The 113,566-nt window shown below is 53.4% G+C and overlaps 7 protein-coding genes across 7 annotated transcripts; all 7 read right to left on the reverse strand.

Annotated features, from left to right (window-relative positions):
* Window positions 1-20,766: 20,766 nt before the first annotated feature.
* LOC116794579 (protocadherin gamma-B5-like) lies at window positions 20,767-23,328 on the reverse strand. Its single transcript, XM_032703351.1, has one exon. It carries the CDS (start codon window positions 23,260-23,262, stop codon window positions 20,767-20,769), a length of 2,496 nt encoding a protein of 831 aa, XP_032559242.1. The 5' UTR covers window positions 23,263-23,328.
* Window positions 23,329-30,549: 7,221 nt separating this feature from the next.
* LOC116794580 (protocadherin gamma-A12-like) lies at window positions 30,550-59,899 on the reverse strand. The gene is made up of 2 exons (XM_032703352.1): window positions 59,666-59,899; window positions 30,550-32,873 (listed from the first exon to the last, which is right to left on the reverse strand). The coding sequence occupies exons 1-2, from the start codon at window positions 59,871-59,873 to the stop codon at window positions 30,550-30,552; spliced, it is 2,532 nt and encodes an 843-aa protein (XP_032559243.1). The 5' UTR covers window positions 59,874-59,899.
* On the reverse strand, window positions 33,208-46,023 carry LOC116794301. The gene is made up of 5 exons (XM_032702881.1): window positions 43,529-46,023; window positions 43,389-43,411; window positions 34,740-37,566; window positions 34,584-34,646; window positions 33,208-33,408 (listed from the first exon to the last, which is right to left on the reverse strand). The coding sequence occupies exons 1-5, from the start codon at window positions 45,995-45,997 to the stop codon at window positions 33,208-33,210; spliced, it is 5,583 nt and encodes a 1,860-aa protein (XP_032558772.1). The 5' UTR covers window positions 45,998-46,023.
* A 35-nt stretch (window positions 59,900-59,934) lies between the features above and the next one.
* Window positions 59,935-64,342, reverse strand: LOC116794581 (protocadherin gamma-B5-like). The gene is made up of 2 exons (XM_032703354.1): window positions 61,708-64,342; window positions 59,935-60,219 (listed from the first exon to the last, which is right to left on the reverse strand). Exons 1-2 carry the CDS (start codon window positions 64,165-64,167, stop codon window positions 59,935-59,937), a joined length of 2,745 nt encoding a protein of 914 aa, XP_032559245.1. The 5' UTR covers window positions 64,168-64,342.
* Window positions 64,343-71,262: 6,920 nt separating this feature from the next.
* Window positions 71,263-88,361, reverse strand: LOC116794582. The gene is given in 7 exon segments (XM_032703355.1): window positions 71,263-73,873; window positions 73,875-74,033; window positions 74,035-74,288; window positions 76,185-77,145; window positions 77,255-79,012; window positions 83,131-83,150; window positions 85,655-88,361. Coding segments are annotated over 7 exon segments (8,226 nt in total). The 5' UTR covers window positions 88,118-88,361.
* Window positions 88,202-102,889, reverse strand: LOC116794583. Its single transcript, XM_032703356.1, has 4 exons — window positions 100,413-102,889; window positions 90,674-93,551; window positions 89,304-89,362; window positions 88,202-88,439 (listed from the first exon to the last, which is right to left on the reverse strand). The coding sequence occupies exons 1-4, from the start codon at window positions 102,887-102,889 to the stop codon at window positions 88,202-88,204; spliced, it is 5,652 nt and encodes a 1,883-aa protein (XP_032559247.1).
* An 81-nt stretch (window positions 102,890-102,970) lies between these two features.
* On the reverse strand, window positions 102,971-107,723 carry LOC116794584 (protocadherin gamma-B5-like). Its single transcript, XM_032703357.1, has 2 exons — window positions 105,086-107,723; window positions 102,971-103,234 (listed from the first exon to the last, which is right to left on the reverse strand). The coding sequence occupies exons 1-2, from the start codon at window positions 107,546-107,548 to the stop codon at window positions 102,971-102,973; spliced, it is 2,727 nt and encodes a 908-aa protein (XP_032559248.1). The 5' UTR covers window positions 107,549-107,723.
* Between the last annotated feature and the right edge of the window lie 5,843 nt (window positions 107,724-113,566).

Consider the following 113,566-nt stretch of genomic DNA (forward strand, 5'->3'; position numbering starts at 1 on the left):
AAGAGAACTCCTCCTGCAGCCTGAGAGTTTGAACAGATCTCTCTGGTTTTAAGAACTATCAGCCAAACTGAGGCCCACTTTTAGAACATGAGAAGAAACACGAAGGAAAAAAGGAAAAATGGGAAACTCGCAATAATGTAGGACTCTTACCTTAACATTTCCACATATAACTGTAGCAGGAAGAGGACTGAGTATCAAGAGGTACAGCTCTCCGAGTAATTTCTTTGGAAAGCAGGGAAAACACACAGGAGCACGATTATTGGATCCATATAAGAGCCAGGGGAAATGGAACACTCTACCAACCTTTTAGACATTCCTAAGTACACCACAGCAAACGCTTCCACCTGCCCTGGGTCTGTGCAGACAGAATGTTTCAGCATGTCCAAACATGATGGAGCAAAGGAAGCTGCCCTTTGTAGACAGAAACCATTGGAAGAAAATTTTCCCACATAACTTCTCCTTATGGAGAACAAGGATCACAACACAGATCCAGTGCATGAGGCATTCTCTGCTCATCACACTCATTTCAAGAAACCTGAAATGTTCTAAGGGGCATAACCAAGATGCAGCTCAGTTAAAGACTGAGTCACCAGAATCGACTCAAACACACCATCGTTCTTCCGCAGCACATGGACATTTTGGAAGAATCTGCAACCATTAATGCAAAGTTTATGTCTTTATCCCAGAACTACCACTCACAGGAACAGTTGTATTGGACATGACAGAGGATAAAGTAAGTGACTTCCTGGCACATACTTCAAATAACAGGCCCCAGACTCAGAAATTCCTGACAAATAAACATCCCATCCATAGCTTCCCACCAATTTTAATACCAACAAAACATCATTAGTGACTTCATACGAGCAAGAGCCACTTAATAACATCTGAAGGGTTGGTCAAGACTGCAGAAAGATTAGTCCAACCACAATGAAACTCTACACCACAATCTTACAAGGGTCTAGAGCTGGAAAAAGTCACATTTCACACAGCAGTTTAACACATAGAACCCCTGAAGCATGGTTGCCCTTCCATGGGTATTGCTTGCAGCCAAATTCATCAGGGGATTGTCACCCCCTTTCTGGACACAGGAAAGGGGCACTTCATGTCAGTGACACAAGGCCTTGGCACCAGGCATGACATGAAAGAATCCCCAGAGTGCTTTTGGGGCCAGTCTCTCTCTCCTTGATCTTGCACTGACTTCTCACCACGAGTAGGTGAAAAGCAAGATCAGTGATTCTAGTGACATTTTCAGATAAAGTTTTGGACACACACAGGCCCACCTTTACCTCATCAAGACAAACAAGGCCACAGTTTAATTACTCTTTACAGGGAGTGTCACGGGCAGTAGGAAAGGAAACTGATGAACTCACAACTTGTCACTGTTTGGAATCTGAGCCTATTCATTTTATCTAGTCCAGCAATGGACCCTGGGAATTGAAAAAACACAAGCTTCCTCTCCACCAGTATCTCCTCACACACAGTACCTGCAGGAATCTCCTCAAACTCATTACAGCTGGTATAGTTCTCATTGATCTTCATTATTTGCAGATATACTCCACTGATAGAAAAATTGCACAGACAACTTCTCCTGCCCATGGCTGATATTTGACTTCCCACCATGTGTGTGAGAAGTAAGGCAATTTCTCCCATTAACATTTTAAGGAAACTTATCTTTTCCTTTAGAGATGTAGCAATGAAAGGCATGTATGGGACAGTCAAGGAAATGTAACAAAGTGATCAGATATTAGCAAATACAAAGGCCCAGCTTGACATCAGTACAAAGAAGAAGACAAGAAAAATAACATCTGCAGAAATGAAGTGACCACATCATGCTCTTCTAAGTTATGGCACTCGGAGAAGATGCATAATCCAGGTATTGAGCAAGGATGGAATCAGTTTCCTTCTCTCAAAGCTCCCATTCTGGCATTTATCATTAGTACGTATTAAGCAATTAGTTAAATACAAAGCATTAACTTGTAAACATGGAGCACAAACATCCCAGAGCTCTCAACATAGCTGGAGTAATGTCTGTGAGGCCTCATTTACTTGGGAAGGAGAAAACCACATCACATTATAGTACTGAGAGGCACCGAACTCTTGTTTCCTTTGACAGTCCCTCACCCACAGGTACCAGGATCCTCCTGCCTCTCAAAACTTGCATGTTGTTTTTTGACCGTTATATTTTGCAGGCACTTTGAATCAAACAGCCAGTTATTCAGACCATTTCCTGTCAACATGCACCAGGAAAACCCATGGGCTTCACATGGGTATCTTTACAACTCTGTACTACGGGGGAAGAAATATTTGCCTGCCAGCTACATCTCAGTGAAGAAATATCAACACTCTAAATGTAAAAGAGGAGCTGACCTTCAGAAGATTCTGGGTCAGTGGTGATCATGTGATTCAGTAACAAAGTCAGAAAACACAATCCTCTAGATAAGAGCAGTTTCCCTTCTCCTGCCTCCCCTAAAAACCGGAAGGTTAAGACACGATCCCACGTCCACCACTGCAATGCAAGGAGCACCTCCGATCAACACATCACTGAATGAAGTTTTGCCTTCCTTGACAGCAAACCCGCGCTACAGATCACGGAAAATAAAAGGCAAAAGAGGCAGAAGAAACCGTTACGGACACGCCCCAATACGAGGAACTCACCGGGAGAGGGGCGGGGTCCGCCTGCTGGGCACCGGCAGGTTCCTGGTCTCCGAGCAGCGGCGCGGGCTCGTCGGGCGGCGGCCGGGCCGGCAGGGTGTGGCAGCAGCTGTCGGTCGAGAAGCGGAGGTGGCTCTTGCGCGAGTCGTCCGTGAGAGACACGTCGTGCGAGTAGGAGTGCAGGAAGGCGCGCACGCCGTCGATGCCCACGAAGTGCGTGGCCGGCACGCCGCGCAAGGCGCCGCTGGCCGCCGCCAGCAGCTGCTGCTGCGAGCGCCGCCAGCGCCGCAGGCGCAGCGCCAGCAGCAGCAGCAGGAAGGCGACGAAGAGGCACGACACGGCGGCCACGGCCAGCACCAGCCAGCGCGTCAGGCTGCCGCCCGCCTCGGCCGCCCCCGCCTCCGCCTCGGCCCGCGCCGCGCTGCCCAGCTCGGCCAGCAGCTCGGCCACGCTGTCGGCCAGCACCACGCTCAGCGTGGCCGTGGCCGACAGCGCCGGCCGCCCGTGGTCCTTGACCAGCACCACCAGGCTCTGGCGCGCCGCGTCGCGGGCCAGTGGCGAGCGCGCCGTGCGCACCTCGCCGCTGTGCAGCCCCACGCGGAACAGCCCCGGCTCCGTCGCCTTGGCCAGCTCGTACGACAGCCACGCGTTCTGACCCGCGTCCGCGTCCACCGCCACCACCTTGGCCACCAGCGCGCCGGCCTCGCTCGACCGCGCCGCCAGCTCCACGCCCGCCCGGCCCGAGCCCGACGCCGCCGCCGCCGCCGCCGCCGCCGCCGGCGGGTACAGCACCTGCGGCGCGTTGTCGTTCTCGTCCACGATCACCAGCCGCACCGACACGTTGCTGCTCAGCGCCGGCGAGCCGCCGTCCTCCGCCCAAACCCACAGCCCCACCTCGCGCACCTGCTCGTAATCGAACGAGCGCAGCGCGTACAGCGCGCCCGTCTCCGCCTGCACCGACACGTACGACGACAGCGCCGAGCCCCGCACACCGCCCTCCCCCAGACGGTACCGCACGCGCGCGTTCTCCCCCCAGTCCGAGTCCGTCGCCCGCACCCGCAGCACCAGCGCGCCCGCCACGTTGTTCTCCCGCAGCCGAGCGCTGTAGCGCTCCTGCAAGAACACCGGCGCGTTGTCGTTCACGTCCAGCACCCGCAGACACAGCACCCTGCTGCTCTGCAGCGACGGACCACCGCCGTCGGCCGCCCGCACCGTCACGTTGTACTCCCACTCCTGCTCCCGGTCCAGCTCTCTCGCTGTCACCACGCGGTAGTAGCCCTCCAAAGACTTCTCCAGCCGGAAGGGGACGCTCCCCTCTAGCGAGCAGCGCACCTCGCCGTTGGCCCCCGAGTCCTGGTCCTGCACGTGCAGCAGAGCCACAACCGTCCCCAGTGGGGCGTCCTCAGAAATCTCATTCAGTGCCGACGTCACTGTCAGTTCGGGCGCGTTATCGTTTACATCTATCACGGTGATTGCGACTTTTGTCGTATCGAAAAGTGCTCCACCATCATGTGCCTGAACTTTCAATTCGTAGGAATCGCCTTCCTCAAAGTCCAGGCTCCGCAATATCGTGATGTCTCCTGTCTCAGGGTCCAGGTGGAATATATCCGATGCCATGTCCGTCGCTTTCTTCATCGAATATTTCACAGTGCCGTAGTGACCCTCATCGACATCATTGGCTGTGACGGTGACAAGGACAGAGCCCACGGGCACGTCCTCCGGCACACGCACCGTGTACTCCGCCTGGCTGAACACGGGCGCGTTGTCGTTCGCGTCCAGCACCGTCACGCGGATCCGCGCCGTGCCCGTCCGGGACGGCTCGCCGCCGTCGCTCGCCCTCAGCACCAGCTCGTGGAACGCCGCCTCCTCCCGGTCCAGCGCCTTCGCCAGCACCAGCTCGGGATTATCGTCCCCACCAGGGCCCGTCTGCACGGCCAGCGAGAAGTGCTCGTCGCCGCTCAGCTCGTAGCTCTGCAGGGAATTCTGTCCCGAGTCCGGGTCGTGAGCCCTGGGAAGTAGAAACCGCGACCCCGGGGCTGTCGTCTCGCTCATTTGGAGTTCAATTTCTGCTTCTCGGAAGCTGGGCGCATTGTCATTAATGTCCGTGATTTCTACTTCGATTTCATAAACCTTCATTTCCCCCTCCACTATCAGCTCACAGCGCAGCACACATTGCTCCACCAGCCGGCACAGCTGCTCTCTGTCGATCCTCCCGGCCGTCACTAAATGTCCCGTCTTCCCGTTCAAAGCAAAATACTGCCTCCTACCTCTGTCTATGATGCGGACGCCACGACCTGGGAGCTCCGGCAGCTGCAGTCTCAGGTCCTTGGCCACGTCGCCCACGAACGAGCCCTTGGGCATCTCCTCGGGCACCGAGTAGCGCAGCTGCCCCCACGCCGCCTCCCAGGCCGCCAGCAGGACGCCCCAGAGCAGCACTCGCTGCCGCCGGCCCCAGCGCCTCCCCGCCGCGCACATCTCCGCCGCCGCACCGCCGGCACCGCAACACCGCCCGCAGATCCCCGCTGCCGATTCGACTCTCTCTCCAGCTCCGACTTGCCGCTCCTGGGCGGCCGGGCCCCCCGCCTCGCAATAGCACGGCTCCGCACTGCGGAAGAGATCGGAAACAGACCGCTTCCCAACCCCGGAATCCAGCGATCGAGCCGGGCCGCAGCGGGCGGGGCTGCAGCGCTCCCACCTTCCTCTCGCTCCTCTCGGTCAACAGCGGCGCCCGCAGCCTCCTCCCGGCACTGCACGCACCGAACGCCAACGAGACATGCCCGCCCTGCCTTGAGCACGGGAAGCTCAAAAAGACGGGACATTCGCCGCAGAGACGTTGAATATCGTGCAGCGGGAATGTCAGGTCCAGTACAGCGGAGACCTGGGGTTATGTTTTTTCTACCGCATGGGATTATGATAATCTATAGATACAAAGGTCTCTTAATAATGCGTGCAGAGTATTCCGAATCTACTATTCCATGATAGGAAAGCACAGTATCCCCCCTGCAACTGCAGAGCTTTTTGTCATTCGTTCTCTTGTGTTTTCTCACTGAGCGTCAACACTCGAACGCCTCCAGCCACGGTAGGTTCCCAGGCCCTGAGCAACTGCATATAGCAGTAACAAAGATTCCTCCCCAAAAGCAGCCATTCTAGGGACTGCCCTTCCCTCTCTGCTCCTTTGCTTTTCACTTGCACATTCGAGGCTGCTCTGAGTCACCCTGCATTGCTCTCCTCCAACCACTACTTCCCAATTTTTCATTACATCCTAAATATAAGGACCTGCTTTTGCATACAGCTTAGTGCTCCATTCTTGATCACAGCCTTAACGAGAGATGCTATCCAGCAAGGAAGGTATACACTTGGTGACAAAAAAAGATGAAAACGAAACACAGGTTAGAACCAAAGAAAACAAGCAACCAACGAACCAAAACCAAAACATGCGAATTTGTTTCTTAGATTACATTCAATCTCTCTGTAGAAAAGCCAGCTGAGGAACGCTAAATAGGAAGCAATGCAACTCTGAATGAGAAATAATCGCAAAAATAGGATAAAGAAATAAAGCTTTGATAAAATAAACTGATCTCATCATAGCTTGCCATTTCTGTAGCCCACCTACACCAAAAAATAGGACGGCACAGGGTAGAAGGTAAGCATATTCCTCAGGGAAGAACTACTTCCCCTTCCTCTAGCAAGTTTCCTTTACATTCCGAAATAACAAACAAGTCAGTACATCTACACGGTAAAGAACGATCAGAAAGGAAAAATCTCATTGAGCCTCAATCGCACTGCGAACTCCACCATGTGGAATTACCAGATTTCTTTCTAAAATCCGCCTTCACCGTTATTAACCCATAATATTTCATACAACACAAAGTTTTCAGAAAAACCCGAGCAGTTGAACAAAGAGGTGCTGTCGCTACCTTACTGTGCTGAGAGGAAAATTAAAGAAAGCAGAACGTAGAAGCAGATCTTTACAAATCCTCTACGGTTTTATGCAGTATAAATTGAATGACAAGAACCTCGCAACTGAGCCGACATCTGCGACAGCTCATGAGGCAGGAAGTGCCGGTTCGCACCGCCTGCTGCCTAAAACGGGGCGGAGTTATTACCCGCGCCTGTGGAAACAGCGACCGGCACTAACTGCAGCAGAACTGAAACAAAGGCACAGTACACACTGCCACCTGCATACCCTCAGGAAAAGCTCAGAAAGAGGGAGTGAAGGGATTTACAGACCTGCGGTGCTTCGGGGTCGGCGGGCGGCTCTCCCAGGACGGCGCTGCTGCTCGGACTCGGCTTCTCGCGGGGCTCCCCGGCCACAAGCTCCTCCGCGGGCACGATGGGCAGCGGCGGCGGCGGCCAAGCGGCCTCGGCGGCGGCGCGGGGCGGAGCCGCCACGCACAGGTTGTAGGAGTAGGGCAAGGTGCCCTCGCAGAAGTCGGCCGGGAAGGCGGCGCCGGCCAGCGACAAGCGCTGCGCGCCCAGGCAGCGCAGCACGGCGGGCGGCCCGGCCCGCCGCAGCCGCGCCAGCACCAACAGCGCCACGCTCAGCACCAAGAGCGCCGACAGCAGCGCCAGCGCCAGCACCAGCCAGAACTGCAGCTCGCCCGCCGCCTCGGCGCCCGCCGCCCGCTCGCTCAGCTCCGGCAGCGCCTCCTGCAAGCTCTCGGCCAGCACCACGTGCAGCGTGGCCGTGGCCGACAGCGCCGGCTCGCCGTGGTCCTTCACCACGGCCACCAGGCGCTGCTTGGCCGCGTCCCTCTCCGACACGGCCCGCGCCGTGCGCACCTCGCCGCTCTGCAGCCCCACGCGGAACAGCGCCGGCTCCGACGCCTGCACCAGCTCGTACGACAGCCACGCGTTGCGCCCCGCGTCCGCGTCCACCGCCACCACCTTGCCCACCAGGTAGCCGGCCGACGCCGAACGCGGCACCACCTCGAAGGCCGAACCCGCCGAGCCCGGCGACGCCGCTCCCGATGCCGGCGGCGGGTAGAGCACCCGCGGCGCGTTGTCGTTCTGGTCGAGCACGAAGACGCGCACCGTGGCCGTCGAGCTGCGCGCCGGCGACCCGCCGTCCTGCGCCCGCACGGCCACCGCGAACTCGCGGCACTGCTCGTAGTCCAACGAGCGCTGCGCGTACACCGCGCCGCTCCGCGCCTCCACCGACACCAGCGGCGCCGCGCCCGCCGCGCCCGCGCTGCCGCCCGACAGCCAGTAGCTCACGCGCCCGTTCGCGCCCGCGTCCGAGTCCCGAGCGACAACGCGCAACACCAGCGCGCCCACCAAGTTGTTCTCCCGCACGTACGCGCTGTACGACGCCTCCTCGAACACCGGCGCGTTGTCGTTCACGTCCGACACCTCCAGCACCAGCTCCCTGCTGCTCCACAGCGACGGGCTGCCCCGGTCCCGGGCCACCACCGTCACGCGGTGCTCGCACGCCTGCTCGCGGTCCAGCGCGCTCGCCGTCACCACCTTGGACGAGCCGCCCGACGACGCCACGAGCGACAGCGGCGCCTCTCCCGACAGCTCGCACGACACCTCACCGTTCTCGCCGCAGTCCCGGTCCCGCACTTTCAGCAGAGCCACCACGGTGCCGACCGGCGCGTCCTCGGGCACGGGGCTCGACAGTGACAGAATGGTGATCTCGGGCGCATTGTCGTTCTCATCTGTGATGTCTATCTGCACTTCGCAGTGATCGGTGAGCCCGCCGCCGTCGGTCGCCTCCAGGCCGAAGCTGTACTTATTCTTCTCCTCGAAATCGAGGGGACCCGCTGTTCTGATCTCACCGCTCTCGCTGTCGACAGAGAATAAAGCGCTGACGGAGTCCGGGACGTCGCCGAAGGAATAGGATACCCGCCCATTGGACCCAGCGTCCGCATCCGTGGCCCGCACCTGCAGCACCAGCGACCCCGCCGGCAGATTCTCCGCCACTCGCGCCTCATACACTGTTTTGCTGAACACGGGCGGGTTGTCGTTGGCATCAGACACGTTGACCCGAACCTGGACAGTCCCGGACCTCGCGGGGTCCCCACCATCCACTGCCATCAGAACCAACTCAAAGAAGCTCTGCTTCTCCCGGTCCAACGCTCTCTCCAGCACTAATTCCGGCTGCTTCTTTCCACTCGTGATCTCCTTCATTGCCAGACTGAAGGACGGGTTGCTGTTGAGCTCGTAAGTCAGCAGCGAGTTCCTGCCCACGTCTGCATCTCGGGCCATCTCTAGGGGAAAACGAGCACCGGGAAGTGTCCATTCACCGATCTCGAGTTCCAAAACAGCTTTCCTGAAGACCGGGGAGTTGTCATTCACGTCCTGAATATCCACCTGGACATGGAAGACGTTGAGCGGGTTGTGCACCAGCGCCTCGAAGCTGACCGAGCAGGACAACGACTCGCCGCACAGCTCCTCCCGGTCCAGCCTCTCGCTCACGTACAGGTTCCCGTTCCCCTCGCTCACCGTGAAGTATTGCTTGTCCGCGCTGAGGCGCAGCTTGCGCGCCGGCAGCTCGTGGGCGCCGAGCCCCAGGTCCCGGGCCAGCGGCCCCACCAGCGAGCCTCTGGGCAGCTCCTCGGCCATGGAGTAGCGGAGCCGCTCCGCCGCCGCCCGCCAGCACAGGCCCAGCAGCACAGCGCCCAGCACCAGCGCTCGCCCGCCGCCCGGCCCGCCGCTCGCCCTCCGCCCGCCCGACATTGCCCACGGCGCTCGCTCGCCAAGCTCGCCAGGCTCCTGCCGCTGCCCTGCCTCCCTCGCAGCCGCTCCGCGCGCCCGACAAAGCGCCCGACAAAGCGCACCCAGCCCGCCGCCGCCTCCAACTCGGACGCCTCTGCTGCCCGCGCCGCGCCGCCTCTCGCCTCTGCTGCCCGGGCCGCTGCCGCTCTGGCCCGCACTGCCCGGACGAGCCAGCAGCCGCCGGGGACAGGACGCACCGCCGGCCGCCGCCGCGGCTCCGGCAACGCTCGCCGGCGGCCAACAGCGGCACCCGGAGGCGCCGACACAACACTGCAGCCGCCTCACGCCCGCCACCAGCGGGGACCAACTTTGGGCCCTGCTGGGGCTGCACCGCCCATGGGGTCTCTGTTCTGTTAGTAGCAGCAAGCGCCAAAGTACTCGCTTAATGCTAAGTAGGAACCCTAATGATTACAGCAGCATCTGCAGTTCAGTACTGATTTTTTTCTGTTGGTTTCTTTTGTAGCTGCAATAGACATATAAACTACTATTGCACCTTACCAAAGACTTTGGCATCTTGTGGTGTGCATTGGCATCAAACTTAAGAAGGAAGTATTTTTTCCTGAGGTATTATGTGTTCAGTCAGAGAACTGAAGCCAAAAGTAGATTGTTCACATGCTTTAGAAATCATGTGTTTCACTGGTACCTGAGGATACCACTTTTCTAGCTTCTCTAAGTAGAGGGTGTAAGTCAAAAGCAGATTTACACAGTGCTAACACTTGGAGAGAAATGTGAAGCCTAAAGTAGTGGAACTGCACCCATGACACTGTACATACCTGGCACAGAAAAGGAAAGTACAAAGCAGTGCCAGCTCTTTGCCCTCTGTCCATCCTTACACTGACTCTTCTTCCATCCATAAAACCTCCTGTGCTTTTGGTGGAAACTCAAAAATCAGGCTTGTTTTAGGAATAGATTTCACATTTCCATTGTTTTGATTTTGTGAACCTCCAGGCAAAAGTCCCATCACCTGGCCAACCCATTTTAGGACCATTAAATCAGCCAAAAGATTTCAAATGAATTTTGATCGTTCATACACAGATCCCAAACCTCCATCTGACCTCATTGGGGCTGATACTACAGTGCTGTGTTGTTCAGTTGCTTTACCAGAACTCTGCCTTAGAAACTCATCCCCACAGCACCTGAAAACTCAAGGAGCACCTGAGGCCTCAAGATGTAAGCTAGGCAAGGTGCAGTGATTTCAAAGGGCTAGTAGGTCTCTCCTGACTGGATTGAATGACTTTACTGAGCATCAGAACATCAGAAATCCCTGGCAGTTGGTAAACCAAATACCCCCCACTGCCACACATGGCTCTGTTCATTCCCTACTGTGACACATCCAGGCTTGTGCCCTGTAGGAAACCATATAGAGAGGCACCTAATTGTGTGCCCCTCAGAGACTTAAGAATCCCCAGAGAGTGGGATTGGCCAGCACCACTTCACAGTTACCCAGCTGGATTAAACAATGGGAAGGGCTGGGTGCAGGTTCTTCACAAGGTCCTCTCACTCTTTTCTGAGCACTTCTAACAAACAAAACCAAAAGCTCCAACTGAACCAAATGAGGTTCTGGACACCTGCAATGTACAGGTGTTTTGCCATCTTAAAAATTCACTCCACTGAAGTCTGAATGTGCAAGTGAGGCCCTCAAATCTTAGTCTTGTACAGTAGTGGGTTTTCTTTCTGGAAACTTAGCTGTTCTTGTCAATTTTCTACTTCATGGTATGTTAATCTCCTGTGAATAAGAAGCTGCATGGGCCTTATCAAAGGCCTTTGGTCTGAACAGAAGTACTTAGGAGAGACCCTGTATTAACTTCTGCTTCATTTTTCTCACACATAACATTCTGTCTTCATTTGGGTCTCAACCGAAGTCACTGTTTGCTGCAAAAGAGCCCTCACAAGTGGGAAACATGAACCATGATCTTCCAGGAAACAAAGCCTGAAGTAAAATCCAAGGTGGAAAATGCAAAGATCACTTTTATGAACTTCTTATCAAAAACTTACTTAGATATGTAAATGGAGAAAGGACTTCTCACAGCAGGAATTCTACCCCTCTGTTGTTTTTCTCCTCACTCTCCAACCCTTCACAACTTGCAGCTTTGATTTGGACATTCAGAATTTTCCTAAACCTCTTCTAGAGGATAATGCATCACAATCATATCAAGAAGGGAAATACACTTGATCTCCACCATTCGGAGAAGAAACATAAGTTTTCAAATGCACAGAAGTGACAAATGGACAAACTAAAAGAGGAATGGTCATTGGGCAGAGACTGCATCATCAAACTGTGCACTTAGGGGGAATCTCTGCACCTCTTTGATCACATGCCCTGATCCACAAAGATGTAACTTCTTCTTAGGTCATCTGTACATCTGCTAACCCATGACAAAATTAGAACACAGATGTACCCCTCTCCTATCTCCTGCTTCCTCACTAGCTGTAACATGACAAGGAAAAAAAGTCAGACAAGCAATGAAAGGAAGCATAAACTCACTAGGCAGGCATGGAAAGTCATCCCTGAGAGCACCAGGAACCCATTGAGGACTCAAGCTGTAAATGTCACCCTGAAGTCTTACTCCAGACAACAAGTATGATTTCATTTTATATAAATAGGTTAATTATTTAATTTAGTCAACAGCTCTCATCAGTTTTCCTATTGTGTGGCCTGCTCACCTCTCACTAACAGGAAGTCCCATGTTTACAGGTCTTATTGTGGGCCTCTTTCTCAACCTGTCTTCTGAAAAAGCATAACAGATTCTCTTTAAGATTCTATTTCTTCTTCTTCACATATAAAAAATTAACTTGGGTAGTCAAAATAAGTATTTGCTGCTAAACAACACTCACAGTTTCAAATGAAAAAGTACTGATCAGAAATGGGGGAAAGGAACCATGACCTTCCAGGAAACAAAGGTCTGAGCCAAAGTGTAGTTACAACTGGGAAGAAACTCTACATTAGAAAGTCATAAGGAAGACACAATTTTGAACAAAGAGGTTTCAAGGAGCAGCAGAGTGACACAGTGAGCATCAACTCAGGCCTTTCCCACTATATACAATTTGACTGTGAGGCAACCACTTTATCCCATAAACACAACAGCCAAACTGAGCTGTCCTTGAGCTCTTCATGCGAGGCATCGAGACTGTGTGGAAACGATCTCCCATTGAAGTGGGATGGCTCACAAGGCTGCTCCTCAAGGCTGAAAGCCCTTTTACCAATGACAGAGCTTCATTTGAGTCCAATTTCACCTCTCCCTCAAGTGTAGCTGGACTGCCTGCCAGGTGACTCTCTCCTTCAGCAGGCACATCTCTCGGGGTTTGAAACTCCTCCGGTGAGACTAAAACATCTATCCTGACCCAAGGCACTGAGAATCCTTACCCAAGGCACTGAGAATCCTTACCCAAGGCACTGAGAATCCTTACCCAAGGCACTGAGAATCCTTACCCAAGGCACTGAGAATCCTTACCCAAGGCACTGAGAATCCTTACCCAAGGCACTGAGAATCCTTACCCAAGGCACTCACAATCCTTACCCAAGGCACTCACAATCCTTACCCAAGGCACTCACAATCCTTACCCAAGGCACTCACAATCCTTACCCAAGGCACTCACAATCCTTACCCAAGGCACTCACAATCCTTACCCAAGGCACTCACAATCCTTACCCAAGGCACTGACAATCCTTACCCAAGGCACTCACAATCCTTACCCAAGGCACTCACAATCCTCACCTGCAACAGATCTTTACAAAGCAGATGAAAACTAAGTACAAATTAAATGCATGCACTAATTCATTAAATACAAGCCATTGTCCAAGTCTAAAACTAAGATTGGACCTGACTGCACCTACACTCCATCAGCAGTTGAGGTAGCAAGAGTGTCCACTCTGAAATTTGTGACTCACCATGAGGGACTCCCTCACTCGTTTCAATCTCCAGTCTCTGTGTGGAAATAATTCCAGGTTGATTCTGAGTCAATTCTCCTTTGTGTGTTTCATCCATGTAGTAAATAATAGATATTGCACCCACCCACACCTAAGATCCATCAGGAGTTGAGGAAACAAGGGGATCCACATGCTAACAATCCTTTTTATATTTCAACACTGAAAGTAACAGAGAGAACCTTGCTATCAAACTTTGTTATGATGCATTTCTACAACATATTAAAGTCACTTTTGTTAATACCTCTGACAGGGAAGCATTAAGGAATAGAAATCACTCATTCACAACATCTAGCCATGCATCAGGCCTCTAAAGGCAGAGTTATTGGACAAATATTATCAGAGGACTGCAACTGCCTTTCAGGATAGGGAAACTCAAATCACAGACAAAAGTGACACAGGCCTTGACACCAGGCAAGAAATCAAGCCAGTGATCAGCCAAAAACACATTGACTCACATGTTTTCCTGGTACAAAGCCAGACTCTCACCCTCCTTGCTCTGCACTCACAGCCTCTTTCACACCATGGACAAATCCAACTTCTGACCACATGTCAACCACAAGTGACAAAGCAGATGGTTCATTCAGCAAGATTTTAGGGAAACAGAAATCTTTGTCTTGGCAGCTGAACACCTTCAAGGTATGGAAGAGAACTCCTCCTGCAGCCTGAGAGTTTGAACAGATCTCTTTGGTTTTAAGAACTATCAGCCAAACTGAGGTCCACTTTTAGAACGTGAGAAGAAACAAGAAAGAAAAAAGGAAAAATGGGAAACTCACAAGAATGTAGGAATCTTACCTTAACATTTCCACATATAACTGTAGCAGGAAGAGGATCAAGTATCGAGAGGCACAGTTCTCCAAGTAATTTCTTTGGAAAGCAGGGAAAACACACAGGAGCACGATTATTGGATCCATATAAGAGCCAGGGGAAATGGAACACTCTACCAACCTTTTAGACATTCCTAAGTACACCACAGCAAACGCTTCCACCTGCCCTGGGTCTGTGCAGACAGAATGTTTCAGCATGTCCAAACATGATGGAGCAAAGGAAGCTGCCCTTTGTAGACAGAAACCATTGGAAGAAAATTTTCCCATGTAACTTCTCCTTATGGAGAACAAGGATCACAACATAGATCCAACACATGAGGCATTCTCTGCTCATCACACTCATTTCAAGAAACCTGAAATGTTCTAAGGGGCATAACCAAGATGCAGCTCAGTTAAAGACTGAGTCATCAAAATCAACTCAAGGACACCATCATTCTTCCCCAGCACATGGACATTTTGGAAGAATCTGCCACCTTTAATGCAAAGTTTATGTCTTTATCCCAGAACTACCACTCACAGGAACAGTTGTATTGGACATGACAGAGGATAAAGTAAGTGACTTCCTGGCACATACTTCAAATAACAGGCCCCAGACTCAGAAATTCCTGACAAATAAACATCCCATCCATAGGTTCCCACCAAATTTAATACCAACAAAACATCATTAGTGACTTCATATGAGCAAGAGCCACTTAATAACATCTGAAGGGTTGGTCAAGACTGCAGAAAGTTAGTCCAACCACAATGAAACTCTATACCACAACCTTACAAGGGTCTAGAGCTGGAAAAAGTGACATTTCACACAGCAGTTCTAACACACAGAACCCCTGAAGCATGGTTGCCCTTCCATGGGTATTGCTTGCAGCCAAATTCATCAGGGGATTGTCACCCCCTTTCTGGACACAGGAAAGGGGCACTTCATGTCAGTGACACAAGGCCTTGGCACCAGGCATGACATGAAAGAATCCCCAGAGTGCTTTTGGGGCCAGTCTCTCTCTCCTTGATCTTGCACTGACTTCTCACCACGAGTAGGTGAAAAGCAAGATCAGTGATTCTAGTGACATTTTCAGATAAAGTTTTGGACTCACACAGGCCCACCTTTACCTCATCAAGACAAACAAGGCCACAGTTTAATTACTCTTTACAGGGAGTAGCAAGAGCAGTAGGAAAGGAAACTGATGAACTCACAACTTGTCACTGTTTGGAATTTGAGCCTATTCATTTTATCTAGTCCAGCAATGGACCCTGGGAATTGAAAAAACACAAGCTTCCTCTCCACCAGTATCTCCTCACACACAGCACCTGCAGGAATCTCCTCAAACTCATTACAGCTGGTATAGTTCTCATTGATCTTCATTATTTGCAGATATACTGTTCTGAAAGAAAAGTTGCACAGACAACTTCTCCTGCCCATGGCTGATATTTGACTTCTCATCATGTGCGTGTGAGAAGACGCTCCCATTAACATTTTAAGGAAACTTATCTATGAAAGTCTTTTCCTTTAGAGATGTAGCAATGAAAGGCATGTATGGGACAGTCAAGGAAATGTAACAATGTGATCAGATAATAGCAGGTACAAAGGCCCAGCTTGACATCAGTACAAAGAAGACAAGAAAATAACATCTGCAGAAATGAAGTGACCGCATCATGCTCTTCTAAATTATGGTACTTGGAGAAGATGCATAATCCAGGTATTGAGCAGGGATGGAATCAGTTTCCTTCTCTCAAAGCTCCCATTTTGGCATTTATCATTAGTACGTATTAAGCAATTAGTTAAATACAAAGCATTAACTTGTAAACATGGAGCACAAACATCCCACAGCTCTCAACACAGCTGGAGTAATGTCTGTTAGGCCTCATTTACTTGGGAAGGAGAAAACCACATCACATTATAGTACTGAGAGGCACCGAACTCTTGTTTCCTTTGACAGTCCCTCACCCACAGGTCCCAGGATCCTCCTGCCTCTCAAAACTTGCATGTTGTTTTTCGACCATTATATTTTGCAGAGACTTTGAATCAAACAGCCAGTTATTCAGACCATTTCCTGTCAACATGCACCAGGAAAACCCATGGGTTTCACATGGGTATCTTTACAACTCTGTACTACGGGGGAAGAAATATTTGCCTGCCAGCTACATCTCAGTGAAGAAATATCAACACTCTAAATGTAAAAGAGGAGCTGACCTTCAGGAGATTCTGGGTCAGTGGTGATCATGTGATTCAGTAACAAAGTCAGAAAACACAATCCTCTAGATAAGAGCAGTTTCCCTTCTCCTGCCTCCCCTAAAAACTGGAAGGTTAAGACACGATCCCACGTCCACCACTGCAATTCAAGGAGCACCTCCGATCAACACATCACTGAATGAAGTTTTGCCTTCCTTGACAGCAAACCCGCGCTACAGATCACGGAAAATAAAGGGCAAAAGAGGCAGAAGAAACCGTTACGGACACGCCCCAATACGAGGAACTCACCGGGAGAGGGGCGGGGTCCGCCTGCGGGGCACAGGAAGGTTCCTGGTCTCCGAGCAGCGGCGCGGGCTCGTCGGGCGGCGGCCGGGCCGGCAGGGTGTGGCAGCAGCTGTCGGTCGAGAAGCGGAGGTGGCTCTTGCGCGAGTCGTCCGTGAGAGACACGTCGTGCGAGTAGGAGTGCAGGAAGGCGCGCACGCCGTCGATGCCCACGAAGTGCGTGGCCGGCACGCCGCGCAAGGCGCCGCTGGCCGCCGCCAGCAGCTGCTGCTGCGAGCGCCGCCAGCGCCGCAGGCGCAGCGCCAGCAGCAGCAGCAGGAAGGCGACGAAGAGGCACGACACGGCGGCCACGGCCAGCACCAGCCAGCGCGTCAGGCTGCCGCCCGCCTCGGCCGCCCCCGCCTCCGCCTCGGCCCGCGCCGCGCTGCCCAGCTCGGCCAGCAGCTCGGCCACGCTGTCGGCCAGCACCACGCTCAGCGTGGCCGTGGCCGACAGCGCCGGCCGCCCGTGGTCCTTGACCAGCACCACCAGGCTCTGGCGCGCCGCGTCGCGGGCCAGTGGCGAGCGCGCCGTGCGCACCTCGCCGCTGTGCAGCCCCACGCGGAACAGCCCCGGCTCCGTCGCCTTGGCCAGCTCGTACGACAGCCACGCGTTCTGACCCGCGTCCGCGTCCACCGCCACCACCTTGGCCACCAGCGCGCCGGCCTCGCTCGACCGCGCCGCCAGCTCCACGCCCGCCCAGCCCGAGCCCGACGCCGCCGCCGCCGCCGCCGCCGGCGGGTACAGCACCTGCGGCGCGTTGTCGTTCTCGTCCACGATCACCAGCCGCACCGACACGTTGCTGCTCAGCGCCGGCGAGCCGCCGTCCTCCGCCCAAACCCACAGCCCCACCTCGCGCACCTGCTCGTAATCGAACGAGCGCAGCGCGTACAGCGCGCCCGTCTCCGCCTGCACCGACACGTACGACGACAGCGCCGAGCCCCGCACACCGCCCTCCCCCAGACGGTACCGCACGCGCGCGTTCTCCCCCCAGTCCGAGTCCGTCGCCCGCACCCGCAGCACCAGCGCGCCCGCCACGTTGTTCTCCCGCAGCCGAGCGCTGTAGCGCTCCTGCAAGAACACCGGCGCGTTGTCGTTCACGTCCAGCACCCGCAGACACAGCACCCTGCTGCTCTGCAGCGACGGACCACCGCCGTCGGCCGCCCGCACCGTCACGTTGTACTCCCACTCCTGCTCCCGGTCCAGCTCTCTCGCTGTCACCACACGGTAATAGCCCTCCAAGGACTTCTCCAGGCGGAACGGGACGCTCCCGTCGAGGGAGCAGCGCACCTCGCCGTTGGCCCCCGAGTCCTGGTCCTGCACGTGCAATAGGGCGACAACAGTCCCCGTCGGGGCATCCTCCGAGATCTCACTCAGTGCCGACGACACTGTCAGTTCAGGAGCGTTGTCGTTCACATCTGTCACGGTGACTACGACTTTAGCTGTGTCGAAGAGTGCTCCACCATCATGTGCTTGCACCTCCAGTTCGTAGGAATCGCCATCCTCGAAGTCCAGGCTTCGCAAAAGTGTGATCGCTCCTGTCTCAGCATCTAGCTGGAAAATCTGCGACTCTTGTTCTATTATTTTCTTAAACGAATATTTCACGTGCCCGTTCAGACCCTCGTCGGCGTCAGTGGCCGTGACGGTGACGAGGGTGGAGCCCACGGGCACGTCCTCCGGCACACGCACCGTGTACTCCGCCTGGCTGAACACGGGTGCGTTGTCGTTCGCGTCCAGCACCGTCACGCGGATCCGCGCCGTGCCCGTCCGGGACGGCTCGCCGCCGTCGCTCGCCCTCAGCACCAGCTCGTGGAACGCCGCCTCCTCCCTGTCCAGCGCCTTGGCCAGCACCAGCTCGGGACGCTGATCCCCGCCGGGGCCCGTCTGCACGGCCAGCGAGAAGTGCTCGTCGCCGCTCAGCTCGTAGCTCTGCAAGGAATTCCGTCCCGAATCCGGGTCGTGAGCGTCTGGCAGGGGAAAACGCGACGCCGGGGCTGTCGTCTCGCTCATTCTCAGCTCCGTTTCTGCCTCTCGGAACCTGGGCGCATTGTCGTTGATGTCCGTGATTTCCACTTGGATTCCATAAACCTTCATTTCCCCCTCCACTATCAGCTCACAGCGCAGCACACATTGCTCCACCAGCCGGCACAGCTGCTCTCTGTCGATCCTCTGGGCCGTCACTAAATGTCCCGTCTTTCCATGCAGAGCAAAATACTGCGTCCTACCTTTGTCCAAGAGGCGGACACCGCCATCCCGCAGAGCCGGCATCTGCAGCCCCAGGTCGTTGGCCACGTCGCCCACGAACGAGCCTTTGGGCATCTCCTCGGGCACCGAGTAGCGCAGCTGCCCCCACGCCGCCTCCCAGGCCGCCAGCAGGACGCCCCAGAGCAGCACTCGCTGCCGCCGGCCCCAGCGCCTCCCCGCCGTGCACATCTCCGCCGCCGCACCGCCGGCACCGCAACACCGCCGGCAGATCCCCGCCGCCGATCGCCGATTCGACTCTCGCTCCGGCTCCGACTTGCCGTTCCCGGGAAGTGTCTCCGGCCCCTCCGCCTCGCTGTATCTCAGATCCGCAACGCGGGGACGATGGGAAACAGACCGCTTCCCGACCCAGGAATCCAGCGATCCAGCGATCGAGCCGGGCCGCAGCGGGCGGGGCTGCAGCGCTCCCACCTTCCTCTCGCTCCTCTCGGTCAACAGCGGCGCCCGCAGCCTCCTCCCGGCACTGCACGAACCGAGCGCCAACGAGCAGGGATCTCCTCTCTCATCTTTTCTCCTACCAATCACTTCATCGATCCTCCAAATGATCACGACCAGACAGAAATAGCACACCCCCGGGTTTATGGTATTTTACCGCACGTGAAAATGTTGTTGGAATTAGGAAATAGTAGAGTTATAAAGTTATCTTAACATGATGTGCATAGTATAATGGTTCTTTTTCCACAGTAGGGTCGCACAGTTTCCCCCCTACAATTGCACAGCTATTTTGTACCGGTAGTGGTTGAAGCTTTTTCTCACCCTTTCTGCTGAGAACTACGACGTCACAATGGAACGCCAGCAGGCACATTATTTTCCCAAATTCCAAGCAAAACTAGCACAAGGCATCTACAAAGTTGCCCCTTCAAAGGGAGTCCTCTGAAGTGACTGCTATGCGGTCGGGTCTCTGCTAATTTTCATCTGCACATAGGAGACTCTTCGGAATCACACTTAATTTCTCCCTTTTCTCCAAACACCACTTCGGAACTAGTCGTGTAATCTTATGTAAACACACTGTGCTTACACTTTAGGACTTACTGTTCCATTGGAGAGTAACCCGGCAGCATATGCACTCTGTGCGGGAGTCCATTACAAAATAAAACAACTACTATATAAATAGGGGGAAAGTGATCAAAAATAGGGGGAAAGTGATCAAAAAAGAAGACAGATTAAAAAACCTGCAAACATTAAAATAACAAAACAACTCACGTATAACTAACCGGATGCCTAGGAACACAGCGGATTTATCTTAAACGGACTACCTCGGAACTATCGTTCATGAGGGAACTCAAAATGAGAAATAACCACAAAAGCAAAACAAAGAAATCAAGATCCGACAAACCTAAACCATCGTACTCATGCTGCTATTTCTGCATCCGACCTCCATTAAAAGAAGGGAGGGAATAGCAAAAAAACCAAACTGTTTTTTGTTCAACTCCTAAGCAAGTGCATAGGAGTTCGAAAAAGAGAAACCATGAAGAAAAAAATTCTCCATTCCATTTTCCATATCTGCTCACAAAGAACTGGCGGATGTCGGTTTTCACTAAGCATCTGCTTTTGTATTTTGTAACTCATAATAGTTAAGACAAAAAAGGCTTTAAGAAAAGAAGTTATCAGGTGAATGTGAAGGTGTGATGAATGAAAAGAAGACCTTAACCACGTCAATACCATTTTATCCAAAACGATTTCACAACATAAAACTACACCATCAGCCAAGATGTCAGGCAGCTGATGAGGCGGGAAGTGCGGATTCGCTAAGGGAGATTACAAAAAAAAGACGAGGGATAGGATTCTTTCACGAGTTCAGGGAAATACAAAAAAGGAACTAAACGCTCCAGCAGAGAAACCAAGCCCAGGAGCTCACTGCAGAAAGCATGCGGTTAGTTAAATCCCAAAGAGCAGGGAAAAATCGTGCGCTTACAGACCTGCGGTGCATGGAGGTCGGTGGGTGGCTGTTCCACGACGGCGCTGCTGCTCGGACTCGGCTTCTCGCTGGGCTCCCCGGCCACAAGCTCCTCCGCGGGCACGATGGGCAGCGGCGGCGGCGGCCAAGCGGCCTCGGCGGCAGTGGAGCGGGGCGGAGCCGGCACGCACAGGTTGTAGGAGTAGGGCAAGGTGCCCTCGCAGAAGTCGGCCGGGAAGGCGGCGCCGGCCAGCGACAAGCGCTGCGCGCCCAGGCAGCGCAGCACGGCGGGCGGCCCGGCCCGCCGCAGCCGCGCCAGCACCAACAGCGCCACGCTCAGCACCAACAGCGCCGACAGCAGCGCCAGCGCCAGCACCAGCCAGAACTGCAGCTCGCCCGCCGCCTCGGCGCCCGCCGCCCGCTCGCTCAGCTCCGGCAGCGCCTCCTGCAAGCTCTCGGCCAGCACCACGTGCAGCGTGGCCGTGGCCGACAGCGCCGGCTCGCCGTGGTCCTTCACCACGGCCACCAGGCGCTGCTTGGCCGCGTCCCTCTCCGACACGGCCCGCGCCGTGCGCACCTCGCCGCTCTGCAGCCCCACGCGGAACAGCGCCGGCTCCGACGCCTGCACCAGCTCGTACGACAGCCACGCGTTGCGCCCCGCGTCCGCGTCCACCGCCACCACCTTGCCCACCAGGTAGCCGGCCGACGCCGAACGCGGCACCACCTCGAAAGCCGAACCCACCGATGCTCCCGACGCTCCCGATGCCGGGGGCGGGTAGAGCACCCGCGGCGCGTTGTCGTTCTGGTCGAGCACGAAGACGCGCACCGTGGCCGTCGAGCTGCGCGCCGGCGACCCGCCGTCCTGCGCCCGCACGGCCACCGCGAACTCGCGGCACTGCTCGTAGTCCAACGAGCGCTGCGCGTACACCGCGCCGCTCCGCGCCTCCACCGACACCAGCGGCGCCGCGCCCGCCGCGCCCGCGCTGCCGCCCGACAGCCAGTAGCTCACGCGCCCGTTCGCGCCCGCGTCCGAGTCCCGAGCGACAACGCGCAACACCAGCGCGCCCACCAAGTTGTTCTCCCGCACGTACGCGCTGTACGACGCCTCCTCGAACACCGGCGCGTTGTCGTTCACGTCCGACACCTCCAGCACCAGCTCCCTGCTGCTCCACAGCGACGGGCTGCCCCGGTCCCGGGCCACCACCGTCACGCGGTGCTCGCACGCCTGCTCGCGGTCCAGCGCGCTCGCCGTCACCACCTTGGACGAGCCGCCCGACGACGCCACGAGTGACAGCGGCGCCTCTCCCGACAGCTCGCACGACACCTCACCGTTCTCGCCGCAGTCCCGGTCCCGCACTTTCAGCAGGGCCACCACGGTGCCGACTGGCGCGTCCTCGGGCACGGGGCTCGACAGCGACAGAATGGTGATCTCGGGCGCGTTGTCGTTCTCGTCCGTGATGTCTATTTGTACCTTGCAAGTATCGGTCAACCCGCCACCGTCCCTCGCCCCCAGGCTGAAGCTGTATTTACTTTTCTCCTCGAAATCAAGGGGAACTGCTGTCGTGATCTCGCCGCTCTCGCTGTCGACAGAGAACAACTCGCGGATCCCGTCCGGGACGTTGCCGAAAGAATAGGATACCCGCCCATTGGACCCCGCGTCCGCATCCGTGGCCCGCACCTGCAGCACCAGCGACCCTGCCGGCAGATTCTCTGCCACTCGCGCCTCGTACACTTTTTTACTGAACAGAGGTGGGTTGTCGTTTAAGTCCGTCACGTTGACCCGAACCTGAACAGTCCCGGACCTCGCAGGGTCCCCCCCATCCGTCGCTGTCAGCACCAGCTCAAAGAAGCTCTGCTTCTCTCTGTCCAACGCTCTCTCCAGCACTAATTCCGGCGGCTCACTTCCGTCAGGGCTGTCCCTCGTGGCCAGACTGAAGGAGGGGTTGCTGCTGAGCTCGTAAGTCAGCAGCGAATTACTTCCCAAGTCTGCATCTCGGGCCACCTCCAGAGGAAAACGAGCAGCGGGAAGCGCCCATTCACCAATCTCGAGTTCCAAAACAGCCTTACCGAAGGACGGGGAGTTGTCATTTATGTCCTCAATGGCCACCTCGACAAGGAAGACGTTGAGCGGGTTGTGCACCAGCGCCTCGAAGCTGACCGAGCAGGACAACGACTCGCCGCACAGCTCCTCCCGGTCCAGCCTCTCGCTCACGTACAGGTTCCCGTTCCCCTCGCTCACCGTGAAGTATTGCTTGTCCGCGCTGAGGCGCAGCTTGCGCGCCGGCAGCTCGTGGGCGCTGAGCCCCAGGTCCCGGGCCAGCGGCCCCACCAGCGAGCCTCTGGGCAGCTCCTCGGCCATGGAGTAGCGGAGCCGCTCCGCCGCCGCCCGCCAGCACAGGCCCAGCAGCACAGCGCCCAGCACCAGCGCTCGCCCGCCGCCCGGCCCGCCGCTCGCCCTCCGCCCGCCCGACATTGCCCACGGCGCTCGCTCGCCAAGCTCGCCAGGCTCCTGCCGCTGCCCTGCCTCCCTCGCAGCCGCTCCGCGCGCCCGACAAAGCGCCCGACAAAGCGCACCCAGCCCGCCGCCGCCTCCAACTCGGACGCCTCTGCTGCCCGCGCCGCGCCGCCTCTCGCCTCTGCTGCCCGGGCCGCTGCCGCTCTGGCCCGCACTGCCCGGACGAGCCAGCAGCCGCCGGGGACAGGACGCACCGCCGGCCGCCGCCGCGGCTCCGGCAACGCTCGCCGGCGGCCAACAGCGGCACCCGGAGGCGCCGACACAACACTGCAGCCGCCTCACGCCCGCCACCAGCGGGGACCAACTTTGGGCCCTGCTGGGGCTGCACCGCCCATGGGGTCTCTGTTCTGTTAGTAGCAGCAAGCGCCAAAGTACTCGCTTAATGCTAAGCAGGAACCCTAATGATTACAGCAGCAACTGCAGTCTAATACCGAATTTTTTTCTGTTGGTTTCTTTTCTAGCTGCAATAGACATATAAACTACTATTGCACCTTATCAAAGACTTTGGCATCTCGTGGTGTGCATTGGCACGAAACTTAAGAAGGAAATATTCCTTGCAAGGCAATTATGTGTTTCCAGATTGTTTCCCTCGTGCACAGTCAGAGAACTGAAGCCAAAAGTAGATTGCTCACATGCTTTAGAACTCATGTGTTTCACTGGTACTTGAGATACCACTTTTCTAGCTTCTCTAAGTAGAGGGTGTAAGTCAAAAGGAGATTTACACAGTGCTAACACTTGGAGAGAAATGTGAAGCCTAAAGTAGCAGAACTGCCCTCATGACACTGTACATACCTGGCACAGGAAAAGAAAGTACAAAGCAGTGTAAGCTCTTTGCCCTCTGTCCACCCTTACACTGACTCTTCTTCCATCCATAAAACCTCCTGTGTTTTTGGTAGAAACTCAAAAATCAGGCTTGTTTTAAGAACAGATTTCACATTTCCATTGTTCTGATTTTGTGAACCTCCAGGCAAAAGTCCCATCACCTGGCCAATCCATTGTAGGACCACAAAATCAGCCAAAAGATTTCAAATGAATTCTGTTCGTTCATACACAGATCCCAAACCTCCATCTGACCTCATTGGGGCTGATACTACAGTACTGTGTTTTTCAGTTACTTTACCAGAACTCTGCCTTAGAAACTCATCCCCACAGCACCTGAAAACTCATGGAGGCTCAAGATGTAAGCTAGGCAAGGTGCAGTGATTTCAAAGGGCTGGTAGGTCTCTCCTGACTGGATTGAATGACTTTACTGAGCATCAGAACATCAGAAATCCCTGGCAGTTGGTAAACCAAATACCCCCCAACGCCACACGTGGCACTGTTCATTCCCTACTGTGACACATCCAGGCTTGTGCCCTGTAGGAAACCATATAGAGAGGCATCTAATTGTGTGCCCCTCAGAGACTTAAGAATCCCCAGATAAGTGGGATTGGCCAGCAGCACTTCACTGTTACCCTCTTGGATTAAACAATGGGAACGGCTGTGTGCAGGTTCTTCACAAGGTCCTCTCACTCATTTCTGAGCATTTCTAATAAACCAAATCAAAAGCTCCAACTGAACCAAACGAGGTTCTGGACACCTGCAATGTACAGGTGTTTTGCCATCTTAAAAATTCACTCCACTGAAGTCTGAATGCACAAGTAAGTCCCTGAAATCTTAGTCTTGTACAGTAGTGGGTTTCCTTTCTGGAAATTTAACTGTTCTTGTCAATTTTCTACTTCATGATATATAAATCTCCTGTGAATAAGAAGCTGCAAGGGCCTTATCAAAGGCCTTTGGTCTGAACAGAAGTACTTAGGAGAGACCCTGTATTAACTTCTGCTTCATTTTCCTCACACACAACATTCTCTCTTCATTTGGGTCTCAACCGAAGTCACTGTTTGCTGCAAAAGAGCCCTCACAAGTGGGAAACATGAACCATGATCTTCCAGGAAACAAAGCCTGAAGTAAGATCCAAGGTGGAAAACACAAAGACCACATTTATGAACTTATCAAAAAGTTACTTAGATATGTAGATGCAGAAAGGACTTCTCACAACAGGAATTCTACCACTCTGTTGTTTTTCTCCTCACTCTCCAACCCTGCACAACTTGCAGCTTTGATTTGGACATTCAGAATTTTCCTAAACCTCTTCTAGAGGATAATGCATCACAGTCATACATAGAAAGGAAATTCACTTGATCTCCACCATTTGGAGAAGAAACATAATTTTTCTAAAGCAGAGGAATGGCAAATGGACAAACTAAAAGAGGAATGGTCATTGGGCAGAGACTGCATCATCAAACTGTGCACTTTGGGGGAATCTCTGCACCTCTTTGATCACATGCCCTGATTCACAAAGATGCAACTTCTTCTTAGGTCATCTGTACATCTGCTAACCCCTGACAAAATTAGAACACAGATGTACCCCTCTCCTATCTCCTCCTTTCTCACTAGCTGTAACATGACAAGGAGAAAAAGTCAGACAAGTAATGAAAGGAAGCATAAGCTCACTAGGCAGGCATGGAAATTCATCCCTGAGAGCACCAGGAACCCACTGAGGACTCAAGCTGTAAATGTCACCCTGAAGTCTTACTCCAGACAACAAGTATGATTTCATTTTATATAAATAGGTTAATTATTTAATTTAGTCAACAGCTCTCCTCAGTTTTCCTACTGTGTGGCCTGCTCACCTCTCACTAACAGGAAGCCCTACATTTACAGGTCTTATTGTGGGCCTCTTTCTCAGCCTGTCTTCTGAAAAAGCGTAACAGATTCTCTTTAAGATTCTATTTCTTCTTCTTCACATATAAAAAATTAACTTGGGTGGTCGAAATAAGTATTTGCTGCTAAACAACACTCACAGTTTCAAATGAAAAAGTACTGATCAGAAATGGGGGAAAGGAACCATGACCTTCCAGGAAACAAAGGTCTGAACCAAAGTGTTGTTACAACTATGAAGAAACTCTACATCACAAAGTCATAAGGAAGACACAATTTTGAATAAAGAGGTTTCAAGGAGCAGCAGAGTGACACAGTGAGCATCAACTCAGTCCTTTCCCACTATATACAATTTGACTATGAGCCAACCACTTTATCCCATAAACACAACAGCCAAACTGAGCTGTCCTTGAGCTCTTCATGCGAGGCATCGAGACTGTGTGGAAACGATCTCCCATGAAGTGGGATGGCTCACAAGGCTGCTCCTCAAGGCTGAAAGCCCTTTTACCAATGACAGAGCTTCATTTGAGTCCAATTTCACCTCTCCCTCAAGTGCAGCTGGACTGCCTGCCACGTGACTCTCTCCTTCAGTAGGCACATCTCTCGGGGTTTGAAGCTCCTCCAGTGAGACTAAGACATCTATCCTGACCCAAGGCACTGAGAATCCTTACCCAAGGCACTGAGAATCCTTACCCAAGGCACTGAGAATCCTTACCCAAGGCACTGAGAATCCTTACCCAAGGCACTGAGAATCCTTACCCAAGGCACTGACAATCCTTACCCAAGGCACTGACAATCCTTACCCAAGGCACTGACAATCCTTACCCAAGGCACTGACAATCCTTACCCAAGGCACTGACAATCCTTACCCAAGGCACTCACAATCCTTACCCAAGGCACTCACAATCCTTACCCAAGGCACTGACAATCCTTACCCAAGGCACTGACAATCCTTACCCAAGGCACTCACAATCCTTACCCAAGGCACTCACAATCCTTACCCAAGGCACTCACAATCCTTACCCAAGGCACTCACAATCCTTACCCAAGGCACTCACAATCCTTACCCAAGGCACTCACAATCCTTACCCAAGGCACTCACAATCCTCACCTGCAACAGATCTTTACTAAGCAGATGAAAACTAAGTACAAATTAAATGCATGCACTAATTCATTAAATACAAACCATTGTCCAAGTCTAAAACTAAGATTGGACCTGACTGCACCTACACTCCATCAGTAGTTGAGGTACAAAAGCGTCCACTCTGAAATTTGTGACTCAGCATGAGGGACTCCCTCACTCGTTTCAATCTCCAGTCTCTGTGTGGAAATAATTCCAGGTTGATTCTGAGTCAATTCTCCTTTGTGTGTTTCATCCAGGTGGTAAATAATAGATATTGCACCCAGCCACACCTAAGATCCATCAGGAGTTAAGGAAATGAGGGCATCCGTACGATAACAGTCCTTTTTATATTTCAAGACTGAAAGTCATAGAGTGAACCTTGTAATCAAACTTTGTTATGATGCATTTCTACAACATATTAAAGCCACTTTTGTTAATACCTCTGACAGGGAAGCATTAAGGAATAGAAATCACTCATTCACGGTATCTAGCCATGCATCAGGCCTCTAAAGGCAGAGTTATTGGACAAATGCTCCATTATCAGAGGACTACAGTTGCCTTTCAGGACAGGGAACTCAAATCACAGACAAAAACGACGCAGGCCTTGACACCAGGCAAGAAGTCAAACCATTGATCAGCCAAAAACACATTGACTCACATGTTTTCCTGGTACAAAGCCAGCCTCTCACCCTCCTTGCTCTACATTCACAGCCTCTTTCACACCATGGACAAATCCAACTTCTGACCACATGTCAACCACAAGTGACAAAGCAGATGGTTCATTCATCAGGATTTTAGGGAAACAGAAATCTTTGTCTTGGCAGCTGAACACCTTCAAGGTATGGAAGAGAACTCCTCCTGCAGCCTGAGAGTTTGAACAGATCTCTCTGGTTTTAAGAACTATCAGCCAAACTGAGGCCCACTTTTAGAACATGAGAAGAAACAAGAAGGAAAAAAGGAAAAATGGGAAACTCGCAATAATGTAGGAATCTTACCTTAACATTTCCACATACAACTGTAGCAGGAAGAGGATCGAGTATTGAGAGGCACAGTTCTCCAATAATTTCTTTGGAAAGCAGGGAAAACACACAGGAGCACAATTATTGGATCCATATAAGAGCCAGGGGAAATGGAACACTTCCACCAACCTTTTAGACATTCCTAAGTACACCACAGCAAACGCTTCCACCTGCCCTGGGTCTGTGCAGACAGAATGTTTCAGCATGTCCAAACATGATGGAGCAAAGGAAGCTGCCCTTTGTAGACAGAAACCATTGGAAGAAAATTTTCCCATGTAACTTCTCCTTATGGAGAACAAGGATCACAACACAGATCCAACACATGAGGCATTCTCTGCTCATCACACTCATTTCAAGAAACCTGAAATGTTCTAAGGGGCATAACCAAGATGCAGCTCAGTTAAAGACTGAGTCACCAGAATCGACTCAAACACACCATCGTTCTTCACCAGCACATGGACATTTTGGAAGAATCTGCAACCATTAATGCAAAGTTTATGTCTTTATCCCAGAACTACCACTCACAGGAACAGTTGTATTGGACATGATAGAGGATAAAATCAGTGACTTCCTGGCACATACTTCAAATAACAAGCCCAAGACTCAGAAATTCCTGACAAATAAACCTCCCATCCGTAGCTTCCCACCAATTTTAATACCAACAAAACATCATTAGTGACTTCATATGAGCAAGAGCTCATCTGAAGGGTTGGTCAAGACTGCAGAAAGATTAGTCCAACCACAATGAAACTCTACACCACAACCTTACAAGGGTCTAGAGCTGGAAAAAGTCACATTTCACACAGCAGTTCCAACACACAGAACCCTGAAACATGGTTGCCCTTCCATGGGTATTGCTTGCAGCCAAATTCATCAGGGGATTGTCACCCCCTTTCTGGACACAGGAAAGGGGCACTTCATGTCAGTGACACAAGGCCTTGGCACCAGGCATGACATGAAAGAATCCCCAGAGTGCTTTTGGGGCCAGTCTCTCTCTCCTTGATCTTGCACTGACTTCTCACCATGAGTAGGTGAAAAGCAAGATCAGTGATTCTAGTGACATTTTCAGATAAAGTTTTGGACACACACAGGCCCACCTTTACCTGATCAAGACAAACAAGGCCACAGTTTAATTACTCTTTACAGGGAGTAGCAAGAGCAGTAGGAAAGGAAACTGATGAACTCACAACTTGTCCCTGTTTGGAATCTGAGCCTATTCATTTTATCTAGTCCAGCAATGGACCCTGGGAATTGAAAAAACACAAGCTTCCTCTCCACCAGTATCTCCTCACACACGGCACCTGCAGGAATCTCCTCAAACTCATTACAGCTGGCATGGTTGTCACTGATCTTCATTATTTGCAGATATACTGTTCTGAAAGAAAAGTTGCACAGACAACTTCTCCTGCCCATGGCTGATATTTGACTTCCCACCATGTGCGTGTGAGAAGACGCTCCCATTAACATTTTAAGGAAACTTATCTATGAAAGTCTTTTCCTTTAGAGATGTAGCAATGAAAGGCATGTATGGGACAGTCAAGGAAATGTAACAATGTGATCAGATAATAGCAGGTACAAAGGCCCGGCTTGACATCAGTACAAAGAAGACAAGAAAATAACATCTGCAGAAATGAAGTGACCGCATCATGCTCTTCTAAATTATGGTACTTGGAGAAGATGCATAATCCAGGTATTGAGCAGGGATGGAATCAGTTTCCTTCTCTCAAAGCTCCCATTTTGGCGTTTATCATTAGTACGTATTAAGCAATTAGTTAAATACAAAGCATTAACTTGTAAACATGGAGCACAAACATCCCACAGCTCTCAACACAGCTGGAGTAATGTCTGTTAGGCCTCATTTACTCGGGAAGGAGAAAACCACATCACATTATAGTACTGAGAGGCACCGAACTCTTGTTTCCTTCGACAGTCCTTCACCAACAGGTACCAGGATCCTCCTGCCTCTCAAAACTTGCATGTTGTTTTTCGACCATTATATTTTGCAGGCACTTTGAATCAAACAGCCAGTTATTCAGACCATTTCCTGTCAACATGCACCAGGAAAACCCATGGGTTTCACATGGGTATCTTTACAACTCTGTACTACGGGGGAAGAAATATTTGCCTGCCAGCTACATCTCAGTGAAGAAATATCAACGCTCTAAATGTAAAAGAGGAGCTGACCTTCAGGAGATTCTGGGTCAGTGGTGATCATGTGATACAGTAACAAAGTCAGAAAACACAATCCTCTAGATAAGAGCAGTTTCCCTTCTCCTGCCTCCCCTAAAAACCGGAAGGTTAAGACACGATCCCACGTCCACCACTGCAATGCAAGGAGCACCTCCGATCAACACATCACTGAATGAAGTTTTGCCTTTCTTGACAGCAAACCCACGCTACAGATCACGGAAAATAAAGGGCAAAAGAGGCAGAAGAAACCGTTACGGACACGCCCCAATACGAGGAACTCACCGGGAGAGGGGCGGGGTCCGCCTGCTGGGCACCGGCAGGTTCCTGGTCTCCGAGCAGCGGCGCGGGCTCGTCGGGCGGCGGCCGGGCCGGCAGGGTGTGGCAGCAGCTGTCGGTCGAGAAGCGGAGGTGGCTCTTGCGCGAGTCGTCCGTGAGAGACACGTCGTGCGAGTAGGAGTGCAGGAAGGCGCGCACGCCGTCGATGCCCACGAAGTGCGTGGCCGGCACGCCGCGCAAGGCGCCGCTGGCCGCCGCCAGCAGCTGCTGCTGCGAGCGCCGCCAGCGCCGCAGGCGCAGCGCCAGCAGCAGCAGCAGGAAGGCGACGAAGAGGCACGACACGGCGGCCACGGCCAGCACCAGCCAGCGCGTCAGGCTGCCGCCCGCCTCGGCCGCCCCCGCCTCCGCCTCGGCCCGCGCCGCGCTGCCCAGCTCGGCCAGCAGCTCGGCCACGCTGTCGGCCAGCACCACGCTCAGCGTGGCCGTGGCCGACAGCGCCGGCCGCCCGTGGTCCTTGACCAGCACCACCAGGCTCTGGCGCGCCGCGTCGCGGGCCAGTGGCGAGCGCGCCGTGCGCACCTCGCCGCTGTGCAGCCCCACGCGGAACAGCCCCGGCTCCGTCGCCTTGGCCAGCTCGTACGACAGCCACGCGTTCTGACCCGCGTCCGCGTCCACCGCCACCACCTTGGCCACCAGCGCGCCGGCCTCGCTCGACCGCGCCGCCAGCTCCACGCCCGCCCAGCCCGAGCCCGACGCCGCCGCCGCCGCCGCCGGCGGGTACAGCACCTGCGGCGCGTTGTCGTTCTCGTCCACGATCACCAGCCGCACCGACACGTTGCTGCTCAGCGCCGGCGAGCCGCCGTCCTCCGCCCAAACCCACAGCCCCACCTCGCGCACCTGCTCGTAATCGAACGAGCGCAGCGCGTACAGCGCGCCCGTCTCCGCCTGCACCGACACGTACGACGACAGCGCCGAGCCCCGCACACCGCCCTCCCCCAGACGGTACCGCACGCGCGCGTTCTCCCCCCAGTCCGAGTCCGTCGCCCGCACCCGCAGCACCAGCGCGCCCGCCACGTTGTTCTCCCGCAGCCGAGCGCTGTAGCGCTCCTGCAAGAACACCGGCGCGTTGTCGTTCACGTCCAGCACCCGCAGACACAGCACCCTGCTGCTCTGCAGCGACGGACCACCGCCGTCGGCCGCCCGCACCGTCACGTTGTACTCCCACTCCTGCTCCCGGTCCAGCAGCTCTGCAGTCATCACGCGGTAGTAACCCTCGAAGGACCTCTCCAACCGGAACGGGTGGCCCCCATCGAGCGAGCAGCGCACCTCGCCGTTGGCCCCCGAGTCCTGGTCCTGCACGTGCAGCAGGGCTACTACCGTCCCTTGCGGGGCGTCCTCAGAAATCTCACTCAGTGCCGACCGGACCGAAATCTCGGGCACGTTGTCGTTCACGTCTGTCACGGTGATCCCAATTTTTGCCGTGTCGGAAAGACCGCCACCATCGCGTGCCTGCACTTCCAGTTCATAGTAGGCGCCTTCCTCGAAGTCCAGACTTTGCACGAGCGTGGTCGCTCCCTTCTCAGCATCCAGCTGGAATGTCTGCAATACCAGATCTGTCGCTTTCTTTATCAAGTATTTTACTTCCCCGTTCGGCCCCTCGTCGGGGTCGGTGGCCGTGACGGTGACAAGGACGGAGCCCACGGGCACGTCCTCCGCCACACGCACCGTGTACTCCGCCTGGCTGAACACGGGCGCGTTGTCGTTCGCGTCCAGCACCGTCACGCGGATCCGCGCCGTGCCCGTCCGGGACGGCTCGCCGCCGTCGCTCGCCCTCAGCACCAACTCGTGGAACGCCGCCTCCTCCCGGTCCAGCGCCTTCGCCAGCACCAGCTCGGGACGCTGATCCCCGCCGGGGCCCGTCTGCACGGCCAGCGAGAAGTGCTCGTCGCCGCTCAGCTCGTAGCTCTGCAGGGAATTCCGTCCAGAGTCCGGATCGTGAGCCTCAGCCAGGGGAAAGCGCGACCCCAGAGCTGTTGTCTCGCTTATTCTCTGCTCCACCTCAGTGTCCTTGAAGTTCGGCGCGTTATCGTTAATATCCGTGATTTCTATTTCAATACCATACATTTGCATTTCCCCCTCCACTATCAGCTCACAGCGCAGCACGCATTGCTCCACCAGCCGGCACAGCTGCTCTCTGTCGATCCTCTCGGCCGTCACTAAATGTCCCGTCTTCCCGTGCAGAACGAAATACTGTGTCCTACCTTCGGTGACAACTCGGACGCCACTGTCTCGGAGCTCCGGCAGCTGCAGCCCCAGGTCGTTGGCCACGTCGCCCACGAACGAGCCCTTGGGCATCTCCTCGGGCACCGAGTAGCGCAGCTGCCCCCACGCCGCCTCCCAGGCCGCCAGCAGGACGCCCCAGAGCAGCACTCGCTGCCGCCGGCCCCAGCGCCTCCCCGCCGCGCACATCTCCGCCGCCGCACCGCCGGCACCGCAACACCGCCGGCAGATCCCCGCTGCCGTCACCCGATTCGGCTCCCGATCCGGCTACGACTTGCTGCTCTAGGCTGCTGTCGCCGGCCACTCCGCCTTGCTTTATCTCGAATCCCCACCGCCGGGTCGTTTGGAAACAGACCGCTTCCCGACCCAGGAATCCAGCGATCCAGCGATCGAGCCGGGCCGCAGCGGGCGGGGCTGCAGCGCTCCCACCTTCCTCTCGCTCCTCTCGGTCAACAGCGGCGCCCGCAGCCTCCTCCCGGCACTGCACGCACCGAGCGCCAACGAGACATGCCCGCCCTGCCTTGAGCACGGGAAGATCAAAAATACGGGACGTTCGCAGGGGAAATGTCGGGTCCAGTACAGCGGAGACCTGGTGTTATGTTCTTTCTACCGCACGGGAAAATATTGATGGGATTGTGATAATCTATAGATACAAAGTTCTTTTAATATGGCTTGAAGAGAATTATGATTCTACTCTTCTAAGGCAAGAAAGCCCATGTTCCCTGCAACGGTAGAGCTTTTTGTGCCATTCGTTCTCTAGTGTTTTCTCACTGAGCATCAACATTCGAACGTCTCCAGTCACGGTAGATTCCCAGACCCAGAGTAACTGCACATAGCAACGATGAAGATTCCTCCTCAAAAGCAGCCAATCTAGGGGCTACCCTTCTGTCTCTGCTTTTTTACTTTTCACTTGTACATCCGAGGCTGCTCTGAGTCACCCTGCATTACTCTCCTCCAACCAGTACTTCCCAATTTTTCATGACATCCTAAATGTAAGGCCCCGCTTTTGCATACAGCTTAATGCTCCATTCTTGATCACAGCCTTAGCGAGAGGTGCTATCAAGCATTTTTTAGATCACATTCAATCTATCTGTAGAAAACCATCTCAGGAACGGTAAATAAGAAGGAACCAAACTCTGAATGAGAAATAATCGCAGAAAGAGAACAAAGAAATAAAGCTCTGATAAAATAAACTGATCTCATCATAGCTTGCCTTTTCTATAGCCCACTTACACCAAAAAATGGGACCGCACAGGGGGAAGTAAGCATATTCCTTAGGGAAGAATAACTCCCTCTTCATCTAGCATGTTTCCTTAACATTTCGAAATAATAAACAGATTGCAGTGCGTCTACACGGTAAAGAAGGATCAGAAAGGGAAAATCTCATTACTGAGTGTCAATTGCATTGCCAACTCCACCATGTGGAATTAACAGATCTAAGTATCCACCTTCACCGTGACTAACTCATAATATTTCACACAACACAAAGTTTGCAGAAAAACCCGAACAGTTGAACAAAGAGGTTCTGTCGCTACGTTTCTGCGCTGAGAGAAAAATTAGAGAAAGCAGACCGCAGAAACAGACCTTTACAAGTGCTCTACGGTTTTCTGCAGCATAAGTTGAACGACAAGAACCTCCCAACTGAGCCGAAATATGTTACAGCTCATGAGGCAGGAAGTGTCGGTTCGCACCGCCTGCTGCCTAAACGGGGCAGAGTTATTACCCGCATCTGTGGAAACAGAGACCGGCACTAACTGCAGCAGAACAGACAAAAAGCCGAAGAGCCCACTGCCACATGCACACACTTAGGAAAAGCTCAGAAAGAAGGAGGGTAAGACTTTACAGACCTGCGGTGCGTCGGGGTCAGCGGGTGGCTCTCCCAGGACGGCGCTGCTGCTCGGACTCGGCTTCTCGCAGGGCTCCCCGGCCACAAGCTCCTCCGCGGGCACGATGGGCAGCGGCGGCGGCGGCCAAGCGGCCTCGGCGGCGGGGCGGGGCGGAGCCGGCACGCACAGGTTGTAGGAGTAGGGCAAGGTGCCCTCGCAGAAGTCGGCCGGGAAGGCGGCGCCGGCCAGCGACAAGCGCTGCGCGCCCAGGCAGCGCAGCACGGCGGGCGGCCCGGCCCGCCGCAGCCGCGCCAGCACCAACAGCGCCACGCTCAGCACCAAGAGCGCCGACAGCAGCGCCAGCGCCAGCACCAGCCAGAACTGCAGCTCGCCCGCCGCCTCGGCGCCCGCCGCCCGCTCGCTCAGCTCCGGCAGCGCCTCCTGCAAGCTCTCGGCCAGCACCACGTGCAGCGTGGCCGTGGCCGACAGCGCCGGCTCGCCGTGGTCCTTCACCACGGCCACCAGGCGCTGCTTGGCCGCGTCCCTCTCCGACACGGCCCGCGCCGTGCGCACCTCGCCGCTCTGCAGCCCCACGCGGAACAGCGCCGGCTCCGACGCCTGCACCAGCTCGTACGACAGCCACGCGTTGCGCCCCGCGTCCGCGTCCACCGCCACCACCTTGCCCACCAGGTAGCCGGCCGACGCCGAACGCGGCACCACCTCGAAGGCCGAACCCGCCGAGCCCGGCGACGCCGCTCCCGATGCCGGCGGCGGGTAGAGCACCCGCGGCGCGTTGTCGTTCTGGTCGAGCACGAAGACGCGCACCGTGGCCGTCGAGCTGCGCGCCGGCGACCCGCCGTCCTGCGCCCGCACGGCCACCGCGAACTCGCGGCACTGCTCGTAGTCCAACGAGCGCTGCGCGTACACCGCGCCGCTCCGCGCCTCCACCGACACCAGCGGCGCCGCGCCCGCCGCGCCCGCGCTGCCGCCCGACAGCCAGTAGCTCACGCGCCCGTTCGCGCCCGCGTCCGAGTCCCGAGCGACAACGCGCAACACCAGCGCGCCCACCAAGTTGTTCTCCCGCACGTACGCGCTGTACGACGCCTCCTCGAACACCGGCGCGTTGTCGTTCACGTCCGACACCTCCAGCACCAGCTCCCTGCTGCTCCACAGCGACGGGCTGCCCCGGTCCCGGGCCACCACCGTCACGCGGTGCTCGCACGCCTGCTCGCGGTCCAGCGCGCTCGCCGTCACCACCTTGGACGAGCCGCCCGACGACGCCACGAGCGACAGCGGCGCCTCTCCCGACAGCTCGCACGACACCTCACCGTTCTCGCCGGAGTCGGGATCGTTCACGTTCAGTAGGGCCACCACGGTGCCGACTGGTGCGTCCTCGGGTACGGGGCTCGACAGTGACAGAATGGTGATCTCGGGCGCGTTGTCGTTCTCGTCTGTGACGTCTATCTGCACTTCACAATGACCAGTGAGTCCGCCCCCGTCCCTTGCTTCCAGACCGAACCTGTATTTATTCTTCTCCTCGAAGTCGAGGGGCCTCTCGGTCCTGATCTCACCACTCTCTTTGTCGATAGAGAACAACTCGCGGATCCCGGCCGGGATGTTGCCGAAGGAGTAGGAGACCCGCCCATTGGACCCCGCGTCCGCATCCGTTGCCCGCACCTGCAGCACCAGCGACCCCGCCGGCAGATTCTCCGCCACTCGCGCCTCGTACACTCTTTTGCTGAACACGGGAGAGTTGTCGTTTAAGTCCGTCACGTTGACCCGAACCTGAACAGTCCCGGACCTCGCAGGGTCCCCGCCGTCCACTGCCGTCAGCATCAGCTCAAAGGAGCTCTGCTTCTCCCTGTCCAACGCTCTCTCCAGCGCTAATTCCGGCTGCTTCTTTCCACCCGGAATTTCCTCCATGGCCAGACTGAAGAACGGATTGCTGCTGAGTTGATAAGTAATCAGGGAATTACTTCCCACGTCCGCATCTCGGGCCATCTCCAGAGGAAAACGAGCACCTGGAACCGTCCATTCACCGATCTCGAGGTCCAGGGCATCCTTGCTGAAGGTCGGAGAATTGTCATTCACGTCCTCAATGGCCACTTCGACACGGAAGACGTTGAGGGGGTTGTGCACCAGCGCCTCGAAGCTGACCGAGCAGGACAACGACTCGCCGCACAGCTCCTCCCGGTCCAGCCTCTCGCTCACGTACAGGTTCCCGTTCTCCTCGCTCACCGTGAAGTATTTCAGCTGCTTTTTGCCGGCAGACGCCACCCGCAGCTTGCGCGCCGGCAGCTCGTGGGCGCTGAGCCCCAGGTCCCGGGCCAGCGGCCCCACCAGCGAGCCTCTGGGCAGCTCCTCGGCCATGGAGTAGCGGAGCCGCTCCGCCGCCGCCCGCCAGCACAGGCCCAGCAGCACAGCGCCCAGCACCAGCGCTCGCCCGCCGCCCGGCCCGCCGCTCGCCCTCCGCCCGCCCGACATTGCCCACGGCGCTCGCTCGCCAAGCTCGCCAGGCTCCTGCCGCTGCCCTGCCTCCCTCGCAGCCGCTCCGCGCGGCCGCCGCAGCGCCCGACAAAGCGCACCCAGCCCGCCGCCGCCTCCAACTCGGACGCCTCTGCTGCCCGCGCCGCGCCGCCTCTCGCCTCTGCTGCCCGGGCCGCTGCCGCTCTGGCCCGCACTGCCCGGACGAGCCAGCAGCCGCCGGGGACAGGACGCACCGCCGGCCGCCGCCGCGGCTCCGGCAACGCTCGCCGGCGGCCAACAGCGGCACCCGGAGGCGCCGACACAACACTGCAGCCGCCTCACGCCCGCCACCAGCGGGGACCAACTTTGGGCCCTGCTGGGGCTGCACCGCCCATGGGGTCTCTGTTCTGTTAGTAGCAGCAAGCGCAGAAGCTCGTGCTTAATGCTTAGCAGGAATTCTTATGATTAGAGGAAGAACACTAGTCTCATACCCATACTAAAAACATTTTGCAGCTACAGTACATTTTTAAATAGTAGGACTCTATTATAAGGAATTTTACACCTAGTAGCCTTATCTGATGCAAAAACTAACTAGGAAACAGGTGTGTTACAGCAATAAAGAGATTCCCTCCTCCACAGCCAGAGCACAGAAAAATCAAATCTAAAAAGAAAGTTGCTTACATGCTTTACAGATTATGTATGTCATTAGTAGCCTAGATAACGTTGTGAGAAGTGGCAATCAGGTGGCCATATGTTTCCCAGCCACTTGTGGAAGTTCGTTTCCATTGTGTGTAAGGCTACCCAAAATGGGGAAGACCTATTGTCAAGTCGTAAGAATGAGAGACAGTCGGAAGGAAAACCTCAAAGATCCAGTCACAGATCTTTTCCAGACCCACTCTCAGCTCATGCCAAAACTGCAGTCCTTTCAGCCAATGCTAATATTTCATCTTCCTACATGTCTCTGAAGCCCATGCAAAAGAGTTCACATTGCTCCAAAATGCTCTGGTTTGAGAATGATTTAGAACAACAGTTAACACTGATGGGGAAATGTGAAGCCCTCAGGTAGTGGACCTGCACTCAGACCCAAGTCACTGGACTCCCTGGCAGAGGAAAAGAAATCAGAGCAGTGCTGGCTCTGCACTGTGCACATTCTGACACCCACTTCTCTCCAACGGGGAGAAACTCTCAGTGCTCTTGGTGGACACTCCAAACTCCAAGGGCTGCCATAAGAATTGTTTGGACATTTCTACCACTTGGAGTTTGGGAGCTTTCAGGTAAAAATCCTATCATCTGGTCAGCACATAGAATGACAACATGACCAGCTGAAAGGTGAAACCTCCTGCTGACCTCATTGGAACAGGTACATCGGCTCTGGGATTTTCAGTTGCTTTGACACAACTCTGCCTTCAAAATTCATGCCCAGAGCACCTGGAAAGCCACTGAGGCCTTGAGAGATAAGGTAGGCAAACTGCACTGATTTCTAAGGGTGACTAGGTCTCCCTTAACTGGACTAGGTGACTTTACAAAGCTTAAGATATTGCTTTCTTCAGAATAACAATGCTCCTTGACACTTAATAAACCAAAGAAGCAAAACCAAATACCTCCCACTGTCCCACATGGCGCTGATTATTCACTACTGTGATAAATCCAGGTCTCCACAGTGTAAGAAATCACACAGAGGAGCATGTGGTCCTGTAGTGCCCAAAGAAATAATGACAATTCTGAGGTTGGTGGGATTGGCCAGCAGTACTGGACAAGCTGTATTATGTTCCAGAGCTTGCCACAGAGGGATCAGAGTGACTTCTGCTATGCAATAATGCTCCTTGCTCTTGTTGATGCATGTTACCCACTTGGAGTCAGCAGTGGATATTGGCTGCATGCAAGTGTTCTCCAGAAGGTCCATATTGCAAAGCAGAAACTCAGATCTCTAACCTATGTCTGATTATTACTGAACAAACCCAAAAGCTGTGACTGGCTCCTCAGAGGGAAACACTGGACTCCTTGAATGTACAGGTGCTTTGCCACATCTCTACCTTAAAAAAAAAAAACACTTCACAAGGCACCTGGAAGTCACAGAAGTCTGAATCCACATGTAAGGCCCCAAAGTCTTGCTTTGGACCATACAGTAGGGGGGGGTTATTTTTGGAAATACACCAGTCCTTGTGACATTTTCTACTTTATGTCCTGTTCCTCACAATTTTGAAGCTGTATGTCTAAATGCCTTATCAAAGGCCTTCATCTAAATAGAACGACTTAGGAGGGACCCAGTTTTAGCTTCTGCCTAATTTTCCTCACATGTAATATTCTGTCTTCATGTGGTTCTCAAGGAAAGTCAGTCTTTGCTGCAAAACAACACTCACAGTTACCAATGGGATAGAACAATCTGCAAGTGGAAAACGTGAAGCATAATGTAGCAGGAAACAAAGCCTGAAGGAAGATCGAGGGCGGGAAAATGGAATATTGACTTGGATGATGCACTCCATCTAAAAATAACAGAAAAATCTAAATGAAGAAAGGAGGTTTCACATAGGAATTAAAAACTATTCTACAAATATGTCATCATTCTGACCCCTCTAAAGCCCTATTCAAATTTGCAAAAATATCACAGGAGAAGGTAGCAAATAATGATCATACAGAGAAAGGAAACACATTTGTTTGCTCACCCCCATTCTGAGAAAATATATAATTCCATAAATAGTACAGGAATGATAAAGAGACAAACTACAAGAGGAGTGATCATCCAGCAGAGACTGGGTCATTGAACTATGCACTTAGGGAAATATCTTTCCCTCTTCTATCACACATATTGTTCCACAAAAATGTCACTTATGCTGAAGTCCCATTGACAGCTGTTGACTCACAGCAGAACTGGAATGCAAAGCTGTGCCACTCACATCTCCTGCCGTCCACACCAGCTATAACATGATAAAAGAGGCACTGAAGGACAAGACCTTGGTAAATATAATTAAATGTACATATGGAGAAGGGAATAGAAAAAAAAGAGATGAGCAATGCAAGGAAGCATTAAGAGTGTTCTCAGAGAAACTCACCAGGAGGACATCTCAGTCAATACTAATGAAATCCATGTAGCTAATTCTATTACAGATACACCAGAGTCCACACCTAAGACTAAGATAGGACCTGGATGCATCAAAGTTCCAACAGGGGTTTAGGAAGTCAGGATATTAATTCAATAAAGGTCCTTTATGTGTTTCATCCACGTAGTAAGCAACAGAGTGAACCTTGACATCAAACTTTGTTAAAGACACACTGCAACAACTTCTGATTAAACCACTTTTAATAATACCTCTGAATGGGGTTCCTTAAGTAATCTAAATCATTCATTAATGACATCTAACCATGTGTCATCCTTCTACATGCACAGTGAGTGGACAAAAGCTCTGTTTTCAGAGCTCTACCATTGCCTTTGAAAACAGGGAAACCAGGATCACAGAAAAAATGGCACAGGACTTGACACACCATGAAATCAAACTATTGCTCAGACAAAAACTCATGAATTCAACTAATTACCTGGTTTGCATTCAGCCTCTCACCCTCTTTGCTCTACGTTCACAGCCTTTAGTCACACCACAGACAAATCCAACTCCTGGCCATATGTCAAGCACAAGTGAAAAAGCAAGTGACATTCAGGTGAAATTCAGCAATATCTTAGGGAACCAGAAGTATATCCAAGTCTTTGTCTGGGCAGCTAAACCCCCTCAAGATAGGAGTACAAACTGTTAATTTAAGCAGTCCTGTTTTCAAGGACTCTCATCCAAACTGAGACCCAGCTTTAGAACAAGGAAAAGAAACAAGGAAAGAATGACAAACCCAGGGAAGTGAAGGAATCATAGCCTAATATGTCAGGCTCTGTCAAATGGAGCAGGTACACAGGAGGAGGATCTAGTGTTCAGAGGCACAGTTCTCTAGGGGATTTCTTTGGAGAACAAGAAATGGGAAAAGCTACCTATCAAGACAGACATCACTGAAAGACTCTCCTGGGGAGAACAAGGATCATAACACAGATACATGCATAGGAACATAAATTGTTCTAGTGGGCATAAGCTAAACATGGCTGAGTTGGAGTGTCAGTCTTCAGAATCAACTCAAAGACACCACCATTCTTCCTCAGCACATGAACATTTTGGAAGATATGTGACTCTGCAAAATTAATGCAAACTTCATGTCTACCTCCCCAAACCAGCATTCTCAGGAAGAGCTCTATCAGACAAGACAGGATTAAATGAGTAAGTTGCTCACAACTACTTCAAATAACAAGTAAATTCATTACCAAAATACCCTCCCAGCCCCTCCATTCCCACCAGTCTACAACACCATATTAAACCCACTTTTGATAACACTTCTGAAGGGGATTCTTTAACCAATGTAAATCACTCATTCACAACACCTATCCATGAATTATCTCTCTAAATGCAGAGGTATTGCAAAAATGTTCTATTGTCAGAGGACTACCCTTGCCTTTCAGGACAGGGAAATCAGGGTCACAGAAAAGATGGCACAGGCCTTGGCACCAGGCACAACATCAAACCACTGCTCAGCCAAAAACACATTCATCCTCCAGTTTTCCCAAGAGGAAGCCAGCCTCTCATCCTCATTGCTTTGCAGCCACAGCCTTTACTCACACGTTACAGGACATAATCTCAGCAGATACTTTATACAAGCAAGAGCCATTAATAACATCTGCACATTGATCAAGGCAGGGAAAAGCTTAGTACAGCCACCATGGAACTCTGCATCACAGTCATACAGGGAAATGTAGATGGAAAAATGATGTTTCATGCAGCAATTCTTAGATACAGAATCTTGGAAGCATGTTTGCACTTCCATGGGTATTACTGGCAGCAAATTCATCCCAGGATTGTCCTCTCCTTCCTGGATGCAGGCACCTGGTGTAAGTGGCACAGGCCTTGGCACTTGCCAACATGATACCACACCCACACAGGTGGATCATACAACTCCCTTTCCCTGCTTTAGGTCAGTCTCTGGCTGATCTTGCACTGACTTTACATCCCGAGTATGTGGCAAGAGCACTGATTCTAGTGACATTTGCAGACACACACGGGCCCACCTTTGCCTCATCACAACAAGCAAAGGAGAATTTAACTACCAGCCACTGGGAACAGAGTGCAACAGGAAAGCAAACTGATGAACCCACAACTTGGCCACAACTTTTTCACCTTGTCCAAACATTACACAACAAAAAAGCTGCGTTTGCAAACAGCCATCACTGAGACAAAAGTCACACACACAGTTTCTCCTTAGAGAAGAATGAAGGTCAAAATATTAATGCACGAAAGAGATTTCTTTGCTCATCATTACTCTAAGAAATGTGATACCTTCTCAAGTCCATAAGTGTTATAAAACCCCTGTCATCAAAGTATCAGCTCAAAGACACCTTCATCCTCCTTCAGCCCCGGGGCAATTCGGCAACAACCTCGACAGAGCTGATGAGATACTATCAGATGTAAAGGCCCACAGTTGGATCCTCACAATGAGCAACACAAATGTTAACACCTGCAGAAATGAAGCAGTCAGAACAGACTCCTCAAGGCCCCAGCACAGGTACTGAGCAGGGAACTTAAGGTGTTGTTTTACCACGAACCCCCCTCAGACACGAATGCCAGAGCAGAACTGAGGTTTATTTTAAAACACTTCGGTTTAAATACAGCGCTCAAACATGTCACATGATCTTTCAACCAATGACAATCAAGTATTGATTGAGCAAGCGTGAGAACCCAGAAAACTACAACTCCCATGATTCCTTGTCAAATTCTTCCTGCTTCAGGAACTAACTAATGCTTTTGCTCCTCCCAAAGCTGTCACGGTCACATTTATAACCAGTACATCTTTAAGCTATTAGTAAAATACATCATATCAACCTGCAAACTAAGAGAAGTACAACACCAAGGCTCCCAATACTTACTTTCTCCAGTAAGAAAGAAAGTCATATTGTGTAATAATGCAAATGGACAGAAAACCCCTAAAAATGCACACTTTTTTTTTTTTTACTCTCATAATATGCGAACAGGTTTGCCACTTGCACTTCAAAGAAGAAATACCAAGATTCTAAAGGCAAAGGGCAAGCTGTTCCCCAGGAAAGATTGTGCCAATGAACAGCGTGAAACACAGTAATGACTTAATAAAAACTAGAGACGAACCTCCAGTAAGAAGCAGATTCCCTACTTCTGCCTCCCCCACATGTAAACCTGGGCAACGAAAAGACGTCTAGGTCCTCCCTACGTGCAACACGGATCACGGGGTAAAAGAGCAAGAGAGTAGCAGAGGGAAACGTCGCCGAAACACTCGGCTTCAAAGCAACTCACCGGGAGAGGGGCGGGGTCCGCCTGCTGGGCACCGGCAGGTTCCTGGTTGGCGAGCAGCGGCGCGGGCTCGTCGGGCGGCGGCCGGGCCGGCAGGGTGTGGCAGCAGCTGTCGGTCGAGAAGCGGAGGTGGCTCTTGCGCGAGTCGTCCGTGAGAGACACGTCGTGCGAGTAGGAGTGCAGGAAGGCGCGCACGCCGTCGATGCCCACGAAGTGCGTGGCCGGCACGCCGCGCAAGGCGCCGCTGGCCGCCGCCAGCAGCTGCTGCTGCGAGCGCCGCCAGCGCCGCAGGCGCAGCGCCAGCAGCAGCAGCAGGAAGGCGACGAAGAGGCACGACACGGCGGCCACGGCCAGCACCAGCCAGCGCGTCAGGCTGCCGCCCGCCTCGGCCGCCCCCGCCTCCGCCTCGGCCCGCGCCGCGCTGCCCAGCTCGGCCAGCAGCTCGGCCACGCTGTCGGCCAGCACCACGCTCAGCGTGGCCGTGGCCGACAGCGCCGGCCGCCCGTGGTCCTTGACCAGCACCACCAGGCTCTGGCGCGCCGCGTCGCGGGCCAGTGGCGAGCGCGCCGTGCGCACCTCGCCGCTGTGCAGCCCCACGCGGAACAGCCCCGGCTCCGTCGCCTTGGCCAGCTCGTACGACAGCCACGCGTTCTGACCCGCGTCCGCGTCCACCGCCACCACCTTGGCCACCAGCGCGCCGGCCTCGCTCGACCGCGCCGCCAGCTCCACGCCCGCCCAGCCCGAGCCCGACGCCGCCGCCGCCGTCGCCGCCGCCGGCGGGTACAGCACCTGCGGCGCGTTGTCGTTCTCGTCCACGATCACCAGCCGCACCGACACGTTGCTGCTCAGCGCCGGCGAGCCGCCGTCCTCCGCCCAAACCCACAGCCCCACCTCGCGCACCTGCTCGTAATCGAACGAGCGCAGCGCGTACAGCGCGCCCGTCTCCGCCTGCACCGACACGTACGACGACAGCGCCGAGCCCCGCACACCGCCCTCCCCCAGACGGTACCGCACGCGCGCGTTCTCCCCCCAGTCCGAGTCCGTCGCCCGCACCCGCAGCACCAGCGCGCCCGCCACGTTGTTCTCCCGCAGCCGAGCGCTGTAGCGCTCCTGCAAGAACACCGGCGCGTTGTCGTTCACGTCCAGCACCCGCAGACACAGCACCCTGCTGCTCTGCAGCGACGGACGACCGCCGTCGGCCGCCCGCACCGTCACGTTGTACTCCCACTCCTGCTCCCGGTCCAGCTCTCTCGATGTCACCACGCGGTAGTAGCTGCCCTGCGAGCTCTCCAGCCGGAACGGGAGGCTCCCGTCGAGGGAGCAGCGCACCTCGCCGTTGGCCCCGGAATCGAGATCCTGCACGTGCAGCAGGGCCACCACCGTCCCCGATGGGGCATCCTCAGAAATCTCAGTCAGCGCCGACCTCACTGAAATCTCTGGCACGTTATCGTTGACGTCTGTCACGGTGATCGCGACTTTTGTCGTATCAAGAAGGCCACCCCCATCGCGTGCCTGCAGCTCCAGTTCGTAGTAGTCGCCTTCCTCAAAGTCCAGGTTCTGCACGAGCGTTATTGCTCCTGTATCGGAGTCGAGATGGAAAATATCCGATGCCATGTCCGACACTTTTTTCAACGAGTATCTCACGTGCCCGTTCAGACCCTCATCAGCGTCGGTGGCCGTGACGGTGACAAGGACGGAGCCCACGGGCACGTCCTCCGGCACACGCACCGTGTACTCCGCCTGGCTGAACACGGGTGCGTTGTCGTTCGCGTCCAGCACCGTCACGCGGATCCGCGCCGTGCCCGTCCGGGACGGCTCGCCGCCGTCGCTCGCCCTCAGCACCAGCTCGTGAAACGCCGCCTCCTCCCGGTCCAGCGCCTTCGCCAGCACCAGCTCGGGACGCTGATCCCCGCCGGGGCCCGTCTGCACGGCCAGCGAGAAGTGCTCGTCGCCGCTCAGCTCGTAGCTCTGTAGGGAATTCCGTCCAGAGTCCGGGTCGTGAGCCCTGGGAAGTGTAAATCGCGACCCGGGGGCTGTCATCTCGCTTATTTTCTCTTCCACTTCAATGTCCTTGAAGGTGGGGGAGTTGTCGTTAATGTCCATGATTTCTACTTCGATTTCGTAAAACTTCATTTCCCCCTCCACTATCAGCTCACACCGCAGCACACATTGCTCCACCAGCCGGCACAGCTGCTCTCTGTCGATCCTCTGGGCCGTCACTAAATGACCCGTCTTCCCGTGCAGAGCAAAATACTGCGTCCTACCGTCGGAGACAACGCGGACACCACGGTCTGCGAGCGCCGGCATCTGCAGCCTCAGGTCCTTGGCCACGTCGCCCACGAACGAGCCCTTGGGCATCTCCTCCGGCACCGAGTAGCGCAGCTGCCCCCACGCCGCCTCCCAGGCCGCCAGCAGGACGCCCCAGAGCAGCACTCGCTGCCGCCGGCCCCAGCGCCTCCCCGCCGCGCACATCTCCGCCGCCGCACCGCCGGCACCGCAACACCGCCGGCAGATCCCCGCCGCCGACTCTTCTTCCGCTCCGGCTACGACTTGCTGCTCCTGGGAAGTGTCGCCAGACCCTCCGCCTCGCTGTGTCTCGGATCCGCACCGCGGGGACGATCGGAAACAGACCGCTTCCCGACCCAGGAATCCAGCGATCCAGCGATCGAGCCGGGCCGCAGCGGGCGGGGCTGCAGCGCTCCCACCTTCCTCTCGCTCCTCTCGGTCAACAGCGGCGCCCGCAGCCTCCTCCCGGCACTGCACGAACCGAGCGCCAACGAGACATGCCCGCCCTGCCTTGAGCACGGGAAGCTCAAAAAGACATTTGTCACGAAAATATTATGGCGGTACAGCGGAAACGTGGCGTTATGTTCTTTCTGTCGCACGAGAAAATACTGATGGGATTGTGATAATCTATAGATACAAAGTTCTCTTAATACGGCGTGCAGAGTATTGTGAATCTACTATTCCATGATAGGAAAGTACAGCATTTTCCCTGCAACTGCAGAGCTTTTTGTGTCAGTCGTTCTCTAGTTTTTCCTCTCTGAGCATCAGCTCTCGAACATCTCCAGCCACAGTAGATTCCCAGACCCTGAGCAATTGCACATAGCAGTGATGAAGATTCCTCCCCAAAAGCAGCCATTCTAGGGACTGCCCTTCCCTCTCTGCTTTTTTACTTTTCACTTGCGCATCTGAGGCTGCTCTGAATCAGCCTGCATTGCTCTCCTCCAAACAGTACTTCCGAAGTTTTCATTACATCCCAAACATTAGGATGTAATATCCTGTATGCTTTTGCATACGGCTTAATGCTCCATTCCTGATCACAGCCTTAGCGAGGGATGCTATTAAGCAAGGAAAGTATAAACTTGGCCACAAAAAAAGACGAAAACGAAACACAGATCAGAACAAAAACAAGCAAGCAACTAACGAACCAAAAAACAAAACATGGGAATTTCTTAGATCACATTCAATCTCTCCGCAGAAAAGCCAGCTGAAGAACGGTAAATAAGAAAGAACCACCAAACGCTGAATGAGAAATAATCGTAGAAAACGAATAAGGAAATAGGTGTCTGATAAAATACACTGATCTCACTCTAACTTGCCATTTCAGTAGCCCACTTGCACCAAAAACTGGGACGGCACAGGGTGGAAGGTAGGCATATTCCTTAGGGAAGAACAACTCCCACTTCTTCTAGCAAGTTTCCTTAAAACTCCAAAATAACAAACAAGTCGCAGTGCATCTACATGGTACAGAAGGATCAGGAAGGAAAAATCTCATTATTGAGCATCAGTCGCATTGCCAACTCCACCACGCGGAATTAGCAGATCTCTTTCTAAGGTCTAAGTATCCACCTTCACTGTGACTAACCCATAATATTTCACACAAAGCAGGGTTTGCAGAAAAACCTGAGCAGCTGAACAAACAGGTGCTGTCACTACGTGACTGCTCTGACAGGAAAATTAATAAAAGCAGAACATAGAAGCAGACCTTTTACAAGTACTCTACAGTTTTATGCAGCATAAGTTGAACAACAATCTCCCAAGTGAGCCGACATCTGCGACAGCTCATGAGGCAGGAAGGGCCGGTTGGCAACGTCTGCTGCCTAAAACGGGGCGGAGTTATTACCCGCGCCTGGGGAAACAGCGACCGGCACTAACTGCACCAGAACAGACACAAACCCCAAGAGCCCACCGCCACATGCACACACTTAGGAAAACGTCAGAAGGAGGGAGTGAAGGGATTTACAGACCTGTGGTGCGTCGGGATCGGCGGGCGGCTCTCCCACGACGGCGCTGCTGCTCGGGCTCGGCTTCTCGCAGGGCTCCCCGGCCACAAGCTCCTCCGCGGGCACGATGGGCAGCGGCGGCGGCGGCCAAGCGACCTCGGCGGCGGCGCGGGGCGGAGCCGCCACGCACAGGTTGTAGGAGTAGGGCAAGGTGCCCTCGCAGAAGTCGGCCGGGAAGGCGGCGCCGGCCAGCGACAAGCGCTGCGCGCCCAGGCAGCGCAGCACGGCGGGCGGCCCGGCCCGCCGCAGCCGCGCCAGCACCAACAGCGCCACGCTCAGCACCAAGAGCGCCGACAGCAGCGCCAGCGCCAGCACCAGCCAGAACTGCAGCTCGCCCGCCGCCTCGGCGCCCGCCGCCCGCTCGCTCAGCTCCGGCAGCGCCTCCTGCAAGCTCTCGGCCAGCACCACGTGCAGCGTGGCCGTGGCCGACAGCGCCGGCTCGCCGTGGTCCTTCACCACGGCCACCAGGCGCTGCTTGGCCGCGTCCCTCTCCGACACGGCCCGCGCCGTGCGCACCTCGCCGCTCTGCAGCCCCACGCGGAACAGCGCCGGCTCCGACGCCTGCACCAGCTCGTACGACAGCCACGCGTTGCGCCCCGCGTCCGCGTCCACCGCCACCACCTTGCCCACCAGGTAGCCGGCCGACGCCGAACGCGGCACCACCTCGAAGGCCGAACCCGCCGAGCCCGGCGACGCCGCTCCCGATGCCGGCGGCGGGTAGAGCACCCGCGGCGCGTTGTCGTTCTGGTCGAGCACGAAGACGCGCACCGTGGCCGTCGAGCTGCGCGCCGGCGACCCGCCGTCCTGCGCCCGCACGGCCACCGCGAACTCGCGGCACTGCTCGTAGTCCAACGAGCGCTGCGCGTACACCGCGCCGCTCCGCGCCTCCACCGACACCAGCGGCGCCGCGCCCGCCGCGCCCGCGCTGCCGCCCGACAGCCAGTAGCTCACGCGCCCGTTCGCGCCCGCGTCCGAGTCCCGAGCGACAACGCGCAACACCAGCGCGCCCACCAAGTTGTTCTCCCGCACGTACGCGCTGTACGACGCCTCCTCGAACACCGGCGCGTTGTCGTTCACGTCCGACACCTCCAGCACCAGCTCCCTGCTGCTCCACAGCGACGGGCTGCCCCGGTCCCGGGCCACCACCGTCACGCGGTGCTCGCACGCCTGCTCGCGGTCCAGCGCGCTCGCCGTCACCACCTTCGACGAGCCGCCCGACGACGCCACGAGCGACAGCGGCGCCTCTCCCGACAGCTCGCACGACACCTCACCGTTCTCGCCGGAGTCCCGGTCCCGCACTTTCAGCAGGGCCACCACGGTGCCGACCGGCGCGTCCTCGGGCACGGGGCTCGACAGCGACAGGATCGTGATCTCGGGCGCGTTGTCGTTCTCGTCTGTGATGTCTATTTGTACCTTGCAATTATCGGTCAACCCACCGCGGTCCCTCGCCTCCAGGCCGAAGCTGTATTCACTCTTCTCCTCGAAATCAAGGGGACCCGCTGTCCTGACCTCGCCGCTCTCGCTATCGACGGAGAACAACTCACGGATCCTGTCCGGGATGTTGCTGAAGGAGTAGGAGACCCGCCCATTGGAGCCCGCGTCCGCATCCGTGGCCCGCACCTGTAGCACCAGCGACCCCGCCGGCAGATTCTCCGCCACACGCGCCTCATATACTTTTTTACTGAACACGGGTGGGTTGTCGTTGGCGTCCGTCACATTGACACGAATCTGGACAGTCCCGGACCTCGCGGGGTCCCCGCCATCAACCGCTGTCAGCACCAGCTCAAAAGAGCTCTGCTTCTCCCGGTCCAAAGCTTTCTGCAGCACTAATTCAGGCTGCTCACTTCCGTCCGGGTTCTCCCTCATAGCCAGACTAAAGGATGGGTTGCTCGTGAGATCGTAAGTCAGCAGCGAGTTACTTCCCACGTCTGCATCTCGGTCCATCTCAAGAGGAAAACGAGCGCCGGGAAGAGTTAATTCTACGATCTCTAGTTCCAGAACAGCCTTACTGAAGGTCGGGGAGTTGTCATTCACGTCCTCAATGGCCACTTCGACACGGAAGACGTTGAGCGGGTTGTGCACCAGCGCCTCGAAGCTGACCGAGCAGGACAACGACTCGCCGCACAGCTCCTCCCGGTCCAGCCTCTCGCTCACGTACAGGTTCCCGTTCCCCTCGCTCACCGTGAAGTATTGCTTGTCCGCGCTGAGGCGCAGCTTGCGCGCCGGCAGCTCGTGGGCGCTGAGCCCCAGGTCCCGGGCCAGCGGCCCCACCAGCGAGCCTCTGGGCAGCTCCTCGGCCATGGAGTAGCGGAGCCGCTCCGCCGCCGCCCGCCAGCACAGGCCCAGCAGCACAGCGCCCAGCACCAGCGCTCGCCCGCCGCCCGGCCCGCCGCTCGCCCTCCGCCCGCCCGACATTGCCCACGGCGCTCGCTCGCCAAGCTCGCCAGGCTCCTGCCGCTGCCCTGCCTCCCTCGCAGCCGCTCCGCGCGCCCGACAAAGCGCCCGACAAAGCGCACCCAGCCCGCCGCCGCCTCCAACTCGGACGCCTCTGCTGCCCGCGCCGCGCCGCCTCTCGCCTCTGCTGCCCGGGCCGCTGCCGCTCTGGCCCGCACTGCCCGGACGAGCCAGCAGCCGCCGGGGACAGGACGCACCGCCGGCCGCCGCCGCGGCTCCGGCAACGCTCGCCGGCGGCCAACAGCGGCACCCGGAGGCGCCGACACAACACTGCAGCCGCCTCACGCCCGCCACCAGCGGGGACCAACTTTGGGCCCTGCTGGGGCTGCACCGCCCATGGGGTCTCTGTTCTGTTAGTAGCAGCAAGCGCCAAAGTACTCGCTTAATGCTAAGTAGGAACCCTAATGATTACAGCAGCAACTGCAGTCTAATACCGAATTTTTTTCTGTTGGTTTCTTTTCTAGCTGCAATAGACATATAAACTACTATTGCACCTTACCAAAGACTTTGGCATCTCGTGGTGTGCATTGGCACGAAACTTAAGGAGGAAATATTTCTTGCAAGGCAATTATGTGTTTCCAGATTGTTTCCCTCATGCACAGTCAGAGAACTGAAGCCAAAAGTTGATTGTTCACATGCTTTAGAATTCACGTGTTTCACTGGTACCTGAGATACCACTTTTCTAGCTTCTCTAAGTAGAGGGTGTAAGTCAAAAGCAGATTTACACAGTGCTAACACTTGGAGAGAAATGTGAAGCCTAAAGTAGCAGAACTGCCCTCATGACACTGTACATACCTGGCACAGGAAAAGAAAGTACAAAGCAGTGTAAGCTCTTTGCCCTCTGTCCATCCTTACACTGACTCTTCTTCCATCCATAAAACCTCCTGTGCTTTTGGTGGAAACTCAAAAATCAGGCTTGTTTTAGGAATAGATTTCACATTTCCATTGTTTTGATTTTGTGAACCTCCAGGCAAAAGTCCCATCACCTGGCCAACCCATTTTAGGACCACAAAATCAGCCAAAAGATTTCAAATGAATTCTGATCGTTCATACACAGATCCCAAACCTCCATCTGACCTCATTGGGGCTGATACTACAGTGCTGTGTTGTTCAGTTGCTTTACCAGAACTCTGCCTTAGAAACTCATCCCCACAGCACCTGAAAACTCATGGAGGCTCAAGATGTAAGCTAGGCAAGGTGCAGAGATTTCAAAGGGCTAGTAGGTCTCTCCTGACTGGATTGAGTGACTTTACTGAGCATCAGAACATCAGAAATCCCTGGCAGTTGGTAAACCAAATACCCCCCACTGCCACACATGGCACTGTTCATTCCCTACTGTGGCACATCCAGGCTTGTGCCCTGTAGGAAACCATATAGAGAGGCACCTAATTGTGTGCCCCTCAGAGACTTAAGAATCCCCAGAGAGTGGGATTGGCCAGCAGCACTTCACTGTTACCCTCTTGGATTAAACAATGGGAAGGGCTCTGTGCAGGTTCTTCACAAGGTCCTCTCTCTCATTTCTGAGCATTTCTAATAAACAAAATCAAAAGCTCCAACTGAACCAAACAAGGTTCTGGACACCTGCAATGTACAGGTTTTTTACAGTCTTAAAAATTCACTCCACTGAAGTCTGAATGCACAAGTAAGTCCCTGAAATCTTAGTCTTGTACAGTAGTGGGTTTCCTTTCTGGAAATTTAGCTGTTCTTGTCAATTTTCTACTTCATGATATATAAATCTCCTGTGAATAAGAAGCTGCAAGGGCCTTATGAAAGGCCTTTGGTCTGAACAGAAGTACTTAGGAGAGACCCTGTATTAACTTCTGCTTCATTTTCCTCACACACAACATTCTCTCTTCATTTGGGTCTCAACCGAAGTCACTGTTTGCTGCAAAAGAGCCCTCACAAGTGGGAAACATGAACCATGATCTTCCAGGAAACAAAGCCTGAAGTAAGATCCAAGGTGGAAAACACAAAGACCACGTTTATGAACTTCTTATCAAAAAGTTACTTAGATATGTAGATGGAGAAAGGACTTCTCACAGCAGGAATTCTACCCCTCTGTTGTTTTTCTCCTCACTCTCCAACTCTGCACAACTTGCAGCTTTGATTTGGACATTCAGAATTTTCCTAAACCTCTTCTAGAGGATAATGCATCACAATCATACATAGAAAGGAAATTCACTTGATCTCCACCATTTGGAGAAGAAACATAATATTTCTAAAGCAGAGGAATGACAAATGGACAAAGTAAAAGAGGAATGGTCATTGGGCAGAGACTGCATCATCAAACTGTGCACTTTGGGGGAATCTCTGCACCTCTTTGATCACATGTCCTGATCCACAAAGATGTAACTTCTTCTTAGGTCATCTTTACATCTGCTAACCCATGACAAAATTAGAACACAGATGTACCCCTCTCCTATCTCCTGCTTCCTCACTAGCTGTAACATGACAAGGAAAAAAAGTCAGACAAGCAATGAAAGGAAGCATAAACTCACTAGGCAGGCATGGAAATTCATCCCTGAGAGCACCAGGAACCCATTGAGGACTCAAGCTGTAAATGTCACCCCCTGAAGTCTTACTCCAGACAACAAGTATGATTTCATTTTATATAAATAGGTTAATTATTTAATATAGTCAACAGCTCTCCTCAGTTTTCCTACTGTGTGGCCTGCTCACCTCTCACTAACAGGAAGCCCCATGTTTACAGGTCTTATTGTGGGCCTCTTTCTCAGCCTGTCTTCTGAAAAAGCATAACAGATTCTCTTTAAGATTCTATTTCTTCTTCTTCACATATAAAAAATTAACTTGGGTGGTCGAAATAAGTATTTGCTGCTAAACAACACTCACAGTTTCAAATGAAAAAGTACTGATCAGAAATGGGGGAAAGGAACCATGACCTTCCAGGAAACAAAGGCCTGAACCAAAGTGTTGTTACAACTGGGAAGAAACTCTACATCACAAAGTCATAAGGAAGACACAATTTTGAATAAAGAGGTTTCAAGGAGCAGCAGAGTGACACAGTGAGCATCAACTCAGGCCTTTCCCACTATATACAATTTGACTATGAGCCAACCACTTTATCCCATAAACACAACAGCCAAACTGAGCTGTCCTTGAGCTCTTCATGCGAGGCATCGAGACTGTGTGGAAACGATCTCCCATTGAAGTGGGATGGCTCACAAGGCTGCTCCTCAAGGCTGAAAGCCCTTTTACCAATGACAGAGCTTCATTTGAGTCCAATTGCACCTCTCCCTCAAGTGCAGCTGGAATGCCTGCCACGTGACTCTCTCCTTCAGCAGGCACATCTCTCGGGGTTTGAAGCTCTTCCAGTGAGACTAAGACATCTATCCTGACCCAAGGCACTGAGAATCCTTACCCAAGGCACTCACAGTCCTTACCCAAGGCACTCACAATCCTTACCCAAGGCACTCACAGTCCTTACCCAAGGCACTCACAATCCTTACCCAAGGCACTCACAGTCCTTACCCAAGGCACTCACAGTCCTTACCCAAGGCACTCACAGTCCTTACCCAAGGCACTCACAATCCTTACCCAAGGCACTGACAATCCTTACCCAAGGCACTCACAATCCTTACCCAAGGCACTCACAATCCTTACCCAAGGCACTCACAATCCTCACCTGCAACAGATCTTTACTAAGTGGATGAAAACTAAGTACAAATTAAATGCATGCAGCTAATGCATTAAGTACAAGCCATTGTCCAAGTCTAAAACTAAGATTGGACCTGACTGCACCTAAACTCCATCAGTAGTTGAGGTACAAAAGTGTCCACTCTGAAATTTGTGACTCAGCATGAGGGACTCCCTCACTCGTTTCAATCTCCAGTCTCTGTGTGGAAACAATTCCAGGTTGATTCTGAGTCAATTCTCCTTTGTGTGTTTCATCCAGGTGGTAAATAATAGATATTGCACCCAACCACACCTAAGATCCATCAGGAGTTAAGGAAATGAGGGCATCCATACAATAACAGTCCTTTTTATATTTCAACACTGAAAGTAACAGAGTGAACCTTGCTATCAAACTTTGTTATGATGCATTTCTACAACATATTAAAGTCACTTTTGTTAATACCTCTGACAGGGAAGCATTAAGGAAAAGAAATCACTCATTCACAACATCTAGCCATGCATCAGGCCTCTAAAGGCAGAGTTATTGGACAAATATTATCAGAGGACTACAACTGCCTTTCAGGACAGGGAAGCCCAAATCACAGACAAAAATGACACCAGCCTTGACACCAGGCAAGAAATCAAGCCAGTGATCAGCCAAAACCACATTGACTCACATGTTTTCCTGGTACAAAGCCAGCCTCTCACCCTCCTTGCTCTGCATTCACAGCCTCTTTCACATCATGGACAAATCCAACTTCTGACCACATGTCAACCACAAGTGACAAAGCAGATGGTTCATTCAGCAAGATTTTAGGGAAACAGAAATCTTTGTCTTGGCAGCTGAACACCTTCAAGGTATGGAAGAGAACTCCTCCTGCAGCCTGAGAGTTTGAACAGATCTCTCTGGTTTTAAGAACTATCAGCCAAACTGAGGCCCACTTTTAGAACGTGAGAAGAAACAAGAAGGAAAAAAGGAAAAATGGGAAACTCGCAATAATGTAGGAATCTTACCTTAACATTTCCACATACAACTGTAGCAGGAAGAGGATCGAGTATAGAGAGGCACAGTTCTCCAATAATTTCTTTGGAAAGCAGGGAAAACACACAGGAGCACAATTATTGGATCCATATAAGAGCCAGGGGAAATGGAACACTCTACCAACCTTTTAGACATTCCTAAGTACAGCACAGCAAATGCTTCCACCTGCCCTGGGTCTGTGCAGACAGAATGTTTCAGCATGTCCAAACATGATGGAGCAAGGCAAGCTGCCCTTTGTAGACAGAAACCATTGGAAGAAAATTTTCCCATGTAACTTCTCCTTATGGAGAACAAGGATCACAACACAGATCCAACACATGAGGCATTCTCTGCTCATCACACTCATTTCAAGAAACCTGAAATGTTCTAAGGGGCATAACCAAGATGCAGCTCAGTTAAAGACTGAGTCACCAGAATCGACTCAAACACACCATCGTTCTTCCCCAGCACATGGACATTTTGGAAGAATCTGCAACCATTAATGCAAAGTTTATGTCTTTATCCCAGAACTACCACTCACAGGAACAGTTGTATTGGACATGATAGAGGATAAAATCAGTGACTTCCTGGCACATACTTCAAATAACAAGCCCCAGACTCAGAAATTCCTGACAAATAAACCTCCCATCCATAGCTTCCCACCAATTTTAATACCAACAAAACATCACTAGTGACTTCATACAAGCAAGAGCCACTTAATAACATCTGAAGGGTTGGTCAAGACTGCAGAAAGACTAGTCCAACCACAATGAAACTCTACACCACAACCTTACAAGGGTCTAGAGCTGGAAAAAGTCACATTTCACACAGCACTTTAACACACAGAACCCCTGAAACATGGTTGCCCTCCCATGGGTATTGCTTGCAGCCAAATTCATCAGAGGATTGTCACCCCCTTTCTGGACACAGGAAAGGGGACTTCATGTCAGTGACACAAGGCCTTGGCACCAGGCATGACATGAAAGAATCCCCAGAGTGCTTTTGGGGCCAGTCTGTCTCTCCTTGATCTTGCACTGACTTCTCACCACGAATAGGTGAAAAGCAAGATCAGTGATTCTAGTGACATTTTCAGATAAAGTTTTGGACACACACAGGCCCACCTTTACCTCATCAAGACAAACAAGGCCACAGTTTAATTACTCTTTACAGGGAGTAGCAAGAGCAGTAGGAAAGGAAACTGATGAACTCACAACTTGTCACTGTTTGGAATCTGAGCCTATTCATTTTATCTAGTCCAGCAATGGACCCTGGGAATTGAAAAAACACAAGCTTCCTCTCCATCAGTATCTCCTCACACAGGGCACCTGCAGGAATCTCCTCAAACTCATTACATCTGGTATAGTTCTCACTGATCTTCATTATTTGCAGATATACTCCACTGATAGAAAAATTGCACAGACAACTTCTCCTGCCCATGGCTGATATTTGACTTCCCACCATGTGTGTGAGAAGTAAGGCAATTTCTCCCATTAACATTTTAAGGAAACTTATCTTTTCCTTTAGAGATGTAGCAATGAAAGGCATGTATGGGACAGTCAAGGAAATGTAACAATGTGATCAGATATTAGCAAATACAAAGGCCCAGCTTGACATCAGTACAAAGAAGAAGACAAGAAAAATAACATCTGCAGAAATGAAGTGGCCACATCATGCTCTTCTAAGTTATGGCACTTGGAGAAGATGCATAATCCAGGTATTGAGCAGGGATGGAATCAGTTTCCTTCTCTCAAAGCTCTCATTTTGGCATTTATCATTAGTACGTATTAAGCAATTAGTTAAATACAAAGCATTAACTTGTAAACAAGGAGCACGAACATCCCACAGCTCTCAACACAGCTGGAGTAATGTCTGTTAGGCCTCATTTACTTGGGAAGGAGAAAACCACATCACAGAGAGGCACCGAACTCTTGTTTCCTTTGACAAGCCTCACCCACAGGTCCCAGGATCCTCCTGCCACTCTAAACTTGCATGTTGTTTTTTGACCATTATATTTTGCACAGACTTTGAATCAAACAGCCAGTTATTCAGACCATTTCCTGTCAACGTGCACCAGGAAAAACCATGGGTTTCACATAGGTATCTTTACAACTCTGTACTACGTGGGAAGAAATATTTGGCTGCCAGCTACATCTCAGTGAAGAAATATCAACACTCTAAATGTAAAAGAGGAGCTGACCTTCAGAAGATTCTGGGTCAGTGGTGATCATGTGATACAGTAACAAAGTCAGAAAACACAATCCTCTAGATAAGAGCAGTTTGCCTTCTCCTGTCTCCCCTAAAAACCGGAAGGTTAAGACACGATCCCACGTCCACCACTGCAATGCAAGGAGCACCCCCGATCAACACATCACTGAATGAAGTTTTGCCTTCCTTGACAGCAAACCCTCGCTACAGATCACGGAAAATAAAAGGCAAAAGAGGCAGAAGAAACCGTTACGGACACGCCCCAATAAGAGGAACTCACCGAGAGAGGGGCGGGATCCGCCTGCGGGGCACCGGCAGGTTCCTGGTCTCCGAGCAGCGGCGCGGGCTCGTCGGGTGGCGGCCGGGCCGGCAGGGTGTGGCAGCAGCTGTCGGTCGAGAAGCGGAGGTGGCTCTTGCGCGAGTCGTCCGTGAGAGACACGTCGCGCGAGTAGGAGTGCAGGAAGGCGCGCACGCCGTCGATGCCCACGAAGTGCGTGGCCGGCACGCCGCGCAAGGCGCCGCTGGCCGCCGCCAGCAGCTGCTGCTGCGAGCGCCGCCAGCGCCGCAGGCGCAGCGCCAGCAGCAGCAGCAGGAAGGCGACGAAGAGGCACGACACGGCGGCCACGGCCAGCACCAGCCAGCGCGTCAGGCTGCCGCCCGCCTCGGCCGCCCCCGCCTCCGCCTCGGCCCGCGCCGCGCTGCCCAGCTCGGCCAGCAGCTCGGCCACGCTGTCGGCCAGCACCACGCTCAGCGTGGCCGTGGCCGACAGCGCCGGCCGCCCGTGGTCCTTGACCAGCACCACCAGGCTCTGGCGCGCCGCGTCGCGGGCCAGTGGCGAGCGCGCCGTGCGCACCTCGCCGCTGTGCAGCCCCACGCGGAACAGCCCCGGCTCCGTCGCCTTGGCCAGCTCGTACGACAGCCACGCGTTCTGACCCGCGTCCGCGTCCACCGCCACCACCTTGGCCACCAGCGCGCCGGCCTCGCTCGACCGCGCCGCCAGCTCCACGCCCGCCCAGCCCGAGCCCGACGCCGCCGCCGCCGCCGCCGCCGCCGGCGGGTACAGCACCTGCGGCGCGTTGTCGTTCTCGTCCACGATCACCAGCCGCACCGACACGTTGCTGCTCAGCGCCGGCGAGCCGCCGTCCTCCGCCCAAACCCACAGCCCCACCTCGCGCACCTGCTCGTAATCGAACGAGCGCAGCGCGTACAGCGCGCCCGTCTCCGCCTGCACCGACACGTACGACGACAGCGCCGAGCCCCGCACACCGCCCTCCCCCAGACGGTACCGCACGCGCGCGTTCTCCCCCCAGTCCGAGTCCGTCGCCCGCACCCGCAGCACCAGCGCGCCCGCCACGTTGTTCTCCCGCAGCCGAGCGCTGTAGCGCTCCTGCAAGAACACCGGCGCGTTGTCGTTCACGTCCAGCACCCGCAGACACAGCACCCTGCTGCTCTGCAGCGACGGACGACCGCCGTCGGCCGCCCGCACCGTCACGTTGTACTCCCACTCCTGCTCCCGGTCCAGCTCTCTCGCCGTCACCACGCGGTAGTAGTTGTCCTGCGAGCTCTCGAGGCGGAAAGGGACGCCTCCATCGAGGGAGCAGCGCACCTCGCCGTTGGCCCCCGAGTCCTGGTCCTGTACGTGCAGCAGGGCTACCACAGTCCCCGATGGGGCGTCCTCAGAGATCTCACTAAGCTGAGAAGTCACTGTTAGTTCGGGCGCGTTGTCATTGACGTCGGTTACGGTGATCCCGACCTTTGCCGTATCGTAAAGTTGTCCTCCATCCCGTGCTTGCACCTCCAGCACGTAGGCGTTGCCTTCCTCAAAGTCCAGACTTCGCAATAGCGTGATCTCTCCGGTTTCAGCATCCAGATTGACAATATCCAATGCCATGTTCGCCTCTTTTTGCAATGAGTATCTAACATTCCCGTTCAAGCCTTCGTCTGTATCTGTGGCCGTGACAGTGACGAGGACGGAGCCCACGGGCACGTCCTCCGGCACACGCACCGTGTACTCCGCCTGGCTGAACACGGGCGCGTTGTCGTTCGCGTCCAGCACCGTCACGCGGATCCGCGCCGTGCCCGTCCGGGACGGCTCGCCGCCGTCGCTCGCCCTCAGCACTAGCTCGTGGAACGCCGCCTCCTCCCGGTCCAGCGCCTTGGCCAGCACCAGCTCGGGACGCTGATCCCCGCCGGGGCCCGTCTGCACGGCCAGCGAGAAGTGCTCGTCGCCGCTCAGCTCGTAGCTCTGCAGGGAATTCCGTCCCGAATCCGGGTCGTGAGCCCTGGGAAGTGAAAAGCGCGACCCTGGGGCTGCCATTTCGCTTATTTTCTCTTCCACTTCAGTATCCTTGAAGGTGGGGGAGTTGTCGTTAATGTCCGTAATTTCCACATCAATTTTGTAAACCTGCATCTGTCCCTCTACTATCAGCTCACAGCGCAGCACGCATTGCTCCACCAACCGGCACAGCTGCTCTCTGTCGATCCTCTCGGCTGTCACTAAATGACCCGTCTTCCCGTTCAGAGTAAAATACTGCCTCCTACCTCTGTCTATGATGCGGACGCCACGGTCTGGGAGCGCCGGCAGCTGCAGCCCCAGGTCCTTGGCCACGTCGCCCACGAACGAGCCCTTAGGCATCTCCTCGGGCACCGAGTAGCGCAGCTGCCCCCACGCCGCCTCCCAGGCCGCCAGCAGGACGCCCCAGAGCAGCACTCGCTGCCGCCGGCCCCAGCGCCTCCCCGCCGCGCACATCTCCGCCGCCGCACCGCCGGCACCGCAACACCGCCGGCAGATCCCCGCTGCCGTCACCCGATCAGGCTCCCGCTCCGGCTACGACTTGCTGCTCTAGGCTGCTGTCGCCGGCCACTCCGCCTTGCTTTATCTCGAATCCCCACCGCCGGGTCGTTTGGAAACAGACCGCTTCCCGACCCAGGAATCCAGCGATCCAGCGATCGAGCCGGGCCGCAGCGGGCGGGGCTGCAGCGCTCCCACCTTCCTCTCGCTCCTCTCGGTCAACAGCGGCGCCCGCAGCCTCCTCCCGGCACTGCACGAACCGAGCGCCAACGAGACATGCCCGCCCTGCCTTGAGCACGGGAAGCTCAAAAAGACAGGACATTCGCCACGAAAATGTCGGGTCCAGTACAGCGGAGATCTGGGATTCTGTTCTTTCTACCGCATGGGAAAATATTGATGGGATTGTGATAATCTATAGGTACAAAGTTCTCTTAATATGGCGTTCAGAGTATTCCGAATCTACTCTTCTATGGTAGGAAAGCACAGCATCTTCCCTGCAACTGCAGAGCTTTTTGTGCCAGTCGTTCTCTAATGTTTTCTCACTGAGCATCAACACTCGAACATCTCCAGCCACAGTAGATTCCCAGACCCAGAGCAATTGCACAGAGAAGTGACGAAGACCCCTTCTCAAAATGAGGGATTCTAGGGACTACCTTTCCCTCTCTGCTTTTTTACTTTTCACTTGCACATCCGAGGCTACTCTAAATCAGCCTGCGTTGCTTCCCTACTCCAACCACTGCGTCAGAATTTTTAATCACAGCCTTACACAACAGACCGTTCATATACCACTTACTGCTCCATTCTTGATCACAGCCTTAGCGAGAGACACTATCAATCAAAGAATATATAAATTTTGCGGGAAAAAATATTAAAATTAAATACGAGTTAAAAAACCACAAACTAACCAACTAATAAACAAACAAGAACAACAACGAACCAAAAAAACCGACATGAATTTCTTTCTTAAAACTCATTCAGTGACTCTGTAGTAAAGCCATTTGAGGACTGGTAAACTACCACACATGATGGAACTCTTAATGATAAATAATCGCAGAAAAAGAACAAACAAAGAAAGCGCTGTTAAAGCCGGAGATGGGTCAGAGATCGATAAATTGATCTCACTATTGCTGTCATTTCTGCAGCCCCCTTACACTATAAGATGGAAGGGTACAGGGTGGAAGGTAGGCATATTCGTTAGGGAAGAAAAATTTTTCTTACATCTAGGCACGTTTCCTTAAAACACCGTAAAAATAAAAAGAAAAAAATTTTTTCTTCAGCCAACAAATCAGTCGCAGTGCATCTATTCGGCAAACCATGGTCATGAAGGAAAAATCTCATCACTAAAAGTCAATCATATTCCAAACTCTACCATAGAGAATTAGTGGATCTCCTAAAAGTAAAGATCTGCCTTCACCATTACTAACTCGTATTACTTCACACAACACAAGCGTCGCAGAAAACCATGAACTCGAACGTTTGAGGAACAGAGGGGTGGTGTCACTATGTTACCAGTCTGAGAGGAGAAAAGCAAAACTGAAAGCAGGCCTTTTCAAGTCCTCTAAGGTTTTCTGCAGTATAAGCTGGAAGACAAGAACTTCCATCTGTGACAGCTCATGAGGTAAAGTGCCCGCTCCCAAAGCCTGCTGCCGAAACGGGAAAGTTATGACGGGCGCTTATTGGAAAGGGAGACTGGCACTAACCGCATCTGGAAAGAAACAAAGCCAAAGAGCCCACTGCCGCCACCCCGTCGTCAGGAAAAGCTCAGAGAAAAGGAGTGAAGGGGTTTACACACCTGTGGTGCGTCGGGGTCGGCGGGCGGATCTCCCAGGACGGCGCTGCTGCTCGGACTCGGCTTCTCGCAGGGCTCCCCGGCCACAAGCTCCTCCGCGGGCACGATGGGCAGCGGCGGCGGCGGCCAAGCGGCCTCGGCGGCGGCGCGGGGCGGAGCCGCCACGCACAGGTTGTAGGAGTAGGGCAAGGTGCCCTCGCAGAAGTCGGCCGGGAAGGCGGCGCCGGCCAGCGACAAGCGCTGCGCGCCCAGGCAGCGCAGCACGGCGGGCGGCCCGGCCCGCCGCAGCCGCGCCAGCACCAACAGCGCCACGCTCAGCACCAAGAGCGCCGACAGCAGCGCCAGCGCCAGCACCAGCCAGAACTGCAGCTCGCCCGCCGCCTCGGCGCCCGCCGCCCGCTCGCTCAGCTCCGGCAGCGCCTCCTGCAAGCTCTCGGCCAGCACCACGTGCAGCGTGGCCGTGGCCGACAGCGCCGGCTCGCCGTGGTCCTTCACCACGGCCACCAGGCGCTGCTTGGCCGCGTCCCTCTCCGACACGGCCCGCGCTGTGCGCACCTCGCCGCTCTGCAGCCCCACGCGGAACAGCGCCGGCTCCGACGCCTGCACCAGCTCGTACGACAGCCACGCGTTGCGCCCCGCGTCCGCGTCCACCGCCACCACCTTGCCCACCAGGTAGCCGGCCGACGCCGAACGCGGCACCACCTCGAAGGCCGAACCCACCGATGCTCCCGACGCTCCCGATGCCGGGGGCGGGTAGAGCACCCGCGGCGCGTTGTCGTTCTGGTCGAGCACGAAGACGCGCACCGTGGCCGTCGAGCTGCGCGCCGGCGACCCGCCGTCCTGCGCCCGCACGGCCACCGCGAACTCGCGGCACTGCTCGTAGTCCAACGAGCGCTGCGCGTACACCGCGCCGCTCCGCGCCTCCACCGACACCAGCGGCGCCGCGCCCGCCGCGCCCGCGCTGCCGCCCGACAGCCAGTAGCTCACGCGCCCGTTCGCGCCCGCGTCCGAGTCCCGAGCGACAACGCGCAACACCAGCGCGCCCACCAAGTTGTTCTCCCGCACGTACGCGCTGTACGACGCCTCCTCGAACACCGGCGCGTTGTCGTTCACGTCCGACACCTCCAGCACCAGCTCCCTGCTGCTCCACAGCGACGGGCTGCCCCGGTCCCGGGCCACCACCGTCACGCGGTGCTCGCACGCCTGCTCGCGGTCCAGCGCGCTCGTCGTCACCACCTTGGAAGAGCCGCCCGACGACGCCACGAGCGACAGCGGCGCCTCCCCCGACAGCTCGCACGACACCTCACCGTTCTCGCCGGAGTCGGGATCGTTCACGTTCAGCAGGGCTACCACGGTGCCGACTGGTGCGTCCTCGGGTACGGGGCTCGACAGTGACAGAATGGTGATCTCGGGCGCGTTGTCGTTCTCGTCTATGACGTCTATCTGCACTTCACAGTGACCAATGAGTCCGCCCCCATCCCTGGCTTCCAAACCCAAGCTGTATTTAGTCGCCTCCTCGAAATCGAGGGGCCTCTCGGTCCTGATCTCACCACTCTCTTTGTCGATAGAGAACAACTCGCGGATCCCGGCCGGGATGTTGATAAACGAGTAGAAGACCCGCCCATTGGACCCTGCGTCCGCATCCGTAGCCCGTACCTGCAGCACCAGCGACCCCGCCGGCAGATTCTCCGCCACTCGCGCCTCGTAGATGCTTTTGCTGAACACGGGCGGGTTGTCGTTGGCGTCCGTCACGTTGACCCGAACCTGAACAGTCCCGGACCTCGCGGGGTCTCCGCCATCCACTGCCGTCAGCACCAGCTCAAAGAAGCTCTGCTTCTCTCTGTCTAACGCTCTCTCCAGCGCTAATTCAGGCTGCTTCTTTCCACTCGTGATCTCCTTCACGGCCAGACTGAAGGACGGGTTGCTGCTGAGTTGATAAGTAATCAGGGAATTACTTCCCACGTCCGCATCTCGGGCCATCTCCAGAGGAAAACGAGCACCTGGAACTGTCCATTCACTGATCTCGAGGTCCAGGGCATCCTTGCTGAAGGCCGGGGAGTTGTCATTCACGTCCTCAATGGCCACTTCGACACGGAAAACGTTGAGCGGGTTGTGCACCAGCGCCTCGAAGCTGACCGAGCAGGACAACGACTCGCCGCACAGCTCCTCCCGATCCAGCCTCTCGTTCACGTACAGGTTCCCGTTTGTCTCGCTCACCGTGAAGTATTTCAGCTGCTTTTTGCCGGCAGACGCCACCCGCAGCTTGCGCGCCGGCAGCTCGTGGGCGCTGAGCCCCAGGTCCCGGGCCAGCGGCCCCACCAGCGAGCCTCTGGGCAGCTCCTCGGCCATGGAGTAGCGGAGCCGCTCCGCCGCCGCCCGCCAGCACAGGCCCAGCAGCACAGCGCCCAGCACCAGCGCTCGCCCGCCGCCCGGCCCGCCGCTCGCCCTCCGCCCGCCCGACATTGCCCACGGCGCTCGCTCGCCAAGCTCGCCAGGCTCCTGCCGCTGCCCTGCCTCCCTCGCAGCCGCTCCGCGCGGCCGCCGCAGCGCCCGACAAAGCGCACCCAGCCCGCCGCCGCCTCCAACTCGGACGCCTCTGCTGCCCGCGCCGCGCCGCCTCTCGCCTCTGCTGCCCGGGCCGCTGCCGCTCTGGCCCGCACTGCCCGGACGAGCCAGCAGCCGCCGGGGACAGGACGCACCGCCGGCCGCCGCCGCGGCTCCGGCAACGCTCGCCGGCGGCCAACAGCGGCACCCGGAGGCGCCGCCACAACACTGCAGCCGCCTCACGCCCGCCACCAGCGGGGACCAACTTTGGGCCCTGCTGGGGCTGCACCGCCCATGGGGTCTCTGTTCTGTTAGTAGCAGCGAGCGCCAAAGTACTCGCTTAATGCTAAGTAGGAGCCCTAATGATTACAGCAGCAACTGCAGTCCTATACAGAATTTTTTTCTGTTGGTTTCTTTTCTAGCTGCAATAGACATATAAACTACTATTGTACCTTACCAAAGACTTTGGCATCTTGTGGTGTGCATTGGCACGAATCTTAAGAAGGAAATATTTCTTGCAAGGCAATTATGTGTTTCCAGATTGTTTCCCTCATGCACAGGCAGAGAACTGAAGCCAGAAGTAGATTGTTCACATGCTTTAGAATTCATGGGTTTCACTGGTATCTGAGATACCACTTTTCTAGCTTCTCTAAGTAGAGGGCGTAAGTCAAAAGGAGATTTACACAGTGCTAACACTTGGAGAGAAATGTGAAGCCTAAAGTAGCAGAACTGCCCTCATGACACTACATACCTGGCACAGGAAAATTAAGTACAAAGCAGTGTAAGCTCTCTGCCCTCTGTCCATCCTTACACTGACTCTTCTTCCATCCATAAAACCTCCTGTGTTTTTGGTGGAAACTCAAAAATCAGGCTTGTTTTAAGAACAGATTTCACATTTCCATTGTTTTGATTTTGTGAACCTCCAGGCAAAAGTCCCATCACCTGGCCAATCCATTGTAGGACCACAAAATCAGCCAAAAGATTTCAAATGAATTCTGTTCGTTCATACACAGATCCCAAACCTCCATCTGACCTCATTGGGGCTGAAGCTACAGTGCTGTGTTTTTCAGTTGCTTTACCAGAACTCTGCCTTAGAAACTCATCCCCACAGCACCTGAAAACTCATGGAGGCTCAAGATGTAAGCTAGGCAAGGTGCAGTGATTTCAAAGGGCTAGTAGGTCTCTCCTGACTGGATTGAATGACTTTACTGAGCATCAGAACATCAGAAATCCCTGGCAGTTGGTAAACCAAATACCCCCCACTGCCACACATGGCACTGTTCATTCCCTACTGTGGCACATCCAGGCTTGTGCCCTGTAGGAAATCACACAGAGAGTCACCTAATTGTGTGCCCCTCAGAGACTTAAGAATCCCCAGAGAGTGGGATTGGCCAGCAGCACTTCACAGTTACCCACTTGGATTAAACAATGGGAAGGGCTGGGTGCAGGTTCTTCACAAGGTCCTCTCACTCATTTCTGAGCATTTCTAATAAACAAAATCAAAAGCTCCAACTGAACCAAATTAGGTAAATACTGGACACCTGCAATGTACAGGTGCTTTGCCATCTTTAAAATTCACTCCACTGAAATCTGAATGTACAAGTGAGGCCCTAAAATCTTACTCCTGTATAGTAGTGGGTTTCCTTTCTGTTGAAAGGAAGATTCACAAGAATTTAGCTGTTCTTGTGAATTTTCTACTTCATGGTATATAAATTTCCTGTGAATAAGAAGCTGCAAGGGCCTTATGAAAGGCCTTTGATCTGAACAGAAGTACTTAGGAGAGACCCTGTATTAACTTCTGCTTCATTTTCCTCACACACAACATTCTCTCTTCATTTGGGTCTCAACTGAAGTCACTGTTTGCTGCAAAAGAGCCCTCACAAGTGGGAAACATGAACCATGATCTTCCAGGAAACAAAGCCTGAAGTAAAATCCAAGGTGGAAAACACAAAGACCACATTTATGAACTTCTTATCAAAAAGTTACTTAGATATGTAGATGGAGAAAGGACTTCTCACAGCAGGAATTCTACCCCTCTGTTGTTTTTCTCCTCACTCTCCAACCCTGCACAACTTGCAGCTTTGATTTGGACATTCAGAATTTTCCTAAACCTCTTCTAGAGGATAATGCATCACAATCATATAAAGAAGGGAAATTCACTTGATCTCCACCATTCGGAGAAGAAACATAAGTTTTCAAATGCACAGAAGTGACAAATGGACAAACTAAAAGGGGAATGGTCATTGGGCAGAGACTGCATCATCAAACTGTGCACTTTGGGGGAATCTCTGCACCTCTTTGATCACATGCCCTGATCCACAAAGATGTGACTTCTTCTTAGGTCATCTTTACATCTGCTAACCCCTGACAAAATTAGAACACAGATGTACCCCTCTCCTATCTCCTACTTCCTCACTAGCTGTAACATGACAAGGAAATAAAGTCAGACAAGCAATGAAAGGAAGCATAAACTCACTAGGCAGGCATGGAAATTCATCCCTGAGAGCACCAGGAACCCATTGAGGACTCAAGCTGTAAATGTCACCCTGAAGTCTTACTCCAGACAAAAAGTATGATTTTATTTTATATGAATAGGTTAATTATTTAATATAGTCAACAGCTCTCATCAGTTTTCCTACTGTGTGGCCTGCTCACCTCTCACTAACAGGAAGTCCTACATTTACAGGTCTTATTGTGGGCCTCTTTCTCAGCCTGTCTTCTGAAAAAGCATAACAGATTCTCTTTAAGATTCTATTTCTTCTTCTTCACATATAAAAAATTGTCTTGGGTAGTCAAAATAAGTATTTGCTGCTAAACAACACCCACAGTTTCAAATGAAAAAGTACTGATCAGAAATGGGGGAAAGGAACCATGACCTTCCAGGAAACAAAGGTCTGAGCCAAAGTGTAGTTACAACTGGGAAGAAACTCTACATCACAAAGTCATAAGGAAGATACAATTTTGAATAAAGAGGATTCACGGAGCAGCAGAGTGACACAGTGAGCATCAACTCAGGCCTTTCCCACCACATGCAATTTGACTATGAGCCAACCACTTTATCCCATAAACACAACAGCCAAACTGAGCTGTCCTTGAGCTCTTCATGCGAGGCATCAAGACTGTGTGGAAACGATCTCCCATTGAAGTGGGATGGCTCACAAGGCTGCTCCTCAAGGCTGAAAGCCCTTTTACCAATGACAGAGCTTTCTTTGAGTCCAATTTCACCTCTCCCTCAAGTGTAGCTGGACTGCCTGCCACGTGACTCTCTCCTTCAGCAGGCACATCTCTTGGGGTTTGAAACTCCTCCGGTGAGACTAAGACACTTATCCTTACCCAAGGCACTGAGAATCCTTACCCAAGGCACTGAGAATCCTTACCCAAGGCACTCACAATCCTTACCCAAGGCACTGAGAATCCTTACCCAAGGCACTGAGAATCCTTACCCAAGGCACTGAGAATCCTTACCCAAGGCACTGAGAATCCTTACCCAAGGCACTCACAATCCTTACCCAAGGCACTCACAATCCTTACCCAAGGCACTCACAGTCCTTACCCAAGGCACCGACAATCCTCACCTGCAACAGATCTTTACAAAGTGGATGAAAACTAAGTACAAATTCAATGCATGCAGCTAATTCCATTAAATACAAAGCCATTGTCCAAGTCTAAAACTAAGATTGGACCTGACTGCACCTAATGTCCATCAGTAGCTGAGGTAGCAAGACTGTCCACTCTGAAATTTGTGACTCAGTGTGAGGGACTCCCTCACTCGTTTCAATCTCCAGTCTCGGTGTAAATAATTCCAGGTTGATTCTGAGTCAATTCTCCTTTGTGTGTTTCATCCAGGTGGTAAATAATAGATATTGCACCCAGCCACACCTAAGATCCATCAGGAGTTGAGGAAACAAGGGGATCCACATGATAACAATCCTTTTTATATTTCAACACTGAAAGTAACAGAGAGAACCTTGCTATCAAACTTTGTTATGATGCATTTCTACAACATATTAAAGCCACTTTTGTTAATACCTCTGACAGGGAAGCATTAAGGAATAGAAATCACTCATTCACAACATCTAGCCATGCATCAGGCCTCTAAAGGCAGAGTTATTGGACAAATATTATCAGAGGACTGCAACTGCCTTTCAGGACAGGGAAACTCAAATCACAGAGAAAAATTACACTGACCTTGACACCAGGCAAGAAATCAAACCATTGATCAACCAAAAACACATTGACTCACATGTTTTCCTGGTACAAAGCCAGCCTCTCACCCTCCTTGCTCTGCATTCACAGCCTCTTTCACACCATGGACAAATCCAACTTCTGACCACATGTCAACCACAAGTGACAAAGCAGATGGTTCATTCAGCAAGATTTTAGGGAAACAGAAATCTTTGTCTTGGCAGCTGAACACCTTCAAGGTATGGAAGAGAACTCCTCCTGCAGCCTGAGAGTTTGAACAGATCTCTCTGGTTTTAAGAACTATCAGCCAAACTGAGGCCCACTTTTAGAACATGAGAAGAAACAAGAAGGAAAAAAGGAAAAATGGGAAACTCGCAATAATGTAGGACTCTTACCTTAACATTTCCACATATAACTGTAGCAGGAAGAGGACTGAGTATCAAGAGGTACAGCTCTCCGAGTAATTTCTTTGGAAAGCAGGGAAAACACACAGGAGCACGATTATTGGATCCATATAAGAGCCAGGGGAAATGGAACACTCTACCAACCTTTTAGACATTCCTAAGTACACCACAGCAAACGCTTCCACCTGCCCTGGGTCTGTGCAGACAGAATGTTTCAGCATGTCCAAACATGATGGAGCAAAGGAAGCTGCCCTTTGTAGACAGAAACCATTGGAAGAAAATTTTCCCACATAACTTCTCCTTATGGAGAACAAGGATCACAACACAGATCCAGTGCATGAGGCATTCTCTGCTCATCACACTCATTTCAAGAAACCTGAAATGTTCTAAGGGGCATAACCAAGATGCAGCTCAGTTAAAGACTGAGTCACCAGAATCGACTCAAACACACCATCGTTCTTCACCAGCACATGGACATTTTGGAAGAATCTGCAACCATTAATGCAAAGTTTATGTCTTTATCCCAGAACTACCACTCACAGGAACAGTTGTATTGGACATGACAGAGGATAAAGTAAGTGACTTCCTGGCACATACTTCAAATAACAGGCCCCAGACTCAGAAATTCCTGACAAATAAACATCCCATCCATAGCTTCCCACCAATTTTAATACCAACAAAACATCATTAGTGACTTCATACGAGCAAGAGCCACTTAATAACATCTGAAGGGTTGGTCAAGACTGCAGAAAGATTAGTCCAACCACAATGAAACTCTACACCACAATCTTACAAGGGTCTAGAGCTGGAAAAAGTCACATTTCACACAGCAGTTTAACACATAGAACCCCTGAAGCATGGTTGCCCTTCCATGGGTATTGCTTGCAGCCAAATTCATCAGGGGATTGTCACCCCCTTTCTGGACACAGGAAAGGGGCACTTCATGTCAGTGACACAAGGCCTTGGCACCAGGCATGACATGAAAGAATCCCCAGAGTGCTTTTGGGGCCAGTCTGTCTCTCCTTGATCTTGCACTGACTTCTCACCACGAGTAGGTGAAAAGCAAGATCAGTGATTCTAGTGACATTTTCAGATACAGTTTTGGACTCACACAGGCCCACCTTTACCTCATCAAGACAAACAAGGCCACAGTTTAATTACTCTTTACAGGGAGTAGCAAGAGCAGTAGGAAAGGAAACTGATGAACTCACAACTTGTCACTGTTTGGAATTTGAGCCTATTCATTTTATCTAGTCCAGCAATGGACCCTGGGAATTGAAAAAACACAAGCTTCCTCTCCATCAGTATCTCCTCACACACAGTACCTACAGGAATCTCCTCAAACTCATTACAGCTGGTATAGTTCTCATTGATCTTCATTATTTGCAGATATACTCCACTGAGAAAAACTGCACAGACAACTTCTCCTTCCCATGGCTGATATTTGACTTCCCACCATGTGTGTGAGAAGTAAGGCAATTTCTCCCATTAACATTTTAAGGAAACTTATCTTTTCCTTTAGAGATGTAACAATGAAAGGCATGTATGGGACAGTCAAGGAAATGTAACAAAGTGATCAGATATTAGCAAATACAAAGGCCCAGCTTGACATCAGTACAAAGAAGAAGACAAGAAAAATAACATCTGCAGAAATGAAGTGACCACATCATGCTCTTCTAAGTTATGGCACTCGGAGAAGATGCATAATCCAGGTATTGAGCAGGGATGGAATCAGTTTCCTTCTCTCAAAGCTCCCATTTTGGCATTTATCATTAGTACGTATTAAGCAATTAGTTAAATACAAAGCATTAACTTGTAAACATGGAGCACAAACATCCCAGAGCTCTCAACATAGCTGGAGTAATGTCTGTGAGGCCTCATTTACTTGGGAAGGAGAAAACCACATCACATTATAGTACTGAGAGGCACCGAACTCTTGTTTCCTTTGACAGTCCCTCACCCACAGGTACCAGGATCCTCCTGCCTCTCAAAACTTGCATGTTGTTTTTTGACCGTTATATTTTGCAGGCACTTTGAATCAAACAGCCAGTTATTCAGACCATTTCCTGTCAACATGCACCAGGAAAACCCATGGGCTTCACATGGGTATCTTTACAACTCTGTACTACGGGGGAAGAAATATTTGTCTGCCAGCTACATCTCAGTGAAGAAATATCAACACTCTAAATGTAAAAGAGGAGCTGACCTTCAGGAGATTCTGGGTCAGTGGTGATCATGTGATTCAGTAACAAAGTCAGAAAACACAATCCTCTAGATAAGAGCAGTTTCCCTTCTCCTGCCTCCCCTAAAAACCGGAAGGTTAAGACACGATCCCACGTCCACCACTGCAATGCAAGGAGCACCTCCGATCAACACATCACTGAATGAAGTTTTGCCTTCCTTGACAGCAAACCCGCGCTACAGATCACGGAAAATAAAGGGCAAAAGAGGCAGAAGAAACCGTTACGGACACGCCCCAATACGAGGAACTCACCGGGAGAGGGGCGGGGTCCGCCTGCTGGGCACCGGCAGGTTCCTGGTCTCCGAGCAGCGGCGCGGGCTCGTCGGGCGGCGGCCGGGCCGGCAGGGTGTGGCAGCAGCTGTCGGTCGAGAAGCGGAGGTGGCTCTTGCGCGAGTCGTCCGTGAGAGACAGGTCGTGCGAGTAGGAGTGCAGGAAGGCGCGCACGCCGTCGATGCCCACGAAGTGCGTGGCCGGCACGCCGCGCAAGGCGCCGCTGGCCGCCGCCAGCAGCTGCTGCTGCGAGCGCCGCCAGCGCCGCAGGCGCAGCGCCAGCAGCAGCAGCAGGAAGGCGACGAAGAGGCACGACACGGCGGCCACGGCCAGCACCAGCCAGCGCGTCAGGCTGCCGCCCGCCTCGGCCGCCCCCGCCTCCGCCTCGGCCCGCGCCGCGCTGCCCAGCTCGGCCAGCAGCTCGGCCACGCTGTCGGCCAGCACCACGCTCAGCGTGGCCGTGGCCGACAGCGCCGGCCGCCCGTGGTCCTTGACCAGCACCACCAGGCTCTGGCGCGCCGCGTCGCGGGCCAGTGGCGAGCGCGCCGTGCGCACCTCGCCGCTGTGCAGCCCCACGCGGAACAGCCCCGGCTCCGTCGCCTTGGCCAGCTCGTACGACAGCCACGCGTTCTGACCCGCGTCCGCGTCCACCGCCACCACCTTGGCCACCAGCGCGCCGGCCTCGCTCGACCGCGCCGCCAGCTCCACGCCCGCCCGGACCGAGCCCGACGCCGCCGCCGCCGCCGCCGGCGGGTACAGCACCTGCGGCGCGTTGTCGTTCTCGTCCACGATCACCAGCCGCACCGACACGTTGCTGCTCAGCGCCGGCGAGCCGCCGTCCTCCGCCCAAACCCACAGCCCCACCTCGCGCACCTGCTCGTAATCGAACGAGCGCAGCGCGTACAGCGCGCCCGTCTCCGCCTGCACCGACACGTACGACGACAGCGCCGAGCCCCGCACACCGCCCTCCCCCAGACGGTACCGCACGCGCGCGTTCTCCCCCCAGTCCGAGTCCGTCGCCCGCACCCGCAGCACCAGCGCGCCCGCCACGTTGTTCTCCCGCAGCCGAGCGCTGTAGCGCTCCTGCAAGAACACCGGCGCGTTGTCGTTCACGTCCAGCACCCGCAGACACAGCACCCTGCTGCTCTGCAGCGACGGACCACCGCCGTCGGCCGCCCGCACCGTCACGTTGTACTCCCACTCCTGCTCCCGGTCCAGCTCTCTCGCCGTCACCACGCGGTAGTAATTCTTATAGGATTTCTCCAGCCGGAATGGGACGCCCCCATCGAGAGAGCAGCGCACCTCGCCATTGGCCCCGGAATCGCGGTCCTGCACGTGCAGCAGGGCCACCACCGTCCCGGGTGGGGCATTCTCCGAGATCTCGCTCACAGCCGACGACACTGTCACTTCGGGCGCGTTGTCGTTGATGTCTGTCACAGTGATCATGACTTTTGATGTGTCAGAAAGCCCACCGTCATCCCGTGCCTGCACCTGCAATTCATGTGAGGAAATTTCCTCGAAATCCAAATCTTCTTTAAGCGTTATTTCTCCTGTCTCAGAGTCCAGGTGAAAAAGTTCTGACTCTCGGTCTGTAATTTTGTGGAAACTGTATTTCACATGCCCGTTCAGACCCTCGTCGGCATCGGTGGCCGTGACGGTGACGAGCACGGAGCCCACGGGCACGTCCTCCGCCACACGCACCGTGTACTCCGCCTGGCTGAACACGGGCGCGTTGTCGTTCGCGTCCAGCACCGTCACGCGGATCCGCACCGTGCCCGTCCGGGACGGCTCGCCGCCGTCGCTCGCCCTCAGCACCAGCTCGTGGAACGCCGCCTCCTCCCGGTCCAGCGCCTTCGCCAGCACCAGCTCGGGACGCTGATCCCCGCCGGGGCCCGTCTGCACGGCCAGTGAGAAGTGCTCGTCGCCGCTCAGCTCGTAGCTCTGCAGGGAATTCTGTCCCAAGTCCGGGTCATGAGCCTCGGCCAGCGGAAAACGCGATCCCGGGGCTGTCGTCTCGCTTATCCTCTGTTCCAACTCAATATCCTTGAAGGCGGGCGCATTGTCGTTAATGTCCGTGATTTCCACTTCAATTCCGTAAACCTTCATTTCCCCCTCCACTATCAGCTCACAGCTCAGCACGCATTGCTCCACCAACCGGCACAGCTGTTCTCTGTCGATCCTCTCGGCCGTCACTAAATGTCCCGTCTTCCCGTGCAGAGCAAAATACTGCCTCCTACCTCTGTCTATGATGCGGACGCCGCCATCTCCGAGCTCTGGCATCTGCAGCCCCAGGTCGTTGGCCACGTCGCCCACGAACGAGCCCTTGGGCATCTCCTCGGGCACCGAGTAGCGCAGCTGCCCCCACGCCGCCTCCCAGGCCGCCAGCAGGACGCCCCAGAGCAGCACTCGCTGCCGCCGGCCCCAGCGCCTCCCCGCCGCGCACATCTCCGCCGCCGCACCGCCGGCACCGCAACACCGCCGGTAGATCCCCGCCGCCGATCCCCGATTCGGCTCCCGCTCCGGCTACGACTTGCCGCTCTAAGCTGCTGTCGCTCACCCCTCCGCCTCGCTGTATCTCGGCTCCGCACCGCCGGGACGATCGGAAACAGACCTCTTCCCGACTCAGGAATCCAGCGATCCAGCGATCGAGCCGGGCCGCAGCGGGCGGGGCTGCAGCGCTCCCACCTTCCTCTCGCTCCTCTCGGTCAACAGCGGCGCCCGCAGCCTCCTCCCGGCACTGCACGCACCGAGCGCCGCCCGCACTGCCTTGTCCACGGGCAGCTCGCGGCGAGAGCACTGAATTCGCATCCTACGTAGCCGGGCTTTCCTGCCTTTTCGTTTCTCCAGCCTATCTCTTCTTTGATCACTACCGATGCGAAGGCAGAGTACTCCCGTGTGCTTAGTGCTTCTACCGCACGGGGAAAATGTCTTGCTAATGGTTATCTATATGTAAAGTAAAATAATTTCTTCCTATTATTTAACCTATAGAATATTGTTAGTTCTCCAACACTTTGTTTGGGGTTTTTTTCTGCTGTCCTGCTTGAATGTCTGGTACAAGGATAACAAAGGAAAACAAGCACTGGGTAGGAAATGTGCTAACGATACACACAGCCCCGCATCCCGGAGAATAAGAGATATCAGGCTCATTAACCCAACCGGGTGGAACTTGGCTTTAAATACTTCAGTTCACACGAAACACGGTCCAAATTAACTACGCCATCCATGATCATTGACGGAGAGTAGATATTTAAAATCGGGTACAGCCGGGTCAACCCACTGGCTTCTGCAAGCTGCAGGGAATTTGCCTTTGCGAGCTCAGCAGGAACAACACATTCTACATCTCTACCCACCCTAAACTATACGGATCATATGTAGAAATGTAAATTCAACTTTTTCGAGTGCCTAATTGCTGTCATGATAAGTATTCCCTTCTCGTTTAAAATATGTTCTCAAGATTGGTATGGCTTCTCTTCGTAAAAGGGACAGACAACCCAACTTTTTCTAAGCTGGTATAAGATACCAAAATCCTTGGAATTGTATTCCACAAGCAACGCAGTCTACCAGGCCAGGAAAAGAAACTGGTCAGGAACAGTAAAATAGAGTTATTTACTGCCCAATATGAAAGAAAAACAACAACAAAAAAGCAAATAAACAAACCCCCAAGCCAAGAAAAATTTAAAAAAATCACATACAGAAACCACCCCGCAACCTGCACAGACCGTTCCCATTCCATGGCATTTTCAAAACCACAAGTGTTGAAGACAAAACCTCTCAACTGAGCCTGAACCTGTTGATTCCCTAGAAGTGCTGCCACTCGCTGACTGGTATGCGTTGAATGGGGATAACTCTTCCCTACTTCATTCCTTAACAGATTCACTGATCTTTAATTTATGATATATATGTGTGTATATATATATATATATATAGTCATCCTAACTCTCACGGGAAATTATTTTCATTTTCTTCTAAATCAAGGTGTAAAGAACTGAAGCCTGTTATTAAAGTATTGTTCTAATTCTTGCATTTTTACATTGGCAAGACACATTTTCAACAAAATACTGTCGTACAGATGTATATCCTAAATTGTGTGGACCATTGATCAGCTTGTGAACATGCTTAACTGTCATTTTGGGTATCTCTTGATATTTGATACATGCTGTCCCGATCCTAGCGGTCTATCCTTTCAAACACACTGGTGTAGCAATTGTCGCAAAACATTGCTGGGAGAACTAATTCTCTATAAACAATATCCAACTGGAAAAAAAAAAACCGGATCAGAAAAGATGCTTAAATAAGGCTCTTAAATAAAGAACGTGGCAAATTTAATTTGAGGGTTTGTTTGTTTTTACCCTACTATGATTTGGGGTGGAGGCCCGTCTTATTTCCGTTCATGGTGCTACAGGAGTTTGGGACCCTAATAGTGAAAAAACATTATTGAAAAACTTTGAGTCCAGGAATCAACCAGGTCCATGTACATTCTTTCACGTCAAATCGGTAAGGAAAGAAAAATCTCAAACAGCAAAGGTCAGCCTTATTATTCGCACTACGGATCCAGTGGATCTACTTCTGCGCAGTAACTATTCGAGTTTCATCTTTAACAGTTAAAAAGATGTGTACAACACCTCCCAGTTGAAATTCAGCCTATGACCTGGAGAGAATCAAGAAGTGTCACCTCTCAGCGTTCTAAGAGGATGGAGTGACCCCGTTCTTTCATTCCATCACCGAACTGCAGACCAGCACTCCTCACCCACAACACGCGGGGACATACAGAGGAAAAGAAGACAACGGTTCGGAAGGGCTCAAGAAAAACTGCTGAAGAGTACCGACTTACTGACCTGTGGTACATTGGGGTCGGTGGGCGGCTCTCCCACGACGGCGCTGCTGCTCGGACTCGGCTTCTCGCGGGGCTCCCCGGCCACAAGCTCCTCCGCGGGCACGATGGGCAGCGGCGGCGGCGGCCAAGCGGCCTCGGCGGCGGCGCGGGGCGAAGCCGCCACGCACAGGTTGTAGGAGTAGGGCAAGGTGCCCTCGCAGAAGTCGGCCGGGAAGGCGGCGCCGGCCAGCGACAAGCGCTGCGCGCCCAGGCAGCGCAGCACGGCGGGCGGCCCGGCCCGCCGCAGCCGCGCCAGCACCAACAGCGCCACGCTCAGCACCAAGAGCGCCGACAGCAGCGCCAGCGCCAGCACCAGCCAGAACTGCAGCTCGCCCGCCGCCTCGGCGCCCGCCGCCCGCTCGCTCAGCTCCGGCAGCGCCTCCTGCAAGCTCTCGGCCAGCACCACGTGCAGCGTGGCCGTGGCCGACAGCGCCGGCTCGCCGTGGTCCTTCACCACGGCCACCAGGCGCTGCTTGGCCGCGTCCCTCTCCGACACGGCCCGCGCCGTGCGCACCTCGCCGCTCTGCAGCCCCACGCGGAACAGCGCCGGCTCCGACGCCTGCACCAGCTCGTACGACAGCCACGCGTTGCGCCCCGCGTCCGCGTCCACCGCCACCACCTTGCCCACCAGGTAGCCGGCCGACGCCGAACGCGGCACCACCTCGAAGGCCGAACCCGCCGAGCCCGGCGACGCCGCTCCCGCCGCCGGCGGCGGGTAGAGCACCCGCGGCGCGTTGTCGTTCTGGTCGAGCACGAAGACGCGCACCGTGGCCGTCGAGCTGCGCGCCGGCGACCCGCCGTCCTGCGCCCGCACGGCCACCGCGAACTCGCGGCACTGCTCGTAGTCCAACGAGCGCTGCGCGTACACCGCGCCGCTCCGCGCCTCCACCGACACCAGCGGCGCCGCGCCCGCCGCGCCCGCGCTGCCGCCCGACAGCCAGTAGCTCACGCGCCCGTTCGCGCCCGCGTCCGAGTCCCGAGCGACAACGCGCAACACCAGCGCGCCCACCAAGTTGTTCTCCCCGCACGTACGCGCTGTACGACGCCTCCTCGAACACCGGCGCGTTGTCGTTCACGTCCGACACCTCCAGCACCAGCTCCCTGCTGCTCCACAGCGACGGGCTGCCCCGGTCCCGGGCCACCACCGTCACGCGGTGCTCGCACGCCTGCTCGCGGTCCAGCGCGCTCGCCGTCACCACCTTCGACGAGCCGCCCGACGACGCCACGAGCGACAGCGGCGCCTCTCCCGACAACTCGCACGACACCTCACCGTTCTCGCCGGAGTCGGGGTCGTTCACGTTCAGCAGGGCCACCACGGTGCCGACCGGCGCGTCCTCGGGCACGGGGCTCGACAGTGACAGAATGGTGATCTCGGGCGCGTTGTCGTTCTCGTCTATGACGTCTATCTGCACTTCACAATGACCAGTGAGTCCGCCCCCGTCCCTTGCTTCCAAACCCAAGCTGTATTTATTTATCTCCTCGAAATCGAGGGGCCTCTCGGTCCTGATCTCACCACTCTCTTTGTCGATAGAGAACAACTCGCGGATCCCGGCCAGGACGTTGACAAAGGAGTAGGAGACCCGCCCATTGGACCCCGCGTCCGCATCCGTAGCCCGCACCTGCAGTACCAGCGACCCCGCCGGCAGATTCTCCGCCACTCGCGCCTCGTAGATGCTTTTGCTGAACACGGGCGGGTTGTCGTTTAAGTCCGTCACGTTAACACGAACCTGGACAGTCCCGGACCTCGCGGGGTCTCCGCCATCCACTGCCGTCAGCACCAACTCAAAGGAGCTCTGCTTCTCTCTGTCTAACGCTCTCTCCAGCACTAATTCCGGCTGCTTCTTTCCACTCGTGATCTCCTTCACGGCCAGACTGAAGGACGGGTTGCTGCTGAGTTGATAAGTAATCAGGGAATTACTTCCCACGTCCGCATCTTGGGCCATCTCCACAGGAAAACGAGCACCTGGAACCGTCCATTCACCGATCTCGAGGTCCAGGGCATCCTTGCTGAAGACCGGGGAGTTGTCATTCACGTCCTCAATGGCCACTTCGACACGGAAGACGTTGAGCGGGTTGTGTACCAGCGCCTCGAAGCTGACCGAGCAGGACAACGACTCGCCGCACAGCTCCTCCCGGTCCAGCCTCTCGCTCACGTAGAGGTTCCCGTTCTCCTCGCTCACCGTGAAGTATTTCAGCTGCTTTTTGCCGGCAGACGCCACCTGCAGCTTGCGCGCCGGCAGCTCGTGGGCGCTGAGCCCCAGGTCCCGGGCCAGCGGCCCCACCAGCGAGCCTCTGGGCAGCTCCTCGGCCATGGAGTAGCGGAGCCGCTCCGCCGCCGCCCGCCAGCACAGGCCCAGCAGCACAGCGCCCAGCACCAGCGCTCGCCCGCCGCCCGGCCCGCCGCTCGCCCTCCGCCCGCCCGACATTGCCCACGGCGCTCGCTCGCCAAGCTCGCCAGGCTCCTGCCGCTGCCCTGCCTCCCTCGCAGCCGCTCCGCGCGGCCGCCGCAGCGCCCGACAAAGCGCACCCAGCCCGCCGCCGCCTCCAACTCGGACGCCTCTGCTGCCCGCGCCGCGCCGCCTCTCGCCTCTGCTGCCCGGGCCGCTGCCGCTCTGGCCCGCACTGCCCGGACGAGCCAGCAGCCGCCGGGGACAGGACGCACCGCCGGCCGCCGCCGCGGCTCCGGCAACGCTCGCCGGCGGCCAACAGCGGCACCCGGAGGCGCCGACACAACACTGCAGCCGCCTCACGCCCGCCACCAGCGGGGACCGACTTTGGGCCCTGCTGGGGCTGCACCGCCCATGGGGTCTCTGTTCTGTTAGTAGCAGCAAGCGCCAAAGTACTCGCTTAATGCTAAGTAGGAACCCTAATGATTACAGCAGCAACTGCAGTCTAATACCGAATTTTTTTCTGTTGGTTTCTTTTCTAGCTGCAATAGACATATAAACTACTATTGCACCTTATCAAAGACTTTGGCATCTCGTGGTGTGCATTGGCATGAAACTTAAGAAGGAAATATTCCTTGCAAGGCAATTATGTGTTTCCAGATTGTTTCCCTCATGCACAGAGAACTGAAGCCAAAAGTAGATTGCTCACATGCTTTAGAACTCATGTGTTTCACTGGTACTTGAGATACCACTTTTCTAGCTTCTCTAAGTAGAGGGTGTAAGTCAAAAGGAGATTTATACAGTGCTAACACTTGGAGAGAAATGTGAAGCCTAAAGTAGCAGAACTGCCCTCATGACACTGTACATACCTGGCACAGGAAAAGAAAGTACAAAGCCGTGTAAGCTCTTTGCCCTCTGTCCACCCTTACACTGACTCTTCTTCCATCCATAAAACCTCCTGTGCTTTTGGTGGAAACTCAAAAATCAGGCTTGTTTTAAGAACAGATTTCACATTTCCATTGTTCTGATTTTGTGAACCTCCAGGCAAAAGTCCCATCACCTGGCCAATCCATTGTAGGACCACAAAATCAGCCAAAAGATTTCAAATGAATTCTGATCGTTCATACACAGATCCCAAACCTCCATCTGACCTCATTGGGGCTGATACTACAGTACTGTGTTTTTCAGTTACTTTACCAGAACTCTGCCTTAGAAACTCATCCCCACAGCACCTGAAAACTCATAGAGGCCTCAAGATGTAAGCTAGGCAAGGTGCAGTGATTTCAAAGGGCTGGTAGGTCTCTCCTGACTGGATTGAATGACTTTACTGAGCATCAGAACATCAGAAATCCCTGGCAGTTGGTAAACCAAATACTCCCCACTGCCACACATGGCACTGTTCATTCCCTACTGTGACACATCCAGGCTTGTGCCCTGTAGGAAATCACATAGAGAGTCACCTAATTGTGTGCCCCTCAGAGATTAAGAATCCCCAGATAAGTGGGATTGGCCAGCAGCACTTCACTGTTACCCTCTTGGATTAAACAATGGGAAGGGCTGGGTGCAGGTTCTTCACAAGGTCCTCTCACTCATTTCTGAGCATTTCTAATAAACAAAATCAAAAGCTCCAACTGAACCAAACGAGGTTCTGGACACCTGCAATGTACAGGTTTTTTACAGTCTTAAAAATTCACTCCACTGAAGTCTGAATGCACAAGTAAGTCCCTGAAATCTTAGTCTTGTACAGTAGTGGGTTTCCTTTCTGGAAATTTAACTGTTCTTGTCAATTTTCTACTTCATGATATATAAATCTCCTGTGAATAAGAAGCTGCAAGGGCCTTATGAAAGGCCTTTGGTCTGAACAGAAGTACTTAGGAGAGACCCTGTATTAACTTCTGCTTCATTTTCCTCACACACAACATTCTCTCTTCATTTGGGTCTCAACCGAAGTCACTGTTTGCTGCAAAAGAGCCCTCACAAGTGGGAAACATGAACCCTGATCTTCCAGGAAACAAAGCCTGAAGTAAGATCCAAGGTGGAAAACACAAAGACCACGTTTATGAACTTCTTATCAAAAAGTTACTTAGATATGTAGATGGAGAAAGGACTTCTCACAGCAGGAATTCTACCACTCTGTTGTTTTTCTCCTCACTCTCCAACTCTGCACAACTTGCAGCTTTGATTTGGACATTCAGAATTTTCCTAAACCTCTTCTAGAGGATAATGCATCACAATCATACATAGAAAGGAAATTCACTTGATCTCCACCATTTGGAGAAGAAACATAATTTTTCTAAAGCAGAGGAATGGCAAATGGACAAACTAAAAGAGGAATGGTCATTGGGCAGAGACTGCATCATCAAACTGTGCACTTTGGGGGAATCTCTGCACCTCTTTGATCACATGCCCTGATCCACAAAGATGTAACTTCTTCTTAGGTCATCTGTACATCTGCTAACCCATGACAAAATTAGAACACAGATGTACCCCTCTCCTATCTCCTCCTTTCTCACTAGCTGTAACATGACAAGGAGAAAAAGTCAGACAAGCAATGAAAGGAAGCATAAACTCACTAGGCAGGCATGGAAATTCATCCCTGAGAGCACCAGGAACCCATTGAGGACTCAAGCTGTAAATGTCACCCTGAAGTCTTACTCCAGACAACAAGTATGATTTCATTTTATATAAAAAGGTTAATTATTTAATTTAGTCAACAGCTCTCCTCAGTTTTCCTACTGTGTGGCCTGCTCACCTCTCACTAACAGGAAGCCCCATGTTTACAGGTCTTATTGTGGGCCTCTTTCTCAGCCTGTCTTCTGAAAAAGCATAACAGATTCTCTTTAAGATTCTATTTCTTCTTCTTCACATATAAAAAATTAACTTGGGTAGTCAAAATAAGTATTTGCTGCTAAACAACACTCACAGTTTCAAATGAAAAAGTACTGATCAGAAATGGGGGAAAGGAACCATGACCTTCCAGGAAACAAAGGTCTGAGCCAAAGTGTTGTTACAACTATGAAGAAACTCTACATCACAAAGTCATAAGGAAGACACAATTTTGAATAAAGAGGTTTCAAGGAGCAGCAGAGTGACACAGTGAGCATCAACTCAGGCCTTTCCCACTATATACAATTTGACTATGAGCCAACCACTTTATCCCATAAACACAACAGCCAAACTGAGCTGTCCTTGAGCTCTTCATGCGAGGCATCGAGACTGTGTGGAAACGATCTCCCATGAAGTGGGATGGCTCACAAGGCTGCTCCTCAAGGCTGAAAGCCCTTTTACCAATGACAGAGCTTCATTTGAGTCCAATTTCACCTCTCCCTCAAGTGCAGCTGGACTGCCTGCCACGTGACTCTCTCCTTCAGTAGGCACATCTCTCGGGGTTTGAAGCTCCTCCAGTGAGACTAAGACATCTATCCTGACCCAAGGCACTGAGAATCCTTACCCAAGGCACTGAGAATCCTTACCCAAGGCACTCACAATCCTTACCCAAGGCACTCACAATCCTCACCTGCAACAGATCTTTACTAAGTGGATGAAAACTAAGTACAAATTAAATGCATGCAGCTAATGCATTAAATACAAGCCATTGTCCAAGTCTAAAACTAAGATTGGACCTGACTGCACCTAAACTCCATCAGTAGTTGAGGTACAAAAGTGTCCACTCTGAAATTTGTGACTCAGCATGAGGGACTCCCTCACTCGTTTCAATCTCCAGTCTCTGTGTGGAAACAATTCCAGGTTGATTCTGAGTCAATTCTCCTTTGTGTGTTTCATCCAGGTGGTAAATAATAGATATTGCACCCAGCCACACCTAAGATCCATCAGGAGTTAAGGAAATGAGGGCATCCATACAATAACAGTCCTTTTTATATTTCAACACTGAAAGTAACAGAGTGAACCTTGCTATCAAACTTTGTTATGATGCATTTCTACAACATACTAAAGCCACTTTTGTTAATACCTCTGACAGGGAAGCATTAAGGAAAAGAAATCACTCATTCACAACATCTAGCCATGCATCAGGCCTCTAAAGGCAGAGTTATTGGACAAATATTATCAGAGGACTGCAACTGCCTTTCAGGACAGGGAAGCCCAAATCACAGACAAAAATGACACCAGCCTTGACACCAGGCAAGAAATCAAGCCATTGATCAGCCAAAAACACATTGACTCACATGTTTTCCTGGTACAAAGCCAGCCTCTCACCCTCCTTGCTCTGCATTCACAGCCTCTTTCACACCATGGACAAATCCAACTTCTGACCACATGTCAACCACAAGTGACAAAGCAGATGGTTCATTCAGCAAGATTTTAGGGAAACAGAAATCTTTGTCTTGGCAGCTGAACACCTTCAAGGTATGGAAGAGAACTCCTCCTGCAGCCTGAGAGTTTGAACAGATCTCTCTGGTTTTAAGAACTATCAGCCAAACTGAGGCCCACTTTTAGAACATGAGAAGAAACAAGAAGGAAAAAAGGAAAAATGGGAAACTCGCAATAATGTAGGAATCTTACCTTAACATTTCCACATATAACTGTAGCAGGAAAAGGATCAAGTATCGAGAGGCACAGTTCTCCAAGTAATTTTTTGGAAAGCAGGGAAAACACACAGGAGCACGATTATTGGATCCATATAAGAGCCAGGGGAAATGGAACACTCTACCAACCTTTTAGACATTCCTAAGTACACCACAGCAAACGCTTCCACCTGCCCTGGGTCTGTGCAGACAGAATGTTTCAGCATGTCCAAACATGATGGAGCAAAGGAAGCTGCCCTTTGTAGACAGAAACCATTGGAAGAAAATTTTCCCACGTAACTTCTCCTTCTGGAGAACAAGGATCACAACACAGATCCAGTGCATGAGGCATTCTCTGCTCATCACACTCATTTCAAGAAACCTGAAATGTTCTAAGGGGCATAACCAAGATGCAGCTCAGTTAAAGACTGAGTCACCAGAATCGACTCAAACACACCATCGTTCTTCACCAGCACATGGACATTTTGGAAGAATCTGCAACCATTAATGCAAAGTTTATGTCTTTATCCCAGAACTACCACTCACAGGAACAGCTGCATTGGACATGATAGAGGATAAAATCAGTGACTTCCTGGCACATACTTCAAATAACAAGCCCCAGACTCAGAAATTCCTGACAAACAAACCCTCCCATCCATATGTTCCCACCAAATTTAATACCAACAAAACATCACTAGTGACTTCCTATGAGCAAGAGCCACTTAATAACATCTGAAGGGTTGGTCAAGACTGCAGAAAAATTAGTCCAACCACAATGAAACTCTACACCACAACCTTACAAGGGTCTAGAGCTGGAAAAAGTCACATTTCACACAGCACTTTAACACACAGAACCCCTGAAACATGGTTGCCCTCCCATGGGTATTGCTTGCAGCCAAATTCATCAGGGGATTGTCACCCCCTTTCTGGACACAGGAAAGGGGCACTTCATGTCAGTGACACAAGGCCTTGGCACCAGGCATGACATGAAAGAATCCCCAGAGTGCTTTCGGGGCCAGTCTCTCTCTCCTTGACCTTGCAGTGACTTCTCACCACGAGTAGGTGAAAAGCAAGATCAGTGATTCTAGTGACATTTTCAGATAAAGTTTTGGACACACACAGGCCCACCTTTACCTCATCAAGACAAAGAAGGCCACAGTTTAATTACTCTTTACAGGGAGTGTCACGGGCAGTAGGAAAGGAAACTGATGAACTCACAACTTGTCACTGTTTGGAATCTGAGCCTATTCATTTTATCTAGTCCAGCAATGGACCCTGGGAATTGAAAAAACACAAGCTTCCTCTCCATCAGTATCTCCTCACACACAGCACCTGCAGGAATCTCCTCAAACTCATTACAGCTGGTATAGTTCTCATTGATCTTCATTATTTGCAGATATACTCCACTGATAGAAAAATTGCACAGACAACTTCTCCTGCCCATGGCTGATATTTGACTTCCCACCATGTGTGTGAGAAGTAAGGCAATTTCTCCCATTAACATTTTAAGGAAACTTATCTATGAAAGTCTTTTCCTTTAGAGATGTAACAATGAAAGGCATGTATGGGACAGTCAAGGAAATGTAACAAAGTGATCAGATATTAGCAAATACAAAGGCCCAGCTTGACATCAGTACAAAGAAGAAGACAAGAAAAATAACATCTGCAGAAATGAAGTGACCACATCATGCTCTTCTAAGTTATGGCACTTGGAGAAGATGCATAATCCAGGTATTGAGCAGGGATGGAATCAGTTTCCTTCTCTCAAAGCTCTCATTTTGGCATTTATCATTAGTACGTATTAAGCAATTAGTTAAATACAAAGCATTAACTTGTAAACATGGAGCACGAACATCCCACAGCTCTCAACACAGCTGGAGTAATGTCTGTGAGGCCTCATTTACTTGGGAAGGAGAAAACCACATCACATTATAGCACAGAGAGGCACCGAACTCTTGTTTCCTTCGACAGTCCCTCACCCACAGGTACCAGGATCCTCCTGCCTCTCAAAACTTGCATGTTGTTTTTTGACCATTCTATTTTGCAGAGACTTTGAATCAAACAGCCAGTTATTCAGACCATTTCCTGTCAACGTGCACCAGGAAAAACCATGGGCTTCACGCAGGTATCTTTACAACTCTGTACTACGGGGGAAGAAATATTTGTCTGCCAACTACATCTCAGTGAAGAAATATCAAGACTCTAAATGTAAAAGAGGAGCTGACCTTCAAAAGATTCTGGGTCAGTGGTGATTATGTGATACAGTAACAAAATCAGAAAACACAGTCCTCTAGCCAAGAGCAGTTTCCCTTCTCCTGCCTCCCCTACAAACTAAAAGGCTAAGACAAGACCCCAAGTCCACCACTGCAACGCAAGAAGCACCCCCGACCAGTACGTCAATGAATGAAGTTTTGCCTTCCTTGTCAGTAAAGCCCGCTACACAAAAGACAAATCACGGGGGATAAAGTTCAAAAAGAGGCGGAAGAAACCGTCACGGACACGGTCTAGTACGAGGAACTCACCGGGGGAGGGGCGGGGTCCGCGGGGCGGTCACCAGCAGGTTCCTGGTCTCCGAGCAGCGGCGCGGGCTCGTCGGGCGGCGGCCGGGCCGGCAGGGTGTGGCAGCAGCTGTCGGTCGAGAAGCGGAGGTGGCTCTTGCGCGAGTCGTCCGTGAGAGACACGTCGTGCGAGTAGGAGTGCAGGAAGGCGCGCACGCCGTCGATGCCCACGAAGTGCGTGGCCGGCACGCCGCGCAAGGCGCCGCTGGCCGCCGCCAGCAGCTGCTGCTGCGAGCGCCGCCAGCGCCGCAGGCGCAGCGCCAGCAGCAGCAGCAGGAAGGCGACGAAGAGGCACGACACGGCGGCCACGGCCAGCACCAGCCAGCGCGTCAGGCTGCCGCCCGCCTCGGCCGCCCCCGCCTCCGCCTCGGCCCGCGCCGCGCTGCCCAGCTCGGCCAGCAGCTCGGCCACGCTGTCGGCCAGCACCACGCTCAGCGTGGCCGTGGCCGACAGCGCCGGCCGCCCGTGGTCCTTGACCAGCACCACCAGGCTCTGGCGCGCCGCGTCGCGGGCCAGTGGCGAGCGCGCCGTGCGCACCTCGCCGCTGCGCAGCCCCACGCGGAACAGCCCCGGCTCCGTCGCCTTGGCCAGCTCGTACGACAGCCACGCGTTCTGACCCGCGTCCGCGTCCACCGCCACCACCTTGGCCACCAGCGCGCCGGCCTCGCTCGACCGCGCCGCCAGCTCCACGCCCGCCCAGCCCGAGCCCGACGCCGCCGCCGCCGCCGCCGGCGGGTACAGCACCTGCGGCGCGTTGTCGTTCTCGTCCACGATCACCAGCCGCACCGACACGTTGCTGCTCAGCGCCGGCGAGCCGCCGTCCTCCGCCCAAACCCACAGCCCCACCTCGCGCACCTGCTCGTAATCGAACGAGCGCAGCGCGTACAGCGCGCCCGTCTCCGCCTGCACCGACACGTACGACGACAGCGCCGAGCCCCGCACACCGCCCTCCCCCAGACGGTACCGCACGCGCGCGTTCTCCCCCCAGTCCGAGTCCGTCGCCCGCACCCGCAGCACCAGCGCGCCCGCCACGTTGTTCTCCCGCAGCCGAGCGCTGTAGCGCTCCTGCAAGAACACCGGCGCGTTGTCGTTCACGTCCAGCACCCGCAGACACAGCACCCTGCTGCTCTGCAGCGACGGACGACCGCCGTCGGCCGCCCGCACCGTCACGTTGTACTCCCACTCCTGCTCCCGGTCCAGCTCTCTCGCTGTCACCACGCGGTAGTAGCCCTCCAAAGACTTCTCCAGCCGGAAGGGGACGCTCCCCTCTAGCGAGCAGCGCACCTCGCCGTTGGCCCCCGAGTCCTGGTCCTGCACGTGCAGCAGGGCTACAACCGTCCCCAGTGGGGCGTCCTCAGAAATCTCATTCAGTGCCGACGTCACTGTCAGTTCGGGCGCGTTATCGTTTACATCTATCACGGTGATTGCGACTTTTGTCGTATCGAAAAGTGCTCCACCATCATGTGCCTGAACTTTCAATTCGTAGGAATCGCCTTCCTCAAAGTCCAGGCTCCGCAATATCGTGATGTCTCCTGTCTCAGGGTCCAGGTGGAATATATCCGATGCCATGTCCGTCGCTTTCTTCATCGAATATTTCACAGTGCCGTAGTGACCCTCATCGACATCATTGGCTGTGACGGTGACGAGGGTGGAGCCCACGGGCACGTCCTCCGGCACACGCACCGTGTACTCCGCCTGGCTGAACACGGGCGCGTTGTCGTTCGCGTCCAGCACCGTCACGCGGATCCGCGCCGTGCCCGTCCGGGACGGCTCGCCGCCGTCGCTCGCCCTCAGCACCAGCTCGTGGAACGCCGCCTCCTCCCGGTCCAGCGCCTTCGCCAGCACCAGCTCGGGATTATCGTCCCCACCAGGGCCCGTCTGCACGGCCAGCGAGAAGTGCTCGTCGCCGCTCAGCTCGTAGTTCTGCAGGGAATTCTGTCCCGAGTCCGGGTCGTGAGCCCTGGGAAGTAGAAACCGCGACCCCGGGGCTGTCGTCTCGCTCATTTGGAGTTCAATTTCTGCTTCTCGGAAGCTGGGCGCATTGTCATTAATGTCCGTGATTTCTACTTCGATTTCATAAACCTTCATTTCCCCCTCCACTATCAGCTCACAGCGCAGCACGCATTGCTCCACCAACCGGCACAGCTGCTCTCTGTCGATCCTCTCGGCTGTCACTAAATGTCCCGTCTTCCCGTTCAAAGCAAAATACTGCCTCCTACCTCTGTCTATGATGCGGACGCCACGACCTGGGACCTCCGGCAGCTGCAGTCTCAGGTCCTTGGCCACGTCGCCCACGAACGAGCCCTTGGGCATCTCCTCGGGCACCGAGTAGCGCAGCTGCCCCCACGCCGCCTCCCAGGCCGCCAGCAGGACGCCCCAGAGCAGCACTCGCTGCCGCCGGCCCCAGCGCCTCCCCGCCGCGCACATCTCCGCCGCCGCACCGCCGGCACCGCAACACCGCCGGCAGATCCCCGCCGCCGATCGCCGATCAGGCTTTCTCTCTGGCTCCGGCTACGACTCGCCGCTCCTGGCCGCTCTCGCTGCCCCAATGCCTCTGCGCAACACGGCTCCGCGGCGCAGGGAAGATCGCAGAACGCCCGGCCGCCGATCCAGGAATCCAGCGATCCAGCGATCGAGCCGGGCCGCAGCGGGCGGGGCTGCAGTGCTCCCACCTTCCTCTCGCTCCTCTCGGTCAACAGCGGCGCCCGCAGCCTCCTCCCGGCGCTGCACTAACCGAGCGCTGCCCGCCCTGCCACGGAGACGTGCGTCCCCTTCCACAGTGCACCTCCTTCCTCGGAATTCCTCCCTCCGATCTCTGCTTTGATCCTCCAGCTCAACACGATCGATTAGAATTAACGCGCCTCCTCTCGTCGTGATATTTCTAATCACATGGTAAATTTTTATTGTGATATAACAGGAATGGCTCCTGATATGACGTGCAAAGTGTTATCAGCATTTTGCGTTAATCTCGAAAGCACAAACTCCCAACCCATTTCACAACCTAGGCTGAATGCAGATCAAACTAAAGTTATAGGCTTGGGGACTAAAATATCCCCAATAACAGTCCAAATGAACAGTCCTCACATCCTGCACAACAGGGACAGAACATCATCTCCCCCCTTCTGCTGACTAACAGACCCTCACTGGAACGCTGCCAGCATAGAGCCCGATCCATAATAGTACAAAAAGCAATGAAGACCCACCCAATCACCTTAGAGATTGCCCTTAGCTCCGGTCTTTTAATTTTCACCTCGACATAACAGACTGATCTGAATCAGTTTGGTCTGAATCAAACCTGTCTAAGTCGCCCTTCTGCAAACACTACGCCGATTTTTTCCTTAAAGACTTACACAGTAGAGGCTGTGCTTGGACTTTGGACACAGTGCTCCGTTCGAGAGTAACTCAGCACCCTGCAGTGGTGCCCATGCACATGCACATGGGGGGTCCATAATAAAAATAAAACCACTAGCACGTAGCACTCCCTTGTCATTAAATGCTATAAAGTAGGAAAATATATAATTTCTAAGAGTAAATTATTAGAAATAAAAGATCGATTGAGAAAAACAGCAACAAAAAACGTTCAACCTCCTCAAACAAACAAACAGAAACCCACCAGCGCCATGTGATTTTCTTCTTTAGATCGCATTGTACGCCTACGTAGAACAGGCAGTTCTACAGGGACGGTAAACAAGAGCCAACTACCATTCAGGCTGGAGCCCAAAATGAGAAATAACTGCACAAAGAGATTAAGGAAGTCAAGGTCAAAATAAAAAAAAAAAAAAAAGAATTATCAAGCCCCCTAACGCTTCCATTTCTGCAGATGCCTTCAAGATGGGAGAGGACACGGCAGAGGAGGAAAATGCAGTAGGGAGGAAAAATATCAAACGTCCCCTATCATCGAGGCACACACACTTTCGTTTGGTAGTCCAACACTGAAACAGCATTAACCAATGGGGTTTTGTTAGGCTGCCACAAAGTTAAAAATACATCACTTCGGGAAAACGAGATACTGAAAGAAAAACGTCAATCCTATTTTCCTGAGCTAGCCTTGTAGAATTAGGGGAAGTCATTCTACATATTCGCCCTTCTCCGTTAATAAACCATAATATTTCATGCAAGTTACATTGTCAGACGCGTTTTCATCTGAATCTGAAACTTTCTGTTCTGAGTGGAAAATGAAGATAGGCACAATATCAATCGGAGCTTCACCACTGTTGTCCCACATTACGCAGCAGAAGTTGAACGGCAAGAACGTCCCCGATGAATCCACACGTGACAGAATAACACATCAGGTAGCTGAGGAGGAGAGAAGTGGCGGGTCACAGGGCTTGCTACTAAAACAGACGCGGCACAGTATTATCCAACTCTTTCAAAGAAACGCAGGTCAGCACTAATCACTCCAGCAGAGAAACCAAGATGAAGAACCCACTGCCGCCAGCAACCCCTTACGAAAGATTCAGAGAGAAAGGGTGCACGAGCTTACAGACCTGCGGTTCAGCAGTACCAAGGGGTTTGCATCAGAGAAATAAGGTCTGGAAAAAATAAGTCCGACTCAGTAGTACTACCATTTCTGGGAAGACAGATGACAAAGGGTGGGGTGGTGTTGCAGAATTTGCAACACGAAAATAGCATTAGTCAACCAGGTCCAAGTACACCAGTGCGGGAAAAGGAGATCCGAAGAAGATATCTCAAAACCCAAGCGTCCACCTAATTTTTCGTAACACAAGATCAGTAATTTCTTGCGTACACCGCTACTAGTTCTAATGAGAGCTGTGGTCAATACTTTTCACGTGAACCAGAACCTGTTAACATCTAAGCAGCAAATGGAGAGACTGGCTACTTGCTGCGTGTAGAACCAGTATAAAGTATTTAAGTCGTTTCCGAATTAAAGAATCCTAGCAACATGTCCCGGGAAAATCGAAGGGCATAAGGGATGCCGGCCCAGAGGCTCAAGGAAAAGAGAGAACACGTGGATATACACACCTGCGGTGCATGGAGGTCGGTGGGTGGCTGTTCCACGACGGCGCTGCTGCTCGGACTCGGTTTCTCGCGGGGCTCCCCGGCCACAAGCTCCTCCGCGGGCACGATGGGCAGCGGCGGCGGCGGCCAAGCGGCCTCGGCGGCGGCGCGGGGCGGAGCCGCCACGCACAGGTTGTAGGAGTAGGGCAAGGTGCCCTCGCAGAAGTCGGCCGGGAAGGCGGCGCCGGCCAGCGACAAGCGCTGCGCGCCCAGGCAGCGCAGCACGGCGGGCGGCCCGGCCCGCCGCAGCCGCGCCAGCACCAACAGCGCCACGCTCAGCACCAAGAGCGCCGACAGCAGCGCCAGCGCCAGCACCAGCCAGAACTGCAGCTCGCCCGCCGCCTCGGCGCCCGCCGCCCGCTCGCTCAGCTCCGGCAGCGCCTCCTGCAAGCTCTCGGCCAGCACCACGTGCAGCGTGGCCGTGGCCGACAGCGCCGGCTCGCCGTGGTCCTTCACCACGGCCACCAGGCGCTGCTTGGCCGCGTCCCTCTCCGACACGGCCCGCGCCGTGCGCACCTCGCCGCTCTGCAGCCCCACGCGGAACAGCGCCGGCTCCGACGCCTGCACCAGCTCGTACGACAGCCACGCGTTGCGCCCCGCGTCCGCGTCCACCGCCACCACCTTGCCCACCAGGTAGCCGGCCGACGCCGAACGCGGCACCACCTCGAAGGCCGAACCCGCCGAGCCCGGCGACGCCGCTCCCGATGCCGGCGGCGGGTAGAGCACCCGCGGCGCGTTGTCGTTCTGGTCGAGCACGAAGACGCGCACCGTGGCCGTCGAGCTGCGCGCCGGCGACCCGCCGTCCTGCGCCCGCACGGCCACCGCGAACTCGCGGCACTGCTCGTAGTCCAACGAGCGCTGCGCGTACACCGCGCCGCTCCGCGCCTCCACCGACACCAGCGGCGCCGCGCCCGCCGCGCCCGCGCTGCCGCCCGACAGCCAGTAGCTCACGCGCCCGTTCGCGCCCGCGTCCGAGTCCCGAGCGACAACGCGCAACACCAGCGCGCCCACCAAGTTGTTCTCCCGCACGTACGCGCTGTACGACGCCTCCTCGAACACCGGCGCGTTGTCGTTCACGTCCGACACCTCCAGCACCAGCTCCCTGCTGCTCCACAGCGACGGGCTGCCCCGGTCCCGGGCCACCACCGTCACGCGGTGCTCGCACGCCTGCTCGCGGTCCAGCGCGCTCGCCGTCACCACCTTCGACGAGCCGCCCGACGACGCCACGAGCGACAGCGGCGCCTCTCCCGACAGCTCACACGACACCTCACCGTTCTCGCCGGAGTCTCTGTCCCGAACTTTGAGTAGGGCCACCACGGTGCCGACCGGTGCGTCCTCGGGCACGGGGCTCGACAGTGACAGAATGGTGATCTCGGGCGCATTGTCGTTCTCGTCTATGACGTCTATCTGCACTTCACAGTGACCAATGAGTCCGCCCCCGTCCCTGGCTTCCAGACCGAACCTGTATTTAGTCGCCTCCTCGAAATCGAGGGGCCTCTCGGTCCTGATCTCACCACTCTCTTTGTCGATAGAGAACGACTCGCGGATCCCGGCCGGGATGTTGCCAAAGGAGTAGGAGGCCCGCCCATTGGAGCCCGCGTCTGCATCCGTGGCCCGCACCTGCAGCACCAGCGACCCCGCCGGCAGATTCTCTGCCACTCGCGCCTCGTACACTCTTTTGCTGAACACGGGCGGGTTGTCGTTGGCGTCTGTGACGTTGACCCGGATCTGGACAGTCCCGGACCTCGCTGGGTCTCCGCCATCTACTGCCGTCAGTATAAGTTCAAAGGAGCTCTGCTTCTCCCGGTCCAGCGCTCTCTCCAGCACTAATTCCGGCTGCGTTTTTCCACCCGGAATTTGCTCCACGGCCAGAGAGAAGGACGGGTTGCTGCTGAGTTGATAAGTAATCAGGGAATTACTTCCCACGTCCGCATCTCGGGCCATCTCCAGAGGAAAACGAGCACCTGGAACCGTCCATTCTCCGATCTCGAGGTCCAGGGCATCCTTGCTGAAGACCGGGGAGTTGTCATTCACGTCCTCAATGGCCACCTCGACACGGAAGACGTTGAGCGGGTTGTGCACCAGCGCCTCGAAGCTGACCGAGCAGGACAACGACTCGCCGCACAGCTCCTCCCGGTCCAGCCTCTCGCTCACGTACAGGTTCCCGTTCCCCTCGCTCACCGTGAAGTATTGCTTGTCCGCGCTGAGGCGCAGCTTGCGCGCCGGCAGCTCGTGGGCGCTGAGCCCCAGGTCCCGGGCCAGCGGCCCCACCAGCGAGCCTCTGGGCAGCTCCTCGGCCATGGAGTAGCGGAGCCGCTCCGCCGCCGCCCGCCAGCACAGGCCCAGCAGCACAGCGCCCAGCACCAGCGCTCGCCCGCCGCCCGGCCCGCCGCTCGCCCTCCGCCCGCCCGACATTGCCCACGGCGCTCGCTCGCCAAGCTCGCCAGGCTCCTGCCGCTGCCCTGCCTCCCTCGCAGCCGCTCCGCGCGGCCGCCGCAGCGCCCGACAAAGCGCACCCAGCCCGCCGCCGCCTCCAACTCGGACGCCTCTGCTGCCCGCGCCGCGCCGCCTCTCGCCTCTGCTGCCCGGGCCGCTGCCGCTCTGGCCCGCACTGCCCGGACGAGCCAGCAGCCGCCGGGGACAGGACGCACCGCCGGCCGCCGCCGCGGCTCCAGCAACGCTCGCCGGCGGCCAACAGCGGCACCCGGAGGCGCCGACACAACACTGCAGCCGCCTCACGCCCGCCACCAGCGGGGACCAACTTTGGGCCCTGCTGGGGCTGCACCGCCCATGGGGTCTCTGTTCTGTTAGTAGCAGCGAGCGCCAAAGTACTCGCTTAATGCTAAGTAGGAGCCCTAATGATTACAGCAGCAACTGCAGTCCTATACAGAATTTTTTTCTGTTGGTTTCTTTTCTAGCTGCAATAGACATATAAACTACTATTGTACCTTACCAAAGACTTTGGCATCTTGTGGTGTGCATTGGCACGAATCTTAAGAAGGAAATATTTCTTGCAAGGCAATTATGTGTTTCCAGATTGTTTCCCTCATGCACAGGCAGAGAACTGAAGCCAGAAGTAGATTGTTCACATGCTTTAGAATTCATGGGTTTCACTGGTATCTGAGATACCACTTTTCTAGCTTCTCTAAGTAGAGGGTGTAAGTCAAAAGGAGATTTACACAGTGCTAACACTTGGAGAGAAATGTGAAGCCTAAAGTAGCAGAACTGCCCTCATGACACTACATACCTGGCACAGGAAAATTAAGTACAAAGCAGTGTAAGCTCTCTGCCCTCTGTCCATCCTTACACTGACTCTTCTTCCATCCATAAAACCTCCTGTGTTTTTGGTGGAAACTCAAAAATCAGGCTTGTTTTAAGAACAGATTTCACATTTCCATTGTTTTGATTTTGTGAACCTCCAGGCAAAAGTCCCATCACCTGGCCAATCCATTGTAGGACCACAAAATCAGCCAAAAGATTTCAAATGAATTCTGTTCGTTCATACACAGATCCCAAACCTCCATCTGACCTCATTGGGGCTGAAGCTACAGTGCTGTGTTTTTCAGTTGCTTTACCAGAACTCTGCCTTAGAAACTCATCCCCACAGCACCTGAAAACTCATGGAGGCTCAAGATGTAAGCTAGGCAAGGTGCAGTGATTTCAAAGGGCTAGTAGGTCTCTCCTGACTGGATTGAATGACTTTACTGAGCATCAGAACATCAGAAATCCCTGGCAGTTGGTAAACCAAATACCCCCCACTGCCACACATGGCACTGTTCATTCCCTACTGTGGCACATCCAGGCTTGTGCCCTGTAGGAAATCACACAGAGAGTCACCTAATTGTGTGCCCCTCAGAGACTTAAGAATCCCCAGAGAGTGGGATTGGCCAGCAGCACTTCACAGTTACCCACTTGGATTAAACAATGGGAAGGGCTGGGTGCAGGTTCTTCACAAGGTCCTCTCACTCATTTCTGAGCATTTCTAATAAACAAAATCAAAAGCTCCAACTGAACCAAATTAGGTAAATACTGGACACCTGCAATGTACAGGTGCTTTGCCATCTTTAAAATTCACTCCACTGAAGTCTGAATGTACAAGTGAGGCCCTAAAATCTTACTCCTGTATAGTAGTGGGTTTCCTTTCTGTTGAAAGGAAGATTCACAAGAATTTAGCTGTTCTTGTGAATTTTCTACTTCATGGTATATAAATTTCCTGTGAATAAGAAGCTGCAAGGGCCTTATGAAAGGCCTTTGATCTGAACAGAAGTACTTAGGAGAGACCCTGTATTAACTTCTGCTTCATTTTCCTCACACACAACATTCTCTCTTCATTTGGGTCTCAACTGAAGTCACTGTTTGCTGCAAAAGAGCCCTCACAAGTGGGAAACATGAACCATGATCTTCCAGGAAACAAAGCCTGAAGTAAAATCCAAGGTGGAAAACACAAAGACCACATTTATGAACTTCTTATCAAAAAGTTACTTAGATATGTAGATGGAGAAAGGACTTCTCACAGCAGGAATTCTACCCCTCTGTTGTTTTTCTCCTCACTCTCCAACCCTGCACAACTTGCAGCTTTGATTTGGACATTCAGAATTTTCCTAAACCTCTTCTAGAGGATAATGCATCACAATCATATAAAGAAGGGAAATTCACTTGATCTCCACCATTCGGAGAAGAAACATAAGTTTTCAAATGCACAGAAGTGACAAATGGACAAACTAAAAGAGGAATGGTCATTGGGCAGAGACTGCATCATCAAACTGTGCACTTTGGGGGAATCTCTGCACCTCTTTGATCACATGCCCTGATCCACAAAGATGTGACTTCTTCTTAGGTCATCTTTACATCTGCTAACCCCTGACAAAATTAGAACACAGATGTACCCCTCTCCTATCTCCTACTTCCTCACTAGCTGTAACATGACAAGGAAATAAAGTCAGACAAGCAATGAAAGGAAGCATAAACTCACTAGGCAGGCATGGAAATTCATCCCTGAGAGCACCAGGAACCCATTGAGGACTCAAGCTGTAAATGTCACCCTGAAGTCTTACTCCAGACAAAAAGTATGATTTTATTTTATATGAATAGGTTAATTATTTAATATAGTCAACAGCTCTCATCAGTTTTCCTACTGTGTGGCCTGCTCACCTCTCACTAACAGGAAGTCCTACATTTACAGGTCTTATTGTGGGCCTCTTTCTCAGCCTGTCTTCTGAAAAAGCATAACAGATTCTCTTTAAGATTCTATTTCTTCTTCTTCACATATAAAAAATTGTCTTGGGTAGTCAAAATAAGTATTTGCTGCTAAACAACACCCACAGTTTCAAATGAAAAAGTACTGATCAGAAATGGGGGAAAGGAACCATGACCTTCCAGGAAACAAAGGTCTGAGCCAAAGTGTAGTTACAACTGGGAAGAAACTCTACATCACAAAGTCATAAGGAAGATATAATTTTGAATAAAGAGGTTTCAAGGAGCAGCAGAGTGACACAGTGAGCATCAACTCAGGCCTTTCCCACCACATGCAATTTGACTATGAGCCAACCACTTTATCCCATAAACACAACAGCCAAACTGAGCTGTCCTTGAGCTCTTCATGCGAGGCATCAAGACTGTGTGGAAACGATCTCCCATTGAAGTGGGATGGCTCACAAGGCTGCTCCTCAAGGCTGAAAGCCCTTTTACCAATGACAGAGCTTTCTTTGAGTCCAATTTCACCTCTCCCTCAAGTGTAGCTGGACTGCCTGCCACGTGACTCTCTCCTTCAGCAGGCACATCTCTTGGGGTTTGAAACTCCTCCGGTGAGACTAAGACACTTATCCTTACCCAAGGCACTGAGAATCCTTACCCAAGGCACTGAGAATCCTTACCCAAGGCACTGAGAATCCTTACCCAAGGCACTGAGAATCCTTACCCAAGGCACTGAGAATCCTTACCCAAGGCACTGAGAATCCTTACCCAAGGCACTGAGAATCCTTACCCAAGGCACTCACAATCCTTACCCAAGGCACTGACAATCCTTACCCAAGGCACTGACAATCCTTACCCAAGGCACTCACAATCCTTACCCAAGGCACTCACAATCCTTACCCAAGGCACTCACAATCCTTACCCAAGGCACTCACAATCCTTACCCAAGGCACTCACAGTCCTTACCCAAGGCACTCACAGTCCTTACCCAAGGCACCGACAATCCTCACCTGCAACAGATCTTTACAAAGTGGATGAAAACTAAGTACAAATTCAATGCATGCAGCTAATTCCATTAAATACAAAGCCATTGTCCAAGTCTAAAACTAAGATTGGACCTGACTGCACCTAATGTCCATCAGTAGCTGAGGTAGCAAGACTGTCCACTCTGAAATTTGTGACTCAGTGTGAGGGACTCCCTCACTCGTTTCAATCTCCAGTCTCGGTGTAAATAATTCCAGGTTGATTCTGAGTCAATTCTCCTTTGTGTGTTTCATCCAGGTGGTAAATAATAGATATTGCACCCAGCCACACCTAAGATCCATCAGGAGTTGAGGAAACAAGGGGATCCACATGATAACAATCCTTTTTATATTTCAACACTGAAAGTAACAGAGAGAACCTTGCTATCAAACTTTGTTATGATGCATTTCTACAACATATTAAAGCCACTTTTGTTAATACCTCTGACAGGGAAGCATTAAGGAATAGAAATCACTCATTCACAACATCTAGCCATGCATCAGGCCTCTAAAGGCAGAGTTATTGGACAAATATTATCAGAGGACTGCAACTGCCTTTCAGGACAGGGAAACTCAAATCACAGAGAAAAATTACACTGACCTTGACACCAGGCAAGAAATCAAACCATTGATCAACCAAAAACACATTGACTCACATGTTTTCCTGGTACAAAGCCAGCCTCTCACCCTCCTTGCTCTGCATTCACAGCCTCTTTCACACCATGGACAAATCCAACTTCTGACCACATGTCAACCACAAGTGACAAAGCAGATGGTTCATTCAGCAAGATTTTAGGGAAACAGAAATCTTTGTCTTGGCAGCTGAACACCTTCAAGGTATGGAAGAGAACTCCTCCTGCAGCCTGAGAGTTTGAACAGATCTCTCTGGTTTTAAGAACTATCAGCCAAACTGAGGCCCACTTTTAGAACATGAGAAGAAACACGAAGGAAAAAAGGAAAAATGGGAAACTCGCAATAATGTAGGACTCTTACCTTAACATTTCCACATATAACTGTAGCAGGAAGAGGACTGAGTATCAAGAGGTACAGCTCTCCGAGTAATTTCTTTGGAAAGCAGGGAAAACACACAGGAGCACGATTATTGGATCCATATAAGAGCCAGGGGAAATGGAACACTCTACCAACCTTTTAGACATTCCTAAGTACACCACAGCAAACGCTTCCACCTGCCCTGGGTCTGTGCAGACAGAATGTTTCAGCATGTCCAAACATGATGGAGCAAGGCAAGCTGCCCTTTGTAGACAGAAACCATTGGAAGAAAATTTTCCTATATAACTTCTCCTTATGGAGAACAAGGATCACAACACAGATCCAACACATGAGGCATTCTCTGCTCATCACACTCATTTCAAGAAACCTGAAATGTTCTAAGGGGCATAACCAAGATGCAGCTCAGTTAAAGACTGAGTCACCAGAATCGACTCAAACACACCATCGTTCTTCACCAGCACATGGACATTTTGGAAGAATCTGCCACCTTTAATGCAAAGTTTATGTCTTTATCCCAGAACTACCACTCACAGGAACGGCCGCATTGGACATGATAGAGGATAAAGTAAGTGACTTCCTGGCACATACTTCAAATAACAAGCCCCAGACTCAGAAATTCCTGACAAATAAACCTCCCATCCATAGATTCCCACCAATTTTAATACCAACAAAACATCATTAGTGACTTCATACGAGCAAGAGCCACTTAATAACATCTGAAGGGTTGGTCAAGACTGCAGAAAGATTAGTCCAACCACAATGAAACTCTACACCACAATCTTACAAGGGTCTAGAGCTGGAAAAAGTCACATTTCACACAGCAGTTTAACACATAGAACCCCTGAAGCATGGTTGCCCTTCCATGGGTATTGCTTGCAGCCAAATTCATCAGGGGATTGTCACCCCCTTTCTGGACACAGGAAAGGGGCACTTCATGTCAGTGACACAAGGCCTTGGCACCAGGCATGACATGAAAGAATCCCCAGAGTGCTTTGGGGGCCAGTCTCTCTCTCCTTGATTTTGCACTGACTTCTCACCACGAGTAGGTGAAAAGCAAGATCAGTGATTCTAGTGACATTTTCAGATAAAGTTTTGGACACACAGGCCCACCTTTACCTCATCAAGACAAAGAAGGCCACAGTTTAATTACTCTTTACAGGGAGTGTCACGGGCAGTAGGAAAGGAAACTGATGAACTCACAACTTGTCACTGTTTGGAATCTGAGCCTATTCATTTTATCTAGTCCAGCAATGGACCCTGGGAATTGAAAAAACACAAGCTTCCTATCCACCAGTATCTCCTCACACACAGCACCTGCAGGAATCTCCTCAAACTCATTACAGCTGGCATGGTTGTCACTGATCTTCATTATTTGCAGATATACTGTTCTAAAAGAAAAGTTGCACAGACAACTTCTCCTGCCCATGGCTGATATTTGACTTCTCATCATGTGCATGTGAGAAGACGCTCCCATTAACATTTTAAGGAAACTTATCTATGAAAGTCTTTTCCTTTAGAGATGTAGCAATGAAAGGCATGTATGGGACAGTCAAGGAAATGTAACAATGTGATCAGATATTAGCAAATACAAAGGCCCAGCTTGACATCAGTACAAAGAAGACAAGAAAATAACATCTGCAGAAATGAAGTGACCACATCATGCTCTTCTAAGTTATGGCACTTGGAGAAGATGCATAATCCAGGTATTGAGCAGGGATGGAATCAGTTTCCTTCTCTCAAAGCTCCCAATTTGGCATTTATCATTAGTACGTATTAAGCAATTAGTTAAATACAAAGCATTAACTTGTAAACATAGAGCAGGAACATCCCAGAGCTCTCAACACAGCTGGAGTAATGTCTGTTAGGCCTCATTTACTTGGGAAGGAGAAAACCACATCACATTATAGCACAGAGAGGCACCGAACTCTTGTTTCCTTTGACAGGCCTCACCCACAGGTACCAGGATCCTCCTGCCACTCTAAACTTGCATGTTGTTTTTTGACCATTATATTTTGCAGGCACTTTGAATCAAACAGTGAGTTATTCAGACCATTTCCTGTCAACGTGCACCAGGAAAACCCATGGGCTTCACATAGGTATCTTTACAACTCTGTACTACGGGAGAAGAAATATTTGTTTGGCAACTACATCTCACTGAAGAAATATCAAGACCCTAAATGTAAAAGAGGAGCTGACCTTCAGGAGATTCTGGCTCAGTAACGATCCTGTGACACAGTAACAACGTCACAAAACACAATCCTCTAGCCAAGAGCAGTTTCCCTTCTTCTGCCTCCCCCATAAACTGGAAGACTAAGACCGGATCCCACGTCCATCACCGCAACACAAAAAGCACAACCAATCAGCAAGCACATCGCTGAATGAAGTTTTGCCTTCCTTGACAGCAAACCCTCGCTACAGATCACGGAAAATAAAAGGCAAAAGAGGCAGAAGAAACCGTCACGGACATGGTCTAGTACGAGGAACTCACCGGGGGAGGGGCGGGGTCCGCGGGGCGGTCACCAGCAGGTTCCTGGTCTCCGAGCAGCGGCGCGGGCTCGTCGGGCGGCGGCCGGGCCGGCAGGGTGTGGCAGCAGCTGTCGGTCGAGAAGCGGAGGTGGCTCTTGCGCGAGTCGTCCGTGAGAGACACGTCGTGCGAGTAGGAGTGCAGGAAGGCGCGCACGCCGTCGATGCCCACGAAGTGCGTGGCCGGCACGCCGCGCAAGGCGCCGCTGGCCGCCGCCAGCAGCTGCTGCTGCGAGCGCCGCCAGCGCCGCAGGCGCAGCGCCAGCAGCAGCAGCAGGAAGGCGACGAAGAGGCACGACACGGCGGCCACGGCCAGCACCAGCCAGCGCGTCAGGCTGCCGCCCGCCTCGGCCGCCCCCGCCTCCGCCTCGGCCCGCGCCGCGCTGCCCAGCTCGGCCAGCAGCTCGGCCACGCTGTCGGCCAGCACCACGCTCAGCGTGGCCGTGGCCGACAGCGCCGGCCGCCCGTGGTCCTTGACCAGCACCACCAGGCTCTGGCGCGCCGCGTCGCGGGCCAGTGGCGAGCGCGCCGTGCGCACCTCGCCGCTGTGCAGCCCCACGCGGAACAGCCCCGGCTCCGTCGCCTTGGCCAGCTCGTACGACAGCCACGCGTTCTGACCCGCGTCCGCGTCCACCGCCACCACCTTGGCCACCAGCGCGCCGGCCTCGCTCGACCGCGCCGCCAGCTCCACGCCCGCCCAGCCCGAGCCCGACGCCGCCGCCGCCGCCGCCGCCGGCGGGTACAGCACCTGCGGCGCGTTGTCGTTCTCGTCCACGATCACCAGCCGCACCGACACGTTGCTGCTCAGCGCCGGCGAGCCGCCGTCCTCCGCCCAAACCCACAGCCCCACCTCGCGCACCTGCTCGTAATCGAACGAGCGCAGCGCGTACAGCGCGCCCGTCTCCTCCTGCACCGACACGTACGACGACAGCGCCGAGCCCCGCACACCGCCCTCCCCCAGACGGTACCGCACGCGCGCGTTCTCCCCCCAGTCCGAGTCCGTCGCCCGCACCCGCAGCACCAGCGCGCCCGCCACGTTGTTCTCCCGCAGCCGAGCGCTGTAGCGCTCCTGCAAGAACACCGGCGCGTTGTCGTTCACGTCCAGCACCCGCAGACACAGCACCCTGCTGCTCTGCAGCGACGGACGACCGCCGTCGGCCGCCCGCACCGTCACGTTGTACTCCCACTCCTGCTCCCGGTCCAGCTCTCTTGCCGTCACCACGCGGTAGTAGCTGCCCTGTGAGCTCTCCAGCCGGAACGGGACGCTCCCGTCGATGGAGCAGCGCACCTCGCCGTTGGCCCCTGAGTCTCGGTCTTGCACCTGTAGCAGGGCCACCACCGTCCCCGATGGGGCGTCCTCAGAAATCTCAGTCAGCGCCGACCGCACCGAAATCTCGGGCACGTTGTCATTAACGTCTGTCACGGTGATCGCAACTTTCGTCATGTCGGACAGGCTGCCGCCGTCCCGTGCCTGCACATCCAGTTCGTACGAGTCTCTCTGCTCAAAGTCCAGGCTTCGCAAAAGCGTGATCTCCCCAGTCTCGGCGTCCAGCTGGAAAATCTCCGAGGTTTTTTTTGCATTTGTTTTCAATGAATATTTCACGTGCCCGTTCAGACCCTCGTCTGCGTCTGTGGCCGTGACGGTGACGAGGGTGGAGCCCACGGGCACGTCCTCCGGCACACGCACCGTGTACTCCGCCTGGCTGAACACGGGCGCGTTGTCGTTCGCGTCCAGCACCGTCACGCGGATCCGCGCCGTGCCCGTCCGGAACGGGTCGCCGCCGTCGCTCGCCCTCAGCACCAGCTCGTGGAACGCCGCCTCCTCCCGGTCCAGCGCCTTCGCCAGCACCAGCTCGGGACGCTGATCCCCGCCGGGGCCCGTCTGCACGGCCAGCGAGAAGTGCTCGTCGCCGCTCAGCTCGTAGCTCTGCAGGGAATTCCGTCCCGAGTCGGGGTCGTGAGCCCTGGGAAGTGGAAACCGAGAACCTGGGGCTGTGTTCTCGCTTATCGTCTCCTCCTGCTCTATTTCCTTGAAGTTTGGCGCGTTGTCGTTAATATCCCTTATTTCAACTTCGATTTCATAAAACTTCATTTCCCCCTCCACTATCACCTCACACCGCAGCACGCATTGCTCCAGACTCTCACACAGCTGCTCTCTGTCGATCCTCTCGGCCGTCACTAAATGTCCCGTCTTCCCGTGCAGAACGAAATACTGCGTCCTACCTTCGGTGACAACGCGGACGCCGCTGTCTCGGAGCTCCGGCATCTGCAGCCCCAGGTCCTTGGCCACGTCGCCCACGAACGAGCCCTTGGGCATCTCCTCGGGCACCGAGTAGCGCAGCTGCCCCCACGCCGCCTCCCAGGCCGCCAGCAGGACGCCCCAGAGCAGCACTCGCTGCCGCCGGCCCCAGCGCCTCCCAACCGAGCACATCTCCGCCGCCGCACCGCCGGCACCGCAACACCGCCGGTAGATCCCCGCCGCCGATCGCCGATCCTGCTTGCGCTCGCCTTCCTAACTGCCGCTCCCGGCTCCTGTCGCCGACCACTCTGCCTCTCTGTATCTCGTATCCGCACCGCCGGGACGATCGGAAACAGACCGCTTCCCGATCCAGGAATCCAGCGATCCAGCGATCGAGCCGGGCCGCAGCGGGCGGGGCTGCAGCGCTCCCACCTTCCTCTCGCTCCTCTCGGTCAACAGCGGCACCCGCAGCCTCCTCCCGGCACTGCACGCACCGAGCACTAACGAGCTCTCTCTCTGCTCTGCTTTGCCCACGGGCTGATCGCGGGGACGGGATATTCACCGCAGAGACCTCTTGTCCCGTCCAGCCTGGGCCTCCTGCTTTTATCTGTCCGAATTCTTGTTTTATTCTCGACCTCATCACGACCGGCAGAAAAGCAGTCGCGTTTCGCGAGCGTGGTGTTTCTACCTCACGGGAAAAGCCCAATTTGCTACAGGCAATATATTTAAAGTAAAATATTTTGTCTTATTTTAATGTGTAGAATACTCTTAGTTCTACCCTATTAATCCAAAAGCACCATCTTCAACACGAGTTGAAACCGCTTGGCTTGAGTGACTTGTATGAGGACAGAACGAAAAGACTCGGAGATACAAAACGTGATAATCAAACACACAACTCTGTCTACCGTAAAATCGGAGATATCAAGCTCGTTAAACTAAGTGGCCGGAACTTTGCTTTAAATTTTTCACTTTATAAGGAAGGTGGTCTAAATGAACTACTGCACCACGACTGGCTAAACCAGGCATTTAAAGGCGGAAGAAGGCAGGGATCTAACATAACCCCGTGGAGTTTGGCTGCTCAGCCACCTGCCAGGTGCTCTGCGATTCATGTGAATCCCTTCATGTGAACAGAGCACAGAAGGAAAATCCCCTCAAAGATCATTATCTCGCACCCTCCGGTTCCACAGTGGAGGTCACCGGAGCACTCTTCTCTGACTGTACTACAGCTACCCCAGAATCGGGATGTACCTGCAGCGAACCTGGACAGAATCATCTGAATTAATACACGTGTTCATTTAATGAAATCATTCTTTAGACACAATAAAAGGCTTCAATTTTCTCAAAAAATCAAGGTGGAAGGGATTGAGTCTTGTTGGTAGACTACTCTAAATCTTTCTTACTCCAGTTGCCTTGACATATTTTCAACGAAATAGTGTAGGACACTAGGAGAAGTAGAGCTCTACACCCTAAAATGTGGCACCATGGATAAATGTTCAAATGGACTTGATTCAAATGCCTAAACTCTCATTTAGCAAATGTCCTTGGTATTTGATATGTTTTTCAGATCTTACCGATGTATCCTTGCAAACAAAGATGTAACAACCACTGAAAAAAAATGAGAACAATATAAACAAGATGCAAGGTATCCTTTCTGCAAAGAGGAGAGATAGAAGAAGAAAAATGTCTATTTTTCTCCCATATTTGATCCCATTCTACACCTTCATTTGTGTATGAAACGAAGATCAGGAATGTTAAAAAAGATGAAACTACCAGCCAGGATAGAAAAACGTTGTTAACAACAGTTAATCCATCCCACTACTGATACTATTCCTCCCATTTCTGTAGCAGCATTTCCACCAGAATACGTGGGAATTCTCTCAGAAGTGATGAAGAAACTGTCACTCTCCATGCATGTCACCCTGAGCAAGTTGCCTTTGAGATTATAATCGTGAAAAAAAAAGAATTAACGAAAGAGTTTTTAGTCCGCCATCTACTAGATCCAAGCACATTATATCGGAACAAATCACTTAGGAAGGAAAAATCCGCAACACTGCGTGCCACTCCTATTCTTTCAAACCTGTCATACAGATACAGCACATCTCCCTCTATAGAGCGAGGATTCGCCTTCACCGTTATTACTAATACAATTTAACACAACAAAAGAGTTCTATACAACAACTTTCAGTTGCACCTGAAACTATTACCAGCGAAAAAACAAGAACTGTCGCATTAAATGTGTACTCTTGGAGAAAGGAGTGATCGCGCTTTTTCATCACCTGATGGAGACACGGACCAGCACTCCCCACCCAGACCATCCCCGAAAAGCCAAAGGAAAGAGGACAGTGTTTCCTTTCTAAAGGAGAACAGCAAGACGTGCGGCTTACATACCTGTGGTGCGTCGGGGTCAGTGGGCAGCTCTCCCGGGACGGCGCTGCTGCTCGGACTCGGCTTCTCGCAGGGCTCCCCGGCCACAAGCTCCTCCGCGGGCACGATGGGCAGCGGCGGCGGCGGCCAAGCGGCCTCGAGGGCGGCGCGGGGCGGAGCCGCCACGCACAGGTTGTAGGAGTAGGGCAAGGTGCCCTCGCAGAAGTCGGCCGGGAAGGCGGCGCCGGCCAGCGACAAGCGCTGCGCGCCCAGGCAGCGCAGCACGGCGGGCGGCCCGGCCCGCCGCAGCCGCGCCAGCACCAACAGCGCCACGCTCAGCACCAACAGCGCCGACAGCAGCGCCAGCGCCAGCACCAGCCAGAACTGCAGCTCGCCCGCCGCCTCGGCGCCCGCCGCCCGCTCGCTCAGCTCCGGCAGCGCCTCCTGCAAGCTCTCGGCCAGCACCACGTGCAGCGTGGCCGTGGCCGACAGCGCCGGCTCGCCGTGGTCCTTCACCACGGCCACCAGGCGCTGCTTGGCCGCGTCCCTCTCCGACACGGCCCGCGCCGTGCGCACCTCGCCGCTCTGCAGCCCCACGCGGAACAGCGCCGGCTCCGACGCCTGCACCAGCTCGTACGACAGCCACGCGTTGCGCCCCGCGTCCGCGTCCACCGCCACCACCTTGCCCACCAGGTAGCCGGCCGACGCCGAACGCGGCACCACCTCGAAGGCCGAACCCGCCGAGCCCGGCGACGCCGCTCCCGATGCCGGCGGCGGGTAGAGCACCCGCGGCGCGTTGTCGTTCTGGTCGAGCACGAAGACGCGCACCGTGGCCGTCGAGCTGCGCGCCGGCGACCCGCCGTCCTGCGCCCGCACGGCCACCGCGAACTCGCGGCACTGCTCGTAGTCCAACGAGCGCTGCGCGTACACCGCGCCGCTCCGCGCCTCCACCGACACCAGCGGCGCCGCGCCCGCCGCGCCCGCGCTGCCGCCCGACAGCCAGTAGCTCACGCGCCCGTTCGCGCCCGCGTCCGAGTCCCGAGCGACAACGCGCAACACCAGCGCGCCCACCAAGTTGTTCTCCCGCACGTACGCGCTGTACGACGCCTCCTCGAACACCGGCGCGTTGTCGTTCACGTCCGACACCTCCAGCACCAGCTCCCTGCTGCTCCACAGCGACGGGCTGCCCCGGTCCCGGGCCACCACCGTCACGCGGTGCTCGCACGCCTGCTCGCGGTCCAGCGCGCTCGCCGTCACCACCTTCGACGAGCCGCCCGACGACGCCACGAGCGACAGCGGCGCCTCTCCCGACAGCTCGCACGACACCTCACCGTTCTCGCCGGAGTCCGGGTCGTTCACGTTCAGCAGGGCCACCACGGTGCCGACCGGCGCGTCCTCGGGCACGGGGCTCGACAGTGACAGAATGGTGATCTCAGGCGCGTTGTCGTTCTCGTCTATGACGTCTATCTGAACTTCACAATGACCGGTGAGTCCGCCCCCGTCCCTCGCTTCCAGACCGAAGCTGTATTTATTCTTCTCCTCGAAGTCGAGGGGACCCGCAGTCTTGATCTCGCCACTCTCGCTGTCGACAGAGAACAACTCGCGGATCCCGGCCGGGACGTTGACAAAGGAGTAGGACACCCGCCCATTGGACCCCGCGTCCGCATCCGTGGCCCTCACCTGCAGCACCAGCGACCCCGCCGGCAGATTCTCCGCCACTCGCGCCTCGTACACTCTTTTGCTGAACACGGGCGGGTTGTCGTTGGCGTCCGTCACGTTGACACGAATCTGGACAGTCCCGGACCTCACGGGGTCTCCGCCATCCACTGCCGTCAGTATAAGTTCAAAGGAGCTCTGCTTCTCCCTGTCCAATGCTCTCTCCAGCACTAATTCAGGCTGCGTTTTTCCACCCGGAATTTCCTCCACGGCCAGAGAGAAGGACGGGTTGCTGCTGAGTTGATAAGTAATCAGGGAATTACTTCCCACGTCCGCATCTTGGGCCATCTCCAGAGGAAAACGAGCACTGGGAGAAATTAATTCACCGATCTCGAGTTCCAGGGCATCCTTGCTGAAGACCGGGGAGTTGTCATTCACGTCCTCAATGGCCACTTCGACACGGAAGACGTTGAGCGGGTTGTGCACCAGCGCCTCGAAGCTGACCGAGCAGGACAACGACTCGCCGCACAGCTCCTCCCGGTCCAGCCTCTCGCTCACGTACAGGTTCCCGTTCCCCTCGCTCACCGTGAAGTATTTCAGCTGCTTTTTGCCGGCAGATGCCACCTGCAGCTTGCGCGCCGGCAGCTCGTGGGCGCTGAGCCCCAGGTCCCGGGCCAGCGGCCCCACCAGCGAGCCTCTGGGCAGCTCCTCGGCCATGGAGTAGCGGAGCCGCTCCGCCGCCGCCCGCCAGCACAGGCCCAGCAGCACAGCGCCCAGCACCAGCGCTCGCCCGCCGCCCGGCCCGCCGCTCGCCCTCCGCCCGCCCGACATTGCCCACGGCGCTCGCTCGCCAAGCTCGCCAGGCTCCTGCCGCTGCCCTGCCTCCCTCGCAGCCGCTCCGCGCGGCCGCCGCAGCGCCCGACAAAGCGCACCCAGCCCGCCGCCGCCTCCAACTCGGACGCCTCTGCTGCCCGCGCCGCGCCGCCTCTCGCCTCTGCTGCCCGGGCCGCTGCCGCTCTGGCCCGCACTGCCCGGACGAGCCAGCAGCCGCCGGGGACAGGACGCACCGCCGGCCGCCGCCGCGGCTCCGGCAACGCTCGCCGGCGGCCAACAGCGGCACCCGGAGGCGCCGACACAACACTGCAGCCGCCTCACGCCCGCCACCAGCGGGGACCAACTTTGGGCCCTGCTGCGGCTGCACCACCCATGGGGTCTCTGTTCTGTTAGTAGCAGCAAGCGCAGAAGCTCTTGCCTAATGTTTAGCATGAAACCTGAAGATTTTAGTTACAACAGTAGTCTTATATCGCAAAGGGATGGTGTGGTTGTTAGCTACCACAATGTTAAAATATTATTATGCTCCACCACAGATTTTTACATCTTGAGGCCTTAGCTGGCAGAAAAACTAATAAAGAAATATGTGTGGCAGAGCAGTCATGGTGTTCCCTTAGGAACAGTCAAAGAACTGAAGTAAAAAATCTGAAAATATTCTTGCTCAGATGGTTTAGAGATTATGTGTATCACTGGTTCTTCCAGCACCTGTGAGAAAAGGAAATCAGTGGGCTAAACACTGTGTAGATCCAGAAGCAGAGTGTTCACTTCCAGTGCAGTTAAGACATGTCAGTTTGTCTAAAGTCCTGTGCCTATTTCAGAGGGCAAGGGAGAGGCAGAAGGAAATCCTGGAAGATCCAATATCTGCTCTTCCTGCTTTTCTAAACTCTATCATGTCATGCCAAACCTGCAAATCTTTTCCGCTTTTGATGATGTTTCATCCTCCTGCCCATGTCCTCACCGATGTCACTGGACACACCAGGCAGGAAAAAAAAAAAAAAGTCCACACCCAGACACTGACTTCTCTTCCATGTAGAGAAACCTTCCATTTTCTTGGTAGAAACTGTGAACTCCAAGGCCTGCTATAAAAATCAGTGTCACATTTCTATCTCCTTGATTTGGGGATCTCCTAAGCAAAAGTCCATCTAAGAACAGCATGAGCAGCTGAATGCCTTTCAACGATTTCTCACAATTCATACACAAACCTAAATCTTTCTTCTGACCTCACTGGGACAGGGACTTCTGTGCTGTGCTTTTCAGTTGTTTTTCCACAACTCTGCCTTGAACATTCGTGCCCAGAGCACTTGGAAACTCACTGAAGCCTCAAGGTGTAAGCTAGGCAAGCTGCAGTGATTTCAAGGGGCTACTAAGTCTCTCTTGACTGAATTGAGTGACTTTACTGAGCTTCAGATCTTCCTTTTATCAGAACAACAACACTTCTTGGCACTTAATAAAGCAAAGAAGCCCAACCAAATACTTCCCACAGGCCCACATGGGGCTGGTTATTCACTTCTAAACACTATCAGACACATTTGGGCCTGCACAATGTAGGAAATCACACAGAGGGGCACACAGATGTGCAGTCCTCAAAGACATAAGAACAATCCTCTGGTAGTTGGAATTGGCTAGCAGAGCTGTACAGTCTCTACCATGTTCTGGAGCTTGCCAGAGGGAGATCAGAGGTGACTGCTGATATGCAGTAATGTTTCTTGATCTTGTCTATGTTTGTTATACTCTTGGAGTCAGCAATGGGTAGCTCAAATGTCTCACTCATTTCTGATTCTTAATAAACAAAACCGAAAGCTTTTACTGGTTGAAATTAGGTAAATATACAAGTCCTTTGCCACAACTCTGCCTTGAAAAATAATCTTCTAAAGCCACTCTCCACCTGCAAGCCACTAAGTTCTGAACTCACAAATGAGACCCTAAAGTCTTTATTTTGGGCTACATTGTAGGGGATTCATTTCTGGAAATGCACCAGTCCTTGTGAAATTTTCTACTTTGTGGCCTGTTCATCTCTTATGAATAGGAAGTTAAAAGTGCAAATGCCTTATCAAAGGCCTTTGTCTGAATAGAGGGACTTTGGAAAGCCTCAGTTTTAGCTTGTTTCATTTTCCTCACACAAAATGTTCTGTCTTTTTGTTGTTTCAAAACAACGTCAGTGTTAGTGCAAAACAACCCTCAGAGTGAAAAATGTAAAACAACAGACTGCAGATGGTAAACATGAACTACAGCCTTCCAGGAAACACAGCCTGGAGGAAGAAGAAGGGTGGGAAAATGTAACTACTTCTTTTATATAACTTTCCATCAAAAATTACAGAGAGATAAAGATGGAGAAAAGAATTTTCACACATGAACTAAAAGCCATTTTACCCATTCGTCATCATTCGCATCTCTCTCAAACCACACACAGCTTGCAAATTTGCTTCTGACTTTCATAATTGGCAAAAACTTCTCATAAGAGGATGCCAAATGGATTTGAGTCTCTTCACCACCAAAATTTGGGCCCAGTGATCCAGCCAGGTTTTTACTCATCAAAGAGTGCGCCCATTAAAAACCAGAGCAGGCAGTTTCTCCAGGAGAATGCTGTGGGAAAAGGTGGCAAAGGCTTTACTAAAGATCAGATAGACAAAATCCACACCCTTTCCACCAAGTAGGTCACCTTGTCATAGAAGGAGACCAGGTTAGTTAAATAGGACCTGCCTTTCATACAGCCCTGCTGACTGGGCCAGATCACCTGGTTGTCCTGTAGATGCCACGTGATGGCACTGGAGATGATCTGCTCCACAATCTTCCACAGCCCCAAGGCCAGGCTGAGAGGCCTGTAGTTACCCAGTCTCCTGGCCATCACATTTGCTAAATCTCTGGTCAGCTGGGAGCTCTCCAGTTAGCCAGGACTGGTGATCAGTGATGGAAAGTGAGTCAGGAAGTTCTTCCAGCAGCTCCCTCAGAACCCTTTGGTGAATCTCACCCAGCCTCATGGATTTGTGTGTGACTAAGTGGTATGGCAAGCTGCTGCAAACTTGGATTTTCCTTGCATTATGGGGACTTCCTTCTGCTCCTCATCCCCATCTCCCAGCTCAGGGCATTGAGAACAACTGAGCTTCCTGTCAAATTCTGGGACAAAGAAGGCATTAAGTACCTCAGCCTTTTCCTCAGTCTTTGTCACTACACTTACCCTTCACATCCAACAAAGGATGGACGTTCCCCTTAACCATCCTTTTACTGATAATTACATATAGAAACATTTTTATTTTCCTTTATGGATCAGATGGAATAATATTTCTTAGGACAAACTTACTGAGCAGAATCAACTCAAAGGCATGGTCCTCCATCAGGTACAAGCTGTGTTAACTATGACAGGCAAAGAAATGACCATCTGTTCTTCTACAGCTCCACCTAGAGCTCCCCTGTCTTCTCTTCAACCCCACACAACTGGCAGTTTGCTTCTGACCTTCCCAAAACCGGCAAGAATATACCATGAGAGGATAAAGCACTATAATTACACCCAGAAGGGAGGTACATTTATCTGCTCACCATCATTCTGAAAAGAAATGGAAGGATTCTAAAGCACACAAGTGATAAAAGGCCAACATAAAAAAGGAGTGGTCATCCAACCCAGAATGGCTCCTCAAACCAATGGTGTAGGGGGAATCTACTCCTCTATTTATCACACACACTGTTCTACTTCTACTAAGGTTATACTTACATCTATTCCTCTCAATAAAAACTGAACACACAGACACCCTCACACCTCCTGCCTTTCACACCTGCTGTAGCGTGAGTAAGAGGCAACCATGTGCTGCTAGAGGAAGCTATGGTGATAATTACAAGTAAACCTACATATACAGGAAATCAAGAAAAGAAAATCAAGACTATAATTCAGACAAGCAAGGCAAGGAAGCATTAGAAAAAGGAGGCTTGACACAGAGTCTTCTCAGTCTTCTCTGTGGGTATGGAAATTCCTCCCTGAGAGGACCTGGAAGTCATTGAGGTGTCAAGCTGCAAGTGTGACCCTAAAAGTCTTACTGTGGCGTGCACACCTTACACAAATATGAAGCTGCAATTGAAAACACCTTATTATGGGCCTATTTCTCAAGTTCAGTCTTTTCAGAAATTACAGCAGAGTCTCTTTTTTCTTCTCCTTTGTTTTTCCTCACACACAAAATTCTTTCTGAGGAGTTTGAAGCAAGGATTTGCTGCAAAAGCACAGTCAGGCTTTCAAATGCAAAAGTATTTAGCAGAAATGGAGAAAAAGAGCCACGACCTTCCAGGAAACAATGGCTTGAAAGAAACTGTAATTACAACTACAAAGAAATACAAGTACAGAGGAACTCTAAACTGCAGCTAAACTGTATCCTCTAAACTCTAAACTGCAGTGTTCCAGACAGATATGGGTGGATAAAGGAGGCCTCACACAGGAATTATAAGCTGTTCTACACATGCATCATGGTTCTGCATGCACAGTAATTGTGGAAATACTTTATTACTGGAGGACTGTCATTGTCTTTCAGGACAGGAAAAGGAAGATCAGAGAAGAAATGGCATTGGCCTTGGTACCAGGCATGAAGTCAAACAATTTCTCAGCAAACCCCACCTATTTTCTGTCTCACCTATTTTCCTGGTTCAAAGTCAGCCTCTCACCCTCATCGTTCTGCGTTCACAGCCTTTGGTTCCCCCATGGATGATGTCCAGTATTTTGACTGTATGTCAGCCTCAGGGGAAAGCACATGTAATTCAGTGATATTTGAGGAAAATAAAGGTTTATGAAAGCCTTTGTCTTGGCAGCTGAACACTCTGAAGTTATGGATGGAGACTGCTCCCCAGCAAAACAATTATTAGAGAACTTTTAATGTTTTAAAAGTTACCAGCTAAAATGAGGCCCAGCTTTAGGCCTGCACGACAAGCAAGGCAAAAATGGGAAGCCTTCAAAGCTGAAGGTACCCTACCTAACATTTCAGATTACATCAAATGTAGTAGATAAAAAAAGAAGGATATCTAGTTGGTAAAAAGTCCACCATAGCCACAGGTACTCAGAGTAGGGACTCTCTTCTCCAACTCTTCACAACTTCCATGGTGTTCTCTGACATAATTTGCAAGAACAAAACATTAGTTGCTAAGATAAAACATTTATAATGTGCTCCATGATCAGGCCATGTACCTTTACCAGGAAGTGGAGGTACCTTTCTCTGCAAGATCCAATACCCTGACATGTCAGATAATTTGAACAGTAGTGGGTACACAAGAAGGGTCTCTACGTGGTAAAAAGTCACACAGGAGCTCACACCAAGGACCACAGCTGCAGTTCCTCAGTGTAATTTCTTTGGACAAGAAAAGAGGGGAAATATGTGGAATCATGACTGTGGGCCTTGTATGAAAATTAGGAAAAACTGAACTTTTACACCATTTTTGCATCTTTAAGACATTTCTAACTACACCAAGCTTTTTTACCAGCCCTATCTCAGGACAGACAGAATTTTTCACTCTACCCAAACACTATGCAACAGGGAAGCTGACTTTGCAGACAGACACCAATGAAAGAAAAGCTGCACAGACATTTTCTCCCAGTCTGAGAACAAGGATCACAACATGGATGAATGAAGAGATTTCCCTGCTCAACATGCTCCACTGAAGAAAGGTAAAATACACTCAAGAGCATAAGCAATATACTGCTCCAATTAAAATCCAGTCATCAAGGTATCCACTCAGGCACCATCATCCTTCTTCAGCACAAAGGCAACTCGAGATACATGGCTCTCAAATCTTGACATAAACTGTACATTGGTGCCCAATAACATGCAACATGAAAGCAGACTCATGAACCCACACCTTGTCCAGGTGCAGTCTGAGCAGTGTGATATTCAAAAATAGGACACCTTTACATTAATATTATGTAGTCATCAGTGAAGCCTAGGAATTGGAAAAACCTTGTCTCCACCAGTATCTCCTCACACACAGCACCCCCAAGACCCTCCTCAAACCCTTCACAGCTCTCAGGATTATCACAGATCTTCACAACTG

Source organism: Chiroxiphia lanceolata, chromosome 15 (genome assembly GCF_009829145.1).
Source record: "Chiroxiphia lanceolata isolate bChiLan1 chromosome 15, bChiLan1.pri, whole genome shotgun sequence".
Taxonomy (NCBI): domain Eukaryota; kingdom Metazoa; phylum Chordata; class Aves; order Passeriformes; family Pipridae; genus Chiroxiphia; species Chiroxiphia lanceolata.

Coding starts and splice junctions, on each gene's coding strand:
- LOC116794579 (XM_032703351.1), bottom strand. CDS start 23,262: ATGTCGGGCGGGCGGAGGGCGAGCGGCGGGCCGGGCGGCGGGCGAGCG.
- LOC116794301 (XM_032702881.1), bottom strand. CDS start 45,997: ATGTGCGCGGCGGGGAGGCGCTGGGGCCGGCGGCAGCGAGTGCTGCTC. Junction 43,412..43,528: donor CGGACCCCGCCCCTCTCCCG/GTGAGTTGCTTT, acceptor TTCGTTGCCCAG/GTTTACATGTGGGGGAGGCA. Junction 37,567..43,388: donor TACATGTGGGGGAGGCAGAA/GTAGGGAATCTG, acceptor TGGGCGGTGCAG/CCCCAGCAGGGCCCAAAGTT.
- LOC116794580 (XM_032703352.1), bottom strand. CDS start 59,873: ATGTGCGCGGCGGGGAGGCGCTGGGGCCGGCGGCAGCGAGTGCTGCTC. Junction 32,874..59,665: donor CGTCCGCATCATAGACAGAG/GTAGGAGGCAGT, acceptor TTGTCACCGAAG/GTAGGACACAGTATTTCGTT.
- LOC116794581 (XM_032703354.1), bottom strand. CDS start 64,167: ATGTCGGGCGGGCGGAGGGCGAGCGGCGGGCCGGGCGGCGGGCGAGCG. Junction 60,220..61,707: donor CCGACCCCGACGCACCACAG/GTGTGTAAACCC, acceptor TGTCTTTTTGAG/CTTCCCGTGCTCAAGGCAGG.
- LOC116794583 (XM_032703356.1), bottom strand. CDS start 102,889: ATGTGCTCGGTTGGGAGGCGCTGGGGCCGGCGGCAGCGAGTGCTGCTC. Junction 93,552..100,412: donor CCTCCCCCGGTGAGTTCCTC/GTACTAGACCAT, acceptor GCTCCTACTTAG/CATTAAGCGAGTACTTTGGC. Junction 89,363..90,673: donor CCGACCTCCATGCACCGCAG/GTGTGTATATCC, acceptor CCGTCCCTGTAG/AACTGCCTGTTCTACGTAGG.
- LOC116794584 (XM_032703357.1), bottom strand. CDS start 107,548: ATGTCGGGCGGGCGGAGGGCGAGCGGCGGGCCGGGCGGCGGGCGAGCG. Junction 103,235..105,085: donor CTGACCCCGACGCACCACAG/GTATGTAAGCCG, acceptor CCCCGCGATCAG/CCCGTGGGCAAAGCAGAGCA.